The 140,456-nt window shown below is 45.8% G+C and overlaps 4 protein-coding genes across 11 annotated transcripts; 1 reads left to right on the forward strand and 3 right to left on the reverse strand.

Annotated features, from left to right (window-relative positions):
- Nucleotides 1-18,497: 18,497 nt before the first annotated feature.
- Nucleotides 18,498-28,445, reverse strand: SPARC (secreted protein acidic and cysteine rich). Of its 2 annotated transcripts, none has more exons than XM_030459104.1 (10): nt 28,304-28,445; nt 22,732-22,801; nt 22,495-22,545; nt 22,253-22,337; nt 21,715-21,836; nt 21,381-21,501; nt 21,082-21,215; nt 20,790-20,938; nt 20,013-20,161; nt 18,498-19,840 (listed from the first exon to the last, which is right to left on the reverse strand). In XM_030459104.1, the coding sequence occupies exons 2-10, from the start codon at nt 22,786-22,788 to the stop codon at nt 19,812-19,814; spliced, it is 897 nt and encodes a 298-aa protein (XP_030314964.1). In that variant the 5' UTR covers nt 22,789-22,801; nt 28,304-28,445; the 3' UTR covers nt 18,498-19,811. The 2 variants fall into 2 exon arrangements, with proteins under 2 accessions (XP_030314964.1, XP_030314965.1); XM_030459105.1 differs by having other exon boundaries at nt 18,515-19,840; nt 22,495-22,542; nt 28,304-28,408.
- Nucleotides 28,446-42,916: 14,471 nt separating this feature from the next.
- Nucleotides 42,917-47,485, reverse strand: ATOX1 (antioxidant 1 copper chaperone). Of its 2 annotated transcripts, none has more exons than XM_030459019.1 (4): nt 47,380-47,485; nt 46,242-46,317; nt 44,824-44,976; nt 42,917-43,126 (listed from the first exon to the last, which is right to left on the reverse strand). In XM_030459019.1, exons 1-3 carry the CDS (start codon nt 47,383-47,385, stop codon nt 44,843-44,845), a joined length of 216 nt encoding a protein of 71 aa, XP_030314879.1. In that variant the 5' UTR covers nt 47,386-47,485; the 3' UTR covers nt 42,917-43,126; nt 44,824-44,842. The 2 variants fall into 2 exon arrangements, with proteins under 2 accessions (XP_030314879.1, XP_030314880.1); XM_030459020.1 differs by having other exon boundaries at nt 44,819-44,976.
- A 2,089-nt stretch (nt 47,486-49,574) lies between these two features.
- Nucleotides 49,575-72,849, forward strand: G3BP1 (G3BP stress granule assembly factor 1). Of its 4 annotated transcripts, none has more exons than XM_030458884.1 (12): nt 49,575-49,799; nt 63,000-63,113; nt 64,318-64,399; nt 64,726-64,899; nt 66,478-66,568; nt 66,879-66,972; nt 67,289-67,493; nt 68,030-68,131; nt 68,381-68,492; nt 68,887-69,012; nt 69,100-69,230; nt 70,463-72,849. In XM_030458884.1, exons 2-12 carry the CDS (start codon nt 63,019-63,021, stop codon nt 70,667-70,669), a joined length of 1,419 nt encoding a protein of 472 aa, XP_030314744.1. In that variant the 5' UTR covers nt 49,575-49,799; nt 63,000-63,018; the 3' UTR covers nt 70,670-72,849. The 4 variants fall into 4 exon arrangements, with proteins under 4 accessions (XP_030314744.1, XP_030314745.1, XP_030314746.1 ...); XM_030458885.1 differs by lacking the exon at nt 49,575-49,799 and adding an exon at nt 50,807-50,920; XM_030458886.1 differs by lacking the exon at nt 49,575-49,799 and adding an exon at nt 50,811-50,920 and having other exon boundaries at nt 69,121-69,230.
- An 8,891-nt stretch (nt 72,850-81,740) lies between these two features.
- GLRA1 (glycine receptor alpha 1) lies at nt 81,741-117,526 on the reverse strand. Of its 3 annotated transcripts, XM_030459082.1 has the most exons (11): nt 117,471-117,526; nt 103,639-103,769; nt 100,808-100,875; nt 92,395-92,618; nt 91,143-91,225; nt 90,376-90,513; nt 89,663-89,877; nt 88,849-88,995; nt 84,999-85,306; nt 84,207-84,343; nt 81,741-81,757 (listed from the first exon to the last, which is right to left on the reverse strand). In XM_030459082.1, the coding sequence occupies exons 1-11, from the start codon at nt 117,524-117,526 to the stop codon at nt 81,741-81,743; spliced, it is 1,524 nt and encodes a 507-aa protein (XP_030314942.1). The 3 variants fall into 3 exon arrangements, with proteins under 3 accessions (XP_030314942.1, XP_008499881.2, XP_030314944.1); XM_008501659.2 differs by lacking the exons at nt 81,741-81,757; nt 84,207-84,343 and having other exon boundaries at nt 84,992-85,306; XM_030459084.1 differs by lacking the exons at nt 81,741-81,757; nt 84,207-84,343; nt 117,471-117,526 and adding an exon at nt 86,670-86,675 and having other exon boundaries at nt 84,992-85,282; nt 103,639-103,717.
- Between the last annotated feature and the right edge of the window lie 22,930 nt (nt 117,527-140,456).

Here is a 140,456-nt window from a genome sequence, read left to right on the forward strand (position 1 = left end):
TGAGAGGTGTGGAGAATCCTTAAAGCTGAGGGTCTTTGCATTAATTATCATATTAAGTGTTTGAAGGGCAAAAGTACCCATCTCCGTTTTCATGTATGCTCACGTAAAAAAAAAAAAAAAAATAGCAAAAAACTACTTAATTGCTCCACTTAGTTCATTAAAGGATTATAGCAAAGACTAAAAGATAAAAAGTGCATTATGATGGGTGGTTCTGGCATCCTGCTCCAAACCATCCGCGAGTGTTTTGGAGGCAGCACAGGGGGCGAACGTGACTCCCCTGCCCGGTGCTCCCGCCCCGCTCCCAGCAGCGCCGCTGAACCGGAGCTTGAGCAACCTCGGCCACTGGGACCGATGGGTATCAGGAGCCCCAGGCACTGCTGCTCCTTCCTCAGCAGACTCACATCCTCCCCAGTGCTTTGACAGCACCAAGTCCTTTGCAGGAGGCTTTGCTGCGAGCTCAAGGCACTCTCCAAGCTTTTTACTTGGCTACATATTTGACATGCTTCTGACCAATTGACAGCACCAAGCCATCCCACAAACCAGGCTTTTTCCCTTTCCTTTTCCCTTTCCTTTTCCCTTTCCCTTTCCTTTTCCCTTTCCTTTCCTTTTCCCTCTCCTCTCCTCTTTCCTCATTTTTTCTTTTTTTTTTTTTTTTTTTTTTTTTTTTTAATAATAACAGAGCTAATGTGCTGCAGCGTTCATTTGCACTGAGCTTTAAAAGTAAACCTAGGGGACTGGTTTATCTGCTGAGCCCTTTTTTATTTGAGTTGCCAAAGTTTAGAGGCCAGGTTGATGTGTGCCATTCTGGTGTGGATCTGCCTTCATCCCCTCTGGGCAGAGACCATGCTGGCAGAGAAGGGGTTAGGGGAAATGGGGCTGGTGCAGGTGGGAGTTTGCTGCCTGATAATGGGGAGGGGAGCAGCTGGCAGGAGGTTATTAAGGTTCAGGGCAGGAGAGGAGATTGCCCATCAGTTCTCTGATAGTGGTTTGGTGGAACCAGAGCCAAACTGAAGTGGTGGCTTTGGAGCAGGAGGATAAGGTAAGGCTCCCTCAGTGGGGCTAGCTGTCCTGAGGAGTGGAGAAAAAAGTTCTGCTTGAGAAAGGAGTGTGGGGGATTTCAGAGAGCAAAGAGGAACTGTTACCGAGCTCTGAAGCTGGAGCATGTGTGTGAAACCAGCCTGAAGCTGTTGTTTTGTCCTGGGGAAGACTGGTGGCTTAATAGCCCTGAGGGACTGTGCTTGGGGGTGAGGCACTTGAGATGCTCTTGCAAGGCCCCTGAAACCAGATCACACCCCACTGAGAAGTTTGTTTGCTGAAAAGAGGGGGAGGCTGCCTTCTGTCCTGCTGCTTGCAGCTTAGCAAAGGGCTTGGCTGTGGGAAGTGAGTCTGTGCATGCGGAGGCCAGGCCAGCATGGCACTCCTTGGTGTGGGCTTCCTCGAGTACTTTGCTTTCCCAAAGCAGGGCCTGAGGTCACTGTTTCAATGCTGCATCTTCCCAGCTGCCAGCATGCCCTGAGCCAAGATGTGCTGGGGAGAGGCAGTGAGGTATTGCAACCTGTTCCCTCCAGCAATCCCTGCACACATGTGGCTCCTCAGCACTAACAGGGGCTCTTCAGAACCCAGGGTTTGGCCTGAAAGGGGAGCAGAGCAGCTACCACTCTGGGGCTTCTCTCAAATCAATGTGCAACATCTGGAGCAGCTGGCTGGGCTCAGGCAAGGATGAACACCCAGGCAGGGCTCAGCCCCTCTGCAGAGCATCCTGGGTTTGGCTGACTGGCCTGGCTTTTGCTTCCTTCTTCCTTGGATTTGTCCCCCTACATTTTTATCACTGCCCACAAGTGGTAGCAGGCACCTTGCAAAAAAGCCAGATGGGAGCTACAGACTTGTGTGTGTGTGCAGGGAGAAACATCAAGTCATCCTTGAACAAAGTCCCTTTTCAGAGCCTTGGCAGGAATAATGAGTCCTACCTGGGCAGTTCAGCCTGGCAGCAGCTCTGCCTAATCCTGCCCAAGTCAGGGCAAATCTGTGGGTTGCTTAGCTGTGGGGTGACACAAGATGCTTCTGCAGCCCATCAGGGAGGTCCTGCAGCTTGTTGCAGCTTTGGAGGAGGCTGGGAGGAAAGGGCTGGTAATGTGATGGAGTTGCAAGGGCAGGCAGGAGCACTTGGGAGGGAGGGGTCAGGCTTCCCTCTTAGGGCAGCCCAGAGGAGAATGCTGAGGACTGATCTGGGTCAGGAATCAGAACGCAGTAAGGAATCAGCCTTGGTGGTTACCCATTGTTGGGTGGGAAGAGGACTGACTACTTGATTTTGGGTCAGTCTTGGTACCCTGGAGCTGGAACCAAGGCACAGCCCCTGCCTCTGGTGTGCTGAAGCAGCCCCACACCCTGAACATAGTTATTGTCTGCAAAAGAAGCTGCCCTTGCCCACAAGTGAAAAATGAGGGCTGTTCAAACATTCCCTGGGCCTGAATAACCCTGTTTCTTCTAAGCAGAGGAAGAGGCAGCAGGATTGTGCTCTCTGGAGCTTTTTGCAATAGTGCTGCTCAGATTACAGGTTTGCGTGTGTGCGTACAGAGATTTAATTTCAGGAGTTGTCAGCAATGCATGTTCACTGGGGACTTATTTTTTTCAAGGGAATCTTGTGCTCTTCTGGATGTAACATTCATTGTTTGAAATGTCCTCCTGGAATTTTTCTCTTACTGACTTTTATCTGACTCTGGCATCGTAAATATAATTTTGTTTTCTCTTTCAAATGGGTCCTGGAATGAACGCTGTGGGCTGTCTTCTACACCAGTCTGGGGAATTCAGGTTTTATTTGCAACATGCCAGGGAATTTCATTTTCCAGTAATGACTTGTGCTGTAATTGTGAACTTCCTCTTACAACAAAGATCGACCTCCCTGCTTCCCTAGTGAACACCCTCTTTGAGAATGGAGGCTGGAGCAGTGCTGGTGTTTTTCAACTGCTTTGCTTTAGTCCCCTTGAAATTCCTAGAGTTTTAGGAAAGCTGCTGCAGAAGGACAGGGACTTGGACACATTTTGCTGCACAGCATCTGGAGGGGGAAGTGCAGGGAGGATGGAGGAAAGGCGAATCCTCTCTTACCTCCTCCACCTTCTGCCTCCCCTCCCCAGCTCCTGTTTTCCATTTTCTTTGCCTACTCTTGGCAAACTCTGACCCACAGCTTGCCTCTAGGTCACCATCTCATGATTAGGGATCAAATCCAACCCAACCCCACACTTGGGTGTCTGTCTGGGTGGGCAGAGCTGCCCCGTTGTCTGCCCTGCATGCTTTCTGCCAGACCTGTGCCTGCCAGTGTCGTCTGAGGGCTGCAATTGGGATGGGAGAGGAGAATTTGCTTTGCTGGCTCCTGCCAGACCCCAGGGTGATGAAAGTTGGTTTTTAAAGGCGTTGAGATAGGGCTGGGGAGTGGATCAAAGGCATCCTGCCTGCCTGCAGAAGCAGGAGGTGATGCAAAGCACGGGGCTGCTCTCGGAGGTGATGCTCATCCCTGCACACCTCACCAGCCCTGCTCCTGGTTCCCTCTGACCGCAGCTCTGGATCCCGACCTGCTGCTTCCTGCAGGGGAAAAGCTCTGGGCTGTGCTGATGACAAACACCCCTCTGCCACCAACCTCATCTCCTGCTCACAGAGAGGTGGCTGTGGCCCCTGGAATCGAGGGGGCTCCTTGGCCCCTCCTGGGGGGACACAGCTCTGCTTGCAGGGGCAGAGCTGCAGAAGTTGCATTGCCATTAAAATGCAGCTCACACTGCCTGGCAAGTGTGGAACAGCCTCTGTTCCCACGGACTCATTTAACTGCTTGGAAGTGGAAAGTGTTCAGTACCTGGCGGGCTCTGCTGAGCTAATTAATTTATTTAATAACGATGCTTAGCTGCTCTCCAGGCCTAGCTGCTTTGCATCCCAAAGGGTGATGATTTTTTAGAAATTCCCAGTGGAGATGTGTGCCTGGTTTATTTATATAGATACATTTATTATTTTTTTTTTTTTTTTTTTTTTTTTTTTTTTTTTTTTTTGTGGTCTCCATTTTGTGCAGCACCTTGCACAATGGGGCTGTGGCTTCATAACCCTTCCCCTGCTCTGACAGGCTGCTGTCATACACATGAGCACTCCCACCGGTCTGCTCAGGCGTTCTCTGAAGGATGTGGGCTCTGCCCTCTGGCAGTGTAAGTCCTAGGGCCCCATGAATCAGAGGAGCTGCAGCCTGAGCTGATGATCCCGCCTGCTTAACCTGAAACCTTCCGAGGACTGCGGTCACTAGAGGGAGACGGGGGGAGCCCTGCTGCTCGCCTGGGTGAGGATGATTCATGGACACCGTTTCCTGTCCCCGGGAAGAAATCCAGCTGGCTGGGAGGGATGCTGGAGGATGCCCTGCTAGGTTTCCATCACGACTGTTGTCATCTCAGCATTGATGCTTCTGGCTGACACCTTCCCCTCAGCTGCAGTCGGCTGGAAGTAGGGACCAGGCTGTGCCCCAGACTAGGGACATGTATTCCCTAGAAGGGGTTGGGAAAGCCTTGTTACCTTACTAGAAACCTCTGCCCATTTTTCCTGCTGCTCCTGGCAAAGCTGTTGGGACAGCTGACTTCAGGGAGCTTGTGTCTTGTTGCAACATAAAATGGAAATGCTGATCAAGGCTGCCTTGCCTTCAGGGACAAGCAAGAAAACATGGGTGTGGGAAAAATTCTGTTATCCTCTAGGGCAAGTGCAGGGCATGCAACTGGATTTACCCAAAGCAGTGGCCATGGAGGCATCTGAGTTCTGGGAACATTGGCTTAGTGCTGGGGCATGGGTGCAGGTTTTGCCCCAGCTGCCCCAGGGACCCAGGGAGGAGAGGAAGAAGGTGCTGTGGGTTGGTTTGCCCAGTTGGTTTGCAGTCAGTGCCACTGCCACCCATGGGTGCACCCCTGCCAGAGCCCAGCTCCATGGTGGAGTTTAGCAAGATGCACCCTGGCACCATCCGGCCCAAACTTGGGGTGACCATCCTGCTCATGTGTGGACCTTTCTGGGTAGATCCTCTCCTGAAAAAGAAGAAAAGTCCACAGCCCTGCGACTGGATCAGGATCTTTTCCACTTAAGTTTGGCCAGAGATGATATGCACCAGCCTCCTCAGCATAACAAGGTGTCCATTGCTCCCAGGGTGGGCTTGCTCACCCCTTCCCCAGACTTTCTCACTGTGCTCTTCAAGTGCGAGCTCTTCTTCACCCTCAGACAGACCTGGGTGCTTCTGTGACTTGCACCCCCGTTTTATGCCCTGTCAGATTGCTCTCCGTGCTTCCAATTCCTGCCCAAAATTGCATTTTTTTCTGCCGTGAGTCACGTGTGGCACTGTTGCAATACTCACCTTGCCACGACCTCCGTGGGAGCCCTGTCCCTGCATGCAGGAGCTCATCCGGGGCGCAGTGATTCAGCTTGGATCAGAGGACTTGTGCCTCTTCCCTGTGCCCAGCTGTGTGTATCCAAGAAAGCATTTCTGCCTGGTGAGGAGTGAATCACTCAGGAGTGGCTTACCCAGCCCTGCCTGCTGCCAGGAGGAAGGGGAATGGGAGGAGAGGAGAACGGGGCTGGGAATTCACCAAACAAAGAAACCTTCCTTCTGCACTTGGGACACTTTGCAATGCAACGCTCGGGTTTTGGTTTGCAGAGGAGGAAGAGTCAAGTGGAGATGGAGCATTTGGTTGCTCTCGTGTAGGTTTGCAGGCCACCCTGGTGTCTGTCCTCCAAAGTGGAGAGCAGTTGGTGCCTGTCCTGTTCTGACTGCATGGGCTGCAGCTTGTCTCCAGCCTGGTGGTTTGTTCTCAGCTGATGCTTCAGGCAAGCTGGGACATGGCCATGGTGCAGAGGACATCCGCTTTGTCATGTTCTGAACTGGTGCTGGGCTGATCTCTCTGCTGATTCCCACAGCCAGTCTCTGGAGCTAGAGGCTTGGAGCTTTCCAAGCTGAGGAGCTGGTACAGAGCCATCCAGCCTGCTCAGCTGTCACCTTTAACAGACTGTGGGTGGCATTTTGAATGGGGGGTCTGAGCTTTGACTGTGCTGTCCTATTCCTGTATTATTTCATTTTCTGTGGTCTAATTTGCTGTGAGCTGGCCCAGAGAAGTTAAGGGCACCTAATTTAAGAATGACAGGAATAAATATAGGTTGTGGCAATGACATCAGTTTTAAAAGAAAGTCACTTGGCAAGTCTTTCTCTTTGACCTATCTGTTTTGGTGCACTCCGTAGCATGGTGACCACTGTACACTTGGAGCAAAATTATTCTTTTCCTACCAGGTTCTGGCAGCTAGGAGCTGAGGGTGAGGCTGCTTTGGGTTCCTCAGAAAGCTGATGTGTTGGATCACTTCCCTGAGTATCTGCTTAGATGGGATTTGCAAAAATGTGTCCCTGTCAGGTCAGAGCAGCCTTATGCCCAGCTACCCAACAGCCTCCTGTGAGTGCAGCCTGGGAGGACTCAGAGAAAGAGCAGGATTGGTGAATGGACCTAGGTAGTGGTCCACAGTCAGCCCAGGAGGTGTGCTCTGAGGTGCTGCCCAGGCTCCTTGCCTGACTGTGGGTTTGACTTGAGTTTTCCCTTGGGAATATTGGCTGGGATCATGGGACCTTGCTGCTGACACCATTCAGTCTTCTCGAGGAGTGATCTGGACAAGAGCAAAGCTGTGTCTGATCTGGAAACCTGTTCCAAAAAGGCAGAATTGGTGCACTCACTGGTATGTCCCCATGCTGTGTCACATCAGCCTCAGCTCAGTGCCTTCATCTCAGGATGCATCATGGCTTATCCCACCTGGCCTAGCAATCCTTAGTTGGTACCAAGCAATGGCCTGTTGATTCCTGGGCTTGGGAAGAGGGCTCCCAACCTCCTTAATGGTGGTGTTACTATCCTTCAGGAACCTTCTTCTTGCTGTTACCTCTTGGAGATGTGTGCACATGCAGCCAACAGGTGCTGAGGTGGTGCAGTAATTCACACAATCAATAACTGCAGAGTCTGAGTATGAGATAGACATCTCTGGGGCAAGGCAAGAGACCTGCAGCTCATGTAGTTCTGGCACAGAAATCAAGTGTCCCAATCACAGCCCTGAAAGCTAAATGACAAATCTGATGTTGATAGGTGTGGGTAGGGAATTTCCTATAAACTGCTGACTATAAACATGGCCATTAATATTATTCCAAAAGAATCTTGTTTATGGTTTGTTAGACCTGTGTGGGGCAGGCCCATGGAAGACACATGGAATGCATCAGGTGAAACCCTGAAATGCCCTTGAGATAGTTCATCCCCTGCTACCACAGTGAGGGTGATGGGAGCACAGCAGCCTGCGGGGAAGTTTTCCATGGACATGCTGCAGGGCTGGCCAGGATGGGGTCTGGGGTCTGCTGATGGGACCTGGGATTAAGAGAGGACATGAGCAGAAAGATGGGAGGTGAGTTTTGGGAAGAGCTTGGTCCTTTCTGGGACCTGAAGCAATCAGGCTATGGCAGTGAGCAGCTTTGTGCCCCGTGCTGCTGAATGGAGAATGGGAGGTGGGAAGGAGGCATGTTGCTACAGTTCTGCCATTACCACATCCAAAATTATTGTTTGTATAAACAAGGAGAGCAAACAAACCTCAGGACAAACTGGGACTCGTCTGGGGGAAGCAGGAAAAGGCAGGAGCCACCATATGAGGGGAAGAGGGCTCGTGTGGGGAACTTCTCCTTCAGGTGTTGAGCTCCTGTTGCAATGTGACCCATCTGACCATGCCCTGAGGCTGCTTCATGCTCTTGTAACCACCTCAGAATGTGTCCAAATTTCCCCTAGTGCAGTTTAGAAGGGGAAGATGTGGATGTAAAGGAGTTGGAGCAGATCTGTGTTGATGCTGGAGCTTCTCCTTAGCACCAGGCAATTACCCAGCAGCAGTCACCTCCTCTGGGTACCACCCAGAGCAAAGGGTTTGCTGGGTTTTGTTTCCTGGAGATTTAACAACGTGCCTGAAGCTCTGCTGTAAAGCCCACATGACCCCTCTCCAGGTTCTGGTGTGAAGGTTTGTGCCTGGCTGACTCACACTTGGGCAGTGCCAGTGAATGGGCTCTGCAAAGGGCACTCACTCTGGGCTGAGGTTTGAAGCCTAGGTTGGTATGTTGGCCTAAATTATCTCTCATTTAGCACTCACACCTCCTCCAGACTCTGGTCTGGTCTCTCCTCACAACTTTTTCTGCCCATGGTTGGATAGGGAAGGGTCTAGATCCCTGTACTAGGGCTTCACCAGAAAATTAACATTGTGAACCATCACTGCCCCAGTGAGGTTAAAAGGGGGGGTTTGGTACTAAGATTCAGAAGAGATGACTGGGTGGCAGGTGGCTTTTAAAGGTAATCAACCTAGGGGATTACACACAAGGCTCTGTCTGTGCCTCAGGTGGCTGAGCTGACTCTGAAATGAGGCATTCCAAGCACTGGGAGAGCAGGAACTGAAAAATAGCCAGTTCCTTGACTGATGATGGGAAACCCATCCTTCAGCACAAGCTTTGCAGCCATGCATGCAGGCAGATGGATGGTTGAGATCTTCTAATATATATAGGCCAATACTGACATGGTTTGGTGTATGTGTACATAGGATGACTGTGAGCAGCCTAAATCTGATTGTTGGGCAATAGTTTGCTGTTATACAAATCACACAGGTGTTGCACAACCAGGGAGGAGTAATTCTTCAGATATCCCAGTACCTCAGCTGTGGCTTTGCTGAGCTGAGAGTCCCACTTGAGCAATGCTGTGGGAGCACCATGCAGGGCACATGCTGCTCCTTAATGTAATGTCTTGTTCTAGGTGCAGGAGACAGATCCTGCACCCTCTCTCTTGTGTGCTGCTGTCACAGGCAGAGGGGAAAGGTGTGCTACATGACACACTGCTGGTGGGGCTGGCTGGCTGACTACCCCTTGCCCTGTCATTTAGCATCAGTTGGAGCTGTGCAAGGGCACAGGAGCCATGGCTGTCCCATCAGCAGATGCAGATAAGATCTCAGATCAGCTTGGAGCATAGTTTTTATCCAGTTTAAAAGTCTGGAGAACCTGAGGCTTGCAGCCCCAGGGTGCAAGGAGCCCAGAGTGGCTACAGCTGGGATCATACCCCGTTGTGTCAATGCTCAGCTGGGTAGTCTGGCAGCTTGAGGTGTTCAGGTGTGGATCAGCACTGGCTGATCCTTAAAGGGACCCAGATTGCTATTACTGTCCTCTTAATACTCTCTAATCTGGTTATGGAGGCAATTATACTTTACACACTGCCCTGCACTCCCTGCCAGTCCTTAGCACAGCCCCATCCCCCTCCGGGTGTGCAGATGTGGTTTCAGGAGTAAGCAAAGTGCTTGACAGCTGTGCTGTGCAGATCTGGTTGTGAATTGTGGGAAGCAGAACACCCAGGTGCCTTGGGCCAAGGCTGGTGTAAAGTGAGGGACAGGCCCTGGTTCCCAAACCCATGTGCATTGAGGCAGAGCTTGGAGTCCTAGCAGGGAGCAGGGCAGGCAGGAGGCTCAGAGCTGAAGCCCCTGGCTGAGTGTGGTCCAGCACATCCAGCATAGGATGTGTGTGTAGACATCAGCCCGTGGGTGGCACATCTGCTTCTCACCCACAGGATTTAAAATTCTTCTGTGCTTTGTTTGCTGGCAGAACAGGGAAAATATGTGGATTCTCATGAGCTCTGATATCTCTGATTTACCTCCCTCCTCTAAATACCTGAGATCATTAAGGACAGAGGAAAGTAAGCTGCTTATCTGTGTGCCAGCAGCACTGAAAGGGCTCTCTATATCACCTTGTGGTTTGTGATTTCCAAAGTATATCTGTCCAAATTTATGAGAGGACAAAAAGGACAGCATGGGCACAGCAGGAATGGAGCAGCATTCACAAGACAATTAGAGCATGGGTTTTCAGTAGACACGTGAGCACCAGATGGACAAGTACTCCGTAAACTCTGAACTTGGATGTACCCAGCCAAAATCTTTTTCTGCTCTGGATTGATGGACTGTGTAAACAGAGTGGAAAGGCAAAATGGCAGCAGGTGGTTACAAAAAGAGTTGAACTTTCTGAGTGTGAGAGGCTGATTTTATTTTTAGGGAGAGATGTGGACTTGTGTGAGGCTCAAGAGACAGTAAACTGAAGGTGGGGGAAAGTCTGCTCTGTGCCAGGGCCTTTGATGAGACCCAATTCTGAAGGCAGTTAATTCTAAGGGAAAGAACATAGGTGGATAGTTTGGTTTCAGGATCAAGGAGTTGCCTTCAAAGCTGGTTGGGCATTTTGTGTTAACCTAGGGGTAGGTGGTGTAAATAAAAAGATTGACCTGAAAAACACACCAGGACTTCACAACACTGCTGTCTCTTCTGCTAGGCAGACAGCAGGCAGAGGTTCCAGCAAAAGAGAAAATGGTGACAAAGTTGTGCATGTAGAGAATGAGTGTATTTAGGTACATGGAATAAATACAGAAGCACACACCTATGTCAAAACATTTTGGTAAGGTGCTAAAGCAGGAGTTTATGCAGAACATATTTATATAGAAATAGATCTGGAGTTAGTAAACACCGGTTTGTGCTCCTCTCCATGTATGAGCATAAATGCCTTTCATGGCACTAAGGGGGAGTACTCCTGCTAATCGAGATCAGAAAAGATATGGAAACACTTAAAAGAGGAAGATTAAACATTCTTGTAAAGCCTTCAAAGATGAATTCATGCACTGGTATACAAATATGTGGGGTGGGGGCAAGAGATGTACCCAAACACATCAACAGGGAATTGTACCCACGGAGAGATGAGCAGTCCCCTCTCTTTTTTGGATGTACATTTAATATGCTTGTGATGATAATTAAAGTCCCTTTTGGGTGTTGTATCTTGTGATTTACTGCAGTCTTACAAATCTTTCAGAAATCTGAAATCTGCAGTGAGCAAAGGTATTCCAAAGTTTTGGAACAGAAACAAAGAGGAGCTGCACTGCATTCAGCAAAGGGTACTTTGGTCCTTCTGGAAAGAGCAACTGGTAGGGAGAGTAGGAGGTCCCACAGGGCTTTCCAATCCAGGAGACAAAAAGCCATTGCCTGTGGATCCCACTTCCTCCCACTGAAGGCAGGCACCTATCCCAAGTCCCTTGCCTCTCCAGTCATAGAAGGGCATCCTGGGCAGGCTGCTCGATGTCCAAAGGAGCAGATCTTTTCAGGTGGCTCCATGCCCCCCAGGAGAGCCTGAAGATGTGAGGGATGAACGTGGGGCTGAAAAGCTCCTTGTGAGGTAGGCAGTGTTGTGGGAAGCTGTGGGTGGAGGTGGGCAGAGAGTGTAGCTGGGAGCAGACAGAAGGTGGGGGTGGAACTGGAAAGGAAAATGGAGCTGATGGGGGCTATGCCTGTGAGTGACAAAGAAATGGAGCAAAAATAATCAGATGTGATGCGTGAGATGGGTGGCCGTGGCAAAAAGCAATGGGAAATTAATCTTGATTGTCCCACAGCTGAGGAAAGACAGGGTGACAGGGACAGGGTGACAGGGACAATATCTGAGTTGCAGAACAGTACTTGACTCTGTGGGTGATGACCAGGCTTCCCTGGCACCCCAAGGGCAGAAAGACAAGGAAGGGACAGTGGAAGGATGGGACTGTTGTAGAGATACATGATCTGCCTCATGTCAGTGACACAGTGCTCGCTTGTGCCACCCTTTTGGGTTGTTTTGTTGTTTTTTTTTTTTTTGCTACTTCCACACTGAACTAGTTTTCTTCTACCCTATAGCCAGTTTGTCTGATGTCCAGTTGATGTTTGGTGGTACAGTGGCACTGTCACAGTGGTGACAGATTTGATTTCTTTCTGCCAAGAAATCAAAGCTGAGGAATGTGGAAGTGTTGGGAGTACTGGGAGGTGGAGAGGCACCACAGACCATCTGCAGAGAGCATGGGGTTGTCTGTGCAGTTGACAGTGAGCACCATGATTTGCCTGGTGGTGATGGTGATTTCTGGCTTCCTTTCTAGCATGAGATCATTCATTGGATTCCCACCAAGAAATCTGCACTCCCTCCTTCAAACAGCTCAACCCTGCTGAGGGCATCTGTGCTGATTATCACTGTAGATGAGTCTCCAAGAATGCCAAAGGGCTGATTCTTCAGAGAATCGAAGCCTGGCCACTTGTGGGTGTATAAGAAAGTAAATAAAAGGCTGAAGAACTTGGTCAGTCAATGCCTCCCTGTGCTGGAATGGCTCTTGTCATCACTAGGATCAGGAGAAATCAGAAGCACTGGAAATGAGCAACATGAGTGAAACTGGAAATGAGTAAAAGCCAGTGGGAGGTTTTTAATTACTGTTTTTAAAATTAATATTATTTTTCAAATGGTCACCATTTCCAAAGCAGCACATAGTTTAATTCTGGTTTCTGCAAGGATGAAAAATTTCTGTTGCCAGGCTACTTCTGATCCCTTAAATAATCTACAAGAAGCCCACCTATTTCTTCTGAGGCAACTCAGGACCAAGCTGGAGGAATTCAGGCAAGAGCTCTGACTGCACAGGCAATCCCATTCCTGGGGTGCCTGTTTATAAGTCAGTTCAGGCAGACAGCTGAGACCCTTTGATTTGTGCTCATGTTTTTCACCCTTTTTCTTCTAGGGAGAGGTCACAGGCAGTCTCCTGGTAACCCCAAGTTCCCAGTGCCTGCCCCTTCCCAGCACATGTGGATGAGAGGGGAAGGAGAGACCGATGGAGCCAGGAGAATGCAGGCTGATACTAGCCTGTGGGTGAGCAACGGGCTTGCCAAAGAGGTGGGAAGCAGAGCCTCCTGTTTAGCTCTGGGGGAAGGTTGACTTCACTCCAGAGAGATGGGGGTAGAGCTGGGTTGGCTACTGGCTGTGGCATGTCTCTGGTGATTTAGATCTGGAGATACTGGGAAGTTGTTCTGGCTCCTGAAAACCCCAGTAGAGAGAGGCAGAAAATCCCTTCCAGCATTTCCTGGGAAGTCTCCTGGGCTCTGAAAAAGACAGGCTAGGAAATGGGCAGGAGAGATGGATGTCCAACCCCACAGAGCACTGGGAGAAGCTCTCCAGCCCTGTCTGGGAGTTGCTGCCTGCTGGATCCAGCTCAGCGGGATGGGAGACCAGCAGAGAATGTGCAGGAATGGGCATGGGCTTTGCTTGACAAAAGGGTTTGAGCAGATGAGTCCCATACAGAGGCACCCACAAAGCTGGGGTTCAGGTCAACAAGCCCAGCTCCTGCTCTCTGGGGGGCTGGTGGGGAGTTGGGAGGAGCCACAACCACCTGGACTTTGCTTTACTCTGGTGTAACATGGATGGAAAGGGCTGTGCAAGGATGAGCAGGACCCAGAGAGAAGCAAGAGAGGGGGCAGAGCAAGGAAGGAGAAGAGGAAAGTTGTCAGATGACCTGAGAAACCCTGTTGATGTGTGTGCACGTGTGTTAAACACAGCTCTGCCACGCACTCTATGCTCAATGTGAATGGAGGGGCAAGATCTTTGTTCTCCCACCTGGAAGGAAGGAGGGGGCACCTACAAAGAAACAACCCTAGGAATGCCAAGGCAGGTTCATTCACTCACTCTCTTTGCACATCCTTTGGCATCCTTGTAGAAGGAACTGTTGGCAGCAAGGGTCTTGCTTCATCCCCACCTCATTCATTCCCTCTGCCCCTGTGCCTGCCAGGCAGAGCAGATCCTGGCTGGCTCCTCTCTGGGTCCTCCTACAAGCCACCCCAGACATGGCCAGCTCAGGAAGCTAGGTCTCTCTCACCTTTGGGCCCAAGTCTGGCCTTTCCCCAGCAATTCAACCATTCCTTCTCTCTGGAACAGAACGTGCCTCGACATCTTTGCCTTGAACCGAATTGCATTCAAGATCCTGGGTTTGCCCACACATGTTAAAGGCACGGCTAGAGGCAAGAAGCAGGGAAAGGCAGCCACAGCTCCAGCAGAGAGGAAAAGGGGAGCCCTCAGCAGAGCCCAGAGCTTGGTGCTTGCACCCAGTGATGACTGTGCAAGGGGGGCTGGCTGCTGATGCAGCCCTGGCTTCCCATCACAGCTCCTTTCCAGAGAAGTTCCTCCTCATCTCACTCTTGGTTTTCAAACCTAAGATGGGACATCCCTGGGGAGGAAAAACATCCAGAGGAGGAAGGTTTGATCTGCCAGGGGTTCAGTGCCGTGGCACCTCAGCTGCTTGAGCCCCTGGTGATGGGTCTGGGAAGAGAGGGAGCAGGAGTGCTGGGCAGGGCAGTGTGGGAGTGCTGGGGGCTGCTTGGCACTGCCACCCTGCTCCTCCCCAGAGGGCTTGCCTGTGTGGGCAGCAGCATGGGCAGGCGTGTGCAGGTGTGAGCTGCTTGGAGAGAACTTTAATCCCTGCCAGTTTTTTAGGTAGAGAGGCAGCCAAGGAGAGGAGTATGGTCTTCTTCCCCTTTGTTCTTTACATGCAGAGGGGGAATATTATCCTCATTCTCCTTCCAGTCCAGCATGCCAGGATCTCCAGGGGAGAGCAGCCACGGCCAAGGCCTGCAGTATGCCAGCTCTGGCTTGAGAACATCAGTATATGCAGACTGTCTGTTATGGTTAATGTGCAGGGAATATGGGCATCTGTTTCTGAGGAGGAGTGAACCAGAGCCCTCTAGATTCCCCTCTGATTGTTACAGCATGTTTCTTCTTGCCACAGGTAGTTCATCAGGTGCCAGCTGCCAGGCTAAGGAGAAAGGATGCAAACAAGACATGTTCAGTAAAATACTCCAGCATCCAACCTGAATGAGCAAGCTGTAAAGCAAAAGGGAATTATTCCTGTGGAGCAGGATGAAGGCTCACCAAAGAGACTGCATGTGGGCAGTACTCAGAATAGGGAATGGATTTTTGAAGGGCATGAAAATCTACACCAAAGCTAAAACCAGGAGCTGGATCCCAGGTGAGAGCGGAGCATCTGATGGTAGATAAGTTGAGGATTTCATTAGGGGCACAGTGTCCAAGAGGAAACAAGAGGAATTCTGCAGGATGCAGCCTGCTGCTCAAGCCCAAGCAGACAGGGTATGACTGCAGATGCAATTAGTGCAGAAGAGCAGCAGGACTGGGTCAGAACAAAGGTCTGCCCTGACTCATCTCTGCACCCAACAGCAGATGCTTCAGGAAGAGGGAGCATGGCAAACATGTGGTGATACTTGCCCCAGATATTAACCCAGTTTCCAGCCAATGCACAGCTCAGGTGCTTCTGAGCAGAAGCAGCTCTTCTGCAGACATTAGTGTTGGGGTAGAAAGGAGGCTTTGCTTTCCAGGAGACCCCTCATTTCACATGAGGGATTCTACCATGTCAACACTGGATGCTTATTCTAGGACTTCTGTGTTGTTTTTATGCTTCTTCCAGCTGTGAAATGTCCTACAAGCCCCCAGGGGTGTCCCTCTGGGCACTGCTGCCATGGCATGGCTGCCATCCACTGCAGTAAGGCTTGGCTTTCTGTGGGGGGAATTTTGGCCTTGTAGCTGATGGCAGCAAAGCCTCCAGAGCCCAGGCAGTAAAGGTGATCAGCGAGGTGTTTGGACAAGAAATAACAAGATACTTGTAGAGTCTCTCAGGTCTGACTGAAGCAGTGATCAAAAGGAATATGAAATTAAGAAAAATGCAGAGAATGCACATAAATATGTGTCCTGGGGCGAATAATTTCTCAAGAATCACAGAAACTGTGATTTTATGATTTTGGGAAGCACAATACTGATGCTGACAGAAAATGGGCTTAATTGGGAGATGGCCATGGTTTATGTAGGATGAAAAATAGAAAATAATGTAACATTTCCATGGCTATTGCAGCAACTGGATAGGCCTCAGCATAAATAATTACCTACTGTGCAATTACCTTAGCACCAGAGCATCTTGGACCTAACTCAGCTCCTCTTGGACTTCAGCATCACAGTGCAGCAAAGCAGTTGTCTATCTGTGTGTGTCCTCACTCTGTCTTCATGCAGCCTAGAGGAGTACGAGGTCTTTCAGGGCTTATACTCTCTCTAATTAAGTGAAACGTAGTCAGTAGGTTTAAAAATTAGAGGGAATTATACCGAGACAGGCAAACTGGTGAGCAAAACATAAAGCCTGGGATCAGTCGTGTTCTTTAGATTAAAAAGTGCTCCAGAAAGGCTGGGAGGGCTCGGGCAGGCGTTAGTGGGGTGAGAGGGGATGGCTGAGCATTGCAGGGATGTCGCCCCGAAAGGGACCAGGGCTTCGCTTTGCAGGGTCTCATCCCGCATCTGCTGAGATGTTTCGCTGCTAATGGCCCCGGGATAGGAGATACGCCAGCGGGAACCCATCCCTCCTGCCACCCTCTGCCCCGGAAGCCCCTGCCCCAACCGGGGAGGTGCAAACCCTCCCTCCTGGCCCCGGACACCGGTTCTGCTCCGGCACAGCCTCCCCCGGGGCCGGGCTCCATCCCCTGCCCTGCCGCTCCCCCCGCCGGCCGCTCCGCGCCGGTGCCGCCGCGTCAAGGATGGAGCTCGGCCCGGGGAGTGAGGAGGAGGAGGAGGAGGAGGAGCCTCTCACAACTCGGGGGAGGGCAGAAGGGTGTCAGCCCCGCTCCTACTCTTCCTTCAGGCCGGCAGCCAGGAAATTCATCCCCTGAAATGTTTTGCCCTGGTGTCGTCTCTTCCCTGGAGGTTGGGCTTGTTTTTACTGAGCTTTCTCCGCTTTGGAAGTCGGGTGGTTTAAAGCCACAGTGAATGTGGGCAGATCAGACCTGCCTGGAGCAGGGCAGAGTTGGAGATATTCTTGGCACTGTCTCCGACAAGGACCAATGGACCCTTCTTTCATAAGAGTCAGGACATCAGGCAGAAAGGCACTTACCTCTGCATGGATCTTTGTCTTTCCCATCTTTTCTCTGTTGAATGCAGGCAGGACACTGCTCAGTGAGCTGCTTTTGTGCTACCCTGAATAACTACAGCAAAATTAACCACTTCTGCCTGCAGATGCACTGCAGCACTTGGGTCAGCTCGTGTTATGTCAGGCTTGTTTTGGATCCAGATCTCTCTGTTATTTTTCTGTTTTCTTTTTTTTCAAGTTTGCAAACTGTGCCCTCAGTCAGCACTAACCACAGGGAGAGTTTCCACTTGGAAAGTACAGGAGGGTTTCTTGACTGCTGTGCAGGCAGTGGGAGGCTCGATTTCGGCTAACAGGGAAAGGGCTGTTCTGTTCCACCCTTGCTGACCATCTAGATCTGAATGCTTGAAAAGGACAGCTTATTCCTCAAGTCCTGATGTAACCCCATGCATGGCGTTTGCTCCAAGGCAGTGAAATTCCAGCAATTGGATACTTCAGGCTGTGACCACTGAAGGATTAAGGGAGATACAGCTGCAACCTCCTGAGCTGGCTTTGATGCTCAGTTGAAGCTAGAACAGCTGCACTTGTAATAGTTCTGAGTCAGGTCCTTTGGGCTCTGCCAGACTGCTGGGACAGGGGCATTATTCCCCTGGGATGGGCCATGGCCTTAGAGATGGATCTGTTGGCTTTCCTGAGCCCTGATAACTGACCCTCCTGGTGGAGGGTCAGCTGACTTTCCTGAGCTTGTGATTTAGAGATGGTTTCTTCATGAGAGAAGGCAGAGGAGAGGAAGTCTGGAAAGCCTTCAGTTGTGCTGGGAGTCTGTCTGGTGGTGCTGGCGGGGAGGGCTGGAGCTGGAAGGATGGAAGGAATGCGGCTGTGTCTTGGCGGGGGAGCCTGAGCAGGAGTTTCTGGCTGAGAGGGAGCGACTGGAAAGCAGGTTTACATAGGGCAGCAGATCTCCTCCAGTCCTCGCCTGTCTTCCTGTCTTTCCCCCTACCCAAAATCCTCTTTCACCAGTTCTTCTGGAGCTGGTTTGGCAGCTGATGGCTGCTGCACTCAGCTGGACCTTGCAAATGGGGTTTGGGCAGCATTGCCCCTTGCTGTGCCAGGCCTGCCACATGACAGTGGGGGGCATTCACTGGGTCTCCACTGAGAAACCCTGGTTTAACGATGGCCAGGGGGAATGAGGCCTGGGGTTCAAGGCAGCTGTGAAAAGTCTTTGCCTGGTCTCTCAGGCCCTCCCCCTGGGTGCAAACAGCCTGGCAAAGCTGCAGAGTGACTGCCCCCAGCGGGGCCTTCCCGGGGCTCTGCAGCCCGGAGTGACCCTAAGAAGGAGCTGACCCTGCAGCTCATAGGGTTCCCAGCAGGACCTCTCAGCTTCCCCAGAGCCCTTGCAACACGGATATTTTTAGCCTGTACAAATGGCAGTGTTTATTTTCTATTCTTGCACTTTTTCGTCTTTCCCAGGGATTTTATTGCTCATGAGAGAGTGAGCCTTGGAGCCCTGTGAGTCTCTGTGCTTGCTGCTGCAGTGACCCTGGCTGCTCTGTCTGCCCAGGCATTACCCATCCCGTGTCCCCCTACAAGTCCATTTGTGGGCTGGCAGAAGCACCTTGGTTCACCTCTTCCCAACCCTTTCCCTGGGGCTGTGGTGCCTGTGTGACCCCTGTGTGCATGGGGTTGCCAGAGTGTGTGCTTCAGGATGGGATGAAACAGAGGAACATTGCAAGCTTGTTTATTGTCAGTGTTTCAAAACAGTATTTTTTATTACAGACACTCATTAGGTTGCTCACACTGTGGCAGGGATTTAATAATATAAGGCACAGGGAACATTCAGAAGTACAAAAAAAAAAAAAAAAAATGTCCTCAGCCTGTGAGATTTAACCATTCCTTCGCTCTTGTCAAGACCCTCTCTACAAAGCAAAATCCAAATACCTTCTCCCTTCCCTCCCACCCATTACTTAAACCTCAAAATCCTCAACAGAAAAAAAAATACTACAGGCTTGTCCTTGAGCATGCAGCAAGCACCCCTCTTCTAAGCAGAACTGTCCCTTCCAAGCCCAACAGAGCTTCTCTGGGAGAGCAGGGCTGGCATTTAAACACAGCCAGGGCACAGGTGGGAAGTGCTCAATAGCACTGTGATTTGGGGAGAGCCAAGAGCTTTATCTCAGGTACAGCAGAATCACAACAGCAGGGTTCCACCCTGGGGAACAAGTGGCTGCCCCCAATCTCCCTTGGCAGCACAGAAAACACAACAGCAGTATGGTCACTGAGTGATGGTAAAACCACGTAGCACTTTCAAACCTTTATTTTTTGAGGGGATTTTACAGGATGGGGTGCGTCTCATTTTATTTGTTTTAAATTTTGTGCGCTTTTCTGACTTGTTTGCTTGACTAGCCCTTTATTTTTGTGCCCAATGATTGTCAAATTCAGGCCCTGGGATTTGAAAGAAAAACAAAACAAAACAAACCAACAAAAAAAAAAAAAGGGGAAAACAAAATCCTGCCACTCTGTCTTCCTCACCCCCTCTCCATCCCCCTCTAACATGAGCTGGGTGACCACAATGTCATCCTCAGCTGCACTGCTCGAAAAACCCAATCCTCCTACATCCTCTGGCTCTGCCTTCCCTTGCTGGTGGTTGGTAACTGGGGTGGTGAATCAGCTGAGAGCTCTTTGTGTCTGTGCTGAGGTGTCTGAGAACGTGCTGTTAGTAAGAAGTTAAGAGAAGTGGATACCAAGATGGAGCGGGTATTTGGGACAGGAACAGGGTCAGTCAATGGTAAAGACTTGTTGGAGAGCAAAAGGGTTGGTAAAGAGTGTGTGGAAACAGCCAAGTGAGTAATCTAGTGGTAACAGACTAGGCTACGAACGAGGACTGTTATTTCTCTTAGCACCATTACTACGTATGTTTAGATCTATATTAGCACCTTGTTCCCAGGGAAAAAAAAACAAACCGAAACCAAAATAGAACAAAAGCAGTTCAAAACCCGAAGGAAGGGGCAAGGTTAAAACAAGACAAAGTTGGCAGCAAAGAAGGAAGCTGGGGGTTTAGATGACGAGGTCCTTGTCTATGTCCTCTGTGGAAGGAAAAGAGAGAGATCAGGTTAGGAGGTAGATGCTGCCAGGATCCCAGTGCTCCTGGGATCCCCTCTCCCTGCTTTTGCCTCCTCAGGACCACCTCTAATGCATTGCTTCATCCCCAGTGGAAGCTCTTGGGGTGTTTTTTGGTGTCTCCTACTCAGTACTTACGCTCCTTAATGCCGAAGCAGCTGGCCCACTCCTCCAGGGCAATGTATTTGTCGTTGTCCAGGTCACAAGCCTCGAAGAAGCGGGTGGTGCAGTGCTCCATGGGGATGAGGGGGGCACGGAGCGGGGCCAGCTCGGTGTGGGACAGGTACCTACAGAGGTGACCCTGTGGTCAATGTGTTGTTCACCACCTCCAGGCACCCTCCTGCTGCTCTGCTGGGTGAAGGAGCCAGTGCAGGGCGAGATGCTGGCCCCAGCTCTCTGGTGGCTTCACTGCTGTGCCAGTGCCCCCCCAGTATCCACCGGGTGTCGTGAAGGTCAAGGACTGGTGTCTGCTGTGCTAGTCACAAAGTAGGTGGCAGCTGGGGGGGTCCCCTCCACATGTCCCAGTGTGTGATTGCTCTCACACCCAGCTCACAGCTAAGCCAGCAGCTGCTGTTTCAGCTGCTGAAGTGATCCCAGAGCCTTTGTAGAAAGGTATTTTAGGGAACTATCATACAGCAGTAAATCTGAGAAGACAAACTCCACACAAGGGAGATGGGAGCAGCTGGGGGAGGCCCCTGTCACTGCAGAATTGCTGTTTTGCAGAAAAACACCTGCCTCTACCCCAGTCTAGTTTGCTCCAGTCTGCCAGATGTGTGCCTTTTGCCTTTGCTTCTGCCACCAGCCACCCACTTGTATCACATCTCTAGCCTTGACATCTTCTGTCCCCAAATCCCCCTGGTCCTTGGGCAGGAAGGGGTCCTGGCAGGGCCTTCATCCTGCTCTACCAACACTCACCCATCGATGGGGTGCTGGTCCAGCTGCCCAAACTGCCAGTGCACGGGGAAGATGTACATGTTGTAGTTCTTCTCAAAGTCACGGGCCAGCAGCTCCACAGTGTGGTCACCAGCCTCCAGGCGCTTCTCGTTCTCATGGATCTTCTTCACCTGTCATAGGAGAGGCCAGGTAGAGCTTGTCAACAGGGGAGACCTTGGAAGGAGCTTTACATGAGGTGTCTAGAAGTTGTTCTGGACAGGCTTCCCATGTGTGCTGAGCTCCACGGGTAGAATCAGCTCCCTGAACCCCTCACCTTGAGCTTCTGCTTCTCGGTCAGCAGGTTGTTGTCCTCATCGCGCTCGTACAGGGTGATGAGCACGTTCTTCAGCCAGTCCCTCATGCGCAGGGGGAACTCAGTCAGCTCTGTGTCCAGGCAGGCAGGGATGACTGGAGGCCATACAAAAAGGTCAGCACAGCACCCGGACATGCAGCCCCAGCATCCTCCCACCTTGGTCTGGCATCTGCCTGGACCTTTGCTCTCCCTCAGCCCATGGGTGGAGGGGCTGCGCTCAGGTTAGGGGTCCCTTTATCTAAGGGAATGGTTGCACTTACATTTGCAAGGCCCAATGTAGTCCAGGTGCAGCTTGTGTCCCTTCTTGGTTCCCTCCAAGGTGCATTTTGTGGCAAAGAAATGGCAGGAGGAGTCATAGGTCTTGTTGTCGGTACCACAGACCTGTAGAGGATGGGGAGATGCTGTGTGAGCCCTGCTGGGACATCACCTGGGAGAGCCTCCAAATGACAAGTTTCACTTGTTTCCTGGGGTGAACAACAGCTGAGGCCATGTGGGGACCTGCTACCTGGACTCTGTCCCCCCACATTGTCACTGGCAGTGTCCCATGTGAAGTCCCTCCCCGCACAAATTCCAGCAAACAGCTTCTGCTCTCACCTTCTCAAAGACACCGGCAGTGGCTGGGCAGCTGGAAGGGTCCTGGCACACGCACATGGGTGAGTTGTTGTCATCCACTTCACACACCTTGCCATGCTTGCAGTGGTGGTTCTGGCAGGGGTCTGGGAGAGTGCAGGGAGCAAAGTCAGAGCCTGCCCCATCCTCACCTCTCACAAGCCTGCCTGGGGCATCTCAGCATGGAGGGAAGACAGAGACTTCACCAGGGACAGCCCTGAGCATCTGTCCCTGCATGGGGAAGGTGTGAGGGTCTCCAGAAGCCCATATTAGCTCTTGAACTAACCCTGGGCTCTGTTCTGTGGACGTACAACACAGTGGCTTTTCTGTTGCAAAACTTGTGTTATGGAGAGGGAAGAGGTCATGTACTTCTTTTGCTTTTAGGTGTGCAGCTGGGTTGGCATCGTCCTTCTGCTACAGCCCTTCCCAAAGAAATCCCTCATTGTTTGGGGTAGCTAAAGCTCCCCCACCAGGGAAAGAAAGGTGTCTCTGCCTGCTGGAAGGCAAGGGAAAAGCAACTTACTCTCTGCAACTATCTCCTCTACATCTTCTGTGGGTTCCTCAAACTCTCCCACCTCCACCTGGACGGGGTTGGCCCCCACGGGCTCCTGCGAAAGAGGTCAGTGTGGGTGGTAGGGGTCTGTGCTGAGGGCTATTCCTGAGGGGCAGAGCAGCCTCCTCACTGCCCCTGCTTCTGGGATGCTCTTCCCAGGGTGGTGGGTGCTGCAAGGCAAGGATGCTGAGGAGGAGCAGAGAGTCACCTACCTCTGTGGTGGGGTCTTCGATGACCTCTGTCTCATCAGGCAGAGCCTCCTGCTGAAAGGAAAAAGGACCATGAGCTGGAGGGCAAGGGGGTACAATCCCAAGGGGGTGATCCACTGCTTTTGTCTCCCTCCACTACCCCAATAGCTTTGGGGTTTTTTTATTTTAAAAGATAATCCCCACCAGATACGTTGGACAGACAGTTCTGACAGCAGAGAGGCTCTGTTGGCTCTTACTTACCGGAGCTGCCAGGGCTTTGCCTGCCAGGCAGAGAAGGAAAAAAATCCAGGCCCTCATCTTTCAGCAACCCCTGAATAAAAGAGAGAAAAAGGAGGGATGAGGAAGGAGGCTGCTGTGTGCTGCTGGGATCCTGCATGAGCTCATGGTCGGCAGCCCTACACTTAGAAAAAGAAGTTCTCTTTGTTCCCCGCCTCTTCTGTTTGATATTACAGCCCCATATGGTGTCCTTTTTAGCTGAAACCTTAAACCACATCATGTTTCCAAGAAAAATTCTTTTGATTTTGCAAAATGGGACTGCGGGGGTTTAGGTTTCTGTTGCTTTCCTTGGATGCCTTTAGAAAAACTGCAGTCAAAATGGCAGCTCCCCTGTCCTTCACGGGAGTTTTCTGAACCAAAAGAAAACATTTTTCATGTCAAAACCCCATGATATGAGTCCTGGGTAGAGACAATGAAACTCCCATTTTATTTGTCAGAGGGAAAATGAAAGTGGAGGAAGGGGAGGAAAGAACAGAGAGACAGTGAGATGGAATTAAGAATTAAGTCTTGTAGAAAACCTCTTCTCACATGGACACAAGACATCTCTAGGGGTAGCATGGACCAGTCCCCCGTTCCCAGCACCCCCAAATGTTAGGGTCTCTTTTATAGTTTTTCCCTTTCCTTCTCAGACCTGAGTGTCCCCAGGCTGGGTCTGAGGGATCCAGGATGTTTTGGGATTGTGTTCGGCCAGGAACACCTTTTTACACCCTCCCCAAGTGGCTGTTGTAGGATGAATGATCCAGGCAGCCCAGCTAACACTGGCCACAATGTGAGCCAGGAGCAGAGCGCAGCTGGTGAAATCACCCTGTCTGTGTGTCCCCCCTCCTAGTTCCTGTTTGGCAGGATTGAGCCCCTCTGTGTGAGGGCAGAGAGGAGCTCAGCTGGCTGCTTAATATGCTGGTGGCATCCTGCTCCTGACAGTAAGGGCTGCCTGCTCCCTTCCGCCCAAAACACCCCCTGTTTGTCTCCTGCCAGCCAGGGCACTTGTCCCTCTGCCAAGGCTTCCGCTCTCTCCCTTCCTCTCCACCTGCCTGCCCCAGGGCTGGGTGGGTGGATGGCTTCACTGGGACAGAAAGGGTTGGACAAGGTGTCTTCTCTCCCAGCAAGCATGTAGGATTTCTGATTTGGCTGTGCATCCTTTCCCTTCCTCCCCCTGCATGGCAGCTCTCTGGGTAGAGACCCATACCAGTGCTGTGCTGCCAGGGCACTGGCTGGGCTGGGGTGGTCTTCCTCTTTAGGAAAGTTCAGCCATGCAGAGGCAGAAATCCTCTTTCCAAACTCAGAGGCTCACCCAGGCCCAGCTGGGTTCCGTGCAGAACAGGTATCAGGGCATGGAGGGTTGGGAGCATAGGGTGGTGGGGATGGCAGCAGTGGTGAGATGGAGAACCTGGAGGGAAAGGGGTTGTGGGGGTGGTGGATGAGCCTGTTTGCTCTGGTGAGACTGTGACTGAGCAGCTTCCTTCTCTCCTACTCAATACACACTACCTTGTCTGTCCCCTTGCTTTTGCCTGCTCCGGAGGCAGGGATCTCTCCCTGCATTTGTCAGGAGACATCACTGGTTCTTTGCTTCTGAAGAGGTAGTTTGGGGGGAAGATGTGGAAAAATACTGGTGAATCTGGCTGTCTCCTCCCTTGCTGCTATTCCCTGGCTTGTAAAGGCTCCTCCTGGGCTTCTCCCAGTGGGCTTGTTTGTTTTGGAAGATGCTCGGAGGTTCAGTGATGCTTGTTGGGCAGAAGCAGGGCAGTGGCCTGCCTGGAGGAAAGGGCACTGCATGTAAACGTGGAAGATGGCATTAAGAAAAACCCAACCTCAGACCAAGGCCCTCTCGGATCATTTCCTCAGCCTCCAAAAAAAAAAAAAACAAACAAACCAACACCTGAATTTCAAAGTCTGGGCATGCAGCAAAGCTGGGATCAGGGAATTACATGCTTACGAGGAGCCAGCAGACAGCCAGAGCTGCCAGTGTTGTGTTTGGAGGAAGAAGGAGCATGAAAGCGTCTGATCAAACAAGCTCTGCAGAGCTGTCTCATGCCGGAGATGGGAAAACAAATTTATTTGAAAAACAACATCCTCCTGGAGGCAGAGCCTGTGCACAGAGGACATTGCAGCGTCTGTTAGCCCTTGGCTGTTTCGCAAAGGAATGGTCTTTCCTGAATGCTCAGTGTCCAAAAGTCCTGAAATAACAGCTCAGGAGCCCTGCACATAGAGCTGCTCAGGCATAAGAGCCTGGCCCACTGTGCCAATCATTGATGCAAGTCTGTGTGCCTACCATGATCCTGCTGTCCAAGAGGATGCATTTGGAGATGGCAGCTGGGCCATATTGCAAACTTATTGTCCAGGGAGGATCCCTGCAAAGGGCCCGGCACTGGGAATGACTGAGATCACTCTGCAAGAGCCTCATGGAGGGCAGAGGGACAGAGCATGGGAGCAGCAGGAGGTGATTCTGGACAGAGGATTTTAGCAAGCAGGGACTTAGGCCCTTCTGTATCCTGTAGGAATCAACAGAACCCAGCAGTTCCTGGGCAGAGAGAGCAGCTGAACACAAGAGGAGAGAAGAAGAGGAGAGAAGCCAAGCCAAGCCTCCAAGGTCACCACCCTTGTGGCACGCCTGCCTTCCTGCCTGCTGAGGATGGAGGAGGCAGCTTGGCACCCATGGGCTACAGGATCCCAAGCCTGCGCTGCCTTTGTAATGGTTGATGCCCCTTACACCCTAATGGGGACTTCAGCTCCCAGTCACTGTGTAAGCACAGCCCTGTGGCTCCCTTTCCAGTGGGGCCCAGGGTATCCCTCAGTGCTGGCTGCTTGTTGTATTTTGCAGCCATGCAGCCAAGAGGAGAGCCATGAGGTATAGAGAAGTCTGAGACTGACTCTCTGCACCTTCGTAAATTCAAAGCTAGCTACTCTGGCAACCTCTTTACCAACCTCCCCCAATCCTGTAGCATCATATTAAGTTTATTCTGCTGGGGAAAACATTCCACAGTGATGCACAGAGGAGTGCCTGGGTTCCTGGGGTCTGTTTGATCTCTCTTGTATCCCCTCCACCCAGTGTGGGGACATTTTCAGGCTGGCGTGGCACAAGGGCCAGGCAGGCAAAACCTCAGGAGAAGACTCCATGGGTGGTGGAGCGTGGCCCATGTAGGGCGGCCCTGGCCAGGATTGCATAAGCCCTTGGAGATGCCACGTTAGCTGGGGAGGAGTCTCTGCCTGGCCACTTTGACAGCTGCTCCCTGGGGCCACTGGGGTAACCCCAGCTGCCTCCACTGTTACCCAGGCCAGGGGTCCCACTGCCACCTCCTATCACCAGCAGCCAAGAGCAAGAGAAGGTCAGTGCTGGACAAAAATCCTCCCACATCTAAGGTCCCCCCTGCACCCCAGCCCAGCCACGTGAGAGGCAGCCAGCTCAAGCAGAGGGACTGCAGCACCCACTCGTGGTTTGCTCATTGCTCTTCCAAGGCTCTGCAGGCTTTGACATGCCCCAACACCTCAGGCTGAATTGTAAAGGTAGGACCAGCCTAGGAAAAAGCTTCTGTTTACAAACCTCACCCTAGGACATAGTTTTCAAGGTACAGATGGGTGATCAATTGTAGTCAGCACAGAGGCATAATGCCAGGGCTGTGACTCTGGCTCTGACATTCCTCTGCAAGCAAGACCCTCTGAGCTTTACTAAACCAGACACTCCAAGGTTAAGATTGTGTTTGAAGTCAGAGCTGCCTGCGTAAGTCCCCATCAGGCTCCTGCTGAACAGGTCCCTACATATCTGGGCCGTGCTGCAGAGCGCCAAGAAAAGTGCCTGGGTGAGACCTGGGTTGCATGCAGGGGTTCACAGATGAGTCCTTGGCACAGCTCAGTGGAAAGGACAGGCGATTCAGCATTTTGCTGTCCTGCCTAAGGTTTTCCTTTTGTTGGGACTGAATGTGAGGCAGTGCCAAAGGCAGCCTGGATACTTCCGTGCCAGGTGCAAGCGGTCCCTCTGGCTCCCGGGGGTTACAGCAAACTGATCTCGCACAGCTCCACAAAGGAGAGGGAGAAGAAACTGTCCGCTAAACATTCTGCAAAAATGCAAACCATCTCCAAAGCATTCCCTCGACTCGCCCTACCACGGCCGCTTCAGCGATAACAGCCCCGACATCCCTCCGACCAGAGGACCCAGAAAGGGTTTCCATGGGAGCCGACATTCCTCTGGGGCTGAGTCATGGAAGAGCAGAGGGCTGGGAAAGGAGGGGCTTGACAAAAAAAGTTTGAAAAGTTTATTTCTGCTCTTCCCCCTCCCGACACCGCCCGCATCCCCGCTCTTGCCTATGTGGCAGACAATAGCTTGGCTTTAACTGCTGGGCAGAACGCGACAGCCTTTTATTTCCACTCAAAACTCTCCCGATCGACCCTAACAAACGGCTGGGATTTACTTTTGTCCTTTTGGAGGGTTGCTGAGTTTTTGAAGCGGTTTCAAGTCGGTACTAACGGAGAGCTGGAAACAAGGGCGGCTTCCCGATGCTCCCGATCTCACTCCGACTTGAAACCGTTGCCTTTTGGTTTGGGTGGGAATTCAGCCCCATCCTGTTCAGTTTCCTTTCCTTGGCTGGATGCAGCAGAGCGGAGCTTGCTAAGATGAGGGACACAAAGAGCAGAGTTAGGCTGCCAGGCACGTCACCGGGACGAGAAGGACAGAGGCTGCCTTTAAAGGAAGCCTCGGATTTTCTGCCTGGACCTACAATTGTGCCTCACTGAGCCTAGGTTCTTTCTTAAAACTTAAAAACCTAATCAAACAAACCCAAACCAACATCCTAAAAGAGCTTTGTTTCTCCTCTCTTGCAGCCTCCGTCTCTCTAACAGCTGGCAAGCTGGAGTTCAGCAAATCAGGGCAGCAGGACTTGAAACAGTTTCAAAGTTTGCTCCGAACAAAAAGCTGAGTGCCTTTTTTTGTTTTGTTTTGTTTTGAGAAATAAGAGCGGCTGAACAGAGAGGGAAAAAAAAAAAGGCAAAGAAAAAAGCTGACATGAAGCCGACAGCTCTTTTGTCCTTCCTCTAGATATTCTGGTGAGTAAAACACCACCTGCCAACGCACCTCAAGCTGAGTGTAATTGCGGCTGGTTTGTAACTGGATCTGATTTGCTCTGCAGCTGGGTTTGAGGTGCTCAAATGTTGGTCTCATGCATCTCGCTAGGGAAATACCCCACAACTCACAACGCGGACGGGAAACGGGAAGGAGAGAGAAAAATTACGGCAGGTTAAAGCCTTACAGTCAGATGTCACCTAAGTGTTAAAGCGGGTAAGCTGGCAGTGAAATACAGCGACAGACTCAGCTTAGGAGCGGGGATGCTGCAAAGAGGAGAAAGAGAAGTCAGGAGAGGTCTCCAAACGCATCTCTGGGAGTGGGGGGTGGATGCTGTGGGACCCCGGGTGATTGCCGAGCACCGGCCGCACCCCACGGGTCGGGAGAGCGGCTCCCTGCCAGGGACACCCACGAGTGGGGCTATGGGGACCCCTGCGCCGGGATGACCAGCAAAGCAAAGGAAAACGCGAAGGTCTCGGGCCATACCTCGAAGTCCCGGCCGCAGGGCTGAGGAAACTTCAAGCGCTTGGACGGGCTGGAGGAATCTGCAGGTTTTAGAAGGAGGCAGGAGGAAGCCAAAGGGTGGGCTGGGTTTCCTGCTGCCTCTCCTCCTCCTCGCTATCTTTCCAAATCGGTCTCTTCCTCTCCCTCGATCTCCAGTGGGCAGTCCCACCCTCCATCCCCTCCTCCCCACCCCGAAAGACGGGCTGAGGCATAGCCTGGGTCCAAAGGATAGACCAGAGAAATCAAGCTGGGCTGGAGATCAAGGGGGGCTCTTGCAGGGACAGATCACCCCCCAGTGCAACCTTCCCAGCAGAGTCATTGTCACAGCAGCTGCCTGCACTGCTGCAATGAGTTTGTCAGCTCTCTGGCTCTCTCTGACCAGCAGCAGGGGGGGAGGAGGGGAAAATGCCACCTCTTTGCTTCTTTGTGCACCTCCGAGTACCTTGGCCTACTGCAATTAAAATGTTAAATGTTGTAATTTCACAATGGGGTAGTTTGGTCCCTGAACTGGTGTTTCCCATCTGCAAAGGGATGCAGATAAGGCAGGAGAGCCCTCAGTTCTCTGACCTCTCTCTTAACACTGCTACCATCTGGGATTGCATTGTGGGGATGGAGAGGAAAGAATGATCCAGCGAATGTGGAGAGTTATGACATGTCTGAAATGTTTTCCAAATAGGCAGAGAAATGCTGGGTTGGTAGATGTGATCCTCAGCAAACTGATCTGCTGGGGTTATTGTCCAGCAGATCTGCACTGATTGAGCAAATCCCTCAGCCAAAACTGTCATTTGGTTGAATCTTGTGGTCTCCTCAGACATCACTTAAGTATTTTGACCTTACAGATTGTATCTGAGCTGGAACTGCTGCCCAGCCAGAGGGAGTCAAACAGTAAGGCTGCTTGAAGTTGCATCTCTCTTTTCCCTTCTGTTCTCTGTTCCTCCTCAGAGTGAAATCCCAGCTCCTATCTCCTTGAATCTCACCATGATTGAGAGGATTTAAGGTTCATCTGCTCCCCTGGCAGAACCAGACAACAGGACTTTATGCACCCACATAGCCATGGCACTGCATTGCAAAGTAAAATCAGCAGCTCAAAAGAAAGGCTGTCAAGGAAAACTTTCTTTAAGAAAGGATTTGTCAGGAACTGGAACAGGCTGCCCAGAGCAGTGGTGGGGTAACCATCCCTGGAGGTATTTAGAAGCTGTGTAGCTATGTGGCTTAGGAACATGGTTTTGTGGTGGCTTTGGTAGTGCTGGGTTAATAGTTGAAGTTGGTGATCTTAAAGTTCTTTTCCAACCAGAATGATTCAATGAATCTATGATACTTTGAGCTTGCTGGAATTCGGGTAATCCTGAGTAGTATCTCCATGACTTACAGGGCTCTCCTGAGTACTGCAGATAGTCCAGCTCTTTACAGCTTGTGATCCACCTGTGGCACCAACCCTCACCCTGGCCAAGGCTGCTCTCCAGGGGCTGCTGGAATGGTGCTGGCTTGTCTGGCCAGCAGGGCTGAGAACAAGTCATCTGGGCTCCAGCAGTCTGATTGCAGATGCTGGGTGAAGGACACCCAAGAGCAGAACAAAATGCAACATTTTGTTTTGTCTTCATTGCCTGGGTTTTGGGTTCACTCCTGGTGATTACATCCTATCTTTGAGAGGGGCTGAGACATCTCTCTGGATGCTTAACTCTTCCTACTGATATTGCTGAGGATTTAGATGTCAACATCGGAACTGGCCTGTCCCAACCAGACAGGCTGTGCTGGCTCCTTGCTCTGTAGGATGCCTGTTTACTTGTGATTTGTGATTCTTTATCAGCTCACCCCTCATCCAGCCTCACAGCACTTATGCTGCCTGTGAAAAAACCAAATGTAAGACTAAACATCCATACAGCCAACAAGAAACAGGATAGAAACAAAACAGAAAGGGAAAGAGGAGGGAAAAGGTAAGGGAGGGCTCTGTGAGAAACCATCATCACTTTCCTGTGTGATGTTCCATCTCTGTGATGAGGCTGGTAGCAAAGAACAGGGAGCAAAGTCTTCCTAAGCCCGTTCTTTACTCAGCTACACAACACTTAAAAGCTGTCCCTGACTGCTGATATGTGGATGCTTATAGCTCTCACTGAGGCATCCATAAATACCACATTCAACCCTTTCTGGTCCCTGTGGATGCCAGCTTTTTGATGGGGTCTAAGACCTCATAGGCCCTTCTAATGCAACCAGCCACCTGTGGCATCTCAAGCATCTTCTCCTCCCACCACAAGTGTCCACAGCTCCCACATGCAGCTCAGTGCCACTCCTAGGTCCAGTCTGGCTCCAGAGGTCACACATCCCCTAAGCAAAAGTTTCATGTGCTTGATTCACACCCCGTGGAGTTGAATGTTCTCGTTGAATGCTCTCTGTGCTGGATTAGTCACGGCTTGCATTGAAATCATACAGCTGCTGGTACTTCTCCTAAGGAAAAAAAAAAAAAAAAGACATCTGGAAAAAATTTTAGAGAGGAAAAAAAAAAAAAAGAAAAGAAAAGAAACCACCTCTTTTCTAACTGACAACGTGGCAATTCCTTAGTGCTCTTCACTGCAGCCTGAAGCTAAGACCTCTTCTAAGGCCTTAGACAAATGACAGTGCCAGGAAGATAATTATGACTGGGATATCTTTATATACGTGGCAGCTTAAACCCTGGCTTTGAGAGGAGGCAAAGGCAGCCCACCACAGTGCTGCAGTCACACACGGGAATGGCCCCCAAATTCACAGCAGTGAACCCTGGGTGGGTGGGAGTCAGGGGTGCCCACAGCCCCCTGTGCACATGGTGGGGACAGCCAGATCCTGCACCCTGGGGGGGACAGTGCTGCCAGACCCCCCTGTGTCCTGCCAGAAGAAGGATGAAGGGGATTGCATGGAGAGGGACAAAAAGGGCCCGGAGCAACTGGCTGACTCTTTAATCTCAGCAGTTTTAAGAAGCTCCGAAAATGACTGAGAGCTTGCAAAGGAAGTCCTGAAAAGTCCCCTCCACACTTACAATGCTTAGCAGGGCTGTCAAAGAGAAGATCTTGGTGTCAGGCTGCCAGGAGGAAAACCAGACCTCAGTCAGGCTTAGAAAATCATCTTCTGGTATCTTGGGCACTGGATGGGTGGGAGATGGCCCAAGGGGTGACTTGCACAAAGAGTGACTGCACAAAGCCCTATGGAAAGAGCCAACAGGACAAGACCCCTCCAGGCTTGAGCTCAGTTTACAGCAAAACCAAGAGGTTTGCAGTGCTGAGGTTTGAACTCCAGCTAACCCTAGTTCCAAATCCAAATTTCTTCATCCCATTTTGAGCCAGGTTGGACACATCAGGGCTGGCACAGTTGAGAAAATCCCAGGGCTCTTCAAGAGGGGAACAATTCTGCTACAAGAGAACAATCCTGCTACAAAAGGAGAGAAACCTGAGTGAGCAACTTGGTGGAAGAGATACAAGTGAGAACTAAGAATCCTGCTCTCTCCTACTCACAGATCTGTCAGTCTAAGGCCTCTTTCTGCCTGCTCTGAGAGGGATTCTCTAAGGAGTTTTCTGCAGAGATTATTTCTGCATTAATTGCTGGTGGATGCTGCTGCAAAACAATGAACCCAAAGTGCATGTGAATAAACAGGATGCCTTGGAACCACTGTGGGAATGTCATTTACTAAGTCTTCCTTGCTGGGTGTGTGGCTGGAGGTTGAGTTCCTCACAGGCACAAGGGTTGCTTGGGGAAAGGACACGGCTGTGGGCTGGGAGGGAACCCAGCACCTGGCTGAGGAAGTGGCCAATGAGTCGAGTGAGTGCAGAGCAGAGAGGAATCTGCTTATCCCAGGAATGTCCCAGCTCTCCTGCTGTCTGCATGTGTGTCAGCTCTGGTTTTTTCCATTTCAAGAAGCAAAAAGGCTGTGCTGTCCAGCCTTGCACCAAGCAGATGCAGGGCCACTGGAAGCACCATCTGCTCAGAGCAGGATGAACCTAAACCATCCTGGGAACTTGCCCGAGGTCTCTGACTTTGTCCTAGATGGGGCAGGGGCTTTTCCAAAGTGGAGTGGGACTCTCTTCCTGGGATCAGCAGGCAAACATGGTGCTGGCTCTGCCAGAAGCAGACAGAGAAGGAGCTGTGTTTGTCACTGCAGATTTTTCAGCTGTAAAGCTGAGGCCTTTGGGGCAGGGGGTGGGAATCCAGCTGTGCGTGGCTCTGTGCTGAGTCATGAGCTGGGAGCAGGCTGGGGATCCAGGACATGCTTGCTCTTTCCATGATGTGTGTGGGCTCCCACACTTGTCCCTGGGACCTCTGGTGGAAGGAGCTCTCACCCTCCTCTTTCAAACCAGCCCTGCAGGGATCATCTCACTTGCTTGAAAACATGTGGGGCTGCAGGGGTTGGAGAAGCCTCTCTGTCATCCCTGACACGAAACTTAGCCCAAAGAAGCAGGAGGGGGGAAAAAATCCATCACCTTCCTCAGCCATGGTGCAAGCAGGGAGCTCTGTGTGCTGCAGCTACCCCAACACCTCCCTGGATGCCTCTCCTGAGCATCAGGTCTGCACCTGGCAGCTGTGCCTGCTCCCAGCCAGGGAGCTTGATCCCCATCCTGCACCTCTGATGTCCAAAGGACCTCGTTGTCATTCCTAAAAGGATTTCTCCCTTGCTGCAGGAAACTGTTCCCTCTTAATCCTGAACACAGGGATGTTGTGTGCCTGAATTATAGCCTAGGGTTTCAGCCCAACTCCTCCTTTGCTCAGGACCTTGCATTGGAGATGTGCCTGTGATTTGGAGAAGATGCAGCAAAGTTTCCAAGGGGGAGTCACAGCAAATGCTGCTAACTCCCAGCAGTCCCATCTTGCTCTTGGTGTTTACCTAAAATGCACTTTGGAGTCCTCTTGGGCCTGACAGATGCAGCTTGGCAGCTTTTGAAGGCTATGAATAGAGCTGCTTAAGGAAATAAACAGGAATCCACCTTCCAACCCCTGGGACATGCGGGCAGAGGGAAGCTCCTAGGCTGCAGTGGCAGCTCTTTTGCATGGATAAACACAGCCTGAAAGGTAGCCTTGATGGGAGTACCCAGGTGAAGCTGTGCCATCTCCAGGACATCCAAATGCCATTTGTAAAGCAGTGGCCATAACCACAATCGAGGAAAAGACCCCAGGGGCAAATGCCAGGGTTCACAAGGCTCTCTAGGGGCAGCTACCTCTGCATTTTTGGGTCATAAACATGAGGTCCTCTGAGAAAAGCTTGATTCTCACATGAGCTGACAACATACTCCACAATCACCAATAATTGATAACCACAGCCCTGCTAATTTAACCTAATCAGCTCCACAGCCTTAAACCTTGGGAGTGAAAGCAGTGATTTTTGTGGGTCATGTCCTTGCTGGAAGCCCCTTGGTGATTTTGGGAGCACTTTTAGGCAGCTCCTCAGCAGGGGACATACTGGAGTGGGCAAACTGGTGAGTGTCCTGTGGGGCTGGGCAGGGAAGGGGCAGAGCTGACAGGGACAGGGATGATATCTGAGGCAATACAGGCAGCAGGACTTGGTGTCATCCTCAGCTGAATTTGCTGGCTGCAGGAGCATGGTAGCTGAGAACGTGGGTTTTAAATGTTTGCTGCCTTTACTCCAGGCTTAGGCACTGCTGGAGGTGAAGAGGAAAGGAGAAAAATGGTTTTGAGGAGAAAAGTCATACTGGTGACGGGAAGGCTGGGCTGCTTGTTACATTAAAGTCTGGAAAGTTTAGCAGTTCCCTGTGGAGGCTGAAGAACAGGACTTTATTGTCTTCCTATTAGCCCTCATTGCTGGCAAAACCCCATCAAAATATTCCCCCCTTCTGGCCAGCCCTGCCCTACAGTAATTCAGCATATGTATGGCTTGGTGCTTCCATCCCCTGTCAGCTGTAGAGCCCCAGCTCTCCTGCTTTTGCTCAAGTCAGAAAATGTGGCTTCATGCCCTGCAGAGGGGTCCCAAGAGGCGATGTCCCCTCTAGCACAGCTCCCAGATGAGCTATTACAGTAACTCTGGGTGGGAATTAGATGATGCTGGAGCTGCAGCTGCATCCCAGCTCAGCAGGCAGGGCACAAATGTGGGGATGCTGGGGTGTTCCAGCCACCCCTGGCTGAGCCTGCACGTATTCACCCTGAGAATCCACATTTTTCACTTGCTCTGACACTTTCTGCTTGAGCTGAACTTGCTTTAGAACAAGCCCTGGCTTGAGAGGTACCAGAGGAACGAGCCAGGCTGCTGGGTGCAGGAGGCTCCATAAACAAACAGGGTGCCCCTTACAGGAGACAAAATGGGATGGATTTTGGCAACAAGCAGCCGGGAGAATCCTACAGAGAGGAAAAAGCCAGTCACAGGTAGGTTCAGAAGCAGGCAAAGAAGATATGGGGGCGGCAGTAGGAAATGCTTTTTGGTGGCAAGGCTTTGGTGCAGGATGTCTGGGGGGACTGAGCCAACCCCACCATGAAGCAGCTGTGAAGGGTTAGTTGGGCTGATAGATTGTAGCATCTGATGACTCTGATTTACAAACACAGCTGTTCCAGGCCAATGGCAGCACTGACATCTCTGCCATGTCTGCTTGCTGGCTCCCTCCAAATCATCTCCAAACATACTTCTGAGTCCCTTTAAGTGCAGAGTGGATTTTTACCTGGGGAGTTCGTGTGCCTTAATAGATTCTACCTTGAACAATTCAGATCTATAGCCCATACATAAAGATTCTACTCCTTGCAATGCCAGTCAATGGAGGAATCATTTGTTTCATCTGTCAGGGGTGTGATGGGATTTCACTGATGAGAGGGCAAAAGAAACCCAAGAGGATGCAAACCCTTTAGATGGATAAAAATCTAGCTGCCATATTAGGCCATATGCAGAAAGTACCTTGTCCATCATTGCTTAGTGTAATGAGTTCTGGGGATCTCAATTTAGCCCTGAAACTTGTTTACTTCCCTTCAAAACCCACCATCCATCCAGTTTGCCCGGGGTTTGGCAGGAGCTGGTGCTGTGGGCAGGAATAGCTGGGCTGTGGGAAGGCTCAGGGCTGATGCTGCCCCGTGCCTGTGGGTTTGGGGCAAGGTGGGACACGTTCAGCCCCAAAATAGCAAGGTCATGCAGGGCCCTGGGCAAGTGCTGTGACTTTCCATCCTGCTCCTGGCCCAGAGCTGGGTTCCTCCCTTGGGACTTGCTACTAAAATTAGCAGCATTTGCCTGTGCTGTTTGCCCTGCATCTGTTATCAGCAGCTGCTTAAGGAGATGGAGGGACCACAACCACAACTTAAAAAGCGCATCAGATTTGAAGGAAACCCTTTTAAATTTCTCTTTTATGGAAAAAATTCTTCCCTCAAATGGGAGGTTTGGGGAGAGGCCCCTGGACTCTTTTTCCTCTGGGATGCTGAGGCTCCTAATGAACATTACTTGTCCCAGGTATCTGCAAAGAGTAACCAGAAAATTGCAGAGGGAAGACATGAGCATTTGGGATGTCACCTTCCCAGGCCCTTAATTTCAGGGCCTTAATTGCCCAAAGATACCCACTGAATCCTCTCTTCTGCACTAATTGCCTGTCCATGCCACCCCAAGGAGCTTGCTCACCCAGGACTGATTAGCAGCATTGATGGAGTGGATGTTTACTGGCATGAGCTTTCAAAACTAAATTCTGTTCTTCACTCCTGGGGGGAAAAAGGGGGAAACTGGGCAATTAGGGAAATGAGGAGTAGGCTCCAGCTGCTCACCCCAGCCTGGGAGCAGGGTCTGCTCTGCAAACCTGGGAGAGCCCATTCAGGGTGGGACAAGGCTCAGTTTTCTCTCCCCATTCCCAGCACTGCCCAGCCAGAGGGCAGAGAGACAATGCCAGGAATGGGGAGCAATGCCTGGCTTTCATTTCCATGCACACACACACACAAACAAGTTTGCTTCTCTGCCAGGAACTGGCAGCTCCTCTGTTGGCTTTGTGAATCTGGAAATAACAGCTGGAGGCTTTTCTGCGTTATCCTGCTCTAGGGATTAATTTTAAAACTCTCACATTGGGTTTGGTCTATTGTTTTCTGTGGCAAAAAGTGGGGCTGGTTCGTGCCCAGCTCCCTTTGCCTCTTCCAGCATCTGCCCCAAGCGCAGCTCCTGCAATTTGTTGGAGCTCTGGGAAGCTCATGGAGTAGGTTTTCTGGCTTCTTGCTACCACAGCCTCTTTGCTGAGTTGCCTGGAATGCAGCTCTGAGCACTTAGAGCACCCACTGAGCACCCACTGCTCCATCAGCACGCTCAGAGGAGCTGTGAACACACTGGCTCTGCCAGGATGATGGGAAGCAAATGGATGGCAGGAAAATTTTGGAGACACTCTGTTGAGATGATTGATGGGGTACAGGGGTCCCAGCTTTCTGTTTTTCCTCTGGACACACAACAAATTGTAGGTTCAGCTGTCCCCAGCAGGTTCATGGTGGAGGTGGCCCTGAGTGGCCAGGACTAGTGTCACAGGGTGGTGATCCTTACTTGGGGATATGCATCCCTGTCTTCAGCACATGGATGTCTGGTGAGGATCTAAGAGCTCAGCTCAGACATCAGTCAGAATTGCCTTCTTGGCTTTCTATGCTCTTGCTTTGATCATACTTTGACATATTTTGACCTCAGGGCAGGGAGTTTGGAGGGCTGCTCATGAAACTGGAAAGCTAAAAATCCCCCAGCAGCTGTAAAGTCAGCAGGGAGGACTCTGGATGTGCCACATCTCTGCTTTTTGGCTTCTTTCCTGGCAAAGGACTGTGAATTAAGCAAGCAAATGGAGAAGAAACCACAGAGAAATAAGAGCAGCACTGTGAGTCAAGGTCGCTCTGGACTCGGTCCTGCCCCAGTTGCCCTGGAAATTGGATCATTCCCACTGAGCTGCCTGATTTGCCAGTTGCTTCTGAGAGGACACGAGCATTTAGCACTGGTCAGGGGCAAGGGATGAAGGAGAGGGAGAAACTAAAGGGAAATACAGATGCAAATACTGTCACTGGAGTTTTCTCCATAAAAGTGAGACCCCAAGCTCTTTGTCCCATGCCTTTGTGGGGATGATACAGAGAACAAACCCCTCCTAGCTCAGCTGAGACACAAAGGGAAGGCAAAAGCCAAAGGGACCACAGGCTCTTTTTTGTAGGTCAGCAGCACAGCACCAGCCTGCAGGGTGGCTCCTTTGCCAAGTCTGGGAGAGCCAGCTCTGGGAACACCAAGGTTGCTGCCTCCAATGCCATCCTGAGCAGGCAGCACCCCCCCTGAGCCCTGCCTGCCCTCCAGACAGCCCCCCATCCCATGCAGACTTCTGATGCAACTGGTGGGATCATCCTGACAATAGCTGTGTGGGTTGTTTTCTTTTTTTTAAAGCTGTGCACAACAGATGAAGCCAGCAGCCCCTGTTGTGATTGCAGGGCTTTGTGCAGCCCTGCTGACACTGGCTTCTCTGGGACAAACTCTGCCCCTGGCTGAGCAGGAGCTTCAGAGGGGGGAGTCTGGTTCGTCTGAAATGGGGCAGGAGGATGCTTAGACACAGTGGATTTCTGCTGCATTCAAGTGTCCTCTTTCACTCACAAGGGAATGAAACATTTTCTCATCAGATGGGCTGAGATAAATGGTCCTGCCCTGTGAATTTCATACCAGCTGGAAACTGGAGAACTCTGAAAGGCTGCAGCATCTCTCTTCTGGCTGTGCCCTGCCCCAGTGACAGCATAGCAACCTACTGGCCTGGACTGGTGAAGAGAAAACCCAAACCCAGCTACGTAGCACACAGCAGTCTGTCTGAACATGCTCAGGCATGATCAGCAGGGGCACAATAGCTGGAAGGGCCAGGCTGAAAGCTCTTGCCTATGCAGACAGGTTTCCTTTGTCCCTTCCAGGTGCAGATCTGCTCTTCCCAGGCCAGCCAGGGACCTTGCCTTGTGTCCCATGTACCCAACAGCTCCTCACTCCTGAGAGCTGGCTCCCTACCTGCTCCCCATCGCTGCACCAAAATGCCACCTCCTGCAGCAGCTGTTGGGCTGTGAACCTCAGCTCTCCAGAGTCCAATAAATTAAACCTTAGTCCAAAAGGGGCTCGGGCTGTCTTTTGTAAACAGAGGCAGCACAAAAGCTGCCTTTCTCCCTCTCATTTGACTTTGTTTTCTCTCCCTCCCCATCTGCTTTTAGCCAAATGGTTGAATAGCTTCAGTATATACTGTGGGAGGCTAAAGCCAAAGGCTGGAGCAGGAGGGGAAGATGCAGAACAGCAGTGCCCTGTGGCTGCTGCCTTCCGGAGGGACGGGGAACTGTTTGCTCCCCCTTGCTCCATAATCCAGCCTTGATCACCTTGCTGAACCCTGGGAGAAAGCATCTCTGAAAGAAAATATTTGCACTCTGGCTGGCGCACATGTGCACATTTCCTGCTCTTGAAGTCCTTAATTAAGCCTGGGTTTTGTTTGGTTGTTGTTGTTTGGTTGGGTTTTTTATCCTTCTATTTACACTGTCACAGTTTTAGAGACTGGGGGCTGGGGAAGGGATGTCTGTCAGGTCCTTGTGTGCTTTGCTGTTTTGGAAACTGCAGTATGGAAAGCTGCCTGGGATTGTCACACAGGGAATCTCTGTGTATCTGCAGGGGAGTGGGAACCAGCAAAGGCTTCTGGGTTGCTCTGTACATCAGGGCAGCAATCACCAGGACAGCTCAGTGCATCACCTGGGACAGATTGGCTTCAGCCAGGTTTTGTCTTTGTGACCAAGAAGACTGGGTCTTTGTAGACCTTACTGAAAAGACTTAAGGTATTTAGTTCAGAGCAATAACCAAGGTTTTTCCTTGAACTGGAGTTCAAGCTCCAGTTTGGGAGCTTGGGTCCCTCCAAGGGACCATATTCTCTGCCTGTTTCGTTATGCTTGGCAGAAATGTCTGACTATTTAGGGTGATGCTTGTGACTGCAGACACCCAGCCCACTGCAGCTTGGACCTCTAGGTGCATGGCTCTAGCTCACAGAGGTAGTTAGGGCAATATTGTAGATGGAGCCTTGACCCCAAGAGCATAGGAGTATGGTCCTGCCTGCAAAGCAAACATCAGTCACAGTGCTCATCCAGCTTCCAGCTCTGCTACTGCCATGCCTGAGCTGGGAGCAGGCAGGCAAGAGATGGTGGAAGCCTAAGGCAAATTGTTTCTTAAAGCAAACATTTATAAGGAGAATAAGACTAGGAAATCCCTACTTTTGATAACGAGTCCCCTGTGTAACAGTCTTAACACCCAGCCATGACATGCCTGTGGAATTCCTGAGGTTGCTGCAAACTGAGCCCTTCTTTCCCACCCTGAAATTTCACAGCAATTTACCTCTCCCAGCCATCAGGGATCACCGTTTGCAGGCACCAAGGGGGATCTCCCATCCCTTGTCTGCTTTCTGCTGCCAGCAGTGCTATTTTGGAAATTGTCTCATTTACTGGGTGGTTCAACCAAGTACAACTGCTCCTTTGGCTAAAATCATCCCCTGCCTGCCATTTGGTAATTAGAAAGTGTTGAAAAGCCAGCAGTGCTTAAGGCAGCTCTGGGATAGCCAGGGCAGATTTTTCTTTTGTGGATAAAGAACTGGGCTTTGGAGGCTGTAGACTTTTCCACTGAAATCAGATTTTGGCTTAAAAGCAGGAGAATGTAACACTGAGTGAAAAATGATACCCAGCAGCACTACAAGAAAAGCAAGACTGCAAACACAAGGTAGGTAAGAAAAGCAAATGCCTGCTGTTGGAAACTCCATGGAGGGGTGGGGTAAAGCAAAGATATAATTATGAGGCAGGGGAAACAGAAGAACTTTTAAAGCCTGCCCCTATGAGTTTGCCCAGACCCTACTGGTGCTGCTGCTAGAGGCAGCCACAGACTCACACAGCTGGAGCTGGGATGACAACCTTGTAAAAAAAACAGAATTGAACTCCTGCTGCTGGAGGACATCTTTGTGGCTGGCAAAGCACCAAATTACACCTCACCAGCTGCTCTACCTGCAGCTGGCAGGACTGACAGGTCCCTCTTCCAGCAAGGTGCTGGGATGTCCTGCAGTGTCAGGGTGTCTGGTACAGGAAAGCTCCCTGTCCAAGTTGCCACCCTTTCCTGTTTGTGTTGCAAACTGAGAATTTCCGTGTCTGAAAATGGCTTCACAGCCTCAGTGTCTGGCATATTGGTGTGTTTTTTTGCTTTTTTTATTTTTTGTTTTTGTTTTTTTTTTGTGGAAATTCATGTGACCACATTACCTCTGCAGGCTTGTTGGGGTCTCTCTCCATGATATCCAGCCTGAGCACCAATTTCAGGCCAACCTGATGAATGAAGGTTTTGAAGATCTTGAAGTCAGGCAGTGGCGGAGGACTCTGTTTAGGTAATGTCTTACCCTTTTAGATAAAGGAATTGGTTAGTTGCTTTTTCTCCCACTGCTTTTCCAAAGGCCACCCAATGGGTCTGCTCCTCTGGCCAGTCACCTATCCTTTCTTGACTTCCCTACCCAGCTGTAATCAGCCCAAACCCAGCCCACACACTGCAGCCAAGAATATAACAGGATGTCATTCCTCAGCTCTGGCTGTGTGCTTGTAGAAGAGGTGACTTTTTTGGAGGCCCCCTGTGCTCTTCAGGAGCCACAGCTTCAGTACCACTGGGCCAGAGTCTTCAGCACTCCCTGTCCTGGAGGCAGGACCAGGAGAAGCACCTTATCTTATCCAGAGGAAAGGAAAGCAGGCAGAGAGCATTCTGCAGATTGCCTGGTCTGGTTGAAACAGACTGTTCTCCTGATAAGCCTGCAAGGTTGACGGGACAGCACAGGCATTGATGTCCTGCTAGGCTTTTGGTGGAGAAAACAACAAACAGCTTGGCCATCATCCTCCTGCCCTGCTCTATTAGGAGTCATTCCAGTTCTTGGGTATTTTTATCAAGTGTGCCTGGAGTGCTGGGGTTAACAAGTCCCATCAGCCTCCTGAGCCTGGCACCACAGGTGGGCTGTGCAGACTTGTCACCCTTTTGTCCCCTCTGCTCTGGGACACCCAGTGAGCAGCAGGACATCACACACCAACAACCACCAGGTAAGGAAGTTCCCCAATGCAGGGCACACACTCTCTGTAGGAATGCAAGTGGCAAGGATACCTCAGGGAAGTCTGTGCCAGCCCCTGCCATGCTGTGCACTCAGGGAAATTTTTGGGCTGTAAATGACTGCAAATGGTTGTTATTAAGAACTAATGGCAGCATTGAGCATGGCAGTCAAGTGCAATGATTCCCTGCTTCGAGGGGACAGTTAAGAGACATTTCTCAAAACTTGGGGCAGAGAGTGAGAAGGGAAGAGTTCCCAGTCTGGACTGGTCTGGGACCCCCCCAGTCTGGGATCAAGGCTCCTACTCCAGTGGAAAGAGAGCAGCTCTGGGGCAGGGTTTGTTAAGGGTTGTTCCTCTCCCCTCCATCTATTCCCATCACACTCTGCAGCCAGCTCAGGGTGACCACAGCCCACCACTGCAGCTGATTCCCACCCAAAGCTACAACATACTTTTTTTGCAGCAGGCAAGAACTTAAAGCAGCATTGAGCCCCTCCATCCACACTGCATGGAAGAGGAATTGCAGATCTGCAGATGGGTGCTGAAGCCTCAGGTATCTGCATGAACCTCCTCGATGGCTGAGTAGAAACCTTTCCCTGTCTGGCTCAGAGATCAGCAGACTTTAAACAAAACAGACAGTTTAGCAGCACAGGGAGAGGGGAGCAGAGCAGCTGGGGCAGTGTAGCTAGCAGAAGCTTCAGCCCAAACATCAAGGACAGGCAGTCTGGCTTAGAGCAAGACAGACTGGGAGATACCCTCTGTGGGCACAACACTTCCAGTCCTGCCTGCCAGTTTGGCAGAGAGCAAGTGCCACAAGGGCTGTTCGCTATGAGACCAGCTGTGCCATCATGTGCCATCCTCCTCTATGCCAAAATGACAGCACATGCCCTCCCCCTGCCCACTGTCCCCAGAGCTGTGCCACTGGATAACCAGCTGCTGGCAGATGCACTGGCAGTGCCCGAGGGGCAGCCAAAATTAATGAATTACAATGAGCAATGGCAAACATTAGCTCAGACCAGCAAGTGGAGGGCTAGGGAAAAGGATTCCCTGACTCACCTGGGCCCCCAGAGGTGTCATGCTGTGCACCTGCATGGTGCAGGCACAAAGCAGAAACAGGTTACAGTTCTGGGCCTTGGCTCTGGAAACTTGCATATGGTGCAGTGTTCTAACAAGCACTGTACTAAACCTAGGCTGAGTCTGTGTTCCTCACTTGCAATTTGGTTGGCCTATGAGCTCAATCATGTTGCTGGGGTCTGGTGACTTCTGTCTCGTGGCCCCATCTAGCTCAAAAAGGCCACTTGGTTATCCTTGACTCGCAGGGGCTGCATGAATCCCTTCTTCCCAGCACTTGCATCCAAAATGGAAAGTTTGTTTTGTCATGGAAAGACATCTGCCAAGATATTCCCTGAATCTAAGTGACACTCAGGCTCAGGTCCTCTGAGACATGTCCTTCAGGCAGAGGTTGCAGTCATCTTCTAAAGAAAGGTGCAGTGTCCTAAGAGACCTGTCTTGCTTCGTGGATTCCCATCCCTAAGATCCTTCCCTTTTACAGAAAACTACTTAAAGCAGTACAAAGACACACATGACACATAGACATGCACTGAAATATAGAAGCAGCACCTCGGTTTACTAGAAAACAGCAAATATCTTCTATATTTCTCCACTTTTAAAGCCCAAGATGCAGCTGTCTCCTGCCAGTCCTCTGCTTTCCAACATCTGGCAGGGTAGTAAAGGTCAAATGACAGAGCAAGTTGGGAGACATGCAAACAGTTAAGCCATGTTTTTGCTGAATTCATGTTTGAGTTCCTGCAAAATAAATAAATAAATAATCATTACACATTCCCAGGAGCACAGGAGATAACGTTATCCAAAGATGCCCTCTGCCGGTCACAAGCCAAAGGAACAGCACCCAACTCGGCTCTATACCATTGATTTGCAGCTACCCTCCCTCCTTTTATAGATGAGCCCCTAAAAATATCCCCTCTGGAAGGAAATGTGCTGCAAAACGTAATTTTAGTGTTTTCTTCCCATAACAGCTGACGTGACTTAGCAACAAACTACTAGCAAGGGTAGTCCAGCTTCTCCTCTGCTTAGTTTTGGATCTGAAGATGCTTGGGTAAGTCAAATAACTTCGGTTACAATTCAATAGGAAAAGAAAAGCATTAAGAGGAATATTCTGCCAGGTTGGCCTGTTAAACTGAGTCCCTAGGTGTGCTGATGTAATATAAGGAAAGTGGTGGGGCCAGGGAAAAAAGGGAAATAACCACAGCATCTGAGACTGGCTTAGCTGTTAACTTTTGCAGGCATTTGAGACATAGTCCACAAGACCCTGAAAGTTGAAAACAAGTCTTGCAGTCAATACTGTGAGCTGGTAACTATTTGAAGCACTAATCAATTCAGAGCATGTTTCTCTCCTTGTTTTAAATAGCAATGTTATTTGATGTTAAACAATATCTAAGAAGTACTGTGAGCTTGTTCAAATTATGCAAACTGCAGATTTTAAATCTGTTAAGTCAGTCTATTAAAACAATGCAGATCTATTGCACACACACATCAGTATCAGCACAAGTTTTTCTTGTATCAGTTTAATTCCTGCTGGTGTCAATCCAGCAGGATTAAATTTAATTTAATGACTGGGAATTAAAACAGCATGAACCTGTTTCAGTGCATCTGTGTTGGGCATTTCTGATGATCAAGATAGACTATTTTAAAACAATGTCATTGGATTAAAACTCTCCACAGACAGAAACAAACTCTTAAGAGAGGTAATACAATAATCTTGGACGCTGAAGAACATTACACACAGAGAGTGGGCAGCTCTCTCCTCTAACCTCATTCTTGTCTACTGAAATTAAACTCTGTCTGCAAAAACATTTCAGTCAGGAAAGTTTTGTATGTGTTTTCAGATTGCTGGGACAAGCAGGTTGTCTTTGGGACAGATGTCCAGTTGATTAGGGGCTGTGTGGACGGGGAGCTATTCTGAAACCAAACATATTAAGTCCATAAGGGTAGCAGGGTGCTGCTCTTTTTCCACCCTCAAGTTTAGTGGAGTATTAACAGCAATATCAACAGAATCAGATGTTGGAGGTTCTTGTGCTGACAACCAAGCCCCTGCATCATGTATCTACAGAGGTCTGTGTGTCCCATCGCCCTCCCTCTCTCTGATTAGTTCATCAATGTCTTTGGGACTCTTTTCATACATAATATGCTCTGGTAAATGTGAGGTTCACCTGAGAATGGCACAGAGGCTGTGTTTTACCTCAGTTTACCTGTGTTTTACACAGTTGGGATCACTCAGGCTTTGCAGAGAAGCTAAGGGGTCTCACACAGAAATGGTGCTGGCTCTATGTGCTGGTTGGTGCTGCTTCCCTGATATGAGGGGTTTGCTGGAGCTGGACCTGCAAGTCTTTCCTACTTTGTGCTTTCCAGGAAGCAGTCTGTTTTATTGGGAGAGCTGGAACAAGCTCAGATCTCCCTCTTCAGCACCCTGGTATATACCTAACCTCCTCACACCAGGCAAGGCTACTGCGCAGACTTCTCCCCAAGATAAGAAGCATTCTTTCCAGTCTTCTTTAGGGTTTCCAAAAGGGTGTTAACGTTGTGCTCTGAGTCAATGCACACCTTCTTGTTGGGCAGGTCGATATCAAACTGGACACCTATGAGGAAAGGAAAAAAAAGTTGCAGAGCTGGAAGCAGCTAAATGGTGTGAGCATGGGGAAAGCTCATCCTCACACCTCTGTTCTCCCCAAAGCCATCAGTCAAATGCATTTATGCCTCCTGTCAGCAAACCCTGATACGACCACCAGCCAACTAAATCAAACTGGTGTCCTGCCAGCAAGGGTATGAAGGAAGCCAGATGTACAGATCTGCATCAGGCACCACAGTTCCTCAGCTGCTTTTAATCTGTTCTCCCCACCTTGGATCAACACAATCACTCATGCAGCAACCAGAATGAGCTGAATGTAAACCAATCACTGTAATCTCCAACCAGCTCAGCCTGTGCTGTGGTTTAGCATGGACAGGCACTAAGGAGGGAGTTAGCACAGGGTCAGGACAGTGGTGGTATGAGCTAAAAGCTGCGAGTAGAATGGAGGTAAAAGACACTTTCCCATGTGGATTTCCCAATGGCTAAGTAGGATAAGCCACTCCCGCTCAGCCCAGTGAAAGGAACTATCCATCCTCTATCCAGACTCAAAACTTTTATGCATGTATCAGCCTTGAGAGCTTTGCCACACCATCACATGAGGCTGATATTGGCCTATTGGCCAGCATGTTGAAGAGTTATGAAGGTGATGACAACCACACACAGAGGAAGTGGGATCACCACAGCCTGGTACAAGGTATGGGAGAAGTTAAAAGGCCTTTACTTTGGTGACTGAAAGCTGTTCTCACTCAATGAGGACCAGGATGCTGGCTGACTGGTCTTCACAATAGGTTAAGTGTGGGTCTGATCCCTCTCTCTTGGTAATTCCAGCACAAAGAAGGCACAGGTTATAATTTTCCAGGTGGTTTTAAAAACAGGCTGTGCCGACAAGCACTAAATGCTCTGCTCAGCAGTTCTTCTCAGTGACTACTGATGACACATCCAGGGAAGCAGCACCAGATACTCCAGGCCTCCTGAGGAGTAACACCAGGCAGAACATTTACCTCCCTCCCTCTAGGAGGGGTCTACCAGTTTGTTCCTCAGAGGGCTGAGGATGAGACCCTGGTGATTCAGAGCCACCTGCAGCCACTGACATTTCTCCAAGGATCATAAGAGTCCTGCTAACAACCTGAGCAGCAGGCTCAGAGCAAAGTGAGGGGTAGAGGTTTCCAGTCAGCCACCTTCAGCTTTCTACAGTGCTGCCCTTGCAAGCTGGAGGATCCCAGGGCAGTGACATCCTGCCCAGTGCTGGCTGTCATATACCCAGCACCAACTCACCTCCCAGCCTGTGCAGGACACGGGTGACAGCATTGGAGCAGCCTTCACAGGTCATGTCCACAAAGAACTCGTGTTTCTGAAAAGAGGCAGATGAAGGATCAAGGAGGGTACAGCTGGCAACATACCATGAGCACTTGTCCATACCATGAACAGTCTCTCTCCACACTTCCCTTCTTCTTTCGGCAGGTAGGTTGGTCAAAACCTTCCCCAACCCAAAGGTCCATACATGCTACTAAGGGATCCTCAGCAAACCCAAGACCTCTCAGTATTCTCCCTGTGGTGTTGAGTTGTCCTTCACAGCATAACCCCAGGAGCCTGCCTGGACCCTGCTCAGAGCAGGGCCACCTTCAGGGGCAGCACAGGTTGCCATCTCTGTCATCAGCCCATAGACTCACTCCATTTGCCCTGGAGAGAGCCCAGGAGCAGCAGGACTCCTCCCTGGAGTTGTGCTGACTTAGTCTGCAAGGTTTTTTGGTGCTTGCCTATCCTGTGTTTACATGGCCTTTGGCCCCAGTGTAATGAACTCACACTAACAAAACTGAAATATAATACATATTAGTGCTGTTTTTTCATCCCTTCACTCTACTGGGGCCCCAGTGTTATCTTCACTTCTTGTGAAGGATACTGGTGACCATACAGGTGTATGTGTGTAACAGTAAACGCCACGCTCAACCTTTGGCACCAGATGGACCCTGTTATTCTCTACTGCACGTGTTTTTTACTTTCATAAAAAAAAACCCAAACAAAAAAACCCCCAAAACCTGTTTTTTGTTACCTGCAACCCATATTTCTTTGTATTCAAACCCCCCCTTGCCCTCCACCGAGAAGCCAAAACCCCCGTGGGCACAAACCACCCTGGAACGGCGGCTCCCGTTGCGATTTTCCAGTGTAATTAACATTTCTTTGATTTTTATTTGACAGATGCCCCGGCTGTGCTGGGGGGCAGCATGCAGGAAGCGGGGCCGGGGCAGGAAGGGTCCCCCGGGCTCCTCCCGCTACCGGACAGCGTCCTCCCTGCCCCAGCCTCACCGCGACCCCCGTCCCCGCACAGACCGATCGCGGCTCTCGGCCGGCCCCGCACAGCGCCTGGATCCGCCGTGGGCCGCCCGCACCCCCCTAGCCCCAGCCCCGCACCCACCGGCATGGCGGAGCTGCGGCGGCTCCCGGGTCTCGGCGCGGCGCGGAGGAAGGGGCGGGCCCGGCCCGGCTCCTGAGCGCCGGCCCCGCACGGCGCCAGCACAGCCCCGGGGAGAGGCCGAAAGAGCCTGCGCAGCCCAGGGACCGTGCAGAACCGCACCGGTCCCGGCCCAGGTCCGCCGGGCTCCTGGGTGCAAAGGCAGAGGCTGGAACGGACTCCCCGGCTCCCCCTCTCCGGGCAGAGCCATTCCGGTCGCCTTCACCTCTAACCCCAGAGCTCCAGAGGGGGTTTGCAAAGGACCCCGGTACCAGGGAAGCTCAGGGAGGGCAGCAAGGTTGCGGCTGCTGCAGAGAGAAGGTTCGGGAGGTGTTGTCTTGTGTTTGCAGTGAGATGAACCGGCCTAGGCCGTGGGACACGGGTGCTTTGGGCTGTTCGTCACACTGATCAAACTGCTTTTGGGGACAGCAATTTAATTATTAGTATCCAGAGGAAGGGCACGAAGATGATGAGAGCTGGAGCACCTCTGCTGTGGAGCCAGGTGGAGAGATGGATGGGGTTATTCAGCTTGGAGAAGGCTCCTTAGAGCACCTGGGGAAGGACTTCCTACAGGGATAGGACAAGGGGAGTGTTTTTAAGCTGTGAGAGAGTAGATTTACATTAGGTATTGGGATGAAATTCTTTCCTGTGAGGATGGTAAGGCACTGGCACAGGTTACCCAGAGGAGCTGTGGCTGCCCCAGCCCTGGAGGTGTTCAAGGCCAGGTTGGATGGGGCTTGGAGCAACTCTGGTGGAAGTTCTCCCTGACCATGGCAGCTTGGTTGGAGCTAGATGATCTTTAAGGCCCTTTCCAACCCCAAACCATTCTCTGAATAGGTGATTTGTTGTAGAAACACAGCCCTGCTTTTCATGGTTTTGCTTCTCCTGTTTTTGCGATACTAAAATGCTGCCACTCCTCTTGTGGAGATACTGGGAGTGTGGCTGGACCAATGCCACCTGGTTAAGATGGAACTCAAGGTGGTGGCAAGGCTGAGGCCGTCAGAAAGCAGAAAATGCCCAAAAGGATTAAGGAGAGAGCAATGGAGAAAGTTTGCCTGCACTGGCTCTGCCTGTCTTTGTGACAGGCAAAGGATGGACACAAAGTGGCTGCAGGAGTGAGGTGGGAAATCTTGATGCAGATGGGGCAGGAGGTGTGAGGATTGGCAAGGCTGCTTCAGAAACCGTGGTCCTCTCTGTCTCTTGAGATTTACTGCTTTAGAAGAGTTCTGATAAGTTGGATTATTGAATGAGGGTTGTAGCAGGGGGGTCCCTGCTTAAGAGTAGATTGAGGAAAAGGTTTCTGGTCTATGAAGATGAGTGTGTTTGCTTTGGGTGGTTCATTGGGTTGGTTTTTTTTCCCCCGTTTCTTTCCTCCTTTGAAGTAGGATGGGCTTCTTTCTTAAGAACTCTAGGTGGGGTGGGGAGGCTGTGAAGGGGACCAAGAGCAGATGAGTTGCTTTGGCAGGTAGTGGGGTAACCAAGAAAGGAGAGAGTGCTGTAGGTCAGGGCTGAGAAGAGCTGGCAGACTTGCCTGAGGTTGGTATTTCCTGACCATGTGCTGGCCTGCAGTTATCTTCCTGTTCAGCAGCCTAACCTGTAGCAGGAAATACAACCAGGGTGTTTCTAGTTATTTGCTACCACAGCGACTGGGGCTGCGTTCTGGGGCTGTGGCTGGCCTTGGCTAACCCTTCCCTTCTCACTGAGCTGATAGAGAACAGGCTGAGCCCTGCCAAGAAGACTGAGCCCAAGATGATGTGAATGCCTTTCCTGGCAAGCACGGGGATAGTGAGGGTGTTCATTTTAACGTGCACAGAACCCTGTTGTTGCACTGACCTTTTTATAAAAAAGGGGAATTTACCTGTTTCCCTACTGCTTGAAGGACAGATGCCTGGGTTCCCCCCCCCCCCCCAGCAAGGTTTATTTTGGACAGCTGTTGTGCTGGGTCACTGGTCTCATGTTAAATTTTGCAAAAGGCTGTGCTACTGATTTATGAACTGGCAGATTGCGATGTGGTTTACTCTATAAATAGCTGGGGTGTGTGGGGGGGAGGTTATTAATGCTGAGCATGGCCCCATGCCAGTTCACTGACTGTATCTCTAGCTTCAAGGCATAGCGGGCAGGGCTTTAGGCAGCATTTTGGGATATGGCAGTGGGGAGGAAGTCACTTTTATAGGGTGAAATATATCTCTAACTGCATCACATTACATAGAGACACTTGGCATGGGATGTGATACCAACAAATGGAAAGCTAGGGCCTTCTGAGAGCTGGATGGCTCAGGCCAGCTGCTTCCTTGGAGTTCCTGGACCAGCATCTACTCGTGAGGAGGAATCTCTGAATTTTAAGGCCTTTCTCCTGCTTTGCAGGACTGCTTGGGCCTTGCAAGGTGGGTTAGAAAATGCTCTTGCTTGGCACGTCCTTCCTCTGGGGCAGATGACCTGATGTTCTGACTGCTTTGCACAGAAGTTGTGAAGGAAAAGCAGCTGTGTGAGTCTCCTGGCTCTGTCTGGGGTTGAGCAAGGGAAGCCAGCCCAGGTTTCTCTAGCCTGGAGATAGTGACCAACGCCTTGCATGAGCTGCTGAGCCTGTTTCTGGTGGGGGCCACAGCTGCAGCATCATACAGGAGCCCTTGAGATTGAAAACTTCCTTTTATCCATCCCACTGGTGCTTTCTCTCGGGTGAGCGGGTCAGTTGTGCCAGGAACGTGGCTGCTGCTGCCGCCTCAGCCTGGGTGCTGAGGATGCTGCGGCAGCTGGAGGAGGCGCAGCCCACGGCATGGTCACTGTCACGGGGCTCTCTCTCCCGTGGCAGGGTGGGCATTGAGTGCTAGAGAAGGAAGCGGCAGCGGGGACCCCGCTCCCCACCGCCCCCCAGCCCTCGCCGCCGCCATCTTGGGCGCCGTCCCGGTCCCTCCAGCAGGGGCTGGTGCCGGGCGGAGGCCCTGCCTGTCCCTTTAAGAGCTCCGGGGGTGACCTGTCAGTCAGGGCCCGCCGCGCCCTCCCATTGGCTGCCGCGCTCAGTGCCCCTCGGAGGGTCCCGCCCCTGCCTATAACGGGGTTTACCAGCACCTTCTCAAGGGCGCTGCTCCGCGGCTCAACCACACTACGGCGCTCGGCCCGACCCGCCTTTCGCGCCTCGCAGCGCGCCGAGCGTCGTCCCATTGGCTAAGAGGGAAATCAGTCAGGTCTCGTTCCACCCAGCGCCGCCGCCCATTGGTTCTGCGAGGTGTCCATCACTCTTACTGCCCAGCAGAGCCCGGCCGTCTGGTTGGTAGACTGAGCTGTCTCTTGGCTGTCTCCCCGCCTCTTTTCCCGCTTCGGCCAATTAGCATCCGAGTGAGGGCGGCCGTCGTCCTCTGATTGGCCCCTCTTCCTCCCGCTGGGGTAGGCTGCGCGCCGGATATATTTAGCCGGCGGCAGAGCACGCCGTTGCGTGAGGTGCTTCTCGTCCGCCGGGCAGGCCTGTGGTGAAGCGGCGCCTCCCGTTCCCGTCCCGCTCCGCCCGCAGGTGAGGGGAAGGGTCCGTGGCCGCAGGGGGAGTGCGTGGGATGCCCCGGCGGGGCTCTGTTTCTCCTTGGGGACGTCTGCGGGCCGCTCTCATCGGGTTTTGGCCTGAGATGCCTCCCCCCAGACCCCCCCCCCCCCCTCCCCCCCTCCTTGGTAGGCCGCGGTCTGCTGGGGTGGGGGGGGTTGTCGGTGCCTGTCCCCCCTGTCCCCCGCTGTCCCGTCCCCTCCATCCCTCTCTGTTCCTGGCGTCGAGGCGGCTCCCCCTGCCCCGCTTCCCACTGCCTCACAACGAGCCCCTAACCGGGCTTTCGCAGCCCCTGTGGGGCTCTGGAGTGGGGTCCTCGGGAGGGAAGAATCTGCTGGTTCCGAGGCGGGTTCGGGGCACAGCGGTGCTGCCCGGCCAGCACTTACTGACGGGAGCGTCATTTGCTGGGGAGAGGGCGGGGGGGATCGGGTGTTCCTCGGCCTTCATTGTGCGAATCGAGATAGGGAGCTGCGAGCTTTGTTCTCGGCTGTAGAGATTCTGGTGGCATTTTTATCTTCTGCTTTTGTGTTTCGTTTGGTTGTTGTTTGGGTTTGTTTTGTTTTGGTGTTTTTTTGTTATTGTTTTGTTTGTTTTGTTGTTTTTTGGGGGGTTTTTTTGAGGAGGAGGATGCGGATTAGGTATGAAACGAAAGGCTGGCGTGTAGCTGAGATAGCCTGTCCTCAATAGTTAGCTGTAGATTGAGGGAGAAATGTAATATGGGGCGAGGTTGTTCGTATCGGTGTATCAGGTCGTGGGGTTTCTCCCTTGCTCTTACTTCTTAGATGAATGGAGTCATAATTAGAGCAGGAGTGCGTGTATCTCTTCCTGACTCACTGCGTGACCTTGGCTGGGTTCGAGATTAAGCCAAGATTTAAATGCAAAGTAGTGCTTGTATGAAGACTTCACAGCCTCTTGTTAGTCCCTCCATGTACTTGATGGAAGAAAACAAGAGAAAAGACTTTCCATACATCTTTCAGGTACATTTAACCATGCTCTGGATTATCTGATGCCTTAGCAATTCTCAACGGGCTCATTCGCTGACCTTTTATCTTAAGGGTTGCGTGCTTGTGGTGAATCTTGCATGCGAAGAAAGTGATGTTTTTGGGTTTTTTTCACAATTGTTTGAAAGCAGCATTTGCAGCAAGCCGCCATGATCCCAGTGTGTGCTATTTTTGTCGAGCCTGTGTTCTCACAGCTAGGAGTGACAGCTCTAGGAAATGTGGACGCTGCTACCAAGCTCTGAAAGCTGATGGTTCCAGGTGCAATAATTCAAACGTGGTGTGTGTGTGATGGATTTTTATTTTTTTCACCTAACAAGACTTCTTAGATTGGTGCTGTAAAGAGAAGGGATGGCAGAAGCTGACAGACAAAAACTGCAATTCAAATGTTTTCTTAAACCTTCCTTTGACTAAGTTTTCACTTTTCTTGTTCCATCTCTGAGAAGAGGGAGTGTAAAGAATTTGCTAAGAAGACTCTTGGGTGATACTGGTGGTACTATGTTCACATCTTATGACCTGAACTCACTTATTCCTGGCGTGTTAAAATCAGTATAATTCATGTTAGGAAGTTGTGAGTTCAGCTTTAACAAAAAAAAGCTTGGTGAATGGAATAAATAGCTAAATTGAAGGCTAGCTGTAAATATTGATGTACTTAAAGTTCTGCATCCTAATAGTTGCAGAGCATCTTTATGGTTATGATCTCCCAACTTTTTTGATTAGCATCTTGTGTTCCAGGGGCCAGTTCACCTGAAAGGCAGTGTTAATATATGCTAGAGAGGGTGATTGTACCAAATTGGTTAGAAAAAGAATCAAATCAAAATTGGAACTTTTGCAAATGTGTATCTTATTTTAAAAGGTAAATCTTATTTTAGAATCTTCATTCAAAAAGAATCTTGCATATGTCAGGTGCTAAATAAGGCTCTTCAGTTCTTCTCTTGTGTGATTTAGGCAGCTACCTTTTTTTTTGCTGGGTTGTATTCTTTTAAGTGTGAACTGCTTGAGTTGAAGGGTAGAAAACATAATAAAAATTAAGATAGAAGACCTTGTGGACAAAAATTTCCTTTGTTTACATAGGTCAGGTGTAAATACCAGAGTTTTCTGTAGGATTCTTTGCATTTGCAGTCTAAGAAGCAAAAAACCATGTAAGACTTGTACTGTGATTGCAAGACCACTGGTTTACTGTTTGTTTTGCAGCTAGTCAGCAGCATAATAGAGATCAATGCATGTTGATAAAGTTTCAACATCTTAATTTTAAACATGAAACTTTATGCATCTGATAAAACAACAAGCTCTTCATTAGACAGCCAGTGCTTTCTTTTTCTCCTTGCAAATTGTAAGGTTGATATAGGAGGAGGAACACTTTTTAATGAAAGTAAAATAAAGCAAAGATGACTAAACATTGATACTTCTGTTCAAAACTAGCATATCCATGGAGAGAGCACTCCTAAGAGTAGCATAAATGGACTGTTTAAGTAAGAAAACACTTGAATTGATTATTCTAGTTTTTAATGTTATTACCTGAGCCTTTTAATCTAGGTAATGTGATAAATAAAGAACCAAAGAGGAAATCAGAGCAAAGACTCTAGTAGGGTGATGGTAGTTCAACTGACTGTAGTGTGCTGTGCTGGAAGGAAACCAGAAGTGAAAGTGATAGTTTGGCCTAGAGGACTGGATACTTTTTTTCAGGTGTTTATATGAAATCTTCAGAGTTGAAATAATTATTAACTTCTTGCTGAAACTGCTAGGAGACTTGATAGTCTTGAGTGGTCATATTGAGAGCTGAAAAGAAAAAAATAGTCTGATCATCAGCTGCTCTAAAAGAATCCCTAAAATTTTGCAGGCAGTGAATATTACACTGATTTGAGATCCCAGTTTTGCTATATTGTGTGTGGACTTCTTTCAGAAGGTTATAGCTGGTGGAATATTGCTCTCAGAGCAAGAAGTTTGTGAGCTGTCATAAATAATGTACAAATAATGTTTTGTACAAATAATGTTATGAACCTGATGCTTTTCTGGGGCAGAAGTGAAGTAATGCATTCTAAAATGCTAGTGGCCATCTTCCATTTTCTTTTGCATTGCCCTGTGCTGGTTTCTTATTTCACTTGTGACTGCTGTTGGGCTTTGTTTTGCTTTTAAGCGTCTAACAGTGCTGTGGTGGATCAGTCTTCAGTGCTAGCATCCTGTCAGTGTATGCAGGTGAAGTCTCTTGTGGCTAAAATGGGTAGAGGTGAAAGAGTTGGCTCCTAAGAGTTGCTTGGAGTGCAGAAAATGCTGTGTTCAATCTTAATCGTTGTGATTTTAATCCAAGAGGTGGTGAGCTTGAATTTCACAGTACTGTCTGTGTAGCTTGATGTTCTAATATTCCAACTGTTTATGAGGAGCCTCTGCTTTTTGCTTCAAGAATCTGTAGTGGAGCCAAATGGAAAAATTGCAGACCTAAGAGAAGAAGACTGACCTGCTGCCAATTTCATTGAGTTGTTGGAGCAGCTCTTGGATGTCAAAACAAAACCTGTTCTAATGGCAGAATCACAGTATCTAAGTAGTTACTTTATCATGAAGCAGTCTGTGTAGGCATAAAATGGACTTTTTTTCATGTAAAATGCTGTGTAAGCAAGCCATTCAGAGTAGCACTATTTCACTGTCCTTTAGGATGAAGTTTGTATGGCTAAAATGTAATTTTACAGGAAAAACATCACTTCTAATTGTAGGGTAAATGAGACTGGAACAGGCCCAGTTAGAAATAAGGAAGTCCTTCACCCAGGTGTAGGTGAGAGCCTGTTTAGAAGCTGATTTAGGATTATTTTTAAAAAGTTTAGGAATATTTCCATTAATTCTCAAGGCTTTTGAGAAAGCTCGGATTTTTCAAGAGTTCATTTTGGACTTCTGTCAAGTCACGAGGGTCAGTGATATTTTTTTTTTTCCCCTCTAGTGTTAAATGCAACATAGCTGCCTTTTCATGACAGTAGAAAGATTTGCTGGTTATAATCAGGGTGTATCATCTTAGCTTAGTGTGACAGAAGGTCCTTCTACAGCAGCCTTGCTTAACTTTTTTTTCAGAGGAAAGATAATTTCCAGCTTTTCTTTCTCAAAATGAAGCAGGATATGAAAGCAGTTCATGAAGCAGTTCTCAAAACTGTTCTGGTATTAAAAGGAGAAGGAGCATGTTCCATTCATCCTGGATCTGTTTACTAACATGGCTGATTACAGCTTCTGAGCCAATTGGGAACTGTACTTGTGGAAATGCACACAGGAACTCAAAGGAATTAGGACATGATTGTCTTGGGGGGCAGCTCTTACAGGAGGGTGATCAAATTGTCTAAATGTGCTTCAAAAATAAAAATATTGACTGACTTCTATGGTGAGACTTATTGTAGGTGAAGTCTCATAAAAAAATCTCTAAATACCATTTGAGCTGCTGCACTTCTGGACTGTGCAAGGCTGTTAAATGACAGAGTTCTGCCAAAGGAGGAATTTAGCAATGTAGCTCTCAATCCAGGGCTCTCTTCTTGCCTTTAGGGCATCTGGAAGTACCAGAGATTAAGCAGTCTAATTTGGTTCTTTGGGGTTTTTTTTATTTATTTAGGCAATATAGCTTAAGTAATAGGAAGTCAAATTTGCATGTTTAGTTCTAGAGCTTCCACCTTGCCTATTCTGTATCTGTTTTGTGTATGAGAAGGAAACTTCTGCTTTGTTGAAAGATGCAAAGCCACACTGAGACATTGAAAACAGGAAAAAAAAATTTACTTGCCCCATCATAAATCTATAGTGTATATTATTGAAACGAGGAAGTAATAAATTGCGTGTGAAACTCTGTGTGCTAATCTGCTTGGAACATAAGAAACAACTTTGATATGTATCTCCCAGGTTTGAGAATTTTTCTTCCGTGAAAAGTACAGTAGTAATTTCCAAAAAGTAATGCTAAACACCTTGGTTGCACCAAGAGAAGCTCCAGATATTTGACTACTGAAAGGTGACCCTCGCTCAGTCATGGGTGTAGGGCAGCTGTTACAAACATAGAATAGAACCTAGAATAAAACCTGTTTCTTGCTGCTAATTCTAAGCAAGTACTCAAATGCTTGTGGTGCTTAGGCTGAAATGCTATCCTCCCTCCCTTTGTATCACTAGTTTTTGTGTTGCTGAATAGAAGTGATGATTGTCCGATACAAAGTAGAAAATTGGAAGCCAGTTCAGATAAGTTTAAAAAGGAAGAATTGAAAACAAACAAACAAAACAAACCCCAAGCCCACAACAAAATAGGCCCAGCACTCAGGGAAGTGTTTTGAGGGAAGTATCCAAGAGAAACATCTTGATGAAAAACTTCAGTAATATCACTTACCTTTCATAGATTTTCCATTTAGTTTAGATTTTTTTTTCCATTTTAAACAGGACTTAATTTGCTCTTTCTATTTAGATTGTTAATGCACCTTTTAGCTCTCAAATACAGGAGTAGTATCCAATACCTCTTTCCTACTCCAGATGGATATTCCTTACTGTACAGGTATAGCTGCTGGTCTCAAGTTATGCTTTAGTTAGTGTACTTTGTAGTCTGTTTTTGTGTTTTTGAGTTTGATGCTCAAATTATTTTTATTTTGTAATGGTCACTGTTCTCTTAGATTCTGATTAATCGCAGTAGAAATCTTCATCTCTTGCTTGGCAGAGCTGAACAATACAAGAAGCATTGAATTTTGTCTGCAAACTGGCAGACTCCATATTCATCAACTTGTGGATCACACTTAGGTTTGTTAGCAAAAACACAGGCTGACTTCAGGGATGACAGCTCTTCTGCAGCAATTCATGCTTTGTTTATTTGTATTCTTACAGTGTTCAAATGGCTGTGCATTGCTGCTGAGTAAGGCTTCCCATCTGCCACTGGCAAGCAGAGGGGCTTTTCAGTACTAGCATGAGCGGTGTTGAACGTAATGCTGAATTATTTTTTTAATCCTGTAATGAAAACGTTTTTCTTGTCCTTAGATTTGGATTGATTGCTTTGATACTTTGATTAGAAAGTAGTTATTCTTCTTATTTGATTTTACTTATTTGTATGTTAGTGTAACATCTCACTTGCCTATATTATCCCTCATCAGTATGTCTCAAAGAGCTTTCAGAAGGAGGTTCAGGTATTGCTGTGCTTTTCTGTAGCATCAGAATCATTAAACACAGAAAATGCCATTTCCTCAAGGATTCAGCATTGCAGTTACTGCATGAGTTGTTAGGGGTTTTTTGTTTTTATTGTAGAATCCAACTCCTTGTAACACCTTCTAAACTTAACCTGTAACAGTACACAGTGCCAATGTGCTCCTCATACAGTAGGCATTAGTTGATGTAGAGAATGGACAACAGGCTGTGTTAAGTTTCAGAATCCAAATCCGTGTTTTACTGGATATTAGCTTTGAAGGTTATTAATTAAGGATCCTGTGTCTGCATGGTGTATCTCCATACTGCTCTGATCTTAGTTGAGGAGTGCCTGCTTCTGAAAGTTCCTACAGAATATGTGTATCTTACAGATTATCTTGAGCTTTTTCAGGATACTAGTATGAGTTGAATGCTGACAGCCTCACAACTTGTTCCAATTTGATCTTCAAATATTTCATTATTCATGGGATAGATTATCCCATCACTCAGCTTTCGGGTTCTGGCTTCCAAGTGTCTTGCCTTCTGTGGAATAGTGCTACCTTTAAGGTAACAGAAAAACAATACTTCCTCTTCCTAACTTGTCAAAATGCAGAAAAATTGAAGTGGTTGGAGGCAGACAATGGAGTAATGGCTCTATAACAGGCTGTATTGGTGATACTGTCTACAGCAAGTAGGAGACAAATATTGAGTACTATTTTTAAAAGAGGTTGGTGTTGAGACTTTGGTTGCCCATCCATTTTGTGGTGCTTTTTCAGCACTTCCTAACCTAGGGTTGGGGTTAACACTATTAACAACTGGGTGTTCCCCTCCCCCCCACCTAGTTAAGGCTGCATTAAAATAAGGGCATCTCACATCTCAGTGTATCTGGTAACTTGTAGTGTTTAAAATATGCATTTCCTTGAAAGGGTTTATATTACTCTTCCTACTTGATAGCAAGCTAGTGTAACAATATAAATTCCCAGTTGAGATGGGCACTGGCATTTGCCTAGCAATGCAAGTTGAACTTGTTTGTTTCATTGTTCACTCTAATATTTTGTATAGTAGTTCATACAGGTACCAGCTTACCTTTTTTTGCTTAGTCAGCAGCACTACAGGTGCTTGTTGGATAAAATAGATGGAGGGTTGGGATTAACTGGGATTGTTTTGCTTAACTCCTAATATATATCATACCTGCTGAAGCCATATTAGGAGTTTTCTTCATCATTTATTTTGTGCTGATTACTCTTTTCTTGTCCAAAGCAGCACTAGTGACTGCTTCTAGTGCTGATTACTCCATACAGATAAATGGTTTGTGGCTTCAAACATGCTCACCTGTTGCTAAGCAACTTGGAGAAATCCCAAATGACGCTTAATTACGCAATCCTATTAACTATTGACCAGACCTTTAATGCCCAGCAAAATTGCTGTTTGCCAGCTTTGTTGGGTGCTGTACTTAAATATGGATGTTTCTTCTCCATGTGAGCTTCTCTGGGTATTTCCTGAGTTTTAAAAAAGCTTTTTAATGTTAAGGAATTAATTGATACAATAAGGAGGGATGAGTTGCATGAAAAAAATTGACATTTTGGTTTAGAGGGGGGACACACATCAATCATAGTGTCAGAGTTGCATCAGTGTAGCTGGAGGTGAAGTTGTAAAAATGAAAGATCTGAACTGTAATTCACAGAAGCTGGTTAGATTGTTGGAAACAGGGTAACAGCTTTATGAAAAATCTTAGTTACACATCTAATTAATATGATAGATGAACACACAGGACTGTTTTGGTACTCTGTAAACTCTACCAGTACGTAGAGATAAGCAGGAATGTGGTATCAAATGAGTTGCTTTATAGAACACAAATAGCTAAATTAATGTGAACTGCTGTAGGGTTGTTCCCTCTGTCTGCTGTGTAATATTCCAATCAAACAATTTTAATGCACTGTAGCAACTTCGGGTTTTTGGGACTGTTTCTTGAAATGCAAGTCAAAAATGTGGAAATGAAGATGTCAAGAGAACAAAGGCATAGGGATAAAGTTTAAAACAAACCATGACCTGTTTAGAATATGCTTCAGTGTAAATTTTAAACTGTCTTTCTATTAACAGGGACACTTTTTTGTGTCAGAAGATATTTTAAAACTGCCTCAAACTTCAGGAAATCAAGTTTGTGATGTTCTGACTTGCAAGCTTATTTTAATGGTGTCTGACCCCTGAGTTGTTACATTAGATAAGACTAAGTGGATTCTGCAGTCTCTTGTCTTGGGAGCCTAAACATGGTATGATCTACATTAGAGATTTTTGTGTAGGGAGTCTACTAGAAACAAGATTCAGACTAAAAATGTCTAATTTAAAAAAAAACAGCAGAGTTGAGACACCAGTGGTTAGTTCACTTCCACTGTGTAGCAATTTGGTGATAAAACACTAACCACTGCTGGCTTTTAAGTAATCTTTAAGGCTATTATTCTTCTGAATAATAATATGCTAATAGGTTTTGCAGCCCTAAATCTAAATTTGCTAATGCAGAATTTACATAAATGGCTGTAATTTACATAACTGTACTTCTGAAATTCAGTGCCTGGCTTTGATTTTCTGCCAAGTAGGAGCATTGTGACAGATGGCGGAATTTTCCACCAACCAGGTGATAACCACTGTAAAGGAGGTGTTTGTCTCCTGTAAGTCTCTTGGCTTAAGGAAAAGGCTCAGTTAGGTTGCAGTATTGTTCTAGCCTATTTGTTACCATTTGAATTATGCAGTTAGTTTTACTTATATGGAGTAATGTGGATGTATGTTTATGAATGAATCTTAAAAAGATTCTAAAATGAATCTTCAACTTCTTCTGTCAGTTTTCACCCTTTTGTCAATAGCTCACTTGACACAAAAATGTGTTGATCAGCTTCTATCAGGGGTGTTGTAGTGACAGTTCAAGCATTTGGTACTATTATACTCTGACCAGTAGAAATTCAGTAGAAAATATTTGCAGTTATTCTTAGGTCAAGGGGTAGTGGAATAATGAATTGGTTATGAGTGGTAGGGACCAAACAGTCTCTGGAGATAGTTGGCTTCTATAATTCAGGTTGTGCTGGCTGAGAACAAGAACAGATGGCAACTGGCAGTGCAGCAGCAGGAGTTAAAACAGATTGTTGTCCTCTGATGAGGTCATGTAAAGGTTTTTCCCATTTCTTTTCAGATCTACTTAATGAGAACTGGGCAGTCTGCTATTCTTCTTTCTGTGCTGGAGAGGTGGTTCTGATAGATTTTTCACCCTTAGCAGTAGGGAAGTCTGATTTTTAACTTGTTAATATGACAGACATAATTGACACAGGCCACTTTACTTATGGGATGTCAATACAGCATTGGGACAGCTCAGAACAGCATTGAAGGTAATGTGCTAGTGGGTGAGAACTACTGAAGAAGAGAAAATTGATAGAGCTTTTTAGTGTATGAACTGTTGAGATTTGAGTGCCACATGTAACACTGCCATTTTCTGAGGATGTCAAAACCATTTTCTGGAAGCAATTGAAAATAATTCACAAAAGAGCCTGCTTCAGCACTTAACAGAATTGAGTAGAAAACCTGCCTATTGACAGCTATAATAATAAGCTTGAATTCCAGGGAAAGCTTTGTAAAACAAAATTGAATACACCTCCTGCACCTTCCCCACCCTTCCCTCCCTGCCCCTGAAAAGAAAACCCAAAAAACCCAACAAACCAGAAAAAGAATAGTGAACAAACCACATGTGTATGCTCTTCATGTGCAGCTCTTCATACTCCAGTGATCTTGGAGGATATGGTAGGACTGGCTTTCTGACTGTCAACACAAAGTACAGAGGCAAGTTTTTAAACTGTTGTGAAGGAATAAAGTCTTGCATTGTCAGGTAAGCCTGCTGGATCTAAAAGTGCAGGTCTTGTCTGTCTGTCATTTCTGCTCCCATCCATTTAGGGCCTTGCCCCTTGTAATGATGGAGCTTCAAGTGTTTTGCAGAAAACGAAGTTAAATGAAGAACCTGGTGGTACCCACAATTTAGCCTTGGTTCTTGTGGTGTTCTTTGTTATCTGATGATATTTTGTGGTTATCTAATTTAACATGTACTACAAGGCAAACAAACAAGCTCAGATCTTTGAGGTTTTTGTCACTTCAAACTGTGCTGTCCTGGACATCTGTCTGTGAAATACATCATGCTTACAATTTGAAAACCTCTTCAAAACCACACATTTTGGGAACTTCAAAAAATAAAAGCAGTCACCAGAACCTGTGTGCTTCCTGTGGGCCAGACCCAACCATGGAGTTACTGCCTTTTTTCTTCACAGTTATTGAAAATATCCCCATGCACCTGAAAGCTTCTGAATGTATTGAAAGCCTTGTTCAGTTTTAAATTTTGCTTGGTCTTATCCTTTCTGCATCTTACCACATAAGAAAGATTTCCTTGTATGGTGCTGATATGTACACTTCCTACAGGAAGAGCTGGCATTTGTGTATACATCCTCTGGAGTCTGTCAGATCTTTCTCCTCTGTGTTTAAACTTACAAACTGTACACTTAAAAAATAAAATGGGTACACTTTGCATTTTTAAAACTTTGCAGTTTTAAACTTAAAAAGTGAAAAAGCATGGATGTGTGTAGCTGTTTTTAAAAACTAAGCAAAACACATCAATGTGTGCAAAACTGCAGCACTTATTTTATCATGAATAGCATTTTTTCTGTTTTGAACCTTAAACTACATACCTGCCAGGGTAGGAATTTCAGTGCTGTGTCTACAACTAAGCTGGATGCAGTGCATGCTGACCATTGCTGGGAAATTTAGGTTTGATCACATCCTCACATACATTATTGGTATGTTCTGCCAATATGGTTTAACATTGCTTTATGTCTTTTGATGGCAGTATGTTGTGTCCTAGACCACAGTTTGTGATTTGACAGGTTGATTTGTACTCAGCTTTATTTAACGGGCCATCCCTCATGTCATCTTCTTTTTGTATGTTCTCTTTGGTGTCTGAAGTTGCTTTTGTGCTCCTGGTACATCAGCAGTCCATAGTAACTTTCCTTGTAGGCCTGTGTATGGTGTGGATTTGAAACTCACTGTGGATGGTAGGTCACCTTGTCCTGGTAGATCACCTCTGTTTCTTGAATAGTCAGTTTTCAGTTCTTAGCATTTAAGGGATGACTTATCTGAAATGCAGTTAATGTAATGGAAGTGTCATACAAAATTCTTGGAAGAACTGGATCAAAGTGTCAGTACAAATACATGGTAGAGGCAGTCTCTTTCTCCTTCGATGATGGTCACAGGCAACTCTGTAGCAGTAGGTATCTACACTGATTTGTCCCTTGGCCTAGGAATGGGCAGAGCTGTTCATTTAAATGGTCATCTGGATTTAAGTGAGCAGTGACTTGCTGAGTTTGGAAGCAAGGGGAGAGCAGCATGCATTTGTTGGTAGCACAGTCATTTTAATATAATCCGATATTCCTCACAGGCGAGGAGTGCTGCACTGCTGATAAAAACAGATTAGACTAGTTTTGACCTTTTAAAAATATCCCTAATACACACAGGCTTTGCCTTAGAACATCTGACTTTTAATTCTGATTGTGAAGTCAAGTGAGGTAAGTAGAATTTGGATCGACTGGAGATGACATAGTCACTTAGCAAATCCTCTTGAAGAACCATACTTGCTTGACACCTGCTTTTTACTGAGGATATGTAGGATGATTAAATCCTGGCACGTTATGAGGTGAACTCCCTTGCCCATGTGGCCTCTCCCACAGCTGGTTTGGTACCCAGCAATCTTCTCAACACCAAAGACTCTGAAAACACATTGGATGAACTGCTCACTGTGGTAAAGGAGCTAATGGGTTTTGGTGTGTGCTTTCCACTGTGATTATGTGGCTTATGCTATCAGTGTATTAATAGCAGTGTGAAGTGCTCATTTTTTTTAATGGAGCTTTTGATTTTTTCCTCAGTTTTCAGTTGACCAAAGAAATGGTGATGGAGAAGCCAAGTCCCCTGCTGGTCGGGCGGGAATTCGTGAGGCAGTACTATACTCTGCTGAACCAAGCACCTGACTATTTGCACAGGTAAAGCTCTGCTTCACTTTGATCTGTGTTTGTGTGTTTATTTATTCATGTGTATGTTAAAATTGGTGAAAAAAAAAATCAGGTTTACTGAAGACCAGAGTCTGGATGTAGTTTGCTTTCAGTTTCGATCAGCTCAGTTAAAAAATGGAGAATAAAGATTCCAGAAATTCTTAGTATCTGTTCTGATTGTTACTGAAATGCTGCTAGATAAGTGTTCTAGGCAAAAAAAGGAGAAATCATGTAAATCAAATGTGTGTTTCTATGTCTAGTTGTAATCATATATAAATTAAAATCGGGTAAAAGTTATTTAGTGAAGTGTTTTTGTAACATTTCTCTTCAACTAGCCAAAAGACATTGAAAATTATGTATGCTTTTGTATATTGGCATGTTTCAGTAATCATACCAGCAGCTCTTCCTTAGAAGAAAATTGGAAATTATGAGTGTTCAGCAAACTACAATGTTATCTAACATTGAGTCATGTTTGACTTGACAGGTCTCTATTGCTAGAACTAACCTTGCTTTTGAAGATATGCTTTATTTTCCTGTGCTTGGAGTAGCTAGACAAACAATTGCCAAAACCTTCCTTTTTCCAATCTCAAGAGCACTCATTCAAGATGTTTTTCAACTTAGGTGGACACCTGACATCATCCATTTGGGTCAGAGGAAAGTTTAAATTTGGCCATAGAATTTAGTTCTAGTCTTTTATCTGCTGGCAGAATGAGTCCCATGACCTTTGCTGCATATTAGCTTGTAATCCCTTGGTTATAAAATGGGAGATTTACCTGCAGTAATCTTACTGTAGATGAACAAAAAAATAGCAGTTATCCTTGCTTAAGCTTTAAACTAGAACTTGAGGATAAGCCTTGAGTATCCTGGGTGTTCAAGGCACTGTGTTGCTTTAGGGACCTTGTACAGAAAGGGGAGAATGGGATTCTCACCTAGCTCCTATGAAACTTTGGTTTTGCCTCTTGGTGCTTTGGTATCTGACCTGTGGATGTTACAGCTTACACAGGAGAACTTTTCCACTTTGATTAAAAGCCTTAGCCCCCACATCACTAACTGGATTATGGAATTGTGTGGCTGTATTGCAATAAAAATTCAGACAGAAAATTAGCTTGCAAGTATGTTACTCATAGTGCACTCTAATGTAGAGGCTCAATGTTCCTGCATAACAAAGCTTAGTGTCAAAAATTTTTTACAACAGGTTTTATGGAAAGAACTCTTCCTATGTACATGGTGGCTTGGATTCCAATGGAAAGCCAGCTGATGCAGTCTATGGGCAGTCTGTAAGTACTTATAAAGCCTGTACTTTCCTTCTTTTTTGCCAGCTGTGTGATTCAGAAGAGACAGGTGTCCAGCAGGGATTCATCCCCTTTGTCCAAGTGCTTTCTATAAAAAATGGAACAGCAATAGTTAGCAAGATCTACTTCCTTTAATAAAGTCCATGATGCAAAATTGCTTGCAAAGCAGACTTAAAGAGCAAGCTGCCAAGCTTTTTCTCTTGAGTTAGGGTCTGCATTCTGAAAAAATACTAGGCTTTTGCTTTCCTTGAAAACTGCTAACTTAGCAGAAGCGGCTTTTGCAGTGTAACCTGCATGTGGTTCTTCCACAGGACATCCACAAGAAGGTGCTGTCATTAAACTTCAAGGACTGCCACACGAAGATTCGTCACGTGGATGCCCATGCGACCCTCAACGATGGGGTTGTTGTCCAGGTGATGGGAGAGCTCTCCAATAACATGCAGCCCGTGCGCAGATTCATGCAGACGTTTGTGCTTGCACCTGAGGTAAGCTGTACTGAGGGCTGGTGGTGTTCAAGTGTTTCTGAGATCATGTCAGGGTTAAGGAAGCCTGTTTGGTTCGTTGTTGGAATCTAAAGGGTTAGACTGGGAAGCTGGTTTGCTGAACAGGTACATCCTGCAAATTCATGAGGAAATTACACCGCTTCTTTATGTTACTCTTGGATATCACAGTTACTCTTGATCAATATCCTAACTTTTGGCTAGTAGGTATGTGCAACATAGAATCATCGAATTGACTGGGGAAGGGACCTCAGAAATCATTGAGTCCAACCCTTGAACCACCGTTGCAGTTGCTAGACCATGGCACTGAGTGCCACATCCAGTCTCTTTTTAAATATCTCCAGACACGGAGAATCCACTACTTCCCTGGGCAGCCCATTCCAATGTCTGATCACTCTCTCCGTAAAGAAATTCTTTCTAATATCCAACCTAAACCTCCCCTGGCAGAACTTAAGACCGTGCCCTCTTGTCTTGTTGAAAGTCGTCTGGGAAAAGAGACCAACCCCCCCCTGGCTCCAACCTCCTTTCAGGGAGTTGTAGAGAGCGATGAGGTCTCCCCTGAGCCTCCTCTTCTCCAGGCTGAACACCCCCAGCTCCCTCAGCCTCTCCTCATAGGATCTGTGCTCGAGTCCCTTCACCAGCCTGGTTGCCTCCTTTGGACCTGCTCCAGGACCTCAATCTCCTTCCTGAACTGGGGGGCCCAGAACTGGACACAGTACTCGAGGTGTGGCCTCACCAGGGCTGAGCACAGGGGCAGAATCACTTCCTTGGACCTGCTGGTGACGCTGTTCCTGATCCAGGCCAGGATGCCATTGGCCTTCTTGGCCACCTGGGCACACTGCTGGCTCATGTTCAGCTTCCTGTCAATCCAGACTCCCAGATCCCTTTCTGCCTGGCTGCTCTCCAACCACTCTGTGCCCAGCCTGTAGTGCTGCATGGGGTTGTTGTGGCCAAAGTGCAGGACCCGGCACTTGGCCGTGTGGAACCTCATCCTGTTGGAATCAGCCCACACATTTTTCCTTAAACATTTTGAAGTTATTTTATATTTGTTTCTTCCCTCCTACCAAGTGATATTCTTAGTGAAAAGAACTAGTGGAAAGAAGAAGATGCTTCCTGTTGTTTGAACATGTGGGGTCCAGGATTTCTTGTGGTAATAAAGTGGTCACTTAGCATTTGAGGTGGCACTGGAAGTAGACACCTTTTTTAATAGAACAGTTCAAGTAATTAAAAATTATACTGGAAAAGCATATGGTAGGATCAGTTTTCATTGTGACTTGGAGATGAGAATTGATACAAAAAGAAAGCTCTTACTCCTACGTTTTTAGTGCTAGTATTAGAATTGAAAGCCCATATGTTCTTGTTGTTTCATGCATATTTGACTTGTTGGTATGATGTCTTCCCCTCTCCCCCAAATAACATGTATATTGTTGAGCAAGGAAAGCTTAGATTAATCTACCATGAGAATGAAAATTTGTTCAAGCTGGTTTTTTTCCACATTATTTCAGTTTTTACATTGCTGCAACTGATGTAACTAAGTCTGTTCCTACCTTCATTTGTTTCTAGGGTTCTGTTGCAAACAAGTTCTATGTCCACAACGATATCTTCCGCTACCAAGATGAGGTTTTTGGTGACTCGGACACTGAGCCTCCAGAGGGTGAGTAGCAGAAATTTTTGGATGGTTCTACTGGTGTTTGGCTTTGGGTCTGTATCAACACTTCATTCCCAAAGCAGTGGAAAACATCTTGCTGGAGACAGCAGATCAGGGTTCAGCTTCATGTTCTAGTTTTTTTTTTTCCCTTTCCTGTAGTTTCCTTGCATGCCAGTAATGAGCTGTGACATGCAGATGATTGTTGTTTTTCTGGCATATTCTGTTGACTTCACCTGCATATTGTGAAAGTTGCCTTGTGTTTCAGCAAGTACTAAAGATGTGTATGTTTTTTTTTTCCTTTTCTAACTTCATTTAGAATCGGAGGAGGAAGGGGAGGAACCTGAGGAAAGACAGCAGACACCTGAGGCTGTTCCTGATGATACTGGTGCTTATTACGAGCAGACTGTCAGGTAATAATATTTTATTAGATGAAGTCAGATGTTGTGTAATACAGACTGCTTGTAGAACAGGTCAAATGAATTTATTACTGCTCATGATTCTCTTCTTTGATGGTCAAAAGATTTCTGTTCATTGGGCAGCTGAAGCCAAAGTGCTGTTATAAAAAAAAAGTACTGTTATAAAACCAGATTAGTCTTATTCTGCCAGTCTCAAGTGATATGCCTGGCTACTGTATAGGACAAGTAGCAGTTCTTATCATGCAGTAATAGACTCAGATACAATGCCACCTCCTTTTTTTTTTATTATTTTTGTGGTGCCCTATAATAGCAATGACATTGAGGAACACCTGGAAGAAACTGCTGCAGAAGCAGAACCTGAGCCAGAGCCAGAACCTGAACAGGAACCTGAACCAGAGGTGCAGGAAGAAAAACCTGAGCCGGTGTTAGAGGAGGCAGCTCCAGAAGAGACTGTGGAAAAGAGTCCTTCTCCAGCTCCTGCTGATCCAGCCCCTGCAGTGCAAGAGGACTCAAGGGTAATGATAGTGGATGGCTTTTTTTCTATGATGTGGTGGTTTCATCAGTTATGTTTTGACTCTCATTTTACAAAGCATGATCCTTCCTCTGGCAAGGGGAAAAGTATCTGGAATTAAAAGTGTTGAAATGCTCTGTAATTTCCCACCACCTAAATTATTCTGCTCATGACCAGTTGCCTCGTTTTCATTAGTTCCCATACAGTAACAGTTGAAATTCTAGCTAGTAACTAGTTGCTTAAAGTACCAGGAGCTAAGGTAAGGCTTTGTTTATTTAATGTATTTATGGGAACTGTGGGAGTTAGGAGTAAACAGAGCTTCTGAAATTTAGAAATGGGATGGAGGTGTGACTCCACTGTCATAATTATTTGAAAGAAGTTCTGGGGCAAGTGTTAGTGGTTGGATCCTGACTTTCAAGGCAGGTTATAATTTGTCACTGTTATCCTGTGTCTGTTAACTGTACTGTCAGGAATGTTTCAGGAGGATAAAAGCATCTGGAGTTGAGTTATGATCTATGCTTTTTTTTTATTTCTTTAAAGACATTTTCCTGGGCATCAGTAACCAGCAAGAACCTCCCTCCCAGTGGAGCTGTTCCAGTATCAGGAATACCACCTCATGTGGTGAAAGTACCTGTCTCACAGGTAGGAATCCAGAACCTAGAGAAGCTGAAGTGCTCAACTGTCTGACAGTAAACTGAGGTGTGAAAAAACAGTGAAATCTCCTTGCTTATCATCTGAGTTCTCAGAGACTCTAAAGACTTGAAAATGCCATGTTTCCTGATAGACTTAACCTGTGATTTCAATTTTATCAACAATTTATGAGTGCTTAAAAGCTGGACCCTACTGTTAATGTCTCATTCTTTCCTATTAACTCATTCTTAATTTTTGCAGCCCCGCCCTGAGGCAAAGCCTGAATCCCAGACCCCACCTCAGAGACCTCAGAGGGATCAGCGAGTGAGGGAGCAACGAACAAGCATCCCACCACAGAGGGGTCCTAGACCAAGTAAGAGCAGCTGCAATGCATAAACTCTGGTGTTTGGTGGTTTTGGGAAGTAATATCATATTTAAAGCTTTTAAAATCTCGTTAATTTTGTCACTAAACAAATTATTCCTACTTTTGTAGATAACTTTAGTTGATTTTGATCTGAATGTCTGGTAGGCTTTAGAGCTGAATTTCACTGTAATTCTGTTGAGGTATCTAGGTTTCTATTCAAGTATTTGCCTTCAATCAGGTGACAAAAACCAAACAGCTACAAACTTGCTACTGTGGGATGCTTAGCTTTTTTATAGGTGGAGTGTGAATTATGATTATTAATGTGCCAATTCTGATAATTTTTTGTGGTTCTTTTGTCATGGGGATTGGCTTTTCTTAAACAAGTTTAATTTCTCTGTTCAAGTTCGTGAGGGTGAACAAGGTGATGTGGAAACCAGACGGATTGTGAGATACCCAGACAGCCATCAGCTCTTTGTTGGAAACCTTCCTCACGATGTGGATAAGACTGAACTTAAAGACTTTTTCCAAAGTAAGTTAGTTGCTTGGATTTTCTCTGAGGGTTTGGGGGTTGCAGCCATCAGCGTGGTCAACAGGGCATTCTAATGTATGACCCAAGAACTTGGCTTTTCTCTTGCAGGCTATGGCAATGTTGTTGAACTCCGCATCAACAGTGGTGGAAAGCTCCCCAATTTTGGGTTTGTGGTATTTGATGATCCTGAACCAGTTCAGAAGATCCTTAGCAACAGGGTAAATAAGCTTCCAGCTAGTGTTTCTTGGTCTGTTAGTAACAGGCAATGTTTTTCAGTGTTTTCTAACACAATGATCCTACTTGGTCCCTTTGGCCTCTTTTTTTGAGTGCCTTATGATAGCCTTTTGTCACTGAAGTAGCTTGTAACAACGTAGGTGAACATCAATTAATTACAGAGCCTTTTTCCAATGGGAAGTTGCTGAGCTTTACACAGGAAGCAGGAAAATAGCTTTCAGAAAGGCAAAGTAGAGAGGGTCTGACCCTCTGGACAAGTATGATGTTGTTTCTTGAAGAGGTTAAGAAGAAGTTGAAGGGGAACAACTATGCTACTGTGCAGCCTGAAAAGAATTTCTGCTAACCAAGGGAGGAGGTGCCTGCTCAGCTTGTGGCACTGATTGCTAACGCCAGACTGCACAGTGTGGTGGCTGGCAGTGAACCTCAGTGCACCATAACAACTCTGCAGTGTGCTAGCTTACAACCTAGCTTTTCACCAGGCAGGGAAATCCTTTCTTCTTGATGTACAGCAGTATTGCTAGTATGTTCCTGTTCTTAAACTGAAAGGTAACTTGGATTCACATTTTTAAGCCTTGAGATTTGGTCTGAGTTTGGGATATTTCTTGTGGCTAAACACCTTTGGTTGTGGGATGCCAGCATTTGTGGCAATGCTTGGTAAGGTAGTGCATATGAATGCCAGCAGCCCAAGAATTCTAGCAGGGAGCTTGTGATTCAAGATCAAAATGTTGAGAGTTACTTCCTGAAGTGCTTTCCTACTGTCATGGGCTGAGCAGTTCCCATATGATCTAAGGTAAAGCCTATAATGGGTGGTTTGAAAAAAAGAGCTAAAAGTAGATTGAGTAACTCTGACTTTGGCCTGAATTGGCATGGGAACAAGCAGCACAGTGGATCCCTAACATGTTCCTTAGCTGTGCGCAATATGCAGTGGCTTAAACTTGAATGTTGGAGTTTTTCTTGAAGCAAACAAGAACAGGTGACTCGTGAGATGATTTGCAGTGAGAGAGGTGTCTAAGAGCTGGGTGTCAGACTTCATGTCCAGGGAATACCAAAGGCATATGGGACCTGGGGCCTCTGTTTGCTTGTTGTAGTAACCAGTCATAAAAACAAATTTTCTTTCACGGAGAGGAGGAGATGTGCCAAGGTTGCAGAAATCTGCTGGACATTGTAAAGTTGTTGGTGAGTGATTAACAGAAGCACTTTTCTGCTTTTATTGCAGCCCATCATGTTCAGGGGAGAGGTGCGCCTGAACGTGGAGGAGAAGAAAACCCGAGCTGCCAGGGAGGGTGACCGCAGAGATAACAGACCCCGTGGACCTGGAGGCACTCGTGGGGGGCTGGGAGGTGGGATTCGAGGGCCTCCACGTGGAGGAATGTCCCAGAAGCCAGGATTTGGAGCTGGAAGGGGGATCGGGCAACGCCAGTGAATGCATCCCGGATGTTGACGTGGTGGCGCAAACCCTTTTTCCTGCAGATTTGTGAATTTCAGCCTTGGGTATCTTGGAATGTGGCCCTAGCCTGTTATAGACTGCTACGTTTGATACTATTTTGGCCCCTTTTTGTTTGTGTTATGGTTTTGTGATTTATTTTTTTTCTAGTCCTTGTCCCAGATTCCAGCTTTGTGGAACAACGTTTTAGGAAAAGTGGATTTTAAAAAGAACAGAACTGCATTTTCTTGTTCACCTCAAACTTATGGACTGGATTTTTTTGGTACCAGTGGTTTTTCCTAAAGGAATGTCTTTCTTTTTTTCTTTTTTCTTTTTTTTTTTATCCCCCTTTCTACTGAATTTGGGTGCATTTCAGTCAGTGGAATAATATTTCACATGCATGCGTTCAAGAGCCTGTAGGAAAACATAATACTGGCAAGTATTTCAAGGGCAGAAAACCAAAACTTTTGATTTATTCTCTGAGGGTCATCTGAACATTCTCTGGTCCGGAGACATTGCCACTTGAAAAATTGACATTCACCTTTCTCTTTGTGGCGCTGTAAAAGTGGAATAATGGGTATCCATAGAATTTTTTTTCTTTTTTTGATACATGATCACGGAAAGGAATTCGAACTACTGTTTTACCACTTCAAAATTTTGGATTGTGGGATAGGTTTTAAATGTCTAGAACTTGACTCTTAAAACACTTTTCCTGAACTTGTGAAATTTTTTATTGAAATAGGGAGTTTTTTTCATGTTTAGTTTGTATTTGTATAAAAAAAAAAAAAGCAAAATTGTTGTGCCTTCTATTTATCTCTCATTCCAGTCTTGGCAAATTGTTTAAAAAAAAATAAAATAAAAAAGGTCTAGATTTGCTTTATCAAGTTAAAGAGTATGTTGGAGTTTTTCCAAGGGGAAGAGGTGCTTCCTTCAGTCACTAGGTTTACTAGGTAGAGGTGGTTATAGCTGAGGCTTTTAATGTCTCCTGTTGATTAGTTTGGCTGCATTTAAACAATTGAAAACAATACTTTTTTGGATTAATTTCATCTGCTGCTTCTGCCAGACCCGAAGTGGATGAATGGTTTTTTTGTCAGAAGTATAGAAGGTGCCTGTCTGTCCTTGTGTTAAGATGCTGAATGCTCTCCACTGCCTCTGAAAGAAGATGAAACTAAAAATACAGAAGTGGGTAATTTCAGTCAAGAGAGCTTGTAAGATTGTGCTGCACAAAGCAGTGTTACTCCAGTAATGTGTGGTGTTAAACATTGGGTGAAAGTGGCAGGTGTGACTTTACACCAGACTTCCAGAGCTCTTAGTAATACAAGAGATAATCTACCAGATTTCATTGTTTGTGTTTTCTTGATTTATTAATATAATCACTGTGCATCTGCAGTATCTCTCACCTAATCTTTGCCTGCTTTAAAGTTAGAGCACAGCTGCCCTTGTGCAAAGGGCAGACAGGTATTATCTGTTCCAGAACAGTATTTTTTTTTTCTTGCCAAACTTAGTGGTTAAGCCTGGTTCTACTAAATGTCAGTAATCTTCATCTATGCCATTTGCCCCTTCCCTCCCTATGAATGTTTCTGAGATTGATGCTTACAAACCTGTTCCTGAAGTCTTAACAGTCTCAGTGAACTGAAGGAGAGTGCAGTGTGACAGCAATAGCTGTGGTATCCTCTCAACAGCCAGCATGCTGGAAACACATACTGCTTCCTCTTGTGGTGATAGCTGGTATTTTTTTAAAGAAAAAAGGGTTTCTGCATTTTTCCTGTTGGGAATGACTGAGGTGAAGGTATGTAGTGGATGTCTTTCACTGAACTCTGTCCTTGTAGTTTGATTTATTTCTTATTTCTTGGGTTTCTACTGTTCTTTGTGTTAAATCCAAGACTGCAGTAACAGGTTGCACTTCAGACTCATCAAAGTGCTATTAATATATAAGCTCTTACAGCTTGTACCCGAATTTACAAAAGCACCTGAAGCACCATTTCTGTGGTGGGAGTTGGACAGTTTTGGTTTATTGTTGTCTGATTTGAGCAAGAGCTTGAGGAATTTCAGTGAAGAATTGGAACGCCTATAAGGTGGAGTGCATTCTTGTTATATGAGTCATATTCTCAATATGTTGACCCAGAAAATGATGTTCTTGTTCACGGCGACAGGCAAAATAAAACATTTACATAAAGGCTTCTTGGAATGTCTTGTAAAGTATTATTTTTCAGAAGTAAGGTACGTTGACAACATCTTGAACAAAATCTAGAGTATTTGCATTTTGGCTGTTCTCTGATCAGCTAATAACAAAGTATCCTGAAAAGACCTGCTGTAAAATGCCACTTTTTTTTTTTTTTGATTTCCAGTAGCTTCAAGCCTTTCTGCTTTCTGGTATTTCTGTGCTGTTAAACCCTCCTGTATCTATTATCTAAGGTCTTCAGTGCTTTGCATGCATAAATGGTGATGATGACTATGAAGTGGTCATACTTGAATTTACCTCAGCTGGCTGCAGTGAGCTCAAACAACTGCAAGAAGCCCAAGCTCTAACAACCCAAGGTTTTCTAATTTTTTCTAGGAAGAAAATGCTACAGGGAAGTCTCAAATGAATAAACCTCTGAATCCCTGCTAGCACCTCCCTTTTTATCAAGGCAATGAAGTGTTTGCTGAAACACTCCTGATGTCTCAGTGCTCTGCAGGGAGTAGGAAGTGAAGAAAAGTTGCTCAAACCTGTCACAGACCACTTTTGCATCCATGCAGGCCACATGGACTGTGTGAGGAAACTATGGAAATGATCCTTAATAACTTCATGGTCTGCCCTTCTGAGAGCATGGGGGGTGTTCATGTATGACTAGGTGTGATCTGGCCTCTGCTGACTGGTCTTAATAGTGGAAAAAGACTTCTGTACACAGCCATGTTCCATACCACCCAAACCAGAACTGGGAGCTCTGTTGCCTCTGAATTTTTGGTGGCTGTGTAAAGCCCCTTTCTGGTGTGGGTAGAAACTCCTTCTGGAGTACTTGCAAGCACTGGCTGATGGGGGCTCTTCTATACAAAGTGATACTTTTTGTGTGTTCAGGGCTGAGGATGTTAGTTCTCCCTCTCCAAGGTAGCTCTACCAAAAAGCTCACTTTTTGCCCTTTAGGGTCTGTAAAATACCCTCTCCTGCCCCTTTATCACTTGATGGCATGAGGTTACACTGCACTGGTGTCTCCTGGAGCCATCACATGGCAGACCAGCCCCTCACATCCATCTGCCTGTTGGGTGTTAACCTTGTGAGAGTCTGGAATAACAAGGAGCAGTTTAGGAGTCTGAATACTGTGGCTCTTTGCATGCTACAGGGCTGATACTTCTGTTGTAGGAGTTCCCCTGTGGGGTAGAGCTCGGGAGGTCACAGATGGAATAGATAATTCTTCAGAATAAAAAGCTTAACAGTTAACCAGTCTTTTGTCATTTTTAACATTGGCACAAATGCACCAGCAGTGTGGAACCTCTGGCACTAAAAGTCCATGGAGAGAATTTCAGAAAAATCTTTATTGTTTGGTTTTTTTTTTTTTTATTGGAATCAGCATGAATGTATGATTCAATAGCTATTTTATATACATATAATAGCAGAAACTTTACATTCCGTCTTCAAATTGCTGAAATAGAACTTCTGTTTCAAAAGTTTTTACAAGCCAGAAAAATAATCTGCCACTGTCTCTGTGTGGTCGTGCAAATCGAGTAAGTTACAGCTCATGATGTAAAAATGCTGCTTTTAAGGAAGCAGTTGCTTTGCAGTATGACTGATGTAGCAAAAGATCCTTAAATGGAGTGTAAGGCCATACCATTTTTGTGTATGTATGTATTTGTATATATAATAAATTCATATAGAAAAGACAAGGAGGTCTCTTTAAGGTGGGTAGGGAGAAGACATGTAAGCACTTGATGATTAGGCTACTTTATTCTTTTTGAAGAATTTTAAGTCCTAAGTGTGAGTACTACACTTCATTGTCTGTATTTCTCTAGTCCTTCCTCTGTTCTTATGTAGCATGAAAATTAATAAGCATTGACTTTCCCCATTATTTTCTGCCTTATGTTGTTAATGAACCAGCAGAGAGCACTTCACTCTTGCTCTTTACCTTAATTCCAACAATTAGTTCTTATTCTGTGAATACTTTTCAGATTATCTCATGTGAGATGCTGGTATTTTAGCACCCATCTTGTGAGGAAGAAAACTAAACCAACTGAGTAAGAACGATTTCAAAGCCTGTTTTAAAGAAGCTTATTTGAAGTTAAAGGCCAGATGAGTTTTGTCACAGCAGCTGCCTTTTTCCCCCCTCTGTAAGAGCTGATTAAACTGGAGCCTTCCTTCTGTGGTTTCAGTAAGATTGAAGACTGAAAATGCTCTGACCTTATTCCCTGTTCTTTCCTGATTATGAACAAGCATGAGAAAATACCTTCCATCTGCTTTATTTTTCTTTAACGAGCACACACACAAATTGCAGAAGTATTTCAAAATCTGGATTTTACTATTCACAAAAGACCATTAATAATGAGGCTCTGGATAGGTCTGTCAGGAGGGTACAATCCTCAGTGCCCCTTTGTGGGAGGGTCTGTCCCACAGCTGAGGTCTTGGTCTGTGTTGGCAAACCCCAAGTTTTTACCCTGAGCTCCTTTACCTCCTGAGCTTGTCCTAAGGAGTAGAGGGTGACTGGTATTGCCCTCTCTGTGGGGACAGGGACAGCTGGCAGAGGGATGGGGCAGCCAGCAGCATCTTGCTTTGCAGCTGCTAAACCCAGCTCAGCTCATTTGTAAGAGCCCTTGGCTGTTCCTGGAATAAAGGGAATAAATATTTTGGATCAAACGATCTTTAGGAAATCAAGGTTTGGAAACAACTATTTTCTTCATACAACAGGCTTACAGATGGGAAAGATACAGGAAATAACAGAAAGGAATGCCACTAAATAGGTTTTCCATAAGTTTTTTTGGAGGCATTCTTCCTAGATAACAGATTTTGGGGGCTTTGACCAGTGAGTTGGAGTTCTGAGAAACTGAGATGGTGTTTGTCAAGGACACAAGGTAAATGCTGTGTCTAGGTGCTGAACTGATCCCACTTCTATTTATTTTGCATAATTTCAATTAGTTCCTGCTGTGGATGTGTTTTTGTCTCCCCTCCAAGGTAAGACCAAATGTGCAATGTTTGTCCTGAACAGAAGTATCTGAAGTATTTTTATTCTTCTAAAGATAAATTTATTTACAAAACAATGTAAGTGATGTGCGTTTATAGGTGGAAGGGAGAAATTTCTGGGTCCTCCTTTTTTATATCACTTACGTGTAAGTTTTTCATTACTCCTCAGTTTTAATATAATAAGCATGATACTCTGTACACTGTGGTGGAATGTGAATAGAGAACACAATCCATAAAATGTCACTGTCCACAACCATGTTCTACCTGCTTATGGCTGTTGTTAGGTCTTGGGTCTGTTACAAAGAGCAGCTTAGGGCTGGCGTGTGCATCTTCAGGATTCCAAGGCTCCTTCTGGAATGGTGCTCACTGATGCTGCAGGGATGGTAAAATGCCAGGAAATGCACTGTGACCTTTGCACATTAGGCCATTTTCAGGCAAAGTCCTTAGTGCCTTGCTTCATCTTTACATATCCCTGTGGATCTCTTCTTTAGTGAAGTTTTACTGTATCTCAAACACACATGAATGGCTTTTAACACAACTGACTTCTATTCCACTCTGTTTGAAACAGTCATCTCCTTCCTGCAACTCAGCAAGTCCCTGAAGGAAGATGTTGAGCTCTGGCCATAGTTAGTGCTGTCAATATGTTGTGGCCAGGCTTGGTAACCACACAAACTTTATCTTTTTTGCACATGAATTGATGCTCCAGGTGGTCAGTTTTTCAGGATAGTTAATTCCACATGCTTGTGGTGAGTTAAGTCACTTGATCTTTGTGCCTTAACGTCCATGTCTGTCATCTTGTATACCCCTGTCTCTCCTGACCTGCTGCACCAGTTGGAGGGAGTGCAGCACTGGTTGTACAGTGAGATGCTCTGCAGCTGCACTGAGCATTTCTTGTAGAGGTGAGCTCTGCTGCTGTGACCCATAGCTCTGCCCAGCCTTACTTAAATAAAATTAGGAGATGATATAAAAATAATCTGATTCATTAGTGGGCTATTAAAAACAAAGTTTGCCTGGTATAAAGTGGGATTAATGGCACGTGGAAGCATGCATTGGATCAAGGACTTGCCATGATTGTTCACTGTTCTCCTGCCTGGGAAGGTTGTGCCAGTGTCCCTCGTGTGCTGTTCAGCAACCTGCTTGTCCAGCACTATTCTCATGTAACAGAGGCTGCCCCTTTTCCACTTCTTTTACTTGCTAGTTTCTTGAGTTTTGTTTTCAGAGGTGACACAGCCCATGCTGTACCACATCTCTTCCCTCAAGGGACAAGTCAAGCCTCATATTCTCCTTCCAGACCATCAAAAAAAAAGCAGCAGTATTTAAAGCCTGAACTCCCAGTAGGACCACAAGGACTAAGGTGTGGTTGCGACTGCTCTTACTCCAATGAGTAAGTACTACAAGTTCCTGTGTCTTACATGAGTCTTGATGTGCTTTTTCTTTCCTATTTCTGATCTCTGCCCTCGCTCTACTCATGGGCAGGGAGCTGAATTTTAGGACTCCTCTGCCTGTAGCATTGCAGCATCAGAGGACCAGAGCTGGCCTAGGAGCTGTGGTCACCACACAGATGTGTCCTTTTCCAGCACATCACAAGTTCCAGAGCTTGGCCCAGCTCCTCAGGGGCTGGTGTGTTGGTCCTTTAGTCCATCACAAGCAGCTGTGATTAGTATATTTTGAAAGTGTTTAAGTGCATATCCAGGAGAGGTGGTGAAGACACCACCCTTGGCACAATCTGTTCTATATTGCATAGTTTTAATTCAATAAAGATCAGGTTTTGGGGATTAGTGTCAAGCAACAAACACAGAAGCCTAAGCCCCAATTCTGTTATCACTGAACATCACTGCAGGGCTAGGACAGGCTGATGCTGATTGAAGCAAAACTGCTCTCAGGCCTCCATTAGGATTGTGACAAGGGTGCCTTCACTGCAAGGCTGATTCAGGCTTGAACCTGGAGCTGTAATTTAGTGCTCAAATTCTGTGGTGTGCTCAACCCAGGCCAGCTGGCTCAGCTGCTCTGCAGCCTAAACTTCAGTTTTGCTGTTGTCAGACCAACAGTGCCCCAGTATCACTGCCTAAGCAGGACAGATGTGCTCCCACAGGAAAGGTGTTTTCAGCTTGCTACAGTGCTGACAGTCCTGGGAGCAGCTTCCCCAAAGCCCTAGCAGCAAAAGCTGCTCTGTGTCCCTCAGTCTGGCAGCTCCAGGCCAGCTCTGCCTGTCCCTGCTTGTGCCCAGCCTGACTCACCTGCACAGCAATGACACACTGAGCCAGAGCATGTAGTTAATGACAGTCCCTTGTGCCCCAGCCAGGCTCTGCCAAGCTCCTTGGGGAGTTGAAGAGGGTGTCCTTGTTTGGCTTATGCTACTTCTGCAATTTAAGTGGCACATTCAGAAATAAGAGCTAATTTCAAGCCAGGCTGTTGACTACATATGGTGGTATCATCCTATGCTCAGGAGAAGATGGATGATTTTGTGCTGGAAGCACCAATGTACTTGAACCTCAGGCTGGGAACAGGTAGTAGGTTTTTGTATCCTCTCCTTGCTGAGAACTACTGATTCTGGGAGGCTGCTGAGGTCCCTCTCCCTTGTGCTTTTCATGGCTGGCTCCTTACTGTTGGTAGGAGAAGTGGCAGCACTAAGCACAGCCTGGAAGCCCCAGCAGTGATGCTTTTGAGTGCTGATAGGATTAAGCTAAGATGAAGCCACCCCTGCCTCTCTCACAGTGCCAACATCTCCTTGTGCTGAATCTGCTCCCAGTGCTTTCACTCTCCCTGTGCCTGGCCTGGGTCTGACCCTGGCTGGCCCATTTCTGGTGCTGCTGGGAGCTGGCCCTACCCCAGGGTGGGCTTCAGTGCTGTCTGTAGAAGACCCAGGAGCAGGAGTTTGACAAACAAAAGGTTCTCTTACAATTTCTACTGAGAAGCCTGGCATTAAAGTGCATGAGGACTGCAACTTAGGTTTCCTAGACTTGATAGCCATGATTACATGATACTGTCTTGTAATTCCTGCTGCCAGCTCTTGCATCACACCTCTTAGCACTGTCTGTCTTGAATGTCAGGAGAAGGCAGTGATGTGGTATGCAAACAACATTATTGCTTTTCTTTATCTTTTCACTTCCAGTCTATGTCAGGATCTTCATTTAACAATTTAACCAGTGATTTCCTCTGCTAGGTACTGAAGTCATCCTTCTCTTTACAGATTGCCAAGTGGTTTCTGTCCTTTACCACATTCCAGTGCAAGGAGCTTTGGCCCAATGCTGGGGCAGCATGATGCTGGGACAACATGACAGGGTGAGTAAAGGGAGAGATGAGCCAGGAAAGCTGCAGACTCTACAAACAAAAAGTCCTTCCTGTGCATGGGATACCTACTGCAAGGGAGATGACAGCAGCAGGTTGGGATTCCTCACCTGGCTCACCCTCTCTCTACTTCTCATTACCAAGCTAAATCCAGCATCTCCAGTCCAGGCTGTGCACTTCAGTGTTCCTTCAGTGTGAGGTCACCTGAGGGCATCACCCCATCACTTCTCGGAGGTAAATGACTCTCCTAGTGCAAGCACCAGCCTCTCCCCATCAGCTTCCAACAGAGCCTGGAGTAGTTCAGAGCAGATGCCCTGTGCAAAACGTGCAACAGCTCCTTGTATGTCCCCTAGCTCACAGCAGCTAAATTCTTATGGGGCTCCCTGCTACCCACCACAGGAGAAGGAGACTGGGAAGATGAGAACCTGATTCCCAGTGAACAGCTGCTGTATAACTGGATCACTGAAAACCAGGCATGATAGCCAAAAATTCTGCTTTCTCTCCAACTTACACTGCTTTGCTTTCACACTGAGCACAGTAAAAAAACAAAACAAAACAACACCACCACCCAAACCATCTTGTTGGCCACCCTTGCATTCCCCAGGACTCCTCTCCATGCACACTTTGCTGTGCCAGAGCCTCCCTGTTAAGTGCTGGAATGGTGGGATGGCTTTCCTTAGGAGCAAAGGTTTTATTTGCATATTTTGGGCTGCACTCCCCAAGACACTGAGCTGTGCCAAGCCCTTCAAAAGTTACAGAGCTGAGGGGCTCAGGCCCACAGAAATGGAAGTACAGGTGGTGAAAGAAAGGAGATGCCCACAGAAAAATGTAGCAAACTTGAATGAAGTGAGAGACTTGTGTAGATTTCTTTAAATGAGAGATATGCAGCTGCTGTTAAGAAATAGTTAAGGAGAAGGAGATAAAGGAGACGGGAAGACTTAAAGGACCTGAATTAATTCTGAATATGCTAAAATTAATGAATATTAACTTCTGCTTTGGTGTTCATCCTAGCATCCTTAAAAACAATCAAGTATCTCAATTTTCTGCTTAAATATTATACAGTCTCCATACAATACTGGACATCTACTGAAGCAGGAGCAGCATGAAATAAGCCTCAGAGCTCCCTCGAAGAAGAGGACAGAAGTGTACCAGGTGCTTTCTGGCAGGGAAGGGATCAGATAGTTCTTTCACTGAACCATGGGATGCTCCAGCAGGGCAGGACCTGCTCCTTGTGATTAGCAAGAAGATGCACAAAGTCCACCTGTTGGGCAGTGACCCCAGCCCTGCAGCCACGCTGGTAGGATTGGATTTTGGGGGGAAAAAGGGTCCATATTGCCTTATCTACTGCTGCTGGTAGCAAGGTTTTTGAGTAAAGAATTGGGGTATTGAAAGAGGTTGTCTGTCTTTGGCACAGGGATAAGAGCTATGTTTTATTAAGGAATGGTAGCACAGTACAAAAATATGATTGTATAAAATCTGTGAAAAATATGGCACCATTTAAAATAGCCTTTTCTCCTTTCATTTTTTTCCTTTCTTTTAATATATATATATATTGTAAATACTTCTAATCTTTTTTTCTACTAGCATTAGGAAACTAAGCAAGGTCTATAATTACAGATAAAGGACAACCAATAGTGTAATTTGAATTGTTGTGGATTTGCTTTAAAATTAAAGATCTTCAGAAAAAGAAGGGAAAAAATACAACTTTCCAGAAAAGCCTGGGGAAAGCAAAAAAAAAAAGAAAAAAAAAGTTTCTGTTACAAGCATATGAAAATATTCAGCATTTGAAGTTGTTTGATGCTTTTAGGAGCAAAGTCCCCCAGTCCCCTGGCCAGGACAGGTTTTTAGGACAGGAGGAATGAGGGCACTCCCAGGGATGTGAAGCCAATGACCCTGCCTGGGTGGCTGAAGTCAAGCTGGTGCTTTGCCAGGGTCAAGGCTAAACCTTGCAGGCTGTACCAAGCCACGTGCTTACTGCTCTGCTCTGGACCCTCTTCAGCATTTCTCTGATTTCTACCTGACCAAAAAATAGGAAGTTTACCCTACCTTTTTTTCTTTGTCTTTCCCAATGTTATTTATAAGGAAAACCAATTCCTGCTCATGGAGTGATCCATTTCCTGTGACATCTGGAAATAATATTGCTTGGGATAAAGCTCTGTTTTTCCAAAAAGTCCAAGTGAACTAGGACCCTATTTTCTCTTTACTGCCAGACCCACAGCTGTTTATTTTATTCAGAGATTTTGCTCTGAGCCTAGATCTTAACAAGAGCTAACAATTACTGAGTTAAATTCCATCAATATGCCTGGAAGCTGCCCTGCAATATCAAATCCTGAACATTCTGACTAATAAGTATAATTGCTGGCACTATTCAGGCAGCCTACTTTGATGATGAGAAAGATTATCAAAGCAAGTTCTGTTGCAATACAGAGACTGAACGCAGCCATGTACAGATGGAGAAAAATGTTTGATTTTGAAAACTGTGCAGAATTGCCAGAAGCTCTGAGAACAGTCTAAGGTCTTGTCTGTGTGGTGAAACTGTCTGGCAGGACATCTGTGGGACAGCTATCCCAGCACTGTCAGCCCTTTGCCAACACCCCAGCATGTTTCATGTTGGGATGTGAGTGCTTCTGGCTGTCACCATGCAGGCAGCCCTGGGGCTGGAAAATGGCCTGAATGGAAACTGGGTGCCTAATGAGCCTGGTGCCACATGGTGCCTGGTGGCAGGCTGTAAGTATGTAATTCTTGTTTCAGTCCCTAAACTCCCATGGGCTCCACTAGCACCTGAAGTACTTTTGCATGAGCATGAAATATAAATATTTTTCTGATTATTAAACATTATTTCAAGTCTTTAATTCGTCTTCCTCTGACCTTAGGGTCAAGAAGTGATGCTGGAGCTCTAGTGAAGCAGTAACCATGGGATTCCACCTCCTTCTCTAAGCTGGAGCAAAAGGAAAAGAGGTGAGAAGTATTCCTTCTCCTTGCTGCGGTCTTGCCCTTGGGATCTAGGATCAAAAACTCACTTCTATGGGAGGATGGTGTAGAGGATTTGTTAAAAACCTACAGGGAACTCTGGAGAGCAGCTCCAGTTAGGAAGGAAACTCAGAGCCCTGCAGGTCTCTGTGCCCTGGTGAGCCCTCCCAGGCAGCCTGGGAAGGATGAAAAGTTGTGTGGACCATGAGCAAATCTCCTCACTGCTTAATGCAAGGTCTGGGCATCAAGGCAGGACCTTCCTTGCCCAGAAGACTGAATTGTGGTTATTCGCCTGTGTCAGTAAGGAGCTGTAGTGCCTGACAAGCAGAGCAGGGAGGGAATTCCCTGGATTTGTTCTTTCATCTCAGACAAGGACACAGAGTTTAAAGCAATCACGCAATGTGCGGTTGGCACGGCCGACGTTGTGCATGCAGGGAGAGCTCAATAATTCAGCAAGCAAAACCCAAGCCAGCAGCAGATTTGGGTTCCAGCCAAGGCTTGGGAAGTTGTCCTAGCATCAAATAAGGGTTCTGCTCCACAGCTTGAGATCTCCCTCCTTGGGAAAGCACTGGCTGTCAGGGGAAGGTGAAAGAAATCCTCAGCCCACAGGTTTGCTGCTGCTCCAGCAGAGGGAAAAGGGGAAGGGAAGGGGCTGATGGACTGGTTCACACTGGTATCACATGGACTTTCCCTGACTCAGGTGTGCAAGGGGATTCAGAAGCTAGGTGGCCTTTGCCAAAATATTAGGAAATATTGACATTTGTCCTCATCAACACAGTGACCATCATGTTTTTTTCTTTTTTCCTCCCTGCCACCCCTTCACCCCCCCTTATGTTTCTTATCCTTTGTTTATTTCTTCCTTTTTTTTTTTTTTTTTCTTTTTCCCTCCATTTTCTCTTTTTTCCCCCCTTTTAAATAAAGTGTATTTAGTGCTGGTGAAAGGTGCTGAATTGGCAGACTCAGAGAGGGGTGTCCCTCTACCCAGCCCAGGGCAGGTCTGGTTCTTTCTCTGGGTTTCTTCCTCTTGGCACCAACCCTCTGCTGGGACACCTTTTAGGTCCCCAGGCTCCACTGCTCTCTCCCACAGCTACATCTTGCTGCACTGGTTGGGACACCCATGGTTCCCATCTCCCATTCCAGGCTTGGATGCTGCTGACCTGGGCCAGACTGGACCTGACAGTGCCAGAGGGCACTTTCCTGTGAGATGCTCCAGCTGCTATGGGGGATGCAGCTTCTGCAAGAAGGAACCTGAAACGAGTATGGGATCTGTGACCGGGTCAGCTGCAGTCGCGGGGAGAGGAAGGGAAGTGGAATCCCCCCTTGGTGCCCCTTGTCCCTCTGACTTCATTTAGTGCCTAATCCAGACCTGACCACAAGTGCTTCAGTGTAGACTGATTGTCTCTTCCTTCATGCTCTCTTTTGCTGCCCTTTCTAAAGTGCAAATCAACCCCACTGAACCACTCAGGGTGCTGCAGCATGGCTTAGGGTCAGGGAGACAAGTGGGGCATCAAGCCCTTGACTTGACCACGCCAGCCCCAGCCAAGCTTTCCCATTACACCCTGGAGGCATTTGGGGTAACCCCAACCCCCACCCCAACCAACCCCAATGCCAATCTGTGCTACTGCTCAACCAAAGGGACATCCCTTTGCTCACCTATTCCCACCTCCCTCTCCCCTACCCCCACCAAACTGTGCCAACCTCCCTCCCCTGGGGCAAAGCAGCCTGCTCTGTCTTCCCATCCATGTTAAAGCTAAATGCAGCACCAAAATAGATACAAAAATAGTTTTGGGTCTATCCACCCAGCTTCACTATTAATAATACTGCTATGAAATGTCTGAAAATAAGAACCACTCTCTCTGTACACACCTTCCCCCCCCCCAGCTGAAAATATTGCCATTTGCCTCGTCCTGTTGCAACAGGGCATGAATAGACTTTTTTTCTCTCTATTTTAAATATAATTTCTGCTTTAACTCATCAAGCTTTTCCATCCACCCCATCGTAAACACCCATGACAGAAAGGGTTTTGGAAAAGAAAAATAAAATCTTTCATCATGTCTATAGTGTTCTGAATAGTGTTTCTGACTCCTGTGACTTGAATCCTGCCAGGTGATTTAAAAGGACAGAAGGTACCTGTGATTTCTGATGAAAGCCCTGATGTCCTTCTTGGGTTTCCCATTGGATGCTGTCTGATGAGGATGAGAGAGATAATATATTTGTTTTCCTCTATCCAAAAGTCACAAAATGTTTGATCAGCAAACCCATAATGAAAAAAAAATGTATAAAGTAAGCAATAATCGTTAGCCTCTTTTTAAAGTTTCCCCATCTATCTAGTTTTCAAAGTGCAAAACCTAGAGCATAGACTGAGTTTCTTGTTCTGTTTTTCTTTTTTTCTTTTTTTGGTAGGGATTTTCTTTCCCCACGTGCTTGACTGGTATGGCCTTTCTATGACAAAAGTCAGATAAAGCATAATTGCAGTTGTTTCTGCACATGGAATTATGAATCATTCCAGTGACTTGAGAATCTAAGCTGTTAATAGGCTAAAAAAAAGGTTGTTTTTTTCTTTTTTGTTTCTTTTTTTTTTTTTTTTTGGTTTTCTTTTTGCATTATAATTAAGCATGAATATATATTAATATATTACACTACTTGGATTGCAGCTGAAGCAATCCAAACCTTCCTATGCCATAAAACTAACCCCCACCCTGCACTCCTCAGATCAAGAGCTTCTCTTCTCTTCCCTGTGCCATTTATCCTCAGTTCACATGATTAAAAGTCCCTCCCAGCCCTTCCCACCCCCCATGTTTGTTTGTTTGTTTTTCTTTAGTAGATATTGCCACATTCTTAAATTCATGCATTGCTGCATTGCTATTGCACATATATGAAGGATTCCTCTCTCCCTCCCAGCTGCTCCCCTTCCCTCACTGGTTGTGCACATCCTCTCTGCGGACGATCTTGTAGATGATCCAGTAGAAAATGTTGAAGATGAGGAAGGCCATGGGGAAGCCTATGCGGGAGATCTTGTCAATTTTCTTGGCTCTCTGGATGAAAAGCTTCCTCATCTCCTCGGGGGAACGGGAGGGCGGGGGGACGGGGTTGGCTGTGTTGTTGTTGTTGGCCCCCTTGACGGAAATGCCATCCTTGGCTTGTAGGCAGGCTGGTCCCATCCCGTAGGCAGTGAAGTTGAACCTGCCCTCCCCAGTTTCGTCCTCCTGAAACAGATTCAGCATGGGACTCTACTTAAAATGAGATATAGACAGTGCACCCTCGCTATAAGGCTCTCCACTCTCAGCTCCCTGCCCTGCAAGGGGAAGATGCCTCTGCTGTGCCCCAACCTCAGCTCCCTTGGACAAACCCTGTGCTCTTGGGAGATCAGCCTTATAGAGGGGTGCCAGCTGTGTAGGGCACAGATGCAAAGCAGGGGATCCAGGCACCCCAAGGAGAACAGGACTGACTTCCACCCCGCTGGTGTCTTTGACATACTTGAAGGGTTTGTGGTTCTGCATTAATTTTTTCCAATTGCATCCCCTGTTTTGCTTCTGCCTCTCCCTCCCCCCCTGCTCCTATCAGCACCTTCTTTTCTTTGCCTGTGCTGTGTCAGCTCGCCCAGAAGGAGGGGGCTCCATGGAACTCCTGTAGTCAAAGCCTCTGCATGAGGCTTCCTACAGAGTTCCATGGATGTGCAGGTGCCAAGACCTGTCCAGGAAAAGACCTCTGCAGGTAATGTGCAACCAGCCCTCAGCTCACCTGCCCACGGGACCCACAGCCCCTCTGCACAACCCACGCGACACGTGAGGCATAGAAATGTCCCTCTGCATGTCAATGGTAAGATGTGGCTGCTTGTTATAATTCTGAGCAAAAATATAAATTATTTTGCATTCTCAAGGCAAAAACTTGCTGATTTCTGGTGGGTTTTTGGGTTCTTCAAACAATTTAGCTCTATTTTATCAAACACAGGGATGTACTCACAGGGAAAAAAAAAAGTTTGGCCAAAGTAATACAACCAGGGAGCTGCAGAAGCAGAGTCAGAGACTCAAGTCTCTTGACTACAAGTCTCTGAGGATTATTGTTAATCCAACACCAGTAATGATTTGGCATGGAGGCTGTGTCCTCCAGTGCTGATCTGTGTCTCTCAACACTGACCTATAGTCCCACTCCTACAAAACCCTCCTGCCCAACATGCCCTCCTTTCCCTGCCCCTTCTCCTCTCCTTTGCAGAGTCTTTTCTGGATGGTCCCTGTATTGAGCATGAGATGGAGCATCTGGTGTGGAGAAGCAGATGAGAAAGCATCCTGGCATATCTAAGTAAAGCCAAACAACCCAAATAAATCCAAAGCTTCCTTGTTTTGTTGTTTGGTTGGGCTTTTTAGGGGGGAGGGTAGCAAGCTGTTGAGGCATGAGACCTACCAGCAGGCTCGTTTTTTTCAGTGACCTGGTTGAGAGGAATCTGCAGGGCTTTGGATTACTCTTTCCTGCTCTGGTTGTGTCCCCTTGGTGTAGTAGTGGCTAAACTGCCTCCTTCTCTGGTTGCATGCCATGCATCATGCACTGACATGTCTGCTTTAAGCCTAAATCCTTCATTTCTGTACTTTCATGAACTTCCTTCTTCTCATTGCTGAAAGTCCACTGGCTGTTTTCTGTGGCTGATTTGTCTTGTGTGGGTGATGTACCCAGGACAAAGGAGCTAAGGGTGCCTTTTTCAAGGTGCCATATCAAAGGAGAAAGGCAAAGCCACCAGCAGCCACTCTGGGCTGGCTTCCTTGGCTTGGGTCTCCAAACTCACTCCAAGTAGGTCTGATGATGCTCTTCTATTAACCAGACTGGAAGGGACAGGACCTTTCCCCAGCTGTCACAGTCCCTACATCTCCCATGGCAGTCTCTGTCCACCCCAGTAAATCCAGACAGAGTAATAGGTTTGGAGAGTTGTCTGCTCAGTCTTCCTAGCCAAGTCCTCCTCTTTCCAGAGGGAAGGAGGTAAGGAGGTAAGAAGGGGCTGAGAGATGGAAAGGGCCAATTGAAACCTGGCAACAGATATTTGTCGACTTTTTTTTTTTTTTTTTTTTTGAGAGTAAGAAAAACCTCTGATGATGAGAATAAGCTATCACCTTGCACCTAGATCTGAGGAAACCAAGAAACAGATTTGTCTGGATTCACTTGTATTAATGCCAGACCATGCACACTGTCTGGTGCATTGAGCTGTGAAGAATGGTCAGCTGGGCAGATCTAATAAATGTGGGCATGAGCAGGTCCTCTCCCCAGCTGGTCCTCTCTCCAGCTGCCTCCATCAGCATGGGCCACTGCAACATCTCACTTGTTTTTAGCATGTCATATCTAAGGCAGACAGAGCTACCCAGACAAGTCAGGACATCATGACAGAGCAATTAGGTTCTTTGGCAGCTGCACCAATCCATTTGCATATTTGCAGTCAGCTCCAAGTTTTCTGATGAGCCTGCAAACCTTGTTCAGTTTGCTTTTGCAAGTGTTTTTGTTTATGCTTTGTTCCAATTAAATTGCTGTGAGATTGGGCAGGGACTGTAATAGCACCTTTGTGTTCAGGGGAATATCTCTGGCAAATATCTTTTAAAATCATCTGTATATTAGTGGCTTTTTTCTCCTCATTGTTTAATCAACAGCAATCTGCATACAACAGCCTGGATCCATATACAGGATATCTGAATATAGAAGAAGAGATAAAAGCATTGGGGCTGCATTTTCTGAACCCAAACTGCTGCATTTTGAGATGCCAGAGTCTTGCTCTGCCCAGACAACCTCCATGGGTGCTGATGGGCTCATCTGTTTACTTCTTTTCTCTTGCATTTTTCATCCCTGGTCCTGACGGGGTTGTGGACAAGCAAACAATTGTCTTCTGCTTTGCACATAGGATGACTGAAGCAGAGAGAAGCAAATATGCCAAGAGACAGGGATTCCTGCTCCTTCTGCCCTGCTGCCTCCTGGAGTGGTGGCACTCATCCAAACACACACTGTGAATTGCTGTATGACAGGTTTTTTTTTTAATGGTAGCTTGAAGGCAGCCTCTCAGGCCTGATGCCAAATATTTAATTCCCACCCACCTGATTTTATAAGTTAATTAAGGACAATTTTTAATTGCATTTTGTCTTGTGATCGGTCACCTCTACCTTTCTTTCTATTGCATTCTGTGAGGTGAAATATTTGATGTGGTACCTCTGCCGAAAAGCTAGCAGGAGATGCACATCTGTGTGCCACATGCATGCTGGGGCTGGCATCAGTCACAGAGTAAGCATGGAGTGAGGCTAAGGGTGGGAATAAAGCTCTTCCTTCCAAGAGGAATTTGCAGTCAGTCTGAGAAGCAGATGCTTTTGAACACACAGATAAGAGAGACAAAAGAGGTGTCACTTACCTCTGGACTAATGCAGACTGTCTTGTTGGGGATGCTGTTCTCTGACAGACAAACCTCCCACCTCCCTGCCTGCCTCCCCCCCAGCCCTTGCTGTCTTCTGTCAAGGAGAACTCAGACCAGAACACTGCTCTTTGAAAACTGTTCTGTTGAAAACAACCCCTTTGGCTCAGACCACTTGGCTAAATAACTAAAACCAGCTTCCTAGACTCCTGGGGTCAGCAGACTGTTAGAAGAGACACAATTCCTTGAAGTAGCCCTGCTTTTTGTTTTGTGACCTTCCTTAACATCTGACCACACACTGAGGACTTCCTGAGGAACTGGTGGATCAGTTGATTTGGCCATGTGATGATGTTCAGCTGGGACAGATTCCAGCTGTGTCCTTCATGCTTTATGTATTACCTTATGGTGCCTCCTCTTCCTTCTGAACCTGAGCAGCTCTTTGTGCTGCCGGGACACGAAGTTGACGGCCGCGTACTCCAGAAGTGCAGAGAACACAAACAGCAAGCACACAGCCATCCAGATGTCTATGGCCTTCACATAGGACACCTAGGAGTCAGAGAGAGAGACTGAGATGAGGTGGCCTCTTTACCCAAATGCTTTTTTATTTGCCATTTTAAGTGTTACTCTCAAGATCTTTGGAAAGAATTGATGAAGCCATAATATGGTTGACATCTTCTCTTGGATATCAAAATCCAGCTCATTTAACATGAATGTATCATCATGAATGTATCACCAGGCTACTGAAACGGCTCCTGGGACCCTAAGTAGTAATAATTCTACAGTTTTTGCTTTTTTCCAGGTCTTGGCTGTGGTGCAAGAAAAATACCAGTCCACTCTGTCTGCACCAGAAGTCCCCCAGAACAAGGAGATTTAGTGGTATTATAACAGTGTGATGGTCAGATGAGTAAAAGCCAGAATGTAGAGTGCATATCTGTGTGTGGCTGTTGCAGGGATCAAGTACAGAACCCTTGGCTGCTGGGAGCTGGGGTGGTTCTTGGGAGGAGTGCTGAACCTTAGGGGAAATTTTGTTGCTAGGCATAAGAACCACTAAAATTTTTGTAGGAGGGTTCTGGAATTTGTCCTGTTTGCTTTTATAAACTGGAATAATGTGGTGGCAGCTCTACTGACCAGGGGGATCTGTGTCATGTCTTACTTATGTGCTGTTCCTAGAGAGTCCATGTTTCTTTCCTCTGAAAATGAGTGTGTTCCCTACCTTGGGCAGTGATGCTCGGGAGCCAGAACTCTGTGTGGTCATAGTGAGCACTGTGGTGATACCCAGGCCAACACGAGCAGGTGCAGCATCCATATTGATCCAGAAGGAGATCCAGGACAGGATGACAATAAGGAGGCTGGGGATGTACATCTGGATCAAGTAATAACCCATCTGCCTCTCCAGGTGGAAACGAGCTTCTATACAGGTGAACTTGCCTGAGAACAATGGAAGGTACATGGAAGATTACTGGTAAGGCACAGGGAACCTCCTGTTTTCAGCTGGGGACTTTCCTTGCATTACCTAAAATCAGACTTCTGCTAGAGGAGGTAATTAACAGATGTTGCTGTTAATAAAAAAAGTAGGTATGTATATCACCAACATATTCTCTTGGCATCACATCCTTTATCACTTAAATGTCACCTGTTCCCTTGCACCAAAGATAGAAGATGCTGGGTGAGAAGTGAGAAGGTGGGTGAGAAGGTCCATGCTAAACACACTTGAACTGATTGAGATGTTGCTGACACACTTATGCCTATTAACTTTTTATTGGCTACATAAGTGTATATTTACTAGCAAAATATCTATTAATATTTTTATATATGTTATCCCTAGCTGTGTAGAAGACTGTGTCCCAGAGTGCCATAAGACATGGCAAGAAACCAGCAAATACAGTCTTTAAATGAACCCAGCAGCTAAGGGTAAAGAGCACTGACCTGTGTTGTAGTGCTTTGTGCAGTATCTCAAGTCTTTTTCTTCTTTGAGGATAAACTGAGGCAATGTCAGCCCATCAGCAACTTGCACGGCTCCTTTTTCCTGCCACTCAAATATGAGATCATTCATTGTGTAGCCAACTGTTGAGAAGAGGAGAAAAATACCAGGTGAAACAAATGAAATACTGATGTGAAAAGGCACAGATTTGGAGAAAAGAGGGATGCTTGGAGGCAGGGGATTAGCCTGGCCTCCCTTAGCTGTTCTGCAATGGGTAGGATTTGGGTTGAGGCAGAGCTGTTTGGGCATGTGGGAAAAACCAGGGTAATGGCCTGCACTGGAGTTGTGGTGGTGTGCAAGGAATTGTCTGCAATAAATGACATTTCTTCTTGAATTTGGCTGGTTGAGCTGTTTGCTATTGATCTCTTTCTCTGAATGAAGTTGTTCATTGTCTTTCCCTCCTGAGGCAACATGTGCAAGGGGCAAATTTTCATCCATAGACAAAAAATTGCATTTACAGCTGAAAACCCTTTCACTTTTCTCTTCCAACATGAAAGGCCAATGTAAATATAAGAAAGCCAGGGCTCCTCCCATGAGATCTTTAAGGTTTGGCTTCTATAGGAACTGTCACATGCTGAATGAATGGAAAATCCTAAGCAAGTGATTCTCAAATGAGCCTCCAGTGAAGGCTGAACTGGAAATAGGCTGCAGGGAGGGAGGGAGATGGTGGTTGAGAGACCATTATCCACAGTGGAGATGGCTCAGGACTCACAGCTCTCTAATTGCATGATGCAGGTCTGAACATCCATGGGGAAATTCTTCAGGTCCATGGGACAGGCCAGAGTCAGCGTGATCCTGAGGAGAGAAGACAGCACAGGGGAATGCCAAGCAGTTTGTGGTAGTGATGGGGGCTGGTACCTTGCCTGAGACACCTTGTGTGCTGGGAGGAATGATCATCCACTTCTTCCCTGTCTGTGTTTTCACACGTGGTGTGGGAAAGAATCAGGAATAGTGAGCATTTGGGTCTGGGATATAATTCTAGGCACAGTTGCCTGCTGCAGATGGCATTTCATTGCAACGCTGTTTTGGACTGGGCAGAATAGAGAGTTCCCACACCACACAGATTTGCTGCTTCTCTCTTCATTTCTTGCCTCAGGTTCACAGCAGTCTGGATTAGCAGCCAGCTCAACCCCATCCTCTGGACCAACCCCCCGATACATTTCTAGAGACTGGGACTGTTTGGAAATCTTTGAACAGAGTATTTCTGTGTCAGAAAAAGCAAACATCAACCAACCCAACAACCCTAAGAAAAGGGTTTTGCCAAGATCAAATTGTGGAGGAAAAGAGAAACTTAGGTGGGATTTTCTGCAGAGAAATATCCCTGTTGTAAATCAGTGTGAATCTCTGTATCTTCCTGAACTCCTGCTGTGCCTCCTGAGACCTCTACTTTTGAATCTCAAGCTCTGTTTTTGACCAGGTGCAGGCTGGATGTGCCATAGTATTGCTGACTTGCCTTGTATCATGTTCTATGCTAAAAATGTTTGTTTGGTTCAACAAGTTCATATTTTATTTGATTAATTTAGTTAGATCTGTGTTATTTGGTTTGATAACACTGAAAATGCTGTTCCTTGAAGTGTTCAGATTTTTGAGATTTTTGCCTTGATATAAAAATAACGAAACCTCATGGTTGACAGCAGTTTAATTTTTCTATCATCAGACCCACAAAAACGTAACAGGTTGGAAAAATACTTAAATCCTTTTGTTTGTTGGCACAAACTTTCTACTTGTGTTTAGAGACTTGTCGGGAAAGATGATGTTGTGACAGTAAGAAAACAACTGCATTTTCTGTATTTAATGTCCCTTCCCACCATACTGCTATTCACTTAAAAAAACCAAACTAATTTTCTTTTATCTAACAGCATGCTTAAAGTCTTTACTTTCTTATTTCAGGCTTGAGCACTGGGAGTTCATCTCTGGCTAACTCTCCCCCTCTTGGTGGAGGTCTCCCCATTGAGACATCTCACCTGATGCTGTAGAGGACATTGCCATTTCTGGAGATCCTCAGAAGCTTGTTGTCTGTGGTGATCTCATGGAAATGGGCCCCTTTCTCATTAGCAAAGAACAAGTCAGGCTTCCAGATGGAGTCTAGCATGGAAGGATCCAGGTCCAAGGAGTCATCGGGGTATTCATTGTATGCCAGCCGGGGGTCGTTCCACTGCTGCCGCAGGAAGATGTTCACCCTGTAATCCTGCATGGTGTAAGCAGGGGGCAGAGACATGCAGTTAATGCTCAGAGGAGGCTGAGAACTGAGGAACAGGTTCTAAAATCATTATCAAACCAAACTATGTCTAGGCCTACAGTCCCCAGCTATGACAAGCCCTCTTGGCACTGTTTCTCAGGGAGCTGTCATTATTTTTAGCTCTGTAGCTCATAGCTATCTCATAGCAGGAGCAGCTGCTTCTGTGTGCATCCCTCCATCACAGCAATCATCAGCTGTGTGTGAGGAGTCAAGACCTCTGGTCTGAACCCTGGGGCTGGAGAAGTGATGTTCAGTTGCAGGAGCTGTAAGGACTAGTGTCAGAGACGACTGGTGCTGAGGATGAAGGGGGAAAGGACATCAAAGCAGCTTCTTTCCTCTGTTGAACCATCCCACACTGTGACTGTCAGTGGTTTCTCCAGACTTGTGAAAAGAAAAGGCCCAGTGAGACAGAGAAGGAATATTTCCTGTGTCCCTTAATATAAGGGTAACTGAGGGTAACAGACGGGAGCAGCTGCCCTGGGTGAGAGCATGTGAAGACAGGAGGGATGTGCATGAAGCCTGGTCTCCTAATCCTAAGTGGGTATTCTGCGTTCCCCTTTACTAATGTTAAAATGCCACGAATGCTACGGATTTTATAGGATGGCTTTCTTCTTTATTGAAGCAAGCTACCCAGCACTATGCAACTTATCTGGCTTGCAGCATGTCTTGAAGCTCCCCTGAGTTCTCCAGGCCAGGGCTGACTGCTGAGGTCAAGCTCAGACACTCCCCTGGACAATTAAAGGCAGTTTCTGTTCTCCCTGTCTGACCAATTGCCTCCCAGGGTGATCTCCCTGCCTCTTTTCTGCCAAATTTCACATAAGAAAGAGCCAACAAATTGAAATGGGGAGAGGACATGCCAGCCATCAGGAGAGGGATAAAAGCTCCATGTCCTTAAATTAATTGACATTTTCTAAGTATAGAGGGAGACTGCATCTGAAGAGCAGCATAATAATTAACCAGTTTCACTGCACTGGCCCAAACTAATGGTTGCTATCAAGATTCAGGGTTTCTTTGGTGTCTTTCTAATACTAATGTACTTTGAAGACTTTTATTAAGTGACAGCTAATGGAGGGTGTCCTGCTGCTAATACCTGCTGCAGGCACTAGGACCTTGCTTTCAGGGAGACTGTTTCACATCTTTGAGGAGATCTCTCTGACTCTGCCATCAGGTCTGTTCTTCCTGTCTGGAGAACACAAAGCTCCAGAGTCAAAGGGTACACGGGGAGGAGAATTTTTCTAATGTTGCTGCTTCTAATTCTCACTTGCTCGTGAATGTCTCTTGTCCAGGAGTCCATGACTCTTGTGGAGTCCAACCCTAGTGGGGAATTGGGAGAGGATTGTGTCTTGGCTGCCTTGTGTTTCTGAATCAGGCAGATCACAGCCAAGCCCCTGGTCTAGAATCTGTTTTGAGCCACCTGTATCCTTGGAGCACAGAATCTGTTAATGACAATAATTATTGTGACAACAGCAAATGGACCAATGACTTGATGCTAAAAGGAGCAGACTTCTGAACATGAAAAAGAGCTTCAAAGCTGTCCTTCTGCTGATATTCCAAATGTCACCTTCACAAGTCCTAGAGCATCCCTCTGACTTAATTATTCAACTCTCTCCATCCTGGATAATGTATTTTGAGAGAATGTGAATAGCTGTGGGCAGCTGGGAACCAGGCTCTTAGCAGAGGACTGGCCTGCCATGCAAATGTGGAAAGGAAAAGCAACCCTGAACCTCCAGTTCCCATGGCAAGCAGCAGCTCCTTGAGCAGCTTGTATATATTCAATTCTTCCTTTTCTGTGTGTAAAGATCTGCAGCCATTGCAGTCAGGGGAAATCGATGTCACTGACCTAATAGGTAGAAAGCAAAAGGTTGTTTTGCTTATTCAGCTACAAATAAGCTGGATGCTAGCGGGTCAGCTCCAGTTGGGGGTTTATGTCATGTAGAACATAAATTAAACTCATGTTTGGAAGAAACTTCAGCAGTAGCTGCCCAGAAGTGTTTTCAGCCTGATGCAGTAGTGTTGGAGGGAAGGGAGCAGAAAATGAAGCCAATCTCTCTGCAACAGGCTGTGCTGTTGGGAATAAGCTTTGTTGCTGGAGTAAATTCATTGCTTCAGCTCCAGAACTCAGTAAAAATAAAGGGTGAGAAGAAAGATGCCACTGCAGCAGGCAGAAAAGACCACAGATGAATAAATACCATGGGCTTTGTCACTGTGGTGGGGGATCTTAATTCCATACTTGTGGGCCAAAGGAAAATTAACTGCTCACAGCAGGTGCCTGTGGGAGGGTCCCTCCTAACTCATATCCACAGACCAAGTGTCCTTTACTCATGTCCTACATGAGAACAGGCCAGGGATGTATCATGGAAGTGTGGTGTGAGAGACCTTGCTTCCCCCTTCCAGAGGATGCTCAGCAGCATGGTGAGTAGCTCTGGTGTGTTCTATTCTTTGTGCTCCTCCTTTGGAGACAAGCATTTGCAGTGGATATTTGTTGCTTTGGATCATAAATACCTGAGCATTTATGTTGTACTGTAAAAAAAACAAGGACAAAGAAATATTATACATGCCCTGAATGCAGTTTCTGGCTTTGCCATTTTACAACAGGTCTGTGCATGTGTGTTTAGGAAGATCTTCCTCCGTGATGGGTTTATTCCCTGGTCATGGAGAAGGGTTGTTTCCTCCCAGATGCCTTTTCTCTTATGGCAGACAGCTGAACTGCACTGAAGGTGCAGAGGAGTCCTTGTGTCTAGGATTCTTTGAACATTAATGTAAAAGCAAGCATGTGACTGGACATGGCACTGCCTGAGGAGCCACTGGAAGGCACAGAGAGCAAATGGGGTATTGTCTGTAGCTGTGACACAGCCTGTGATAAGGGTTACACTGTTCTGTACCAGCAAAAGGATCCTGCCCGTGAGATCTTTGTGTCTAAGCACTGTAGTCAAGCTGGGAAGTGATGAGCCAAACACCACTCAGTTTTTGCCTACCTAGAGACAGGTAGAAACCTCCCCAGTTTTCTCCTGGATGCTGTTGAATGAGAACTTAGTTAATATCACCAAGAAGTCCACAGTTATTCCTAAACGATGGACAGAACAGACCAGTTTCTGATGTTAATTTCCAAGGAAAAAAAAAAGCTTTTACTGAGGCTGCAAACTCAGCAGCTCTATCTCCATACCCTTCTTATCACATGAGCTCCTCATTTGTGTGCCCATCACATCCAGACACTGATTATCTTGTGCAGCCTGCTCCTCAGGCTGGATTGGGAGTGAAGAGCAGGAACTCAGTGTTGGGAGGGCATTTAGGAGCTTTGCAATTTGCCATGAAGGCATTTCAGTCCCAAAGGGGAAATGACACAGGGCAAGAATAAAATAACTGAAGGGATCAGAGTAGTTCAGTTTGATAATGCTAAAATGAAATTCTGCTGAGTGGTTTCACAAGGGGCCAAGGAAATGCAAGATCATTGCAAACCTTTCCTTCCTGAGACACCACAGTCTTGGCATCTGATGATGAGTGACCTGAAGAAAGTGGTGGCAGGTGGTGTAGTGCTGTGGAGGGGGGATGGAGACTGTCAGGGTAACTCATAGGTTTCAGCCCCTGACTCAGGGGTTTTGTCAGAATACCCCCTGCACTGGGAAGTTTTGATAAGAGACTTCACTTTGATAGATTTACATTTTTCTGATGGAAAAAAAAACCAGAGTAGAGACCAAACTCCCTCGGGAGGGGATTCTGTTGGACTACAGAACACAAGGGGCTTTATTGGTATTGGGTCCATTCTCCAGAAAGAGATCAAACAAACCTTTTCAAGGTTACTTGCACTGTAAAGGAGTGCTACAGCTGACTGATTGCTAAACAAAATAAAATAAATTAACACACCAGACCTTGGAAGCGTTAATAAGGGACCTTGTTAACTTGCCACAGCTGTAGCCAAGTAGCCAACTTAAGGCCTAGTGTGAAGGCTACAACTGGGCTAGCAGGAGGAGGCTGTGTGGCTAGTGGCTGTGCTGGAGGTGTTGCTGAGCAGGAAAGCTATTTTTTGAGGTAGGTAAGGGTGGGAACACTACCTTGGTGCCTAATATGTGTGTGGGGTTTGGGCTAGAAGCTAAAACAGAAAGTTTTTTCAGGGCCTCCCTACAAAAGGAGGAGAAAGCTTATTCCTTTGGTCTCCTAAGGATGGAGGTGCTGAGGGTGTTTTGGTGGTGCATCCTGAATTGCAAGCTTAGGAATTTATCAGTGAGGTGGGTTCTGCATGTGTGTGTATTAGAGTTGCATGGTTGCATGCTTTTTCTTATTTTTTCTTTTAAATTCCCTCTTCTATTTAGTGCAAAGACAAGCTCCAAGAATACAGATGGCCAAAACTCTGCATGTCTAGCACTGAAACTGCAGCAGACTGTGAGATGTTGTGAAAACCTTTTCATTTTGTGTTGCGTGGCTTCTTCCATGCTTATCATCTCTGTGGGACTGATGGCTGGTTTCAAGAATGACTGACTGTAGAAAATTGAGCTCAAAACCTAGCCTTTGGTCCAGGATTTTTCTGTTGATGCTGTGAGGCTGGAGCAAGCTCCTTGGGCTGTTTTGCAGGATGCTTTGTTATCTCATTGGAAAGCTCACACACAAATGTCTCTGAACAAATGTTTAGCAGTGGGACAGCCTGTCCCACTGGGGTGAAATCATCCAAAAGAAATTTGTATGTGTATAGACTGTGTCCAGGGAAGCCTTTGCTGGCTGTTTTGTGGCTTTACATTACTTTACATTCTTATTTGCTGTATATGGGTCTTCTAAACATGGGACTGGGATATGTCATCTTGAGCATTGAGTCTAGCTCCTAGCAATCCAGGTGATAATGCAAGAAAAGATATTCCTTTTTTCTTCATGTGATTTCACTCTATACAAAATGCTCCAACTTCCTAAGCCAGCAAGAGATCCTTAAAACTGCAGTTTCCACTGTGAGGGAGGTGTTGCTTCACTTCAAGTTTGCTGTTATTGCAGGGTATTTATTGGGTGAAATGCTCAGATAATCTCACCACTTGTGTCACGTTACAAAGCAAAGTGAAAGCTGGTGTAGTTTATTCTCTTAAAACCAAGACCCCGTTCCCTGGCTGCTTGACTTTGTTTTCACTTTGCATGAAGAATGTGTAGGTTTACTATTAGCTTCCTACTCTGTTATGGCTTGGAGGTAAGGTGTTTATGTTTTTGAAAAGCAAACAAAGATTTAACAGCTTGTGTTGGGGGTTATCTGTTTTTTAATACAAGTGGAGAGAGTGGGTGTACCTTGCCCTTGTCTTTGGAATGCTTTGCTCTTGGATGTAGTGTTGTAGCAAATCTCTGAGACAGAAGGAGGGTGTCTGCACTGGTCTGGCTGGCTTAGTTGGTAGCATCTTTCTCTTTGAGGTACTTGTTGACTTCACAGGGGTCTGCCCCCAGTCACAGGCTCCCTTCTGCTGAGAGCTGATTGCAAGTGAAGTGGATGGTTAAAAGCTCTGAGCTGCAATCTACAATAAATGTCCAATCAATTATGTACACTCCTAGAAGCTTTTATCTTGGCTCTCCCGTTCTACAGAATGCTTAAAAAACTTTACTTTCCTTAAGTCAAATCTACTTTGGCAAATTCAGACGAAGTCTGAATGACTGTCATTTTTTGGATGTTGAGTTTCTGTAGGGTTTGTTTGGGGTTATTTGGTTTGGTTTTGTTGTTTGTTTTTTATTTCTTCCCTCTATCCTTGCAACAGTTTTCAGGTCTCTATTTCTTGCCTTGTTAATTTTGAACTTCTGTGAGGTGGATATCAACTTTCCACCCACTCTGGAAAGCTTTTGCTCAGTCCCAAATCATTATCCTTCCTTCTGTAGTTTGTAGACCCAAGTGACTGCATCAAATTCCTCTTGTATTTTCTCCTCTTTCTCTACCTTCCATGATGCCACAAGTTGTAAGTGAGTATTTACCTCTAATCTTTCTAATCCTCTGCATGGTGACCTCATAATTTATGCTGATTTATGAGCTTCAGGCAGTGTAAAGTTAAATGCCAACACTGGTGCTTTCTTTAGGAATTTGCAGCCCCATGATGGAGATATTTTAAAAACTTCTCTAATTGCACATATTGAATCCATAAAGACTTCTCCTGCAGGTAGCAGTGCAAGAGGGACCAAATAGAAGATGACATAGTACTCAAAACCTAAACCTGGCCATGATTGAGGTTTCAGCAATAATGTTGTTCTCTCTCCTTTGGCCAGGGAATGTTGGCACCATCAGTCCCGAGGTACTGTTTGCTTTATGGTATAACATTGAATTGCCTCTCTGCCACCCAAGATTTTTTGCCCCCACAGATATTTGATCACTGCTTTGAGTTCAAAGTAATCAGGTCTCAAAATACTTCCATGATAGGACCTTCTGTCCTTCCCAGAAACAGGTGGGTGCTGCATCCTGAAAGAGCTGGGAGAGACTGACCCCTCTGCAGAGTAAATCCTGAGTTAGCAGACCCCAAAGACTGCTCTAGCTCATGGGGCTCTCATTTTCAGATGCTTCAGTACCTGTGTTGCTTGTGTTCTTGTCAGTGTTTACAAGCAGAATTGCTGTCCCCAAAGCAGCTCCTTGTATTGGGCTGTGTGCAGTGCTGTGTCAGGCTGACATCTGGACTAGCTTGTCAGAGCTGGCTTGGGTATTTCTAGACAAAGCAATGTGCCCAGAGGGTGTTCTTGTGTTCCCATGGGAATTTTTTCTATGGAATATGGACTATGAAATGAGTGGCATCTGGAGAGGGTAGCAAGTCCCTGCAGCCTGTCTTAAAGGTAAATTGCATCTCTCTCACTCTCATGCCAGTCTATGCTAATTTTATGGAATGTCCTGCTTACTGTGATCCTTTGGCATCTGTTTATGACTGCTGCAATGTATTTTGCAAGATAGAACAGACATATTGAAAACCATGTCATTTGTAATGTGTTCTGGAGGCTGCACAGGGATCACTTGTGGGCCTGCCCCTCTTTGCAGTCTGTGATCATCTCTGATGGATGGGGTAGTTATTGCCTGTAACACCAAAGGAGGTATCCAATAAAATAGTATATTAAGAACAGATGCATACTTCAGTTCTGGTTCTTCTGCTTTTTATACAAGTGAACCCAGGAATGTACTTCTCATCTATGAACTCTGACAAATTCTGCAGTCCAGTTATGAAATGTGTTTCTCTGTGCTTGGACAGAATAATGGCTGTTTTTTTCTACTGCTGCAACTGAACTCAGCTCCCCAGCTCCAAATACTGCCAGGAGAATGGTGTGGTGTCAGAAGAGACTCAGAACCTCAGGTGTTGAGTTGTTGATCTCCTCTGACAGTGCTGGGCATGACAAGTGACTTGCGTAAGTCACAGGGTGTGATCTCTATGTAAAGCCTGCAACATCCTGGCTGAATGCACAAAACATCTGAAGCTGGAGGCTTGAATTCTTCATTCAACATCTTTTTAGAAAAAGAACTACCAAAGAGTAATTAAACATCATATTTCTGGATTGGCTTTAGTGAGCACTGTACCTCCAAGAGTTTTCCTTTGCTCTTTGCTGATTATGTCACAACCAATCCTTTTGTTTTCAGATGGAGCAATTATCTACTGTTCTGGTGCTTCTCCTTGTGTGTAGATAAAGCTTTTAAACATGTTCACTAATTTTATCTGAAGTGAGCCTTAGCTTGCAAATATTGGCTTTGATTTTAATAAAAATCATTGTCTAACAGAAATATGTCTCTGTGAAAATGATCATCCAGCAATTCTCTTAATCTTTGGGAATCTGCTGCAGACTGGATTGTATTTCAGCTGATTTCTCTTCACTTAAAGCATTGAATCAGACTTCAGGATTTATATGTGCTTAAAAACAAAGTATCTGCACCTGTCTCTGAGCTTGGTGCCTTAGGCAAGTCCCCAGAAAAGACTTTTTTTGTTTTCTGACTCTTATATTTTGCCTGTACAGTGTTCTTGTCGAGATGCAGCTAAAGACTGTGTAATCTTCAACTACGTGGAGTACATCGACTGTTAATTTACTCAAGCCTGAGTTAAGCCTTGGGAACACAGACAATAGCTTCCTCTGGTGACACTAAAGAAGGGGGTGATGCTGCTTTTGCTGGGAGTGTGGTGAGGCTGAGCCCTGGCTGAGCAGCTGTGCTGTGATGTTTTACTTACCATAGTTGTTTCTGCAATCGAACCAAAGCTGTTGATGAAAATGTTGCAGCTGACATTCACTGGTGGGCCTGCATGACAAATACAGATTGGAGCAGCAGTTCAGCATATGCTTATAAAAGTATTTCCACTCTTTAGCATTAACACCTAAAAGGGTCCTCTGGGGGCTCCCAAAGGATCTGCTACTGATGTGGGAGGGAAAGGCAGCAGGGTCAGAGCACAGAGGAACCGCACTGAGCACCAGTGTCCAACACTGAGGAGCTAAGGTCACATTAGCTTTGTGACAGATGCTTCTGGGAAGATAAGATCTATGGAAGTGAAGTGTGAGTTTTTAGATTATTCCCATCCTTCACGGAGATGAGGATGGTGTCTGCATTTCAAGCACTGCCTAATGGCTCAGCCTTGCTTGGGGGGTGATGCTTGCCTGCTAAGGCCACATCTGCAGTCAGGCAGCTGCTGCAAAATGAAATAGTTGGGAGGAATGGCTTTAACAAGAGGCTTGTGCTTCTAATCAGTGCAAACTTCCTCCTGTGTGTACATTAATGGAATTTTCTGATTACTAAGTAACATCAGGAGCTGGGTTTACTCCTCTTTTATTTTTTATTTCCTTTTCTCCTTCATCCTCTGGGTGAGAGTCCCAGGCAATCCAAGCAGGCTGCTGCCTAACCAACTCCCAGGGAGCCCTTTGCCAGTGCAGCAGCAGCTCACACTCTTTGATCTGTGCAGCCTCCAGACTGTTAATCATAGGCATGGGCTAAAATATCAGGTTCAAAATGCTTTTTTTTCCCCCCTCTGTACTTCACCAAACCATCTTATGCAACAAACAGGCTTGTGAAAGTTATCCAGCATGTATCTGGTCAGTCTTTAGCACTTGTTTTATCCCTTCTGTAGTATTCTTGTTGAGCTCAGGACTAACAGTTTTCTTCTCTGGATCCATCTCATGGACCATCTAGAAGGTCCATGCCCTGGTGATTTCCCTTCCCAAAGAGCACAGTGTAATTAAAATCCTGAGCTGGCCTCCTGGATGACTGCAGGTGCTCACCCCAGCTTTTGGCCCTGCTCTTACTCCTTCTGTGCTGTAGTGAAGCTGAGCATGGGATGAGCTTGGCCAGAAGAAAACTTCATCTTGAAGAAGACTGTCCAGATTTGCTGAGGCACTGTGTCCTTGCCACTGCTGTGAGCACTTTGCAGGGTTTTGTTTCGCTTTGTTTAGCTTGTGTAAGGCTCTAGAACCTTCCCTGCCTGCCACTGACAGGTGCCACCTCTGCAGTGGTCACACAGGGTACAGCCTGGGTGAGAGGTCCCTTGTCCCACACCTGCTGGGCCCAGCTCTGTCCCTGTCTGGATTGCTGACTTCATCCTCCAACTGCAAGCAAAGCCCAAATGTGTCTTCCTCGTTCTCAGAATGCCCCAAATAAGTCTGGGCTTTACAGCATTTATGGAAAAGCTGTGATCTTCTTTTGTTAATCTTACCCTCCCCAAAAATCAATCTGATAGGGATCTTTGGTGGTATTTTTGTGTAGATCTAAGCCATTAAAATGCCCCTATGAGTTACTACAGTTAATTTAAATGACATGCTTTGAGAGCTACAACCCCAAGCTCTGTAAAACACCTCCTATATAAATTGAAGCCTGATTTATGTGTGGGAGGCTAAGCCAGCAAAACTACCCTGTGGGGAAGGTGTAGTTCATTGAAATAAAACTGAAATTAAATTAACCCAAATAAAAATGCAATACAGCTGCCTTCAGCAGGAAGATAATGTATACATTTCATTAAATATTAAATTTTAATTTCTTTTGTGTGTGTGCATAATTCAGTGGTAGGCAGGTTTACAGGGTGGTTTTTTTTAACTCTCTGTGATTTGGATAAAACCAGCAGTGTTTTCTGTTGCCTGCTTGATTATGAGGACATAAGCTTGCCACCTACCTTTGGGTTTAAGGGCCCAGAGCAGAGCTTATTGCTTGATGCTGGATGGCAGGTGCTGTCACCATGATTAATGGGTCCTGGAAGCCCTGTTTCAGCATTGCCAGAGACTTGTGGGACAAGGAGGAATTGGTGGCAGGAAACAACAAGTCAGTGAAATGAACACTAGGGCAGAGAGTGGCTAAGAGGGGCAGGTCCCACTTCATCTCTGGGTTTGAGTCAAGGGCAAAGAGCCCTGGGGAAGTGAGATCAGTGAAAAAGAAAACAAACCCAAAGAACTCACAACCCCCAGCCTTGTTAGAAGTAGTTTTTTGAGGAGTAAAGTAAGAGATTCTGTTGCTTCTTCCAAGGCCTTCCTCAGCACTGCTTGGCTGTGAGTATAGGGGAAAATGGGGCATGAGAGGCAGGGTTTGGGATGGAGTTGTGCTGGGCATCAACTTGAGAGCCCCTCTGTTATGGGGGGGTAGTAATGGCTCAGAGCTGCCCCTGGCATCTTGCTGAATTCTTCTGGAACTAATAGGAAAGATGTAAAGGGGGCAGGGAGAGCATTACCCACTATTAGAAGGTGCTGTGGGCAGTAACTCAAGGGAAAAAGTTGGTGGTTTTCTCCCAATCTGCAAGAGGTTCAGCTCTCTGCTATCCACTGGTTTGTCAGGATCCTCTATCCCTATATTGAAGTGTTTCCTGCATGTCAAGGTGTTAAAAGTTTGTTTTGCTTCTCTGTGGAAATCCTATTTCTTTCCAGACAGCTACGAGGCATCCATGTTCAAATATCTTGTTATCATAAATATTTCATATCCATGTAGAGTTTGCTTCTATTCCATATACAGTTACAGAGGCATTCATGAGGGATACATGCAGTTTTCAGTCCCAAAAGGAAATGAAGCCACAAAAGCAGGGGGTTTGCATACCTTTAAAATTTGGCCTGATCCTGGCATCATATCCTGAAGTTCGTCCCATCAGCTTATCCAAGAAATCAGAGGGAGACATGGGTTTGGGGGCAGATCGTGCTGCTGCTTCAGCTTCTTTGGAGGCTGCCAGGCTGTTGGAGTAGAAAGAAAGAGAAAGTTTAACATACATCCCATTCTGGGGGTTGTTTGGGGTCCATAAACTGAGCAGTCAGCACCTCCTTCTCTCTATGAGGCAGGATGGGTACCCATGTGAATTCCTGATGAGGCTGGTTGCTGCTGCTTTGTTTGCCCAGCACAAATGTCTCTGAATACAGAATCCCAGCTGCCACCAGAGCAGGAGAGAGATGATGAGTGGAGAAAATCCTTTTGTGAGTTTAGGTGTCGTTCCTTGGCATGCCACTGAATTATAAATGTGAACTTTGGCACTGAGCTCCGCAGGAAAAATCCTCTCTGAGATTGGCCTTGGGCAGAAATTACTGCTTAATTACATGGCAAATAACAAGGAGCATATTTGGTACTCTGACAGCCTAATTTTCTAAAAGGCAGGTAGGACCAGAGCAATCTGGAACTGGAGGTTTAAATGAGCATCACGTGGGTGCATGGCTGCTGCAGAGCCTTTGGGACCATAGGGATGGATGTGCTGTTGCTGCTTGCTGGGCAGGCCAGAATTTGCTGTGGGTACCTGCAATGCAGGGTCTGAGTTCAATACAGCAAAGCAGTTTCTGGGCTGGCATCAGTCTGGAGACTGATCCTAAAATGATCCTTATGTTGGGCTGATGGTGAAAGGAAATGAAATCTTTTTGGGACCTGTATGGCCTCTGGGGCAGAAAGAGTGAAATTACTGATTCAGCTGCAGAAGATAAAAATCTAAGGCTGACAAGATTAAAATCTAAGGCTGACAACATGTCTTCTGACTCTGGGAATCTACAAGATCTGCAGGGTGATGATTTTGGCTTAGGAAGTCTGCTGTTGCCATCTGCACTGGAACAAGTGACTCCTTGGTGCTCATTCTCAGCTTTGCAGGAAGGTTTTATTTACAAAACAGGAATAGACACTATTCAGTTCTTTCCCTGTTGTTATATGGCTTCTACATGAATACACATCTGTTCCCAGACTGAAAGTGTGACGATGTAAAATTGCCTAGATCAGGAAAAAAAACACCACCCAACAACAACAAGAAACCAAAACAAAACCCAAACAACACAACAAACAAACCACAAAAACAAGCAAACAAAAGCATCAACAAAAAAATTCAACCATCCAAACCAGCCCCACAAATGACATGCAGTGTGCTTAAGGCAAGAGCGCTCTCTACCTGTGGCTGGATGCCTGATGCTGGTTGAAGCTTCCAAGCATATTGCAGTGAAAATGTATAATAAGGCAAAGAAAACTCCCTTAGAGGAAGTGAAGCTCATTGTTTCACCTTTTGCAAACCTCTTGTATTTGTTTAAGTACAAGGTCTGTGTGGGAACTGTGAGAAGCTTCTGTGGCTGAGAAGCTGAGAGGCCTCAGCATCTTTACAGCAGGAATAAGATATTGAGCTATTTATGTCCTGAAAAATGACAGCATGAAGTCCTCTTACAGCATGAGGACCTCACCTTGGAAAGTTTTCTTGTCTTAAGAGAGCCTGTGGTGGTCAAACCTCCTGTCTCAGAAGAGTAGTGCTAAGTACTGGCAGAAGATCTATCGGGAATAATATAGGGATGGTTGCTATGCATGGTGTAATTGCCACCCTGCCCTCAAAGTCCTGTTGAAACATAAAGCTGGGAGTCCAAAGACAAATCTTATCTAGACAAGGCCTTGACAAGAGTGTTTTGAACCACCGTTCCCTGGGACTTGAGAAATGGATGGGATTTGAAAGGGTTTGGCTGCCATAACTTCAAAATCAGGAGCCTGTAGTAATCTGTAAGCATTAGCTCCCTTCCCTAGTGTTAGCAGGGGTAACTTCCCAAGCCTTGGCTTTCAATCCTGAAACTGACAACTGCAGTCTGGCTTATTTTGCAAGCTGCAAATGTATTATTTCCCTCTTCAGGGAGACAGAAGTTGACAAATGATCAGAAAATCATTAATGACAGAAAAGAGGCGGAAAATTAAGGTGGATTGTTGCGTTGTTCTGGGGAGAAAATTTCTTCTCCAGATAAACAAAAAGAGGCAAAACGTGTAAGAAAACTACAGAAGGATGTAGTTTGCGTTGGTGCAAGAGTGTTGTCTGAGCCAAGAGCATCTTGATGCATTTTAATAGCAGGCAGACAGCAGCTTATCTTATTTACACTGGTGTAATCCCTGGTGGATCTGGCTGAGAGAGCCCGTCAGGCAATCATCACCGCTCCAGCAGTGGAAAGGATCCCTTCCAAGGGTCGATGAAGCAGCTTAATCTTTTGAGATATTAACACCAGCAGGTAAGCAGACTGCATCAAGCCTCCAGGAGGTCCAGCCCATCAGCAGGCACATGAAGAAGGTGCAAGCTGGTGGAGATGATGAGCTGGCTGCTCTCTGATTACCTAAGAAATGCATTCCGTAAAATGGAGCAGTTGAACCTCACAGGGCACATATTAGTGATTTCTCCCAGCCTCCACAGACTGTTTTCTCTGTCTACATTATTTTGTTTCAGCTAAACAGATGATATATTCTTGTAAAAAGTTATTTGGTTTCAAGAGTGGCTCTTCTGTAGTCTGGACACATAGTTTGCTCAGTTTCCAACTCCCCAGTTGGCTGTTCCCTCCTCCTTTCTCCATTTATATTGTCCTTGTGCAATATTTTTATGCCTTTTTTTTTGGCTGTGCCCGTGGCTGTCCATCTAATTAAGTCCAACATCACAGACTGCCCTGTTCTGGCTGAATGCTGATACTGAGAAATATCCATTTTTTTTCTTTTCAAAAAGCAGAGACGGAAGAATTTAATTAGCACTGGGCCTCTATTCCCTTGTCAAATAATTTAATTGTTAATCATTAATTCTGAGGGTAAAAAAAATAATGTCTGGCAGCAGAAGCACAAACTGTTGCAAAACAAATGTTTGCAGAGGAAATACATCTGCCAAGTGTGGAAGGCTCAGGTCCCTCTGAAGGTAAACTGGTGCAACACTAAGAGAGCATCACTGGGTTTGTCTCTCATTGGGCTCTTGGCAGGTTTAGGAAATAGAGGATATGGGATCACTTTCCCTGTTTCAGTGCTGCTCAGCAAAGGCTTCCAATATGGTTTGTTTAATTATTTACTTTTGAAACACAAAGCAAGCCAGAAAGCTTGGCATGGGTGTGTTGGGAGTGGTGTTCAGGTGAGATGCCTCATGGATTTAGACTGTGATGTTTTCTGTGAGTAGGTATCCCAGGGAGGGGAATATCCATGAGGTCTTTGAGGCAGGCTGAAGGGACCAATGTAATTATTTACCCCATTAACTCAAAGCCAGCCCTCTTTAGAGTAGTGTGGGGTTGTGGGGACATAGGAGAATTCCTCGGAGCCAGCAAGCTCTGGAAGGTGTAAGTACACAGGGAACATCAGATGGTTGGGTGCAGAAGTGCATAGTACTCTTCCTGATTAATTGTTCTCCATGGTGGTTCTCCCCTGGCCTACTCACTTGGGTTTGAACCATCTCCCTGGTCCCTCTGATGGTTCCTCTTTGGCAGAGAGACTGAAGCTAAGCAGAGCCTGGTTTGTGCTCAGCCTCTTTCTGTCTCCATCTTGTCCTCGGCAGCCAGAGGGAGGAAGAAAAGATGAGAAATTTTCCTGGTGAAAGGGAAAGGGGAGCCCTAAACCCTGTAGTCAAGACTTATTTCTGACCTCCCATCACCATGCAGTCTTGAGGAAAGTGCTGCCAGATGCTGGCCTGGGAAGGCTTGGCAGAGACTGCAAGCAGACTTTTTGTAATGATTAGATTTACTATCAAAATGAATAGCACAATCAATATTGATAAGCAATTCAATTAAAAAGGATGAAACCCATTGTCTGCATGTTTCTCCCTGTCACACTGTCTGAATTGCTGACCTACAGCAGTAGAGATGGATAAGATAAAAGAGGGCTGAAGGTGTGTGGCCCCTGTGCTGTATTTTTGTCTGGCATGGTGCATGCAGAGCAGAGGGAGCTTTGAGTGTTGGAGAGATGCTGGGTGCACAGGAGTAGTGACAATCCCTCTGGCCACACTCAACTGCTGGTGATTCCAGTGCATACAGTAGAGATGTCAGATGTGCTACAGGGGTGGATTTGCAAAGCTCATTTTCAGAGGTAGGGAGGAAATTTTCTTGTTTTTTTTTTTTTTAATTCAGCTGAAAGAAACACAGAGCAGACTTTGGGCCAGGATAGGGAAAAAATTTGTGTACGGTGAGTGATGAAATGTAGAGTCAGAGAATCTGTGAGAGAGGAGATTTTACTCTGAGAAAAGCATGGGGAATAAGCTATTATTTATCCCTGTTCATGGAGAAAGAGGGTGATGGGAAAGGAAAAGTTAATGTTGCCATCTCTGCCTCAGGTAGTTGCTCTCTGTTGCTGTGAGCTGTTTAAACCAATTCTATCTTTCACACCAGAACTGCATTGCAGTACTCTCAGGATCTAATCAGTTAAAGTTTTAACTCAAAGAACCCCAAAATGCTCTCAAAGCTCCTACACAAAACTTTACACTACTCCCTGTTGCTGTAGAGAAGGACAGGAGCTGGGAGACAATTTTCCCTGGGGCTCAGGGAATTAACCCTCCATGATGATTCCCATCCAAGGAAAGCTGCAACAACATAGAGAAAAATCTCTCCTTCAGACTGCAGCATTCTGATGTCTGTGTGTTCCACTGCCACATTTCTGCAGCCCATGACTCCTGCCCCATATGGCAAAACACTTTGTCTAGAATTCTAAAACATCCCAATTACACTGATTAACTCTATGGAAAGACACCAGCACTTGGAACAATCACTGATGATGCCTGGGCAGAGCAGTAAGGAAATAATAAATGACTTCACAGTCAGCTGGGAGTCAGGGGGGAGAAACCTGCAGGTTACATGTGGCTGAGGTGGGAAAAGCACAGGGATACCTGGAATTCACATGGGAGTTCTGCTCAGTCACATGCAAGATCCCTGCTCTCACAAGTACTGCTGTTCAAGCTCTCATATGTGGCATGATCACTCCCTCTTATCTCCTGTTATAAAAATATGTGTGGAATTCAGTTTTGAAGCCACAGACATTTTGCATAGTGACTTTCTCTCTTCCAGAAGGATCTACAGCTCTTGGAGCACAAGTGGTGACTTTCTGGAAGTGTATGATCCTAAGCCACTGAGACAGGTTTGAAAACACAGCTTGAGCAATGGAAAATCACAAGTCAAGGCACAGGTTTTAAACAATTATGAAGTAAATCCAGCAAACACCAGCACTGAGTCTTGCATGTGTATATAGAGAAGGGTTTTAAAAAAAGTTACAACTGCATTTTTCATGGAAAAACAAAGGGGGGAAAAAAAAATCCCTGCAAAGACAAAAGCATGTGTCTGGTTTCATGCACTCTGAATATTCCCTTTAAAGTCAGTTGTTTAAAGTTATGCATAAACAGCCTTCCTGAATGCAGTAAATAAAGAGGAAAGTGTCTTTACAAGATGAGGCTTCACATTTTAGGTAACAATATTCTCTTCCCTGATATCCTCTTGATTTAATTTTTGGATGGAGAGATATGGAGGGAACCTCAATTGACATCAGAGGGGTTTAGATCACAGACCAAACAAGTGTCAGAACTACGAGAAAACAGGGATGCTCTTCTATCTATAGCTCTGCAGCCTCACTATCAGTTGTGTTTTTATCAGTTCAAATAGCTTGCTGTGGCAGCTTTTTTAAAATGAACAAGCACCATAAATCCTTAAACTAAAACTAAGTTTGGAAAAGAATACTGTAAATGCTTTTTTCTTTTTTTTCATAAATCAGAGGTGTTTATGACTAGAGTTCTTTTAAAGAGATATAAAAACCAATGTAGAATGGTGGTGGGCTTTGTCTTCTGAACCTTTTTGCTACAGATCCTTTGAAAAGGCCTCCTGAGCTTACATGCATCACCTGCCTACAAAACTGTGGGTCCCACAGTCAAACTGAGGCACTCTGATGTGTTTTGTACTGTGTGAGTGAGTGATCTCATTTTGATGTTTTCTGATAGAATTAGTTGTTGTCATCACAATGCAAATACCCTGCTGGAGATGAATGTTCCCTCTGTGCTGTCTGTGATTCCTGATTTATCAGTTTATTCATGAATTATAATGAAATGTCACTTCTGGAAGGAATGTCTTAGCTCTGGGCCCCCTGTCCAAGTGTCTTCCACTCCCTATTTCAGCTGCCTTCTGACTTGGGGGCAAAAAGATTGAAAACCCCATCTTTTGCCCCCCTGCCAGTGCTGCAGGGCCCGTGTTGGTTCAGGAGAGCAAAACACTGCTGGGAGGCAGGAGTGTTGGAACACACACATTTGGGGTTGTAAATCTGATATTGTGAGTTCTGATGCAGGAAAAAGATCTGTGTGTGATATGTCAGGGACTGTTGCCCTGCTCAGCAATGTTTCTAGAGAGTAAAAGGGATTGAATAAGAGACAAGATTGTAAAGGTAGCCCATGAAAAGTCACTTTCTTTGTCCATACCCTGTCTTTGCAGTTCTTGCAAGATAAGAAAAGGCTGCCTCACCCAGGAATCCAGAGCACCTCCCTTCCCTACTCACAGCTGCAGTAATACATTTGGTGCACAGATTTTGCTGTACTGGGGGACTCAACCTGTTTTGCACAGGGGCTCTCAATATCCAAAAGGGTATTTTGACTTAAGGATTTCTTACAGGGCCCTGAAAAAAGCTGGGTCTTGTGTGCCTTCAGGTTTTATATCTCCTCTGTAAGAGAGGAGGGGCCTCTGTGTGGATCTTTGCACAATGCATCTTTTTCTACGCAACATCTGAAACAAGAAAGAAAATAAAGCCAATCGGGTAAAGGTGAGAGGTGATTAATTTTGCCAGGTTTTCTCCCAGGTTTTTAACCTGGTTCCTGGCTTGGTGTGTTTTGCTGCTGAACCAGCCGTATGCAATAGTGATCCGATCCCCCGTTTATCCCACTTCTGTCGCTATTTATTGATTTGTGTGTTTGGACCAGCCCTTTTGGGGCTGGGGGAGAGATCTGCATGCTGGATGAGTGGTCGTGGGAGCTGGCCTGGCTTGCAGGGCAGGCGTGGGGAGGCTGCTGTCGGCTGCACCCGTCTGAAGGCAGCGTGCGCGGTGATTGATGGCACCGCAAGCCCTGCTGCTCCTCGCATGCGGCACTCCTGCTCTTGGCAAGCTCTCCCTGGTTTTTTTCCCTTTTCACCCAGCCAGCAATGAGGCACTGATAAAAACAAGAGTTTCCTGCTTCTTTGATTTTTGTCTTTTTTTGCTTTTTGCTTTTTTTTTTTTTTTTTGGTGGTTGTTTTTCCCTAGAGGTCAGTGGGGGCTACAGGGGAAAGATGAAGAGGGAAAATCCGAAAGGAAAGCAGGTGTGAAAATGTGTTCTTTTCTTTCCCCCTCCTTCTCAAAATCCAAATTTTGTAGGGTTTGGTAAATGAAGATTTCTCTGGCTTGCCTCAGCTGGCACTTAGATCCAGCAGTGATGTGTTTACAGGATGCCAACTGTGTCTATGTACCAGCCAGATGCAGTGCAGTCCCCCAACCAAGAGCTTTCCATGGTGCATTGTATGGATGAAATAATTGTCTGCATAATGGGGAGTGCTTAGTGTGTGTAAATGATGGGTGCATCTGTCTGTCTATTTCTGGTCTCTTTAGGCCCTTTCTGTGCTTTGGCCTTATGAAGGGGATAAAAGCTGCGTTTCTGTGTTGTGTTTGGGATTTTTTGTTTTTGGTTTCTGTTTGGTTTTGGTTATTTTTTTTCCTTCTCCCCACTTTCTGTACATCAGTCTCCTGAAGTGAAGAGAAATCAGCAGAGATTTAGGAGCAGCTTGAAGGTATTTGTCTGATCAAAGCACGCAGACCTCCAGGACCAGGTCAGCTAAAGCACATCAGCAGTTTTGCAAGGGTCATTTTTCAGGACCAATCATCTTGACTAAAAAATATTGATGTAAACCAACTCTCCTTGAAAAAGACAGTCTCTGGCTTTGTAATCACAGATGTAAGTTGTTTGGGTAATTTCAGAGACAGATGAGAGAAAGTTGATGTGATTTTTTTTTTTTTTTTTTTTTTAAATTTGCTTTTTTAAGGAGAACTGACTTGCTGAAACAGCAATATTTTATTAAGTACAATTCAAAAGTTGCTCTTTTCTGGGTTGTGCTCTAGAAGCCAGCAGCCAGACAGTTCAGTTGTCTGCTAAACATCCTTACAGTGCCTTGCAATGAAGCAGCAGGAGAAATTCCTGCCTCTTGCTCCTTCCATATTGCTCCATTTATCCCAAGGTTTTTTTCCAAACAAAAATTTTCAGAAGCACTTGGAATGATTACTTTTTAATCAGTTAAAAACTGAATCAAACCATAGTGGCCAGGGCGTGCTGGAGTGGCATTTTTTTAGTGTCTGTAAGAATATGTAGAATAATTTTTCTTGAGAAGTGTGAGGTGCACAAGTGTAACTATAAGACTAGAAATCATTGTGTTCTTGCTGACAGAAAAAGGTCAACAGAAAGTATGCAAAGTAATGAAAGCAAATAAAAAAAAGTAATTTACTGGAAACAGTGAAACCTTGATTTAATGTACCACAGCATTGAGAGCTGATACAGGCAAATAAACCACATCCAAGTCAAAATGCATCATCAGCCTATCTGTCGTATTAACATAAGTTACTTTGAGATTCTCAGAAAAGCTCCAGGTTGGAAAATGAGCAAGTAAAACTCTGATTAGATTCAGATGATTTGACATATTTAAATAATGTGATTTTTATTTGGCTGCTGTGATTTTTAAGCACGCTTTATTTTTTTAAACCCTTGACATTTCTAAGTACCTAAATAGCAATTATATTTTTAGGTGGTCTGACACTTTGTTCTCGACACTGGAATTTGGAGAGCTCTTTAACCTGCATGCTAGGATGAAATGAGAGCAGACTTCTCTGCTGGTTTTGCATCACAAGTGAATGATCAGTGGTTGGTGCTGGATGTAATGAAGCAATTTGATTTTTGATACTGCTTGACCTATCAGTTTGAATGTTGGGATCCTTTGCTACCCAGATCACCTCATGAGGGTTTGACGAGATGAATTTCATGAGCCAAAAAGGTGTTTTTCCAAAAAGAGGGGGATGGAAGTGTGCTGTTGCTTACAAGTGCTTTCCTTTCTGACTTAAATCACTTGGTCAGAAGCAGAATGAACTGCTCAGCCTTTAGACCACTATCAAATCTGAGATGGTTAAGATGGGGTCAGAGGGCCCTTTGCTGCTGACTTGTTGCATAAACAAAGGTCTCCAACTCTCTCTGTCATGGGAGAAGAGGAATAAGGGGGGACAAAATTCCCATGTCAAAATTTTTGTTTCTAAAGGAAGTCTGTGTAGACAATTCCCATGATACAATGATGTAAGGGCAAGATCCTACTATTCCCTCCCTACCTGATCTCTCAGAGAAGTAGCTCCCTTCAAGTACTTGAAGAGTAAAGAGGTGTTTTACTAGTGGGACTTTCTGAAGTACAGGGTAATGTTCAGTGGAAGTCCAGGTGGGAAGCTAGTCTATATTACCTAATACCACCCATTTGTGTAGCCTTTCTTTTGTTCTGATCACTCCAGAGAGCAGGTCTGGAGTTGTTTAAGGCAGCTGTTTAGAGAGGGAGGTTAAAAGCAGACTGTTACAAAATGTTTTCTGTAGTTTATATTGATTTGTTTTAATTGCCTTAAATGCAAGTGACTTGTGATGGATGGATTCATGGATGGAAGTTTGTATGAAGTCCTAGCAGAAGGCAGGGTCTCTCTTTTGTGCTTCTGTTGGGATGACATCATATTAGTCTTTCTTTGTGGAATATTTTTTAAGGGTTTCTAGATAGAATTGTCTACCTCATCACATTTTAAAATCTTGAATGCATAACCCTTTTAGCAGGGTCTATAATGGGGCTGCACACTGAGGAAGCTGAAGAGTGTCCTTGGAGACTCCTAGTCCAAGCATTGCTAAATAATTTTTATTTTGTGGAGGAGCCAACAGACTCAGCAGAGGCACAACAGGTCATCTACCACTTCTAGTAGATTTTAGTGTGAGGAAAATACTCTTTAAGTACTGAGAATATCTGCCATGTTGCTTAGCTTGTGGCTCTAGAAGTCTCTGATTAACACTTCGTTCACGGGTCCCCCTGTACTGCTGGCTGGCACTGTAGAGCTATGGAAGAAGGTTTGGAAATAACATGCACGTTACTTTCCTTTTCCTTCCCCTGCCTATTTTTTTGTTGTATTTTCAGGGGGCCGAAATCAACAGCTCTCCAATCACCTGCTTTACTTGTCAAGTCTGTTCCAGGAAAAAGTGTCTATCTCTCTGCATATTTAAGAGGCATCCTATTCACAGTGGCATCTTTGGATTGTTTTAAAAACTGGGATCAAAGAATTCCATTACTAACATGGGGGAAATAAAAAAAATGAGAGAACAATCCAATAGGGTCTGAGCCTGGCAGCAACTTTTAGCCTGTGAATCACTCAGAGCAGCAGCCTGGACTCACTCTGCTAGCTGACAGCTTGCTGCTAGAAGGGGCCAACTCTGGTCTGGATTCAGTGAAGGTCATGCTACTGCTCCTGATAAGCAGAAGTGCAATTAGGACAAGAATCAGGCCCCCAAAATTTCAAAGCATCACAGGACAGTGTCCAGTTGGGTAAGGTGCCAGTACTAGGCTATCCTTTATCTCCTATGTTATACCAAATGCATTCCTATCCCAAGGCTTATGCAGCCATATTTCTGGACCACTAAATCAATCAAAATGTGGCACAACAGAAAGTTCAGGCAAGACCATCACAGGATTGGGGCAGCTTTCTGTTCTGCATGAAGGAATCTGCAGCTGAACCAGAGTACAAATATGTGGTGTGCAGTTAGATTTGGCTGAATGTTCGTGTATGTCATCCCAGAGATAAGCTGGATATCTGGAAGCTCCTGTGTAAATATTGTCCAATCTGTTTGCATTTATTATTTAGTATTGATTTTATTATTTTCCAGAAATAGCAATTTGCCTAACAGAAAGAGGAGTAAGGGATGGTTGGCCAAGTAACCTGTCTGGCAGAATCTCCCACCTCAACTCAATTCCATCCCTGCCTCGGCTCAGGTTCTCAGTAAATGTCTTAGTCACAGCTAAGTGACTGCAGTCTGAGAAGGCAGGAAGCAAAATGAGAAATGCTCTTCCACAAAGAAAGTCGTGTCAGAATAAGCAGCTTATCACAAATTCTTTCTAAACCACCCCAACTGTAACAGAAACAAATATCGTATTGGCAATACCATAATGTTTGTGTTCACACACCAGCTGCTACTCTTTTCCACAGGGTCTTGTTTTTCAAAAGGCTGATGAAGGATGTTTTTGTTAAGCCATAGACTTAGTCTTATTTCCTACACTGCCTATATCTAATTTTCCTTTGGGACTTTGGATGTTTCTTTATTTTTGTTATGTATATGCTAATGTATAGTGGATTTTCTTTCCCGAATATTTTTGACAGCCTGACAGTGAAGTGTGGTACACCCTGTAATTTAAAGCAATGCTTATTTCTACTACAGATTATTGGATTAGCAGCCTCTGTTTTGGTTTATTTTTTGTTGTTTTTTTTTTTTTAAACACTATGTATGATTGAGAGCTGAAGTAATTGGCACATTAAATTTATGAATGACTGCTAATGACTAAACTTCACATACTGAAACTGAAATAGCAAGGCTATTTCAGGGCCAGAAAAGCTGCTAGATTTTTGGCCTGTAATAAATATAACATAATGCACAAAGCTGGGGGTGGACAGGGAGGGAGAAGAAAAGAATCACTTAGAGTCACTTCTGAGCAGAAATTACTGAATTTTTCTTGTTTGGAAAATTATCACAGTACATAAAACAATTTGGTTTCAATATATTTCAATATCTCTCTTTAACTGAGTCAAAGCATTTCTGATTTTTCTTAATTTTAATTTCAGGAAAACTAGACTTCCAGAAATCACTTTTGTAGGAAACTTGACATTACTGTACATAGTACATGTATATATATAACTTAAAAAATTATAAACACATTAGAATGTGAAGGGACTAATTCATCAAGCTTTTGAATGACCAGGACTTCAGCTCTTGTGCTGAGAATCTGCAAGTGCTCACATGCACCGTGCTATGTATAAGTATGCATCAGACCAGGACTAGCAAGACAAGTATGTATCAATTTCACTTGTTTAGGCAGTTCAGAGGAGACCCAGTCAGATGCTTTAATACCAGAGTCAGAATAAAATCAAGCATGGAAATACTCCTTTTTTTCTTGCTTTTTTTTTTTTTTTTTAATTTTACTTTTGCCTTCTAGCTTATTTGCAGACAGCATTCCAGGGCATTTATGTGTTTCTTTTTTTTTTTTTTTTTAATCTCTATGCTTAAACACTGTGGACTGTGTTCAGCTAAAGAGTTTATTGCACATCCATGGGCTCCCTTTTAGTCCACCCCACTCTACTGTGCAGTGCTGCTATGCGCTTGGGACTAAATGAGATGTGAAAGGATGGCTCTGAAGTATTTGGTGTTGTGCATTGCTTTCCAGATAGTGTTGATTTTAGTTATTTCTAGAACTTCTTTCTTGGTTATCCAACAGTTTGAGTTCTCATTACAATTTTCCTTTATTTTGAGTTTCTATGCAGTTACAGAAAAAGGGGGGATATCCCAATTCTTATGCCTGGAAAGACTTTAGTGCCCCAAAAGACCTCTAGCTGGAACAGTCTGGCCAGTATCAGCAGGTCTGCTGCTGTGATTCATAAAATAATAAGTATGACATCAGTGAAGTATATGTAATTAGTGTCTGTTCTTTCATGTTAAGCTATGAGATGAGACTTTGCTAAAATACAGAAATGCAGAAGTAAAAGCCATTCAACTGAAACGAAGCCTAATACTGATGAGCAGGTTCAGGTCATGAGAGGGTTTTTTCAACAGCACATATCTGGTATCTATCACTTGCTACAGCAGCCTGCATGATTCATGCAAATAGAGAAGAGCTTCTTCCTTACAGTATTTTTTGTCCATTTGATAAAAGCCATGCAAGGAGAGATGGATTAGAAACAATTTTTTTAAGGATAAAACTGTTCCTTTTCATTCCTCAGTCCTAGTGAGAAACTGAACACATGTAAACCATCCAAAATACAGCTAGTGGATAATGGACAGGATTGCAAAAAGCTCACAACGTACCCTTTGGCTTTTATTTTAGGTTCTGCAAGTGAAGGATTCTGAAAACAGCATGACAGAAAAAAAGTTGGAAAGCAATGTGATTATTTCTTTGTTTTCAGTGACTTTAGTCTTAGCAATCTGAGGAGATAGGGTGAGCCCTCCTTGAAAAGGTGTCCCACGATTTCTTAAGACGTAGACATGCAGTGGAAGCATCCCATGGAACTCACCTTAACCTGCAGTGTGGGGATGGGGAGGGGGCGAGGTGGGAATATTTACCCGGGCAAATTCAAGTGCAGCATTCCCAGCCACCACTAGTTGTCACTTTGCAACCACCTGGGGTCGGTGTTTTCAGCACTGCGGTTAGTGGGATTGCGGTGCTAATTAAACGGAGAAACTCCTAAAGCCACGGAAAGTCTCAAGCCCGGGGCTGTGAGATAGCCAGTATGGGGGAGCCAAGAGGAGGCGGAAAGGCAACTCGAGAAAAGGCTGAACCCGCTGCCCTGGGGCTGAGGCTGTGCCTAGGGGCTGTGCCCCGAGCAAGGGGTGGGCAAGGCGGTCCAGCCCGGTGCACACACACCCCTCCCATAAAGCCAAGTCTTACCTGAAGAAAACGATCGTCTCCCACACGTAGACTCCGAGTGCGTTGACGTTGCACATTTTTCCAGCTCTTGCTCTTGGTTGGTTTTGGTTTGTTTTGGTTGGTTTGTTTTTTTTTGTACTCCTTGAGACGTGGGCCAGTGGGGTTGCCCAATAAAGTAGCCTGGCACTCCAGGGGGAATCGATAGGGGAAGCGAGGTACCCCTCCCGGGGCAGGCTGGGCAGGGGGGAGACCGGGGAGACCCTGGGCAGCAGCAGCAGCAGCAGCGGGGGAGGCTCCGGCCAGCACCCCGGGCAGCGCCTGTCGGGCGCGGCGTTCAGCACCCTGGAGAGCGGCCGGCGGCTCCGCTCCGCTCCGGCGCTGCCGTGGCTCGTCCCTCCCCTCCGCCGGTGCCCTCGCCACCGCCACTGCAGTGATGGTCGGGGCAGGAGGACCAAGCTTCCCGCACCGAAATCTCCGTTTCAGCGGGATCTCGCTCCGGACATCAGGCTGGCGAGAGGGGAAGACGCAGGGGGTGTAGGTTCGCCATCAGGGTGGTGGGCAAAGGTGGGAGTGGGGGGGGACACCTTCAACAACCCAGAGCTTTAATTTCCGCTGTTAGCCGGGGGTGTCTTCCTAATTACATCCCCAGGAATTTTGTCAGTGTGGAGCCGTGCTGCAGTCCCGGTTGTGTCGCTCTCTTGCCCGCCGTTTGGCTGCTGTTGATTCCTGCTTCCTTTGCTATTTTCCTCCTGAATAAGTTATTGCTGCTGTAGGGAAGGTGTCCCATTGCTCAGGGCTAGAGCGGAGGGGAGCGAAGGGGAAGTTTCTTGGGAAGCACTCCCATTGTGCTCAGAAACAAAGTGGCTCAGTGTCCTCCTAATGCATCTCATTTCCTCTCTGCCCTGTCTCCCCTGCTAGGACTCGCCAGATCTTGGGAGTTTCTTGCTGCATTAATTTACTAAACTGGGGGGGGGGGGGAGAAAGAAAAAAAAAAAAAAGGAAAAAAAAAAAAAGGGCGGGGAGGGGGGGGGGAAGGGGGTGGAGAAGAGGGAAGGCAGAGAGGAGGGGGGTAATTCAGCCTCCCCACCATCCCAAGGCCCTCCTCTTAGCTGTGCTCATTGGTCTCGGGGCTGAAAAAACTACTCTAGGACGTGGTTGGATAAACGCATGTTGTTCACCAGAAGCTGTTAACCTCTCAAGTGCTGATACGTTTTGGTTGATTCAATTATTTATTTTTTTTTAACCCGAATCCCTGTCCTTTTAAGAAGTCTCTGAAATCATCTCCCTTGACAGGGTAAGCAAATTGTGCCTTAAGTCTCCATCTCGTGGAAGATCTGCATGGCTAGAGCTGTTGCTATGTGTTGCTGTTGGATTTTATGGAACATCTCTGTGTTGGGGTTTTTTGTTTGGGGCTTTTTTTTTTTCCCTTTTCTCTTTGTTTTACTTGATTTATTTTTTTTTTCACTAATGCATTTGGTTTTGCAAAGAAATTTGGCACACAGCAGCAGAGCCATCGTGGCCAGGGCAGGTAAGGAAAATTTAGCAGTTTCTTATCACAGCTCCAGCACGCTGGGCTCTGCCTGTGCTCACAGGGTGTTGAGTGTGCTGGTCGGGTTGGGGAGGAAGGGCTCCTTAGTCACTTTTTCAGTGTGTCACTCTGCTCAGCTTCTCCTCAGCTTGTGAGAATTGAAATCTTAGCCCTCCTAAATGTTTTAGCGTTTCTTTTTACTCTCTGGACCCGATGTAGTGGAATTTTTCTTCCTTAAGTTCTGTTTGTTTACTTGTCCTGTGCTTTGCAAAACTTCCCACGGCAAAGAAAGAGTGGATTTTAACCCCTTTTTAGCTGTTCTAAATCTGTTGAAAGACTTGTCCCATTCCACTTTAGGAGGATGGAGGTAGAACAGACTGCTTGCTCCACACCACTAGGAGAGCTCTCCCTCCACCCCCCTCGCCCCCACCCCTCTTTCTCCCCCAGGCTAAGAAATATCCAAGTTTTTCTTCTCACTTCGGGTTGTATTTCAAAGAACCTTATTGCCATACTAAAAGTGATGCTTTTAATCTCCTCTTTTTATTTGTTTTTAAGTAGTATGTTTACTTACCTAAACAGACAAATATATTTTGGGTTCTCATTCGGAAGATAAGGGAAGAAAAACCTGCTTGGCTTCCAGCCACTGGTACAGAAGGAGCTTAATCTGATTTACCCCAGCTACTGCACCTTAATGCCTGGCTAGATGAATAGCAGGCTCTGATTTCAGCTCATGGACGTTCCTGGGGACACCATTCCGTGCAGTATTTCCTGCCTGCTCCTTTCTGGCTCCTTGCTGTACTTTCTCTCTTAATACTTATCCCCACATGGCTGTGCCTCTGTCACTGTGCTTTTCCAGCCCTCAGTGTGCTGACAGACCAGAGGAGGAGCTCCACACTGGGAGTGTTAACAGGAGTCACACAGCAGGAGAGAAATGGTGTTTCCCTGCACGTTTATTGGGAAGCAGAATCATCTCTTGGCATCCATGGGTTAAAACAAGAGGCTAGTAAGCTTTCTGGTTTCTTAAGAAATGGGCTCTGTGATGTGTCCCTTGGTTGTAAGTTTGGTCTTCTTTATACTGAATAAATCTGGACATCTCTCCTTCTGTCCCCACTTGCTCTCCTTGCATCACCTGGGGATAGGGAACCAGGGTGGCTGGGAATAAGATTGAGAAAGCAGATGAATTTGTGTGCATATAACAGTGGGACTTCACAGATATTCCTGTTGAAGCGTCTCAAAACTGTAGTGCTGATGATGGTGACTGAGTGATTTGTGTGGGCTTGGGGACTCTGCTGCTGCTCTTGGCACATCTCTCTTTGTTGGAGAGAAATAGGAGCATTGTTGCTTTGGCATTTGGGGAAACAGAGACAAATACAGGTTGAAACAGATGTTCAGAGACGTTCTAGGCATCCAGATGCTCTCATATCTCCTGGTGCCAAGGCAGTTGTTGTTTGCTTGCCTTGGTACAGTGCTTGGTACAGTATGTGCTACTTGGTTGTGTCAGACCTAGGTCAGGGGAGGTTCAAAATACTTGTGGTTCCCATCCTCAGATTTAACCCAGGTAATTCAAGAAAGGGCCAACCAACCCACACTGAAACCCATCCACAGGGTTATCTGTGATGAAGTTACATGAAGTTCTGTACAATGCCTGGTTTTTAATTTCCTTTTGCTCTCCAAGATAAAAAAAAAATAAATCTGGAAATCTAATAATAGCTGGAAGTCAATTTTATCACTTTTATTGTAAGTAACCCTTGTCATCAAGTACTGGTTACCAGAACTCCTCTCCTTGGATCTTTCCTGGCTTGCTCTTAGGTTGGGTTTTAGTTTTCTGCTTGATTTTGCTGTAGTGTTTTTTGATATATATATACACACACACATATATATGTATGTATATATGTATTTATATATGTATATATATATATTTTATTTTTTTTAGGAGGGTTTACTCGCCAGGTCTCTTATTTTTCAAGCAGAATCCGAATGCTTTTGAGAAGCATTTATATATCTCTGGTGGCATTTGTACAAATGAGAGTTGAGGAATAAGTTATCATGATGTCAGATGAGCCTCTTAGAATTACCTGCTGTGTGTTCACATTGTTGATGGTTTTGTTTGTTTCAACATGGATGAGTCCTGTAAAACCTGCTGTGGGTGAAGTTCTCTGGGAAGCTTCTGTGTCATCTTCTTTCTGAGAGGGCTGAGAGTGATGGATTGTCCTCAACAGAAGACACCACAAAGATGGTTATTGCAGAGTAACTGCTGGAGTAGGAGAAAATAATTTCTCATTTATGTCAGGGTTTACATCCAAACTTTCAGGAGCAGGTCAGCATTTTAGAAGTTGTGGCTTACAGTGAAACATCACTGGGTACCTGCAGAAAAAGATGTGCATGAGGAGTAACATGTACTCTGATGATACATCTGTCAGTAGATACAAGTCTTTTATGGCTGAAAAAAAAAATCTACTTTTTACCTATGGCCTTTTCTTCCTTCATTCTTTTTTCTAGCTATGTGAGTTGGAATATTTGCTCCTTCAGTTTCCTTTGTGTGGTTCCTCCCTGCTCCTTTTCGTTTGAAGAATGCAAGTGAATTCCTCCTCTTCTCTGTGAAGAAAATGAATCTTTCAGTGTTCCTGGTAGTCTGCGAGTTCATTTTCTTTTTGATATTTGATAGTATTGCTTAAACACAAGGGAAACCCAGAAGTTCTTGGAAGTTGCTCTGTGATTAGATGAACATGCACCTTGTGCTAAGACTTAACCTAAAACTCATTCACAACTGTGAGCTGATTTCATCCTTGATGTTTTTCATGTCTGGATTTTATAGCAGGTAGAACCATTCTTAGCTTCTTTTGCTTGCCTTTTAAAAATCAAAGTTCTGATAATAAATTCATACATGGGGGGAAACTCCTTGGAGCTGAACATGCACACACACTGCCTTCTTTCCCCAAATAAATGACAGGAGTTTCAGTGAAGAAGTGTCTGGCACAGCAGTGAGGTACACTCAGAGTATCTGGGGAATACTAAATCCATTATTGTCAGTTTGTTCTTTGGAGAATGGGTAATGAGGAAACAGTGCCCCAAGAACTTCATTGTGCTACCCAAGACAGGGATTCAAGTTGTTACAGCAGCACTTTTGACACTGAACAATGTAAAAGAAATTGTAAATTAGAATTAAGTTTAGGGAATTTTACAAAGGACTGTAGAAAGTAAATTTCTATTCAGTTCATTTCCACATGTGCTGAGCTATTTTTATGCAAGATGATTCAACTAAATACAATTTTCTTAGGAACTTAAGAACCTGGGACACTTCTATTTTTTTGAATAATTGCTGGTAAAATAAATAACATTTAAAAATATTCCAGCAATGTTTTATAAAGTTTAGTCAAGATTTTTTTAAATGACAAATATAAAGATGAAAGAATGGAATGGATGGATGGTTGTTTTTCCCCCAACAGTGGTGATTTATTAATAAATTTCCATGTTTCATATGTCATATAATGACAGCTGACTTGAGCTGTGAGTAGTCTTGCTGCATATCATAGGCCTGTCAGTCTTATAATTTATGTAGTGTTATGTAGTAAGAAAGCAGCATGAACCTTCTAGCTCTAAAGAAAATACAGTGCTACTTTCATTAAGAGTTTGATTTGTAGGTCATAAGTTAATTATTTCCTGACCTGCACAGAATAATTACCAGGCAATCACAGAGAACCTGGAACTAGTACTTCTTTCAGTGATCTTGGCCAATAAAACTTTTTTGGTTGTGCTACTATGTAAATGAAAAAACCATGAAAAAGAAATGAAAAAAAGAAGGCAAAGTTGCTTTTATAGGTGGTCTTGCCAGACCTTTTCATGTGCTAACCATCTTGCATTTGTTGGAAGTATTATCTCAGATTTTAGTTTTATGAAGCCCATTGCTCCTGCCTTAGCAGCCCTCAAATGCTGTAGGAAATGGAACATTTCTGTTCTGTGCCTTGCCTGCTAAAGAAGGAAACTGCCTCTTTATTTTGGAGTCAGCAGGCACCAAATTTTAAGATGCTTATAGAGAAGTAGAAGCAGAGAGGGCAGGCCTAGAGCTGTTCACATCAGCCTCTTCATTCTTGTTGTCATGGATTAAAAAAACCCAAAAACCAGGAACAAAAGAGAAAGAGGGAAACCCATATGTTGCATATTTTCATTACTACGTCTGTCTTGTGAATTCAATAGTGTGTGCAAGACATCACAGAGAACATCTTAGAGAAAAATTTTGACTGCAAGCAGCAGACTCAGACTGCAAACCAGGAGATGATGGCCAGGGAGGCTGAAGTGGCCCCTCAGAGTCCATATGTTAAGACATCCTCCTATATTCCTATGTGCCCCAGTTCACTCATAGGACTGAGTAGAATAATTTATCTTCTGGAGTGAAACAAGTTTCAGTTGGTTCCCCCCCCCTTTTTTTTTTTTTTTTTTTTCCCCTTTAAGAGGCTTTTGGCAATGCAAATATTTGCATGTCAGACTTGTAAAGGATAAAAAGAAGCCCTGTAGGTTCTCCTTTTAATGAATAAAATAGGTCTGATCCTCCATCTGCTTTAATTAAGCTTTTTGACTCTGAAGGGAGGTACAGAACTCCTCTAGTTAATGACCTTGGTTTCCAGTGCTCTAGAAAGTGCTGATATTATGGAAGATTTTCACATTGCACGAGCAAATGAAAGGACTTATCACCTGTCTGTGATGCCTTCAGGTTTGATAACACTGTGGAGATGTTATGTATTGGTAGGGAGCTCTCTCTGATAGAACATGTTTCTTGTTTCAGTATCACTGTCCTCTTGAACTGGCCAAGTTATTGGATGCCCTTTGAGGCTTTTTTACCATGAGGACTGGCAGCTCTAGCTACTTCATTGCCATTCAACCAGCTTAGCAGGGTAAGGAGGGATTTTTTCCCACTAATGCACGGAATTTTGCCGCTAATGAGTGGAACTTCTTGATTTTCCTAAGATACTAATGATGTGCAAGGCAGATTCAGCTCATGTCAAGGAACTAAAATACTACTGCTTACAAGTTTTGAAGAATTGTTCTGTTGCTGCCTTTACCTGCTGCAGATCTGCCAAAGATGAAAGTTGTAAAGCTGTTGCAAATTCCTGCTAAGCACCAGTAGCCTGTGTTTATGAAAAGGAATGGAAGTGTAAAACCAAGAATGGGAATTTAGTGCTAGTTCTGATGTGGGTTTTTTGTTTGTTTGGGTTTTTTCTTCTTCAGAGCATCAATACAATTCTTTGTGGTACAAAAATTGGAGTGTTATCATGCATTTCCTTTGGACAAGTCACAGAAAAGAAATTGCAGCTCATTCATGATATTGCATCGTGCCAGCATTTTTCTTTTATATAGCTTCCCCTCCCCATGAAAATAGTTCTCTACCAAGGCAACTGAATTGGACAAAAGTGATTTATGTGGGCTGTGCAGAGAGAAAAGGCTTTGTTAGGTTTCAGGGAAGGCCTGGAACACTGGGGGTGAGAAACAGCTTGGCTGAGATGTGGGGAATCACAATCCTCTCATTAAATCTCCAGGCCTGTGACCAGACGTGGCCTCACTTTGCATTTGCTGCTTGATTACCAAATCTATGAAGCTGCTGTCTGGAAACAAAAGGCAGTAAATCAAATAAATGGCCATCGTCAGAAGCTTGTGATGTTGTATTCTCCTTTGGTTCACTGTCTGAATGGAGCAGATGCTAAAACCTGTCCATGCAGGTTTCTGCTTGCACCTGGGAGTGCAAATAAAACTCAGCTTTTCAACTCCTGGAATGTGTCAAGAGCTGGAAAAGACTCTTCTCCATAGAAAGAAATGTCCCCATCTCCCCCCAGATATCTTAATTGTGGGAGAAAACAACAGCTCTTTCAATTGGTAGAGAATTTTACTTGACAACTTTTTTAATTTTTTTTCTTCTTAAACTATTCTGGAGATGAGCCTCTCATTTAACTGACATTCCTGGCAAATCTGGACAGGTCTCCTGGGGATTTATAAGAGGCCCACCTCTCAGCCCTACTGAACCTAAACCTTCCCTCAAAATTACAGGGAAGAGGTTAGTGTCGATATAAATTATATAGAGGGATGGTTTTTTAGCATTGGTAAAACAACAAACTTTCCTCAAAAAGTCTGCACTATATTGGTGGAAAATTAAAGTACAGATTCTGCTTCTGGCACTGGGTAGTTGATGTATTGTCTGGTAAATTCCAGATAGCATTACATCAGCTATGTATAGAGGGTGTGTCTGTGCTCCTGTATAAAACCTGAGACCTCTAGGACCTCATCTATTAAACAGTTTGGCCCAAGAAATGGCTCACGTGGCAGTGCTGTACATTAGAAATCAATATAGCTGCACTTTCCTTGTCTTAGCAGAAGAACAGAAAGCTCAAGAGACTGATTAAGTTCTCTTTGCTGAAAAAGCTCCTGCATCCTGAAACATTTTAAATAAATGCCATGTGTCTACAGGTAGTGCTGCATTTAATCCAGATTTTCTAGGAGGCTTGCTGTACACTAAACGAATGTATCTCCATTTTAAATAGCTTATTGACTGTAAACAAAGTCTATTCCATAGATTTTGCAAATCTCATGATAATACTAGTTTTAATTAGTATAACGAGCTATCACAATGAATTGTCATTGGCCACATTTTCTTTATGTTGTGTCTGAATTTGGTTATCTATTTACCAACACAGTCCCACAAATAGTCATTTATGGAGTGCTTTAATAAACCAGATAATGGACATACTCTTTTTCACTTGGCTTGGCAGGGTCAAAATTATATTGCTCTCTGTCCAGAGCCCTCAATGTCACTTGTTGGTCACATTCTCCCCCAGGCCTGGGGCTTTTAGGAAGGAGAATCTCAGTCCTCTGGGAAAGCTTGAGTGATGTGGCTGTGGTGTATATGTGACAGATTACTGAATCTGTAGGTGGCCAGAGATTTTGGTGGTGAATGAGAGGTTTTAATAGGAACCAGCACTTCTTCCTCTTTTAGACTTGTGGTTCCTCTGGGCACTACTGCTCACAAGGAGTCAGAGAGAACTTGCAGTCTGGGTGCTGAGGGGTGTGTGTAGTGCATGATGGTGGCATGGGTACCTTCTACCAGCCCTGGTGATCCTGAACGCATCTGATTTATGTCTGATGAATCAAGTCTGTTCCTAAATGCCCATTAGGAATTCAGGTCTAAAATATCACAGAAGACCTAGCTGGGAAGGGAACTACAGCTGCCAACATGTGTGCCTCTTTCCTGTTCCAAGAACCCAAAACTGGAAGGGTCATTCAAAAGGGAATGCACATGCACCCCACATCTGGATGTTGAGGTGCTCTAGTACATTATCTGCCCGTTTCTCACTAGCAACACCATCCTTCCCACACCCAGAGAAATAGAGGGAAAGTAAATCTGTTGATTTATGCTGCCCAGGAAATTACTAACATGAACCTTTATGCATGAGACCCGTGTGATTTCCAATTACTGTTCCCCCAGGAGGAGCAGAAGGAGGGAGAAAAGAGGAACCTGCCTTGTAGGTAAAATGGGATTTAATAATGTTTAATTCACAATCTCCAGCTTTTCAAAGGAGTTGCTAATAAGTGTTTGTCTTCTTGTTCCCTCCCACTCCTTTTCCCTCTGAGCCAGTGAGAGACAAAAACACCACTGATCACAGAAGAAAAATTGTAAAGGGGAGAAGAAATCCCCAGTGGGAACTCTTTAATCTGCCTCTGGAAAGGGCAATTTGTGTTAACAGGACAAAACTGTAACGTTAATATTAATTACAGGGATTTGGGGAGGAGCAGGGATGGAGGCGGAGAAGAGACTGGAGGGAAGGAGAGATCTGACTGCAAGTCTCTTGCTTCAGTAGGAAACTGAGCAGCCCCATGAGCTCCTCTGCTCAGTGAGGGGGTTTTTATCAGGACTTCAGACCAGTTGAGTACCCCAACACACACCACCTTAGCATGTTGGAAGCACTGCAGTAAGTCCAGATTTAGCCTGGACTTTTGTCTCAAACCAGGGCCAATAGTGGATGCTAAGGCAGCTGACTAGCACTAACCTGGCTCATGCTCATCCTTTCCATGCTGGAATTAATGCAGTATCAGTATCAGCTTTTGCTTCTGCTGCTCATCTGGACTCTGTGTTTGGTTCCCTTTTTTTTTTTTTTTTTTTTCCAAAATGTGATAAAAAGATGGTAGATTTAACTTCCAGAAACAGACACCAAAGGAGGGAATAGAATACCAAGTGTTGGGCAGATTAATGTGGCAGGGTTTTCTATCAGATATTCAGTCTGCTTACAGATAAGCAAATTTTCTTTAAAACAATGACACAAAACCAACACTCAAACAAACCCACAACCACACAAAACAAACAAAAAAACCCAAACAATCCATATAAGTGCCCACTTGCCAATGAAGCAGCTTGGTGCTGTTCCATTATAAGTAGGAGGAACATGAGCTGGATTTCATCTGACCTTTAAATTACCTCCATTTTATCAGTTCCATTTTATCAGCAGCTCTTTAGAGAATGAGCCCTTATTGGAATGAATAGATTCCTTCATTGCAGGAATCTGACACGAGGCTGTGAATAGCCCAGCCAGAGTGTGTTTTTCCAGAAGAGATGACATCTGGAGCAGAGAAATATGCTGGTGTGTAGGAAGGATGCTTAACAGGGTTGATTTTGCTTGTATCCCTTAGAGAGGAAATTTCATGACAGGCAAATTGTCAGGGACATAAAATCCTAATTCTTTCTTCTCTTTGTACTGCAGACCTGTGGGGGCAGAAGATGGACCATCTTCTTAGTGTTCAAGGATGAAAGAAAATAACTTCTTAAATTCTGGAAATAGAAATCAAATAACTACGTGTGTGAAAAGGTTGGAGCCGGGGATTGGTAGTTTATGATACCAGAGTTGGTGGTTTTTTCCTATGGTGCTTGGTGCTGGCTGACTTCTCTTACACCCCAAAGGTGACTTCTGCAGTAAAAGTGGTTGGTGTGGGAGGAAAGAGAACAGCCAAATGCAGCCCTTGCAATGAAGTGGTTTCCTGGAGAGGGGCATGGAGGATGCAGGGGCTCTTCTCTCCCTTGAGACTTTAATCTACTTCTTGTTGACAACACTTCTGGGGACATAAATAGCACCCAGGAAAAACTGAGGCTTTGCTACTGCCCTCATACTGTAGTTCAGATCCCAGCCATGGTGGTAATACAATTATAATCTCACAGAAAGATTGTGTCCAGGGGATGAAATGATGCAGAGGAGCTTGCAAGGACCAAACCTGCTGGCCTGGCCACACTGGATGTTCTGTGCTTGTGTCAATGTCCAGTTTTGGTGATCTCACAAGGGACAACACTTGAGACCTTTATAATACAAAAAGGATATGAGAGGCTGACATGGGTTCCCAGCAGAAAGTTGCTTCATATTTGTTCAAATGCTTTTCCTGACTGACCTTTTATTGTGTGATTAATCACTGGTGTGTGAGTGGAGAGATGGTTTTTGATATCCAGATTGTGATTTATTGTATTTGTTCCTGGCATCTTCATCTATGTAAAAGTTAAACTTTTTCAGTTGTACTATTGGAAAACTTCAGAGTGAAAACCAGTCATATTGCCATGTCTTTTCTTTCACAGGCATCTTTAGAGTTCATATATTTATTTAGCTGGATGTCACCTCCCTGGTTGTCCCCCCCAACCCGGGATCAACCTAGGGCTGCTATTCCTGCATTTGAAGAGGAAGATGGAGTTTTATAATGGAGAAATATCCTGTTGATACTAGGTAATCTTCCTGTTAAAAAAAAAAAAAGACCCATTTCATCTTCTAATTTAATGATGAATTGCAGCGATTCATCAGGGAAGGAGGGTTTATTAATAGAGAGGATAATAAATGGGCTGCAGAGAGATATGAGAAAATAGTTTTGTCAAATTAAGGGGCTTAGGGAAAAAATGCAGAGCACTGAGTCAGAATTGAAATCTTCAGAATCACTGTTATCTCTCTGTACTCCACACATCATCACAAGGACCTTCTCTCATCTCAGGCTTGCTTCTTTAGGTTGTATTTACATAGATAAGAGGATAAATACCCAGACATCCCTTGGATCTTCTTCACATCAGTGGATGTGTCTCCAAATCCAGAACAAGATGAAAATATTCTGAGGGAATTGAAACTATCTATAAATTTGGGTTGAATTTACGGAATTGCTTCTGACAAAACTTCCAACTTTGAGTAAAGAAATACAATTTTTTTTTTTTTCATACAGAAAATGTGACCTGGAATTTCAGGGTCTGGTATCTGCTTTGTAGAGACACTGCAGGCAAAGTCACCCATGTAATGATTTCCTTTCTGTACCCTGAGGTGGGGTTCTTCTAACTCTCAGGTTAATAGTAACTTGTAAAATTTAACATCTGTCCCTGAAAATGCTGATTATAACTGCTGGGGACAAAACCTGGGGATGAGAGTTTCACAAAGTCAGTGACAAATCCTTGTTAAGAAATTTTGCTTAAGCGTGAAGATGGAGTAATTATTTCTCCACTTGGAAGGGAAAACAATGAATCTTTTTTCCCTTTTTCTGTCAGGGATTTTGTTGAACAAGGGACAGGCAGAAGCTGTTAAATCATTTCAGAACAAGTCCTTTGCTTCCCTTAGGAGAGACTGAGGTGGAACATTTTTTCTGTAGGCCAGTTGAAAGATTTCACTTGGCAGATAAATTAGATACTTTAAAGTTTTGTTTTGGTGAATAAAAAGGCTAAGTTCTGGTAGGTTTTCTGTGCTTTTTCCTCTTTGGGACAGCTATCAGTTCCCCAGAATTGATCTGCTTTCTGAGCCACTTCTGACCAAGCTGGCTGGTAGTAGTCCAGCAATTTCATCATGTTTGTGAATTGTTGAATGATCCTCCTGGTGCTAATTAACAAACAGTGACAATATTTGCTTTCTACATCCTTGAGGGAAAAAGTTGGTGGGTGCAGTTCTCTGCCTCTCCTTCTCTCGAAGGAGGCGAGATGGGTCAGGAAGAGGCATCACCTGCTTCAGCTATTTAAGGAAGCAGATGAGAAGGGGGGTGGGGAGAGGGAAAATCCCTCTATTAGCGAACTCATTAGTGCTGGGAAAAGTCAAACCAAATTGTTCTTCCGAAAAGCACTGTCTAGGTGGATTTATTATTCTCTGTAATTAGGGCCAAAACGGGATTGAGTGTGATACAAGCAGTGGCTGAGAGAAAAAAAATGGCCTGTTGAAAACCTAATTACTCAAGGTGAGATGTGACATTGCACCAAAGAGGGAATAACATCTCGGTGCTGCTACCTCACCTAAAGAGCCCTTTGCTTGTAGGCTGTCAGAAACACTGGGAGGTAGAAGGGCTAAAGGGATGTGAGCATGACAGATGAGAGGTGGGATGCAGGTGGTACATGGCAAACCACACCTGGACCAGCACTGCTGAGGTGTGTGTACATCTTCATTGAGGTATGTGAGCACCATGAGCTCTGGATATTCTCAGCTAAAAGGAGAGAGCCTTGTGTGGAAGTGCATCGGCTGGAGTTGGACATCACGTTGCTTTCAAGGGGGGTTCTTCCTTGTTAGACTTCAGGCACAGTGCTTAGTGCCCTGAGGTCACTGCCCTGGTACGGAGCATCAGGGAGGGGAGCAGAAAGTCCCGTAGCAGGGAACGTGTGCTTGGGTTTCATTTGCCCGAGCCGAGGAGCCCTGGCTTAGTTGCAAACAAAGTCCTCTTTTGCAGAAACTGCTGCCGGAGGGCTAAAAGTGTGTTCCCCAGGGGAAGGCTGCTCTTTGGTAGCGTGCCCAGGAGCTCCTCTGAAGGCGGCACGAGTTGCGGAAGCTTTTGTCTTTGCCTCTTCAAACACAGCCGCCTGGAGGGGTTTCTTTGAAAGAGGCTTTTTGGTGTGTTTCTTTGAAGTGGCAGGAGTTGTGTGACTGAGCTGCAGGTGGCCCGATCGGAGTCTGAGCGGAGCCCGTTTGTAGGGGCTGGGGAGCCTGAAGCTCCCTCAGCGGAGGGGAAACATCAGAGACGCTTCAGGGTTCTCTGTGCCGGGATGTGGCCCTGTCTTAGAAAACACAGTGAAAATTTGGGTTGCTTTTTTGTCAAAGAAGTATAAGCTTCTCTGTAAGAATCACAGCTGGATTTAAACAGGATTTGGTTTTGGGGTGGGTTTTTTTGTTTGTTTTGGGGGTGGGTTTTTTGGGTGTTGTTTTTTTTTTTTTTCTACAATACAAGTTCTTGATTACAGTATAATCAGTTTAGCTTAGTTTAAGTCTTCATAAGTTTTATCAGTGTCTGTTTAAAATGTATTTATAGGAAACAAGCTCCCATCAGGATGCACTAATACTCTTCATCTTGCAAATCTAGCTCCTACTGCCCTTCCAGGGAAACTTGTAGCCATCCTTTACACCTTACTTCTAACACGTTTGCTTCTCCACAATGCCTCAGCCCATGCTGTGCAAGCTCTCCCTGGCTTCTTTGAGCACCTGTAGCTGTCCCCAGACTGATCTGAAATCCCTTGCAGAGCTCTGATGCTTTCTGTTCTTTGGCAAATCCTACAGCAGCTGTTCTGAGCTAGTGAAAGGTCCAGCTATGAAATTCGGGTCTACAACAGTATCAGAAATGGTTGCTTGTGGGAGAGTTGAAAGGATTTTCAGGAGTTTGCACTTCATCAGCTGCCTAAAGTAGACATCTTTGAGATGTTTTCCCCCTGAACTTGTCCATCTTCTTTCTGAATTCTGGTAAGCATTTAATATTTTGACCCTCCTGTGGCGAGCAGTTTCACTGTAAATCTTCTCCTCTGATCTGCTTCAAACCTGCCACTTACAAGTCCATTTGACACCACTTTGTGCACTGGGAGAAATGGTAAAAAATTTTCCTCTTTAAATTGGTCAATATTGCAAATCTGATGCTCCTGCTCAGCTGCCTCCTTTCTGCACTTGAGTGCTCAGTATTTCTTGCACAGAGACTCAGGGGACTTACATACTGATTGCAGAAAACAGGGCTTGACCCAAGCCAGTGTATCCAAAGCTGTCCAGGCTTTGTTTTCTTCTTTTGTGTTTCCTTCTGTTCTTGGGTCCCCTGAGCAGGAGGTAGCCACTATCTGAGCTGCAGTGAGCCTATGTGGCTGTAACCAGCCCTGATGGAATAGTTGGAAGGAATCGGGATAACTCCTCTCCAGATGTCATCTGGTCTGCATAGAGTGAGGGGAAGGGAACAGCTCTGTTCAGCAAGCTGAACAAGAGTTCTCTCACAACTCATTAAAGCTCAGTTTCCCCTGAAGTGCCAGACACATGTACACACTTGTTCAATCACTCACTCACACTGGATGTCTGGAAAGAGGCACAGTCCTCATGCTGCTTTCCCTGGCACTGTGATCAGATTTGACACCATCACTGAAGCTTGTGGGTCTTTCTGGATAGCATAAATATCCATAAGACTACTCAGTTAGCTCTGTGTCTTCACTTGTACAGCTCCCACTTCTGGCACAGCAGAATGCCTTCCTCAGGATCTCCCAGCAGCATCTGACACAGCTCCTTATGTTACTCACATGGTCCAAAGCAGCCTCACAGCATCCTGGAGCCCATGATGAAGAGAGTGGCTGGTATGGCTAGAGGTGCAGGAAAGCTGGACAGAAGTTATTCTTTCTAGACACTATTTTCTAGGGCAGGGAATAGGCTTGTTGAGATAGAAGACACAGTCTTCTACCTCACTTCTTCAGGAACACTCAGCCCAGCCAGCACTGGTTGCTCTTATTGGCCTTATCTCACTGTCTTAGTTGCACCTGTAAAAACCTCTGGAGGAAAGAGAAGGTTACATCTGAGCAAAAGAACTCCAAAGAGGATGCTGTTAATGTGCAGGCTGCTGATAAATCAGCAATGTGCAGTCCCATTCTTTGCTGTGTTCTTTCATTTGTTCTCTGGGTGAGTGAATTCTGTGTTTGAGTCTCAGTCCTGGACAGAAATGGGACAGCTACTTCAGTGTCTTCCTAGATGGTGTCAATGCTCCATGCATTTCCCTCTGGTGCTGTTTCTCTGGATGTGTCTGTGCTGCAGCACAGACAGCTTTAAATTAACTTGCTTGGATCTTTGTAGCTGTCAGACATTTTGCAGCAGTTTGGCTCTGGTTTCCATGCTGCTGCATTAACAGGAGAGCTGTGTGCCAGCCTGGCTGTCCTGGTGCCATCTGCTTTATGGCAGAGGGTGGGACAGGTTCATGGGCTGCCAGGGCACAGCACTTGTAGTAGGTTGGACTGGGTAACAAAACCGTGCAGATGTCACCAAATTCTTGTGGGTTTGCATAGCTAGCAGGTAACAATGAGGACCTCTCTGGCAGCATAAACAGAGATGCCATGGTCCTTTCAGAGTTCCTCTGCACAGGCTTGAAACCATTCCCTCACTGCTCTCCGTTGGGTTTAACCCTCTGGTGTGTAAGACAGAAAAGGTCTGGTGGTTGCCAATGATGTTGCAGTCAAGGACACTTCTATGGAAGTCTCTTTGCTAAACAGGTGGTGCTGGGGTGGAGAAAGTCTCTCAATTTGCATGTTTCTGGTACTTCCAGATGAAAAATGGGAACCCTTCCCTAGTGCATTGGTTAATTCTAGTGTTGGTCCATCTCCTTGATCAGCCTCCTTCTTTTTCAGAGTGTCTTGTAGCCCAGTGAATGTATAAGCAAGGGGAAACTTTCTGTCTCTACCTCACAAGCATTTAACATTAAGAGGCCTTGCTAAGATATAATTTGCATGGTAGTGGGTGCATCTTTCCATTTGGAGATGTCTGTGCTGCAGGGAGCTGCTGGCTGGAGGCTTGGCAGGGTGGATTGCTGCATCGTGGAACTTGCCTTGTGCTCTGCAGAGGCCTCACTGCAGGGGCTGGGTGCAGCACTAGCTCAGACACAGCCCCCTTTGTGGTCCTAGGAGAATCCTGCAACTGTCCCTGTCCCATCTCTCCATCCTTGATCAAACACAAAACTCCTAATCAGTTTTGCTTTCCGAAGTCATGTCTCTCTGCAGCACGGAGCTGTTTCCAGAGATGCTCTGAGTACAGTGAGGGGGGAGGGAAATCAGTTTCTTATTGATAATAACTGTCTTTAACTCTACAAATATCCCAGCCTCTGGGGATCTGCCTGAGCTGATGGAAGGATGGTTTCTGTTGGTCCAGTTCCTGCACAGTGATTGAAAATTGATGGAAGAGTAATGTGGAAAATGTCTGGCTTGTCTAGGAAAGCAGAGCATGACTCTGCTTTCTCATATTAACTTCAGGGAAAAAGTGGTTAAGAGCTGATTTTATTAAAAAAAAAAAAAAAAAAAAAAAAAAAAAAAAAAAAGACAAAGAAAAAGAAGAGGAAGAAAACTGAACCAGTGGGATACAAACATTAATAGGCAGCTGCAGAGAAACTAGTGGGACAGAGGACAGATAAAATGGGGTACTGAATGTTGGTTGAGCTGAATGACCATCAGGTAACTCATTTTTTCTCTTTCACCTTCTGGGTCGAGCATCCAGAGAGGATGCATTCCAGGGGTCAGGGGGCTTCTTTACTTTCTGGAAAGTATAGGTTTTGCAGTTCAAGAGAGCAAGCCAGAAATGAGAGAGGGTGAACTGACACTTGGAGCTTCACAGGAGGACGCTCAGGGTTGCCATGTAGCCACCATGTGAAGGTGTTATTTTCTAATCAAGTTCTTACTGCAGCCCATCAGAACTAATTAACACAGAGCCTCTTCACTCTCCACTCACATATGAATCTTCTGCTTCTGGGACTTTGACACTAAATAAGTGCTTTTTGGGTGAGGAGGATGCTTGTGTACATAATAAAAGTAGGGATAAAATGAGGGTGTAGAGTGAAATAATGAGAACTTAAAGAGTTAGTTTAGTTCTTAGAATTTGTAGACTTAGGCACTTTTTAAAGTGTAGTGAACGTAAAAAGTTGTTACAATATGCCCTTAAATTTGATAAAGGTGCCCAGAGGGTTTGCAAATTGTTCTTTTGACCAGGTCTCAGTATCCATTACTCTTGGTGTGCAAGGGGCCATTTAAAGTCCATGGTTTCATTAGTGAATCTGGACTGGAAGAAATCCAGGTTAAATTATGTCTGGACAGTTATGAAGATGGTGGAAGAAATTGGGCATTTCAGGTGTTCCTTTTCTTTTTTTTCATATTTGTAATTGGTTTTGGATTGTTTTGTTTTGTTTTGTTTGTTGGGGACTTGTTTGTTTGTTTGTTTTTTTGTATGTGTGTGTGTGGTTTTTTTTTCCTCCTTGAACTCCAAGGGTAACTTGCAACACATAATATTAAAGGCTCCTTCCCTACCCTCTTGCAGACACTTTAATGGATGCATTAATAATCTCCAGCTTGATACTACCCAGGCAGATCTGTGTGCTCTGATGTTACATGTCTGTGGCTATCACAGCCAAGTGGACATCTATTCTTTTCTCACCTCAGCCACAGAAATGGCTCCCCTGACAGAGGCACTTTGCTGAACCACAATAGCCAGAGATTGCTGAATATTCATTATATCTGACTACTGAAATTGCTTTGCCAGCATATATTGTATTGGAGCCAAGATGTTTTATTACCTCTTACCTTCTGCTTTCCTCAGAAAAGCTGGTGTGGCTTATACCATCAGTTCAGTCAACTTCCTCATCTGAGCTCCTTCACTTGTGTTTTGCTTTGAGAAAGGAAACAGAGGGGAAAACTCTGATCTAGCCCTAGTGCTTTGGGTCCCTGACAGTGAAATTTACAGCCCTCTTAGTTTGCTGGAAGATTGATTAAAGAGGACAGGACTTTGAACTTTGCTTCAAACAAGAGGTGGTTGTAATAACTGTAATCTTCTGCTTTTCATTTCCCCATGGGAGGGAGGGAGGAACTGCATTTACCTCTGTCACGGGGAAAATGAGAGGTATAAGTGGCCTGCATTCAAACAGCAGCAGCCACAGATCCTCTTTGTTCCTCTCAAAATCCTATCTGGCCTTTCTGTGTTGCTTACTGTGACTTAAAGCTGGCTCACAGTGTGCTGTGTGCCTCCAGCCTGGCTAAAGGTGAGCAGCAGCAATGACCCAACAATTACACTGCAGGATCATGGTCTATGAACTCCATTTTCCAGGTGAAGTGAATATAAATTCCTTGGTATTTTCCAGTCCATCTTGTTTGCTGCTGATGTAAGGACATCAAAATAGCTGTACAGAGGCAGCCTGCAGGTCTGTCCATGCAGGGGGTTGTCTGTGGTCAGCATCAAACTGACCTAAACATATGAGACTCAATATATATATATATATATATATATATATATATATATATATATATATCTAGTGAGACTTGTTCTGGAGCAGTAAATGCCAAATGCTTGTAGCCAGATAGTTTTGTACTGTTACAAGCTTATGCAGATGTACAAAATTCCAGTACTGACAAAATCCTCTTTTATTCACTATCATTGTAAGAAAAAAAAATTAAAAAATGCATCTTGATCACTGAATTACTTGACAATTTTTTCATGGATGTTCAAGATGACTTTAAAAAGCATGTTTTTCCTTCCAATCCCCCTGCCTCCAGTTTGAGAGATTTATGTTCAATCCTTTCCTCTGGCTGAGGAGTGGCTCAAACCTTCTCTGATTGTTTCCCAGAAGAGTTCCTTACAAAGGGGGTTGCAGGCTGGGTTTTGTGTGCACGAATCATGGGGAGATTGTACTTCAGTACTTCATATGCAGTACTTGAATATTCAGCAAGGGAAAGAGAATGTCTCTGCCCTGTGTTTGGGGCAGTTCTGCATATTCTGGTTAGCCCAGACACCAGACCTGGTGAACATGAGCCCCGGGGGAATTTATGGCTCACTTGTTGGTTTGAGACATTATTGAGAAATGTGAATTAAATTATGATTAGGGAAAAGAGGGAACTGAATTCCAGTGCTTTGCCTTCAGTCCAGGGCATGAAATAAACCAAAGCTGCTATTTTGTCCAATGCACTGCTTGCATGATGGGATTTGACTTTTAAATTTTCCTTGATCTGCAATTAATATTTTCCCCCCTTGAAAGGAATTTGGAATAACTGTAAATACGAGAATGAACTGACAAATAAGTCTCTTTCTTGGATACTCTGTAGATTCCTTAATGCAAAATTATATGTGCAAGCAATACAGGCAGGAAGAGGTACATAGAAAACAGAACCTGTGGTAGTAATTATGTGAAGGTGCTTTGTTTTATACTAGTTTAGATTTGGGGTCTCTAGTCAAACTCTCTTGATATTACTGTTGTAGAAATTTAATTCAGAATAGTTATTTCATATATTACTCTCTTTAGATCCTAGAGCCAAACCTCTTCCATTGATTAAACCACTTGCATCCCCCAGTTCTCAGCTCAGTAGACATTTCTTCTTAGTTGGAAATGGAATTATTTAGGTTTTTAAAATATATTTTCCTCACACCATAGAACTTTCCTAACTTGGTGTTTATGGAAAATCTCCTTCAATGTCAAAAGAAGAACAGATTAAACTATATGTGCAGGTCTGCAACCATCAGAACTACCTGTGAAAGTAGTGGATTGTCTGGTTACTTATTCAATGTTTGCCTTCAGTGTATTTAGCCACACTTTGCAAAATACCAGCTTCATGTTCTCTCTTCTGCCAACAATATTAATATTTCAGCATTACATAACTAAAATTAAATTCTCGATTTGTTTCCATATAAATTCTTGGTGTGCAGGTGGATGCTGTCCTTAGCTTTATGGTGCTCTCTGGAGTGCCTGTATTTTGGCCTGGTTCAGATTTTATTTCAGTGGAAGGGATTTATGGTTTTGTTTCTGAATCACAGGTACATCACAATACCTTGGTTTACCAGCAAACTAGAGACTTGTCAAGTGGACAACATGGTAGTTCTCCCATACTTAGATAGAGGAAGTATAACTGGAATAGACAGTGACCAAGTCTGCATGTAACTTCAGAGCTAATTTGCATGATATTTATGCACCCATGGCAATGCAAAAATATGCTAAGATTTCTTTCCTCCCCTGCAGCTCAGCTGGGTATTATGCTGTGTAATCCTGTGATGTGTGAATGTGCTGAATGGTTCTTCTAATAACTTTTGGTAGTGTGAAGCCTTCCTGGGAGATCCCAGAGCTCTTTGTAAAACAGTTAAAGGTTCCCACTAAATCCCACAGACATGCACAAAGCAGGGCTGTGACAGGGCCATCCAGGGATGTGACCTGCAAGATTATGGCACTTATCTTGATTCCTGTGAAATGTCAGCTACATCATCGTGTTTAAGTTATCCTTACTTGCTGTGTTGCCAACCACTGAGCTGCTCTGCCTAAACATTCTCAACTTAGTGGTGCCTCTCTCCCTTGCAATTAAATCAGCTTGATCTTGATTTTGAAGGCTTTTCCACCCCAGGTTTCTCTGTGGCATTCAGATGTTTCAAGGTCAGCCCTGTTTAAAGGTCAGACTCAAGAAACTCAAGGCCCCAGGTGGCACAGCAGCCCTGAAGAGCATCCCAGCTCAGGAAATTAAGGTGTCCTGTCTGATTCAGACATGGGAGGGAGATTCCTCCTGGGAAGTTAGACACAGTGCATCCAGATGAAACTCTGCCTGTCAGTTGCTAGTGGTGGAACGGGAGGGAGAGCTTCCCAAGCAGCCAGAAGCATCTGCAAATTCAGATGAGAGCTGAGAGATGATTTCACTTTTATGTCAGGAGATGCATGCTGGCGATCTGCATTTATTGCCCCTTTCCACAGTATATCCAGCTCACTTGCTTTTAATGAATAATTTTATTATTAATATTTTTTGTGAAAAAATGCCTCTATTTCCTCTAATACAAGAAGCTACCAGTGAAGAGCCCTGTGTTCATTAAAAGGTGATTTCTGTTTCCCTGAGCATCCCTCCCATGTTTCTATTGCAGCAAAGGCCAGGACACAGCTTTGACCTCACCTGGACAGAGGCAGCTGCAGCCCCACGTTTGGGCAGACTGTACCACATGGCTCTGCTGCAGGAAGCAAACTGCAGGGAAACAGGGAATTTGTGAGGTTAGAAACATGTTCTTTGGTACTGGACTGGACTGAACGTAGAAGCAGGCATGGCTGTCAGAAATGGGTAAGCCACGGTGTCAAAAAGGTCTCTCTCTGGACTGCCTGGAGTCAGGTGATGGGAAATTAAGTCATATTTCAAGTTTCTATTTTAGACATTTTTCCAAACTGGAAATATACTGCAGTTATGTGTCGCTTAAATTCTGAAATAATTTAGAACTGCCCTTGGGATCAGGATGTTCTTAGATTTTTATTTTTTTTTCTAGGACAAGAAAAATATTAATTTTTAAAGGAGCAATTCCAAGCTTGTGCCTTTTATGAGTAGATTCTTCACTAAATCATAATGGCTATGCTTTTTTTTTCCTTATGCCAAACACAAGTTCTTTTCCTTCAAAAGATTTTTTTAATAGAAGCCTTTTCCCTTTATCAGTAAGGAATTAAGCCCCTCTGAGGATCTTCTGATTTCTTCAGTGTACTAAAGGTAGGGCACAGGGGACTTTTAATTTCATGGTTTATTTGGTATTTCAGATGCAGTGAACATGAGTGGTTAGATCAGCTGATAGTGAATCAGGAACTGTGACAAGTTGTGTAGCTTTTGTCAAATCCTTTAAGTAATCTTCTGCCCTATCAGCCTCTTGATAGGATGTTGATTTTATTTATACCCCACTTGAAAATGGGGATAAATCCTCAAAAATTCTCTAAGACTCAGCAGAAGATTATATATAATTTAAAGTACAAAATGGAAGGGGACGGACAGGATTTCTTCATGGACTGGTGCTACTTGTAGAGAGACATTGTCAACCAGGTGCCTCGAATTGCCAGTGAGTGGGTGTGAGTCCACCTGTGCCTGATTAGGACAGGCCCCTATTGGGCATGAGCAAGGCCAGGGGGCCAATAAAGGTGGGACACACACCCACAGAGAGAGCTCAGCTCACTCTGGTGCGAGGCATGGAGAGACCAGCAGCTCGTCGAGCCTCTGGAGCAAGAAAGGCTCTTCATGCTACACTTCTACCCTGGAAGCGCTGTGTGGTGGCTGGAGTCCTGGAAGAGACCAGCAGCTCGTCGAGCTTCAGGAGCAAGAATGGCTCCTCCCGCTACAGCTACTAATCCATAATTCCCACTCTTCCTTGTTAAAATCCTCCCCAAGGGTGGAATGTTCTCTCTCTGAGGTCAGCTGGGGACTTGGACCTGGTAGGTACCTCCTCTTATGAGGAAAAATGTCTCCTACAAAGTGGGACAGGTGGATAGAGGGATGTCCTGGGAGTTATTCTGACATTTCCCATCTTGCACTTGCTTGCAGATAACAAGAAGAAGTAAACTGCAGACAGACAATTTTATCCTTTTCTAAAAAACACCTAAAAGGCCAACACATATGTTGTTGGTGGGTTTTTTTGAGTTTTTTGTTTAGTTTTGTTTTTTAATCCCCAAACCCCTCTGTCTGTTTAGTAAAATGGGAATAGAAAGAATTGATGAATCAGTCTCTAAAATCTCCTTCTTTTTACACTCCTGCAGGCTCTATCCTG

Source organism: Calypte anna, chromosome 13 (assembly GCF_003957555.1).
Source record: "Calypte anna isolate BGI_N300 chromosome 13, bCalAnn1_v1.p, whole genome shotgun sequence".
In the NCBI taxonomy this organism is placed as follows: Eukaryota; Metazoa; Chordata; class Aves; order Apodiformes; family Trochilidae; genus Calypte; species Calypte anna.

What these genes read in the sequence shown, in the direction of transcription:
- SPARC (XM_030459104.1), bottom strand. Translation starts at nt 22,788, where the DNA reads ATGAGGGCCTGGATTTTTTTCCTTCTCTGCCTGGCAGGCAAAGCCCTG. An exon ending in GCAAAGCCCTGGCAGCTCCG is followed by an intron (nt 22,546 to 22,731) that starts GTAAGTAAGAGC and finishes TTTTCCTTTCAG; the next exon opens with CAGGAGGCTCTGCCTGATGA. An exon ending in CCGAGAAGCAGAAGCTCAAG is followed by an intron (nt 20,939 to 21,081) that starts GTGAGGGGTTCA and finishes CTCCTATGACAG; the next exon opens with GTGAAGAAGATCCATGAGAA.
- ATOX1 (XM_030459019.1), bottom strand. An exon ending in TGTCCTGCACAGGCTGGGAG is followed by an intron (nt 44,977 to 46,241) that starts GTGAGTTGGTGC and finishes CTTTCCTCATAG; the next exon opens with GTGTCCAGTTTGATATCGAC.
- G3BP1 (XM_030458884.1), top strand. Translation starts at nt 63,019, where the DNA reads ATGGTGATGGAGAAGCCAAGTCCCCTGCTGGTCGGGCGGGAATTCGTG. An exon ending in TATTACGAGCAGACTGTCAG is followed by an intron (nt 66,973 to 67,288) that starts GTAATAATATTT and finishes GCCCTATAATAG; the next exon opens with CAATGACATTGAGGAACACC. An exon ending in ACTTAAAGACTTTTTCCAAA is followed by an intron (nt 69,013 to 69,099) that starts GTAAGTTAGTTG and finishes GTATGACCCAAG; the next exon opens with AACTTGGCTTTTCTCTTGCA.
- GLRA1 (XM_030459082.1), bottom strand. Translation starts at nt 117,526, where the DNA reads ATGTGCAACGTCAACGCACTCGGAGTCTACGTGTGGGAGACGATCGTT. An exon ending in GAGACGATCGTTTTCTTCAG is followed by an intron (nt 103,770 to 117,470) that starts GTAAGACTTGGC and finishes CTACTCCAACAG; the next exon opens with CCTGGCAGCCTCCAAAGAAG. An exon ending in GATCAGGCCAAATTTTAAAG is followed by an intron (nt 100,876 to 103,638) that starts GTATGCAAACCC and finishes TTTGTCATGCAG; the next exon opens with GCCCACCAGTGAATGTCAGC.